The sequence below is a fragment of the Aythya ferina genome (assembly GCF_964211825.1).
Source record: "Aythya ferina genome assembly, chromosome: 3".
Classification (NCBI taxonomy): Eukaryota; Metazoa; Chordata; class Aves; order Anseriformes; family Anatidae; genus Aythya; species Aythya ferina.
Genome location: NC_140298.1, coordinates 95,216,334 through 95,327,667, shown reverse-complemented (window position 1 = coordinate 95,327,667; position 111,334 = coordinate 95,216,334). Strand labels below are relative to the sequence as shown.

The 111,334-nt window shown below is 40.8% G+C and overlaps 1 protein-coding gene across 1 annotated transcript; it reads left to right on the top strand.

The window, feature by feature from the left end:
• Positions 1 to 15,584: 15,584 nt before the first annotated feature.
• On the top strand, positions 15,585 to 76,419 carry AGPAT5 (1-acylglycerol-3-phosphate O-acyltransferase 5). The gene is made up of 8 exons (XM_084516282.1): positions 15,585 to 16,056; positions 33,751 to 33,820; positions 34,038 to 34,153; positions 39,927 to 40,016; positions 48,315 to 48,405; positions 57,833 to 57,994; positions 72,001 to 72,124; positions 73,841 to 76,419. Exons 1-8 carry the CDS (start codon positions 15,838 to 15,840, stop codon positions 74,064 to 74,066), a joined length of 1,098 nt encoding a protein of 365 aa, XP_084372408.1. The 5' UTR covers positions 15,585 to 15,837; the 3' UTR covers positions 74,067 to 76,419.
• The last annotated feature ends 34,915 nt before the right edge of the window (positions 76,420 to 111,334 follow it).

Sequence of the window (111,334 nt, the reverse complement as noted above, 5' to 3'; positions counted from 1 at the left end):
TACCACAGCCTTTTCACAAATTTGTTACATGGTGTGGAAATTTGGCACCCACTTAAATGCTCAAACACTTCAAAAATGCCTCTTTTTTCATTGACTCAGTTTTAGTTGGTCCAGATAAAAAGTTGATGAAATATTGGAAAACTCCTTATAACAGAGAAGATCTGACTGTGCATAGGATCAGAGAGCACAGCCCCCTCTCAAAACATTTTTGAAGGATTTGGAAGTTGCATGTTGTCGAGGGGACTGAATGTTATTTCTTGGATGCATTGCAGCCGGAATATGTAAACATATAAAGATATATATATATATTTGTATGTATCACAGCTGATCCACCAAAAAGCAGTCGTTGGACCACTGAGTGCTCTATAGTCTGCTTAAAACACTCTGTTCATCACAGGTTATATCTATATTAAGCTTAACTGTAAGAAAAGAGAAGCAATGGCTCGATGGCTAATGATAAAAGACAAGCCCGATCTCTTGGCCAGGAAGAAAAGGCAGTGGCCAGCTCATACTCTCATTCAGGGTATTCTGAATCAGCATTGAGATGCCTGTGCCAGCAGAGCACTGAAACAGTTCTGTTTTGATGGTAGGAACACAAGCCCCAAATAAAGCTGGAGAAATAACCAAAACTTTGATAAACAACATTTCTCCCTCCTTGGAAAGAGCATTGAGAATGCACCAAGCATTACAGTTACCTGGGACAATCTCAGATATTTGTGTGAATTTAAAAATAAATAATTAGGGGGAGAGAGAGAGAATTGGTATAGCTTCTATCTTACTGTCACAAAGTACTTTGTAAGCATTTAAATTCCTCAGTCCTTTTTTTTTTTTTTCCTTACAGTCTTGTTTTTCAAGTGGAACTCCTTTACTGGTAAGCATTCATTTAAATAGTCATAGTATGAGCCATGGCCCTGAAACAGCAATTTCATTCATCTCCCTTCCGTGCAGGGTTTTACGTTTGCATGTCCCTATCTCTGTGGGGTATAATTCAGTTCACTCTAATGTATTCAACTCAAAATGCTGAGCCCAAAGGCCAAACACAAGATTTACAAGTCAAAGTAATACACTGGAAAGGCTTGGTTCAAGGAGAAGCCTTAGCGCTATTTTAGGTAAGCTCCAATCTACAGCTGAATGTGGACGTAAGCTGAGCTAAGAAGGAGTTAAATGATCAGGCTGAAATGTTATTTAAATATCATGAATTAAAAGCTCCAGCCTAGCTGCAAAGAATAAAAAAGGGCACAAGCTTGGCAATGTTCCTAAGGCAGTAAAAGCAATGTTTAGAGAGAAAGAAATCTTTGTCTGAATGCAAAAAAGGAAACTCAAATTGGCAAAATGGAGCAAGGAAAATGTATCTGGGTGATAGCAGGCTGACAGAATACAAATTTCCCTCAGCACAAGGAGAATCTCCACAAACATTTAAGCATGACCGCTGTCAAAGACCTCATAATATAGTCAAGGTGAAACCCCAGAAAATTCAAAGCCTATTCTTAAAACTGCATTTAATTTGTAATTGTTTCTGTCACATCGCACTCTCCACTGTTTCCTACTCTGAAGGAGAAAGGTCACTTACTTCTTCCTCACTCTTCTACGTTACAAGACATGCTGTCTTGAAACTCAAATGCACTTCCATGGGCACCAATGGGGCTTTTGCTGATGATTTCAGTAAAACAGGGATGTGGACATCAGCCTCCCTGGAAAATCTACAGCAGGTGGAGAGGAACCTAAACTTCTTGCTTCTTCAAAGGAAACCATTAGCCAGAGGAGTGAGACTGCACTGTAATGTGAGGGCTGATCATTGCCAAAAAGGGTGATCCCACCTCCTCCTCTCAGGGAGCATAACATCATAGGAGCACACTGAGGTGGGCCACATTGCTCATTTGGTGGAATTATTACCCTTATTACATTTTTTTTGTTTTGTTTTGTTTTTTTCTCCTCTGGAATCAGGTTCAACTTGTAGCTACAAATCATCTCAATCCCACGCCAGGGAAGCAGTGTGTGAACACACAGCTGAGGGGAGTGGGCCCACTCCATCCAGTTGCATCAGATGAGGCATAATATGAAAATGCCTCATGATAAAAGAATGATCAAAAGCCTCAACATTAGGCCTTGAGGGACTACGATGAGTTTCTACAGGGTGCGTTTAATTAGATAGTTGAGCAGCCCTTTTCCTAAACAGCACACCTGTCATTGAAAACTGGGTGGGAAAAATTAATTCAATACAAGCAACACAAACTTGTTTCAGAACACATTCTTCCTCCCACCTGGCCCTATGGTGAAAAAGTCTCCACAGAAGACCGTGGAGGAGGGATCTGTGCTGCCCTGGAGCTGCAAAGCCCTTGAAGCCTGGTGGACAGGACTGGGAGGCCTATCAGTGGGTGCGGTGGCTGCCGTGTTGATCTATCCCACCCCACAAACCCCATGGAAGGGTTTTTCAGTGGGTCTGCTCTGCCTGCCACATCCTTGTCACCCAAGTCACAGTGTTGCTGGCACAGAATTGCAGAATGGTTGAAGCTGGAAGGGACCTCTGGAGGTCATCTGGTCCAACCCCCCCTGCTCAAGTAGGGGAAGCCTTTTAATAATTGAGCTACAGCGAAACTAACCACTTCCCACAGCCCCCACTCTGAGCAGGGCACTCACAGCTTCATCCCAACTGGAAGAAAAGGGACATTCCTTCTCCACTGTGAATGCGATCCAAATGTGTCACAGTACTTCTAATGAAACTCTATTTAAAATGATTGTCTTGGTCAAATTGCCTGTAAGGAAAAACCCCCAAATAACCCAATGGACATCTAGTTCAATTCACAATTGTTGTTTGTGACCGATGCCAAACACATCCGAGAAAAGGACATTACTTACATAAATTCCTGCAAGCGTATGATCAAGGAGAAATGTCTTCCTGACCTGGTCTTTGGCCAATGATACATTAATAGCCGTTGTAATTTTCTTGTAGGTAGTGTAACCACAGAGGCTGTCTGCACTGAAATAATTAGGACTTTGGAGAGTCCCTAAACAAGTTCCCATGAGAGAAGTGTCTGTGGTTAAATTTTCAGGACTCTGGTAAATTACTCAGGCTGGAATACGCTGCCATTATTCTTTGCAGTGACAAAAATAAAGAAATCACCAGGTAATACTGAAAATGGATCCCTGCAGTTGGAAATGTGATATTACATGACCTGCTGATATTTTTTCCTTTCTTTCTGTTGTCAGAGAAAACTGGATGAATAGTGGCTATCTACTGCATTGGTACTGACTGATGAAACATCTTGTAAATTATCTGCTCATACACCTACATGCTTGTTACAAGAGAAGGATAGAAATTTAACTGTATTCTGCACTTTGACAGCATTTTTTTCCTTATGAATCTAACTTTAGATTTACAGTACTGGGTTCTGTGAAACCAAGAAGCACACTTATGCTGCTGCATGGGAAATGTCTTGTTTTTAATGAGTTGCCAACTTAATGACCTGTGGGATTTCAAAGTTCCTTTTTGGTTTTAAAGGAAATGATTAATATATATTCTGTCTTTAATTATGGCACTATAATTGCGTGAAAGGAATTCCATTCATTCTTTTCTTCATTTGAATGTTTTAATTCATGAATGTTAGACAACGCATTCTCCTAAAAGGTCTGTCTCTAAAAGAGACATATATTATTACTCACTTTCAAAACTGAAGAGTAATGAGAATATTGGTGCTCCTTGGTTTTGGGGCAGAATATTTGGATTCTTACTCTAAACGGATGTACATGTTGTTTAAAAGATTGCTTTACTAAAATAAGGTGGATTTATATGGAAGTAAATGGCATGACTTCAAGTATCTATTAATGTAATACTGTCCTTTAATTTTTAGAACAGAAAAAAAAAAAAAAAGTTATAAAACAGGAACTCTCATGTGTATATTTTTGTTGATACTTAATAGGCTACTATAGCCCGCTAGCACATGTCCTAAGATAAATTTGGATAAGTGGTAGATATATTTCAGAAAGCAAATCTTAATCCTGCTGCCCTGCCTGCAAAAGCTAAGGATTTCTAGTTCTGAAAATGATTCTTGACTTCTTTCTCCTCTTTTTGCCCCAAGTAATTGAGAGATTAAACTTCTGATTTTTTTAACAGCTTATATATGCATCATGTACAAATCCCATCCCTGTGACTCAGACATTTTGATCCTTTGGTTATCAGCCAGATATTTTTCAATGATCTGTGAATCTCTGCAAATTTGACTATCCTTTATACGTAAGAAGAGCTTAACTTTTCAAACCTTGATTTAGAAAAAAACTTTCTCCCATCACCTACTCAGATTTTCTGTACCCAGCACCACACCAGCCAGCCTCCTGGTGCTCATCACCAAGGACCTCTAATTTGCTTTCCCAGATTGTTTAGCATATGGACCAAAACCCACTCCTTGACATGGGTCACGAGGACAGCACAGACCTAACTTGTGAAACTCCTCTTCTTTCACATATGTCCAAAAACTTTATTTCTTTGGGGTATTGAATAGTCCCTAGAAAGATGTGAAACTTGTATTTGCTAGAGGAATTCACAGCTTCTCATATGCTCCTCTCCTCTCTCTTTCCTGCCAGGGACTATTGGCTCTTCCAAAGCAGCAACACTGCTGTGAAAGGACCACAGACATGGAAAGGACCACCTGGATCATCAAATCCCAGTTGTCTGCTAATCTCTCTCACTGAGAGAGATGACTGTGTCACATAATCCATTTACAAATTTATCAGCCTCCATCTTAAACCTACTTAGACTTTGTTGCTCCCCTACACCCGCTGGAAATCTCTCATTTCCCAGAGATAAGCTTCTATCGTCTAACAGAAATACCTAGTATTAATCCTTCAGTGCATAGACTTGCATTTTGAGTGATTACATTTAATCCCACTTCATTTTCTGCAGTTCTCATCCACCCAGTTAACCCTAGGCATTTTGCCTTTACAAAACTGCATCAGGAAGAGTATAAATTTAAGAAGTTTATTTGATAGACAAGAACTACATTACAGTTCTGCTGATAAATAGAAACTACTCTACTATCCTAAAGGTGACAGTGACCTTGTCTGTCAGTTCAAAAAGGAAAGCCTGCCCACCTTTTCTGTTAAATTAGAGTGCTTGAGTCTTCTGCTAGAAGGGAAGAGGAAAGTTAAATTGCAATAACGCATCACCACAGGATTATAGTGTTGAGGTAATTTTCACAAATGTAATTGTGTAGCCAAAAAGAATTCTGTTATATTAACCAACATACTTATAACCCAATATATTAATTAAAGAATCAATATGGTTAAGAGATCCTTAGAAAACAAACAAACAAAAACTGATAAAAACTTAAGTCTGATTTTCCACAGCTTTTCCTCAACCATGTTTCTGAAAACTTTACCTCTGGCTTAACTGTCAGCTATGTCAAAATGAACAAGATAAGCAATTTAGAAAATAAATAAATGATCATTTAATTTCTCTATAAATAGGCCTGTAGGTTTCATAACAATCTCATTGTGTCCACATATGAACCTAGCAAAAAGAATCAGTACAGCCCAGACACTAGTCTGAGGGGCCATTGCCACCACAGAAATATGTTCCAGACCTCTGTCCTCACCCAGCTATTCAGCTTTATTTCATTAGGAATTAACACTAGCACCGTCCTACTTTCTGTGGAAAAATCATTACAGAAGGCATTTAACAGCATCAGCTTCGAGAGCAGTCTTTGAGGAACTCTGCTTTTACACTAGTTCTCTTTTCTCTTTAGCCAGTTCCTCAACTTGCCTGCAGCTCTAACACTAATTTTCAGGTTCACCACCTTAGCTAATAATTTTCCATTTGGCACTGCATCAGATCCTTTACAGGAGCTGACAGCTCTATTGCATTTTATCAGTTACCTTATTAAAGAAAGATACCAAGTTTGTCTGACATGAGCTACTGTTGCTAAATGCATTTTGTATTTTTACCTTCTTTCAGAACAACTTTAGAGAATCACAGAATGGCTGAGGTGGGAAGGGACCTCTGGAGCCCATCAGGTCCAACCCCTGCTCAAGCAGAGCCACCCAGAGCAGGGTGCCTATGCCCACATCCAGATGGCTTTTGAAGATCTCCAAGGAAGAGACTCCACAGCCTCTCTGGGCAGCCTGTGCCAGTGCTCTGTCACCCACGCAGTAGAGATGTGCTTCCTGATGTCTGCACAGAACATTAGCTTGCTTCAGCTTTAACAGCTAATTGCCCATTTAGTGTCTTTAATCATTTTTTCCTTCAAAAATAGATTTTAAAGTCCTGCGAAGTCAGACGGACAGACTATTCAGAATTCGTTTCCTAAATAAAGCACAGTGTATTGATGTAATTGAGACCTTGCAAGCTGCAGAATCAATGTTGTCTGTTTTCTTCGTGCACGCAGCACATTCTGCCTGCCCTCAGTAGACCATGAAAGCACTGTTGGTAGAAGAGCAGTAATTAAAAAGTCGATAAATTCCTCCATCAGGCATTTCAAGTAGATTAATAAGAAATGAATAAATTTTATATTGCCCAAAGTAGAATTGGATAACTTACTTGCATTTACTCTGGATTACATTACCAATCGTTTTGGCATCGGTGTTGCAGTTCCCTTCACGGCCCTGGGGAGCAAGACCACAATTTCTGCAGTCTGCAGTGTTGATTCCCAGCTACATTTTTTACTTCTCTTTTCCAACAGATACTTTAAATGATTATGTCTGACAGGAAGAGCTAGGCAGATGTCATAAAGAGTAGGTCTAGGATGTATCATGTCCTCATACCATGTCCTCAATGGCGTATCATGTCCTCAGTTTCACAATTAAAAATATATTTATTTATTTATTTATTTTTAGCATACTGTTCCTTTCAGAATGTCTTCTCTGGTGGTATGGCAGAATACCAGAGGTCTTGGGTGTTCACCACAACTGAAGTGGTGTGTCACTTCGATTCTCCCTTTCTGGCTGCTTTATAAATTGTTCTGATCTGTTCTGTTCTGGTTAGGGGAGGATTTCAAGCTTGGACTTTAAGAAGATATTGACAAAAGGAGGATAGTCAAGAAAAAGCAAGCAATGTGAGAAGAGATTTAGAAAATGTGGACTGAAAAAAATAAAAGACTGAAGAAAGTAGATTTGTTTGTTCCAGAATAAGGAAGACTGAAGAGACTTTAGGGATGAAGTCTGTTAATAACCTTCATAAAAATGCAAAAGATTAACTAGGTATGTCTGAGCTTTTCTTAATGCAACAGGTCTGCCATAGATAGTCTCCTGAGATCTGTCAGTTTTTATTTCTATGCTTTTGTCTCAAGACAGTATGTCATTACCATTGCAACTGACAGACATTTTGGACCTGGAGATTTCCCCATTTGTGTCTTAAAGCATTGAGATGGTTGTTTTCATGCATATATCTGTATATAAACTGTTTTATTTTTCTTTTCTTGAGTACTTTCTTGCAATACACAGAGCTAAAGATGATCTATAGCCAGAGAGGGGGAAACCCTCCACCCAGTTAAATCTCTTCATTCACAGATTATAGGTGAGCATATATAGAATTGTGACACTGTGTGTGTGCATCTTTTATGAAGCTTTTGACTGTTGTAGGTTTCCAAAGGACGGAGATGAACAGCAATTAGTTTTGTTGATGGTAGATGTATTATTAAACTATTATGTACATTACCCTTTTTCTTTACTGTCAGGCAAGGATATCACCCTCACTGTAAAAGGCAAAGGTATCGCCTTCCCTTTACAGGGAATGGGAGTAGGTAGAATGAAGATCAGCCAGCTCCTCCATCTCTGCTTTTACACCAGGTTCCCATCAGTAGGCAAATGGTTTGAGAAATGCATCTAGTATTCTGCAAGTGGAACTGTGATAAAAGCATTGTGGGAGGCAGTGAAAGGATTAACTGAAACTACTGTGTCAGTTTTCTTTCTGCGTGGTTTATTGCTTCCTAAACAAAGGGCTATACTTGTCCTTGTCTTACTGAGTGCACCATCCTTAAGGTAACAGACAGTCCTGCTCCAACAAGCTAAACGGAGAAAGGTAAATTTATTTTGCAGAACACCGTGATATTTCAGAATATGGTTTCCTTCTGCTTGGGAACAACCCTCTATTTAGAAAAAGAACGTGAATCTGTGGCTCCTGCACAGGAACTGCACGAGGTGGACTGCCCTGGAGCCTTGAGCCACGGAAGTCCCCACTCAGCGGGCTGCCCCACAGCTGTGGACAGTGAGAGCTCCAGCTATCAAGGAAGAATGAGCCTGGAAGCCCTGAGAGCCACAGCCCGCGGCACTTCCCAGATCTCTGCCAAGGAACCAGGTCAGCAAAGCTGTCAGGAAGCTGGGTAGGGTTCTCATTGAAACACTAGATTTTGATGACTCAGCAAATGCTCAATTAAAAACATGTCAGAATTTTTCCAACCAGCTCTATTCACAATCTAAACAAATAAGAGGTGTGGGGAGGAAATACTGTCCTTATTTTACACCAGAGGGACTGAGGCACAAAGATATGGAGTAACTTATGCCAGGTGATATGGAAAGTCCACAGACAGGAGGCAAACTTAGATTCCATGCCGTCCCTTAATTGCAAGAGTATCCTTCCTCTAAACTTAATTAATTTGCCATTACAATGACCATGTGAGATAAGTATTACTTTCATTTCATAGGAGGGAAACCAAAATAACTTGTACAACAGCAAATAGAAAGCCTGTATCTGAGCCAGGACCTGAACCCAATGTTTCTAAAGCTGCTAAGCTTTATCAAGCCTGCCTTTTTCTTTCATGGATTTATTGGATATATGGATATGGATATGGATATGGATATATTGGATTTCCATGGCTTGGTATCAGGGGGCTGCAGGGCTGGCCTCTGTGATCAGAGGCCCAGCAGATGCCCTATGTCAGATCAGAGCCAGCTCCAGCCATCTCCAAGTGGGACCCACTGCTGGCCAGAGCCGAGCAAGGGAGTGACACTGGGTGGGCCTTTGGGACAACATATTGAATGAAGGGGAAAAATGGTGTGCTACAGCAGCTGGGAGAGAGGAGTGAGAAGCAGCCCTGCAGCCCCCAAGGTCAGTGCAGCAGGAGGGCAGGAGGTGCTCCAGGCACGCAGCACAAGTTCCCCTGTGGCCTGTGGAGAGGCCCCTGGTGGAGCAGGCTGTCCCCCTGCAGCCCATGGGTCCCACATGGAGCAGATCTCCACGCTGCAGCTCCCCCATGGGTGGAGGAGCCCCCGGTGGAGCAGGTGGATGTGGCCTGGAGGAGGCTGCGGCCCATGGAGAGCCCCCACAGGAGCAGGCCCCGGGCTGGAGCTGCAGCCCATGGAGAGGAGCCCATGTAGGAGCAGGGAGCCCCCCAGGGAGTCCCCTACGTGGGGGGGACCCGTGCTGGAGCAGTTTTCTCCTGGGGGTGGACCCCGTGGTACAGATCTGTGTGGGAGCAGTTCTTGAAGAGGTGGGGAAGGACCCCATGGGGAGCAAGGGGCAGAGAGCAACTGTGACAGAGTGGAGGAGACGAAGCGTCAGGGACTGACTGCAGACCCCATTCCCTGTTCCCCTGCTCTGCTTGGGGGGAGGAAGTGGAAGAGGGTGGATGGGGAGGTGAAAGTGTAGTTTCCTTTTTTTCTCATTGGTCTAGTCTCGTAGTGATAGGCAATATATTATATCAATATCCCTATGCTGAGTCTGTTTTGCCCATTACAATAATTGTTGAGAGATCTCCCTGTCCTTACCTCAACCCTTGAGCCCTTTCCATTGCATTTTCGTGGCTGTGGTGCAGTTCAGCTGCTGAGCAGGGTAAAACCACTGCAACAAGGTCCGGAGACAACATATAGACAGTCTTGGTGGAGGACCTTAGTTACATAACCACGTTAACTATGGTTTGGATTCCTACAGCAAAATTCTTCTGTGCTACAGTCTGGTTACTCTGAAGCTGTATTCCATACAGAAACACAGTTTTATTATGAATAAAGCCCTTGTATGCGGCTGTGGGTAGTACCAAACTAAAACTTCAGCTAGAAGGAGGTAACCAGTGCTTCCCTAAAAACTCATACATGCAGTTTGACTGGCTTTCCTGGCTCTGCTGAGCACCAGCAGATACCTAGGCACACCACATAAATTCTTTTCCCAGATCTTTTATGATCCCAGGTTTCTTGGGCTCCTGTATGCAAATACTAACTCTGTCCTTCAGCTGGATTTCTACTCTGAACCCAACCTTAACTTCAGGCATCTGTAGCGTCACCTGATGTTAAAGTCAGACAATCTTTTATTAATAGGCTTTGATTTCAAATACCAGGAGTTCTCTTTGTTATCTTTGCCTCCATGAAAATTTGGGGTTGAAGTTTCCTAAACAGGGTTCTTTTAGGGAATGTAGCTAGGGAAAACATGCTATTCTGCTGGTATTAGTATCCTGGTAAACTTGGTCATTTTTAACTCTTTTGGTCTTTGAACAGGAATTTGAAATTTGACTATATAATGAGAAGCACTTGTGCTATGGGTGTATCTTCTGCTGCTGCTGTGAAAATCTGCTCAGACTTGGCTAAATCACAGGACTTTGATACATCCATGTGAAGTGCATAGTAGAGACTCCCAAGTTTCCCCACTGAAACACACAAATCACGTTCTCACAGACCATGCCTGAGTCCTTCTCAGCTCCAGGATGAAGAGATGGTGTAGTTCTGAGACACAGCATGCTGCTTCCCCTTAAGGTTGTGCCAGGGTACTTTATTTCTGCTATTCTCCCAGTGCTCTCTCTGCCCTCACCTGAGCACCACACAAAGGAAGAGGCCTCCCAAGTTAGGTACAAAGGAAATGAGAGCTTGACCAAATGAGGAAAAAAAGACGTAAGTGGAACGGTTGGTTGAGAATGAAACTGTAACTGAGAATTGTTAAGGAAAGACTGGACTGTGACCAAGTAGGCAGGAAGTAAAAATTAGAATTGCTTGAGCAAGGGGACTTTGATACACAGAAGAAGGGATAACAGGATTAGGAGTTCTCGAGGGAAATTTAGAGCAAAGTAGGATTCACTAGGAAAAAGAGACTGACACTGTGTGAGAAATGAGACTAGGATGCACGGGAGTCATGGGAGTAGAAATAGCTAGGTTTGCCTGGGAAGGAGATTGGAAAACAGCATGTAGAGACAGAGCGGAGCTGAGAACACCGGATGCATTTTGGAAGAGAGACTGAGAGTCTGAAGGGTGAAGGCTGGAAACAGGGTAAGGACTCCTCTACAGAAGGAGAAATTTTGGAGGCTGATTAAGGGTGATGCAGATCCAGACAATGCAAAAAAGTCTGTGTTCATTAAAGCACTCTTTCCTTCGGGATCTATAAGGAGTCTTGAGAATCACCATTTCTCTAGAGTCCTCAAATATGTTTTAGAACCATTAGCAAAGTGTGTTCCCCCTCCTTTACTGGTTTGGTTTAATTAAACAGAGTCATATTATACCAGACCTATAGCTGAGAATCTGAAAGTTATTTTTATGGATAAATCCTATGAGAATGAAAATAATGTCTCTCACAAAATCTCAGTATTTAATTTTTGGTTAAAAGAAGAATCACTTGCAAAGTGAAACATTAAAAATTAGCAAATGCCATAGCTAAAGCTGGCTATGCCTTTAAGATGTAGAATAGTTTTCATATGGGGCAAAACCAAATAACGTTCAGTCTGGAAAACAGACAGTCTAGAGGGGATATTATAGACATGTCATAAACTCATAAGTGGCACAGTAAAGAGAGAGGAAAGGCATTTTCTGTCTCTTTCTGTATGAGCTTCAAGGTAAATAAAATGCAACTTTTTAAATAAAATGCAAAAAGCCAGGTTTTAAACAAAAGGGGGCGATTTTACTGCTTGACAAAGAATGTTGTGGAGGTTAGAAGCCTATATGGGCAAAGGGAAAATGGACGGACAGGTACATGTAACATAAATCTGTTGGCAATTACTGATGTATATATAGAACTCAGATCTGGGTCTAGATCCTAAGCTATAAATGGAATGGACTTGGAGAAGGCCTGGAGAGTATAGGAGAGGTTTGACCTGTCCTTACTCCTTCATGTATTTACTGTAGAGGGAAGTACAGACGGACCCTCAAGAAGGGATTTTAGGAAAAGCACATTGAGAGAGATCTTTGGGTTGTGAAACTCAAGGGTATAGGTAGTGTTTCTGAAATTCAGAATTAGGTCCTGAGAGGCAGTTCTGAGGGCACAGAGCTGTCTTCAGCCTTTCCTTTTACCTGACATTACACAACTACATATCGAGCCTGCTAATTTTAATTAACTTCCTGCTCTAGCTGTTAATTGTTGTATACTGTATTCTGCACTGCTTCACTCCCTGCATGCACAGAAAGCCTAGGTATCCACTCAGAGTTGTGGATTCCAGGAATTCAGATGCTTAAATCCTTATCTGGATCAAAGGCCTCCTTTGGCCTTAATACCTGTGCCTTATTTCTCAATACGTAAATGGAGGTAATATCAATAAATCATCGCACAGGATATTGTTGAAGATAAGACCATCTACAAAGGTTTAAATTCTAAACCTCGAGGCTGTTTGACTTGTATCTAATGTTATCTGGTTTTGCTAAGTCTAATTGATGATTACAGTGAGTGGGTGACAGAATTGTGAAATACCATCATGGGACTAAGTATGAGAAAATCTCTTAACATTCCATGTTGGTATTTAGAGGCACAATCACTGTCATTTTTCACTATAAGAGGGAAGTCTGGTATTTTTCCAGAGTTTGGTGAGTTTGGCCAGTTTAGAGGCAGCAACCACTGGCAGAAGAACCTAACACAAGAATAAGTAAGTTCACACCAAATAGTTAGGTTCACACCAAACAGACTCAGACCCTCAGGCATGGCAGACAGATGCCTGTTTCCAGCATTACAGGCTTGTTTCAATTTTTTCAAATTTCAAGACCGTTCTGAAGAAGAAAATGAAATATCCTAACAAGTTTGGAGTCCTAATTTCATAATGTGGTGCATTTGCTTCTTTCAGCTGAAAGTAAAATGCCTAGGAATTTAGTAAACTGACATTAAAAACTGTAGTGAGGGTCAGAGCATTTTTCTTATTTTGCTCTGTAGTCTAGTGGTCTAGAGACCAGTGGTCTCACATTCCTGGTGGTGAGACCACATTCCTGTGGTTCAATTCAGAATGATCTAGGATAAAAAATACCTATGAATCAAGAGAAGCAAGGAAGAAGGCAGTGTCCTAGATCTAATTATTGTGGCACAGCAATTTCTTGAATTGAAAATTTTGGGTTTCACTCAGTTGCAGACATTTCAACACCATAATACCACATCATATTGATATAATTATGCTAGGAAATGTAAAAAGTCCAAAATCATAGTACAAGGGACCATATACTTTTCTTGTGACTAAGAACTAAATTGGTGACCTCTGCATTTACCCATTCGATAACATAGACTTGATAACAAGAAGAATCTGTGTTAAAAGAGCCTGTTGAAAATATAAAATGATCAAAAGCAGAAATGAATTATGTGAACATGTGCACGTGCTTGTGTGTGTGTGCACTTGGTGTGGAATGGTGACAGATTAAGAAGGTGAAAAAGCAGCAAATAGAAGAAAAAAATAAAAATTTGAACATTACTGTAACAAAAAAAAGGAAAAAGGGGGCAAGTTAAAAACAGGCAGAATGTAAAATACAGCAAAGATCAAGCAGTCTTATTTGTAACTATTACTAATTTGTAATACAGCAGAAAAGACATTCAAAGGAACCAAGGGGCAACCACTCTAATGCTGGTAAAAACATACCTTTTACTATATAATGATTTCAATGTGTATCAGTGCTCAATTTTATCACTGGACTAAATCCAACTGAAGATAGGAATAGCCATCCATGTAGAACAGCCGTGTATATAAACACACACAAAAGGCCCCCTGAAATCCTAAACTGAAAGAATATTATTACGGTTGTGAAGTCAAGCACTTAACTATGTCAGGAAATGTCAGATTAAGACTGCTTGAGTTCAGCTATGAGATTTGGTACCGCTTTTCCACTAGGCTACTATTGCATTCAGTACACAGAATGTGCATTATGTCTTGATGAGTTTGGTATTTTATCTCCTTTATCTTTTTTCAATGTGTGTCTTCAGTTCTTATTTATTGCATGGTAGTCAAACCATCCTCCAGTGGCAGAATTGTTCATTTCTTCAGATTTTGTAATTATGATAGCATCCAAGTTCTTCAGAAGCTTGAGTGAACTTAACCTCACAATGGTCTTGTAAGGAAAGATATGATTTTATATATATGGAATCAGAGGCCTTAAGTTCATTCCTTTATATAAACACTTTTATTCCTTTCACAGCAACTCATCTCTTCAGGTTGTTCACTGGGACTTTAATGCCGTCACATAAGCTCACACTGTTTTCAAGCAGCATGTCTGGATCCTCTCCAGTCTGCCCTACCGTTCCAGTCCCACAAGAGTGCTCGTTCCTGCATACCTGATTCTGTCCTCGTGGCCTCAGCTTTCCCCTCCCTGTATTCAGTTGGATTACATTCCCCACCCTGTACCGCGGTGAATTACTTTCTCTTCCACGTGGCCATGTTGCAGGCATCATAAAACAGAAGCTTCTTCCTCAATTTTCTGGCCAGCCAGAAAGACTGCCTGCCGAAAGAGGCTGTGATGGGGGAAGCGCCTCTCTTCTGGTAGTCCTAGGCCATGGTAGTGCTTTCAGTTACTCAGTGAGGACAGAAATATAAATACTGACCAGGCCAGGGGCCCTGGCAGAAAGTCTCCCCTTTTGCAGGGGAGAAAGAAATAAAGCATCTTGTGAGGGACACTAACGCTATGGTGCATGCCAAATATGAGTTCTCCCTATAGAGCACAGCAGCCCTGAGGTGGTTCAGAGAAAGGCTGCCACAGTACTTCAACCTAGCATCTTTCCCCCACTCTTGTTTTGCTGGACTATTCAGCTAAAATTTTCAACACACGTTAAAGAGCTGTTAGCGTGAGGTAAACAGCTGCCAAGGACAAAGCTTGTCCCAGTTAAAGTCTGGCAGAGGAAGCAGAATCTGAACAGAGGGTACTGAGCATCCACTTCTTTTGTAAGGATCCTTACACCTCGTAACTACCCCCGTTTCTGTAAATACCCCTTCGCAAGCTCCAGGATAAAATGTACTTTAAAATAAATAAATAAATGAATGAATAAATAAATAAATAAATGAAAAGAGTACATAATTCTGTGTACTAGACTTTAATGTGAAACTTCCTCTGGCGAAGTTATTACAGTTGTTTTCTACGAGACTCCGTGCACTTTCTTTAAGGCAGCTGGTGCAGCTGATGTTATGGGGCTCACCACGAGCCAGAGACTGGGGGCAGCAAGCCCACCCCCGGAGCAGACAGAGCTTCATTTACCCTACGCTGGGCTCTAATGAGTGCTAATTACAACCGCTAAGCTCGGGTGCCCCGCGCCGTGCGGGAGCAGCCTCACAGCCCTGCCGCGGCCATTTCGGCGCGGGGCTGCGGGCGCCCGCTCCCCCCCGGCTTGGCACCGGCGATGACAACGCCGACCCCCGGTGCCCGTCCCCGTCCCCTCCGGTCGTGACAAGCGGGGAGGAGCCATCCCGGTGCCCGCCCGGCCCGGAAGCCCCCCCGCGGCCGGTGAGGGGCCGCCTTCCTGCCGCCGCCGCTCCTCCTTCTCCTCCTCCTGCGGCCGGGCAACATGGTGGCGGAGGCGGCGCTGGGGGAGCCGTGAGCCGGTGCCCGCTGCCGGGTGCACCCTGCGGGAGGCGGCCGCCTGGCGGGCGGGCCCGGCCCGGGGCGAGGGGAGGCGAGGAGGAGGAGGAGGAGGAGGAGGAAGGCGGAGCGGGCGATGCCTGAGCCCGTGCGGGTGTGCCGGTGAGGCCGGGAGCGAGCGGGAAGATGCTGCTGTCGCTGGTGCTGCACACCTACTCCATGCGCTACTTCCTGCCCGCCGCCGTCATGATGGGCACGGCGCCCACCTACGTGCTGGCCTGGGGCGCATGGAGGCTGCTCTCCGCCCTCCTCCCCGCACGCTTCTACCGCGAGGTGGACGACCGCCTCTACACCATCTACCAGAGCATGGTGCTCTTCTTCTTCGAGAACTACACGGGCGTGCAGGTGAGCCGGCTGCGACGGGACCGCCGCTGCTGCTGCTGCTGCTGGTGGTGGTGGACCTGCTGTAGGGTCCCCCATGCCCACCCTGCATCCCTGCCAGGGGCCCGGGCGGTCGCTGCCAGATGAAATCTCTAGGGAGGAAATCTGCTGGCAGCAGGTGCAGGCTTTGGCCTTTCCCCTCCCAGCAAAGCCTCTGAGACCGCGAGGAAGACTCCTGCCCAGCGCCGCCCAACGATGCCCTTCGAGTGATGCTTTTCACGGCGTGCCAGGGTTGTGTTTGCTCTTCCAGTGATGCTTTTCACGGCGTGCCGGTGTTGTGTTCATTTTGCAGGTCAGAATGCAGAAGGGACGTGACAGCAGCCATGCTCGGTCAGCACCCGAGTGGCAGCCTCCTTTGCACGCTTGAACCGCGCGGCCTGTCCTGCGCACCTGCGGTACCGCACTGAGAGCTGATAAGGAAATCGTAGCTAACCATAATTGCACTTCATGCATCCACAGGTTTCTAATAAATAGATTCATAACCCTTAAATTACTACAGCGTCGCAGTTCTCTTACAGTTTTCCTGCTGTCAGGGTTCAGCTGTTAAATTTTGGATCAGCCATGGACAGCGATTATCCAGGACCCCAGAAAGCGCAGTCCAAAGTTTCAGGTTAAGAAGACAGGACTGGAGGCCTCTCTTGCACAACCAGCAGATCATTTGGGTGCAAGTAATAATACCTCACTTAACAATTTTCTCATCACACGTTACATATTTGAAAGGGCTACACATTTATTTGCAATTTGAAAGGTAAATAAGGAGACTTTTAATTCTGTATTTAAAAGATACTCACTGTGCCTCAACCAGACTTTCGGTGTTGCTGAGTGTATAGAAGTGTATTTGAAGTCAGTGTCAGCTGTATGTGCTTGGGAGTAAAGAATAAAAAGTGCTTACATGTTGATTGGCATGTTACAGAGCCGGTACAAATAGGTCCTTCTTGATATTTCCAGCTAAGTTATTCATCCACTGACTTATGAAACGTTTCTTTCAAAATCAGGCTGGGTCTCCCCTAGTTTCTGCTCCCAAGCTGTGGTTGTAGGCCTCACTTAATACCAGGTCTCATGGAAACCCACAAAGCCAGCTACACAGAGAGCAGAATTGCACAGTTTGACATCAGGATGAATAGAAAAGATACAAAAGGGAATTGAGATCTTTTAGCCTTGATTACTCTTTAACTAAATTTGTAACTCATGTAACCTCACCCTTGTATCTTGTCCAAATCAGTTAACTTGTGTTGTGATTTGCATCTTTTTATTTTTAAATAAAAAAAGGGAAGGGGGAGCAGTAGTTCACAGGTTAAATACTTACTGTTTTATCTGCCTTATTTCTTTGTCTAACATCTTTTAATGCAGGCATTTTGATGTGTAGTAGCACACTTTGGTAATTAGCTGCCCAAAGCAGCAGTGTAGTAGTTTAATTCAACCCCTTGAAAGATGGAGAGCAAGAAAAAATCAATATATAAATTGTACCAGGAAAATTATTCAGTTTTCCTACAAACGTTGCGCACAGAGTAGCAACCACTTTGAACTTTTGATAAAAAACATTTTCACAAAAAATGCCTATCATGTAAAGGTACAGAATGGGCAAGGATAACCAAAACAGACAAAAAGGCAACCATTGTCTGTCCACCTTTGTTTTCTTTGGTTACATTGATAGAAATTCTTCCATTCAAACAGAGGAGAGAGGCCCGTACAGGTGATCAGTTAGAACAACATCTAAACAGAGATGCTTTGTCAGAGTGAGCAGCAGATGATGTTAGGAGGAGAGGAGGTGATGCAGGCAAAGCTGAAATAAAGAATCACAGAAACAAAGAGGAAGGTTCACAAAACCAACCTGGCACATGTTATAGGGTAAGTGAAATAGTAACTGAGACTTGAAGCTAAATAAAAACATGGAAAGTGTGATGCATATGTAGAAAGGTAAGAGGAAGAATCCTTAAGATTTGTGTTTCATTTCAGTGGAAGAGATCTCCGATATACTTAGGGAGGAGAAACAGGGTGTCCTTTCAGACCTTCCCATGCAAACACTGAACACGTTTAACTTGAAACTCACAGTGGAAAGTTAAGCATGTGCCTGAGTGTATGAGATTGGGATGGTAACCTGAGAGCTCCTGTGAATTGGCTGTTATAACGCATGTAATTAAATTCAGAAGCGTAACATCATTATATGCAATCTCCCCCCCAAAATATAAGCATATGAACTTAAGTAGCTTCATAAAGGCAGTTGTATGGGTTTACAAACATTAAGACATCATGATAGCCATAGGAGGAAGGAGTTCAGCATCTCTTTGGGGTATCCATTATTTTATTCAGCCGATTTAAGTTTGTTGCAATAATTTTTGTAACTGGATAAAAGGGAGGCCAACAAATTGATCCATCAGGAAACCAGGACATACTGCCTAGTCTCACTGAAGTAAGTAGGATTACACAGACACTTAAGTGATTTACTGAATCAAAGCCTTAAGTGACTTTCTCAGCACTGCTGCAGTCTCACCCTATGCAAAAGAAAAATGTCTTTAACGTTGTGTTCTGTTCAGCATTCCTTAGATTATTATGCTTAGAGGGTTTGTGGTTTTTTGATACGACAACACTCCGAGGCTGTTGTGAATAGTTGAGATGTCTGACCTTAAAATAATAATTTTGTTGAAATTCCCATTTTTAGAATCAGTGGAGTGTTAATAGACTAAAAATTGGTTTGGATTTTGAACAAAAATTATTTTTTGACTGAATGAAATAGTGAAATATCAATATATTTATTTATTTATTTATGAGGAAAATTATGTATCTGTGCATCAATGGCTTTTCATCCATAGAGTATTTAATCCTGTCTTTCCCTTGTGACCATATATGCAAACATTTTTTCTTATTTTGCACTTGACCTGGGTGTTCTAAGTCAAGTTTATTAAAACAAAAACTCTAGTTTGTGCTAGGAAGACATTTTATCTTTGTAGCACATACTTCAGTTGTGAAATGTAACCAGATAAGGTGATACTCCGAACTGTGTGTCAGCAAGTCTTGAAACAGTAATAATTCCTTTTCTCTTAAGTATTTGGCCTGAGATCTGAAACAATTACAGAGCAATAATTGTTGTGAACCATTTCTAAGTATTTATAATCTAAAGAATGGCTCATGAAATAGATAAAAGTGTTTTTTCACTTTCTCATATTACAAATACTTTTATTTTTTAAAGTTTAAGTCAGACCTGTTAATGTTTTCACCAAAAAGATTTGTTTTGGAAAGCCTAAATAGAACTTGAGCTAAGATGGAATCAGTTTAGGTTTTCCAACAATATTAGAATTCTGTAAATGAATTACCAAAAATAGTCCTATTGCTAATCATCATGCAAGAGTTGGCTGTAGAAAACCGAAGAACCAGTATTTAGAGTACAAAAAGCAAGCCAGAACATGCCAATCCTGAAAACTGGGTAAACTGTACAAAAACATTATGACTATAAAGTGAAATCCTGTAGCGTTCTTGAGATTTGTCAATGCAATTGCAGCTTGGCAAATATCCATGCATTTTATTAAGGAGCTATAAATATATGTAAAATTAATCTATACGTGGCATTGTGACAGTACTCTTTAACAACCTCCAGGATTATAAAGTCATAGTGATGAAAAACTGTAAAGGTGGTTTGTTGGGAAGTGGAACAGGGAGAAGGGACCTGTTTTGGCCCTATGTTGCTTTGGGTAGAAATGCAATTACATTGAATCTTACCTGCCCTGCTGTAGGCTGCAGGAGTGCTATGGTAGTTTTTCCTAGGATGAATGTATATGAGATGCTTGAACTCTGTAAAGTGAGTAGGAAGTCTCAGAGAGCAAAGGGTGTTAATTTTACCAGCGATGAGCCAAAGCAGTCACTGACATAAACAGGTGCAGTTCAAGTGCATTGGAGGACTTGCATTTGCTTGTGCTAATTGTAGATTTGGCCACAAGTTTCCAAATCCTCAAGTAGCATGTGAACAGTGTGGTTGTTTTACAGCTTTTGTCTTTACTGTGTTAGGGAAGTCCGCACTCCTCTATTTCATACAGCACAGACAATAGATGATTGCATCTTAACATAGAAAGTGAAAACCAAAATGACTGCAAATACGCCTGTGATTAGGGTGTTTGAAGGGCTGAAAAGACTAGTAATTCAATATGATGAGTGCTATCATCTCTCTGTGACCCTTAGCATCTTATCCCAGTTGCTGTCAGGGTGATGAAATTAATGCCTATTGTGTTTGTGCACGTGTTTCAGATCAGCTGGGATCAGAACATTCTTCAACCTTTTTGGTTGTAATTGTGTTTGATATTTTGTATGGAGTGGCAGTGAAGAAATAATAAAGAAATCATCACTTGGACTGCTTCCTAAAGGATCATTTTCCATCTGAAAGATTTTGACAATTGAGTAGAATCCATGGTTGAATTAATGTGCGTGGATTTTGTTCAATGCTTGTGTCAGCTCTCTCGCCCTACCCCCACTTCCTTCTGAACAGGAATTTTTGGAAGTGGTGCTTTCATTAAAGGCGTTATGAAATTCTGGTTTTCCTTGTCATCGCAGGGCTCTGGGAGGGCTGTGAGAATCAGACACAATCTCGGTGTTGTATTGCGTAGCTGTGGTGTTTCTAATAATTATTTTGGAAAATCCATGAGATCCCAGCTACTCAACAAAACGTGTACTGGGCTGGTACTGAAGCTTGGGCTGCTGTGTGGTGACAAGGTTGAGCAAATCAGAACTTTTCAGGGACACTGCTACTGATCTCTGGACTATACTATCCCGCAGAGTGGAGCCCAGGCCCCAAGTCTTGGCTTGCTGGGAAGCCTGTGAGGAGAGCTCAGTGTGAGGTTGGGGTGTCGATGCTCAGTGTTGTAGCCTTTGGCGTATTTGTGTTGGAAGTGAGAGGTATGAGGTCTGCGCCCAGCTTTATTCCCAGGACAGCAGCTTTGCTAGGCTGGGCTATCTTTGCTGCAGGCACTCTCTGCTTTCCCGTTTGAAGCTGTTCCACGGTGCAACAGGTAATGCAGACGGGCCCAAGTGGGGAGATGTAGGCAGCACGAGTGCAAGGGCAAAGCTGTAGGAGGCTCACATCAGAGAGGTGTTTTCTGTCCCCAGATGCGGCAGGGGCTGAACCTCCTCCAGATGAGGACCTGGGCAGACGCCACTACCAGAAAGTTAAAAGGAGGTGCTGCTTTTCATCCTTCTCTGGTTGTATTTGCACAGAAGGTGCTGATAGTAGCACTTCGTGGTCCTAATTTTGTAAATGTGCGATTGAGGTCTCTGAGCTCTCCACCTGGTGTGGGCAGCCAGCCCGACAGCTCTGAGTGGGAGAGTGCTGGAAGGTGCTGGAGCTGGGAGGCACAGCTCTGCCAGAAAGGCCAGGTGGGACAGAGCCTTTTAGGACTGTCATTTTGGCAATCCTGCCACTGGACCTGGCTTATAGCACACTGTGGAAATGGTATCACGGAGCAGCAGCAGCTCTGGTTAGGCAATGTGGCCACTTTGTGAAACTATGTTAGCTGGTGAGAGGTTAAGATAAATTGTGATTTTTTTATGTCTAATGCTAGAAATAAGTCTTGGGGGTTGGAGCAGTGCTGAGATTGAAAAGGTAATTGAGAATGTAGCGAAGTGAATCATTTCTGTGTGGTAAACATTTGACAGAAGCCCTGCTTTTTATAATGAAAATTTTCTGCTGTTATACTAGCTCAATGAAGGCAGTTTACCCTGGCTCATCTCATTAGGGATTTTGGAAAGCAGCTTTCTCCAGGCGTATGTGTCTTTTATAGTATTACAACAAAGTCCTATCTGTTATTGTAGCAGAAATTAAGTGATACCTGCTAAGCCTAAGGGATGCTGCCTTCAGATTGAGATGGATGTCTAATTTTAGACTCTTACGTTCCACTGTGGTGTGAGGCAGCAAAAATAGGTACATTAGGTATGTAAGCTTTGTGCTCTTTCTTTTTTAGATATTGCAAAAGACATATTTGCATATATTTTAAATTTTGTTCTGACTGCATTTGGCTAGTGTTGTGAAGCTAGAAGTCCTTGGAGTAGGCAGTTCTTTTGTGTATCAGCAAGCATTTTTATTTGCTGCAGCTTCTGGCACTGGGGCAATCTGGATAGAATATAGTATGGAGGTACTCCTTGGTCATGGCTTGTCCTGATCTCCTCCTATCTCCCTGATATATGGAAAATAAAATCAATTAGTTGCAAATTAGTTCTGTTAGTTCTTTTAGAAATCACATATCAGCTACCCATACCAGAACTACCTCTGTTTGGGTTCGTAATTCAGAAACTTTGTGTGGAGATTTGCCTGGCATATATTTTCTAATTGGCAAGTCATGAGTGAACCTGAATTTTGTATCAGCCTTATTTAATACTGTCTGCAATTTAAAACTAATGTATATGTTTTCAGTCCAAAAATAGTTATGCATACCTAAGAAAATCCTAAAAAGATAAGTATTTGTAGGAGGAGTAAAGTATTTGTAGAGGAGCTAAAATCAAAAAATAGCTTTGATTATAAGGACTTATAAAATTCTGCTTCTGAGTATTTAGCCTGTTAGTTTTACAATATTGTGCTTTGATTTGAAAATTTTCTGCTTTAAGATACTCAAATTAAAATAGATTTATAGGATATTCGGTTCTTAATGTAAGTCATCCTAATTTTGCCTCATCTGCTATATTTTGAAATACAGATGTTATTTATCACTTCTTTCTTAACCTGCATGAGTTTTATACACCTTTTTCTTTTTGTGCTTAACTCTGTTTTGGTAGATTCTGGGCCATGGAGTTTTGCAGTGTTCTTCCATGCCCTTTCCTTCTTCTTGCATAATACGTCCAGATGCTTTATGTAAGGGTGACTGTTAATTGAGAAGTTTTTCTCCTCGTACTATGCCATCAGACACTTCTTGCTAAGGGAAGATTCTATTCATAGTTAAGCAGTTGAGTCCAATTATTTCCAACTATTTACCTCAGGCTTACAGGGTGTCTTTTTTGTTCCTCAGTTTTACTTGCATTAGATAAAGTAGGCTCAGATGTCAAGGATTTTGACATTACAATTATGAGGAAGCATAACTTCTCAGGGGAAAAATGCATTCTTTAATATTTGTTCTGTCAATTTGAATTTAAGCTCTGAAGAGATTTGGGATGAAAAACAGGGAAATTATTTTCTTCATTTCATTTCTGTCACTCACTACTTGTCATCTTCCCTGTTACAGCTCCTCGGTGTGGGACTAGGAAATCATTTACTTCATGCTAGTTTGATTTTTTTTCCTTATTTTTTTAGATATAAAACTAGCTACCTGTGATTTGAATGAATTTCTATATTTGGGCACGTATCTAAACATGAAGAAAAACAGTATGACTTGTAACTGTATTGTGGTAGTTGCAATATTTTTTCCTCTTGAACTTGCAGAATGTCTTGAAGACTTGCTTTGTACATTTTCTAAAGCTGCTTGGGAATCTGAGGGCATGCGTGTTTCTCTTGTGTAAGCAAACATGGTGCACAGTCCCAAGCAAGCTACAGGTGAACTAGCCCATTCGCGTGCTGTGGTGGTATGCAGAGGTGTTAGAGGGATGGTAACTGTGGTTACTTTTTGAGGCTCATTCAAGTTTACTGTGTTCAGATCTGGAGCCAGATAAGTTGCAGCTAGTTCAGACACCTCCCCTCATGTTCTCTTCCGTCATGTATTTGCCTTTTCTTGAAAGTCTGTAATGCTTAAATGATAAATACTTACTGAAAGTGATATGTGGAAGATCTTTTGGAAATCTTATTCCGCTATCACAAGCAGCGAACATGGCGTTTCTTTCATCTTACTCTTTCTCACGCATCTTGACTCACTGATAACTCCACACCAGTTTAGCCTGTACTAGATATAAACACTTGCGTGAATTTTACAGATAAAAATTTAATCAACTCTTCCTGGGAGTCCTTCACATTTAGAAGCAAAGATCCTATTATAAAGAGCTGTAGCTGGAGGAACACTGCAAATTGTATTGCTGCCACAAGGTTTCCTGCTTCTGGCTGGTGAGAGATGTGCAAAAGGTTACATTTTCAGAACGTGCTTAATGTACCAAGGCATCATAATTGCTAGGGTTTTTGTTTGTTTGTTTGTTTGTTTTTGTTTTGGTTTGGTTTGGTTGTTTTTATTTTTCTGGATGGGAGAGGGGGAGAAGGTGTTATGTACTTCCCACTACAGAAGAGTAGCAAACTAAATAACGGCTAAATTGATGTGGGTCACTTTTTCCATTCTTTTAAGAAAATAAGAAAATTGTGTGGAAAAAATCTCCAGAGTTGCCAAAGGATTATGAGGGAGGTAGCCTAGTGAAACAGGTAGAATACTTCCATGCCCCCCTGGTTTTACATATTACTAAGATGCCAGATGTTCAGAAAAACCCTTCTGTAGAAATTTCAGCTTATAAATAATCTCCTTTCACATATGCTTATGTATTTGAAATAAGTGCAGTACTTGTATTTTTTGTTGCCTTTAAAAAAAATGTAATTATTGGCCGTTTATGGTAAGAGTCATTTAGATGCTCTGACTTTGACTTTCCCAAATGGTCACTGACTGACTGTAATTGTGTGTCACTCCATGATCTGTGTCACAGAATTGCATTGTGATCAAAAGCAGGCCAATTGCAGAAAGATCCAGTAAATGATTTTGGCATTGGAAGTAGGTTTTATTCAGAAAGTAGATGCCAAAATCTGTCACCAGGGCTGAAACAATTAAGTTTTATGGGTGCCTTTTTAATGGTTCCTCAGATCGCTAAGGAGTCCAGGTAAAGTGAAATAATTGTGCATGTTTTAAAGTGAAGTTCCCAAACCATATATAAACCTGACCAGAATGCAGAAGCAAAGCTCCTGTGTCTACAGAGTATTTTCAAATATGCTGGCAGAACTGGGGACCTCAAAAACAGTTTTGTCTCTTACTTTCTATTTGAAAAAAAAAAAAGAAAAGGAAAGAATGGTGATATTTCTCTTTAACGTAATGAGTGAAAGCACAAAGTGTACTCGTGTGTTCCATCAGTTCAGCTCCTTCTACATACACACAGCCTCACCACTTTGAAAAGCTGATTTAGCAGTGTTTTTTCAGAAGAGAGAATCTGCCGTCCTTAGATGAACCTTCTAAAAGCACTGAGCAGTGTGTTAGGGCACGATGGGATTTAAGATCTGCATCTGCTTTCGGTGCTTTCAGTGGGCTACATCCGGGCAATTCAAAGCTGGCAGACTTGGTAGTGCAGGTCTTGTGAATCCTTTTCTGCAGCACTGAGCTCTCCTAGAAGCCAAGAGCTCCTTTGTCTGGGTTATGGTTGAATCCAGTCTGGTACCATTGCTTAAATAGATACAAACAAGCAGAGCTTGCCCAATATACTATTTTGACAACTTACTCTCTCTGAAATTACTCTTTTGTTCAGGTTGGATATCGCAGTTATTGTGCATGTTTCCCAGAACTTCGTGCTACCACCGTGCCCCTTTTACAAATACACTGATCACCAACTGAATCAGTCGCCCTTGGAAAGAGGAGTTCCAGAACTATACACATCAATCTCTAAGTGATTTTAGACTGGTGTGAATAAAGGTCATGTTGTGTTGTAAATCACTATATGAGGCTTGGAGGAGGATTATAAATAAAGTCAGGTAATACTTCTGTAGGAGTAAGCCTGTAATGACTCAGTCCTCTGTATAGCATCTGTGAAAGATCCAAGCAGATAAGAATTGCAAACAAAACTACTCCAGTTAAACAAATGGTATTGCCCATCTATTGCCAAGTCCCTCTTACAGGACTGTGGGATTTTTGTGTTAAATAAGTGTGGTAGTTGTTATTGCTGTTACTTGATTTCCTTTGGTACAATGATGGCAGTGAAACTACCAAGATTTTTCTTCAGACCAACCGCCTGCAGCTAAAATTACTTAATTCATTGTATAACCAGAAAAAGTAGGCAACTAATTTTTATAGCCTAAATATTTAAAAGTCTTTTTCATGCTAAAATACAAAAAAGTAGTCAAATTCACACAGAATAAGACTCTGAAGTCTTATTTTTACTGATACAGATATTATTGTATTGAAAACATTAATGTATCTTTTCATTAGCACGCTAGGTAGCTGCATTTCCATTCGGGTTACATTGATTATGATTGTTTGGGAAGGCGAATTCCATTAATTAATGAGTGAATGTTATTAATCTCTTTAATTCAACAGAGAAACTTTAAAGCCTTTCTATTCAGCATCAGAACTATGCTGCTTCTGTCCATGTAGCTGGTGCTGTGCCATTGAATGAAGTGTAACTGCTTGTCTTTATAACAGTTCATCAGTTTAGACCATCAGACCAAAACGTAGAATGAAAGCAAAAATGTACAGGCTTCACCCTTAACGTCAGATGGTATGATTCAGTCATACATAATAATGTTCCTAATATAGTCTTATTGCAAAAAGGGAATAAAATGGCAGTAACTTCATATTGTGCTGTGGTTTTGGAGTTCTGGGATTTCTGGTGCGATCAAAAGAATGATTTAAAGAACAATCTATGAATTTCATGTAGAAATCTCAGTATGTCCCATTGCTCAGTCTCTTGGCAGTGGTTTTCTTCACAGAACCCCAGTAAAATAAATAGCTGCAGAATACTTAAGTGAGCTATCTGCTCCAATAAAATGGATTGCATTGGGATTTTATGGTTTGGTGCTGAGCCTGAGCAGCTGACTTCAGACTTGATCGGTTATGTTTTGAGTAGGTAGTCTCTTTGGCTAAAAGAGGTTATGATGTATAATGATAATATGACCATTACCTACAAATTGTCTGTGATCTAAAGGTGTTTTTAGGAAGAAATATATTTAAAGGTAAACGTTTTGCAGTGCTAGAGATAAAGCAGCTGACAACTAAATTGTGCAATTTTTCTTCTTTCCCATTCAGCCTTTTATCTTCACGCATTCCCTTGAGCTTAGATGTTGCTTGTGAAAAATACTAAGGACAGTGCAAAGTTCTGAGTCTGTAAAATGGTGGAACCCTCCTGTTCAGGGTTTGGGGGAAGATTTGTATCTTTATGGTATAGGCAAGTGAGACCCGTATTTGTTAAATGAGAATAATAGTGCTTCCCTATCTTCTGTGAAGGAAAGCTAACATTTTGATGTGCTTATAGTAGGGCATCTGAATACCTGAGAAATTTGACCAAGTACAAGGCCCCCATTTATGTCCCGCCTTGAGCCTGCTTCTTGTCAAACAGGGTAAATAGATCCTATGATCTGGGATATTTTGTTTAGAATCACAGCATCATTTTGTTTGGAAAAGACCTCAAAGATCATCTAGCCCAACCTTTATCCTAGCACTGCCAAGTCCACCACTGAACCATGTCACTAAGCTCTACATCTACACGAAGACCTCCAGGGATGATGGCTCAACCACTTCCCTCGGCAGCCTGTTCCAATACTTCACAACCCTTTCAGTGAAGAAATGTTTCCTGCTATCCAACCTAAACCTCCCCTGGTGCAACTTAAGGCCATTTCTTCCTGTCGTATCACTTTGGTGCTTGGGAAAAGAGACTGATCCCCACCTTGCTACAATCTCCTTTAAGGTAATTGTAGGGTGTGATAAAGTCTTCCCTGGCCTCCTTTTCTCCAGGCTAAATAACCCCAGCTCCCTCAGCTGCTCCTCGTAAGACTTGTTTCCTAGACCCTTCACCAGCTTTGTTGCCCTTCTCTGGACATGTTCCAGGGACTCTATGTCCATCTTGTAGTGGGGGCCCAAAACTGAACACAGTACTCGAAGTGTGGCCTCACCAGAGCCAAGTCACTTTACCTCGTCCTGCTGGCCTCAGTAATTCTGATACAAGCCAGGATGCTGTTGGCCTTCTTGGCCACCTGAGCACACTGCTGGCTCATATTCAGCCGACTATCAACCAATACTCCCAGGTCCTTCTCTGCCAGGCAGCTTTCCAGCCACTCTTCTCCCAGCCTGTAGCGCTGCATGGGGCTGCTGTGCCCCAAGAGCCGGACCCGGCACTTGGCCTAGTTGAGCTTCACACACTTGTCCTCAGCCTGTTGGTCTGGCCAATGCAGATCCCTCTGCAGAGCCCTCCTACCCTCAAGCAGACCAACACTCACGCCTAACTTGGTGTCATCTGAAAGCCTACTGAGGGTACACTTGATACTTTCATCCAGATCACTGGTGAAGATACTGAAGTGGCCCCAGTACTGAGCCCTGGGGGACATCACTGGTGACTGGCCTCCAACTGGATTTTACTCTATACACTGCAATTCTTTGGGCCTGGCCACCCAGACAGTTTTTAATGTAGCAAAGCTTACACCCATCCAGGCCTTGAGCAGCCAGCATCTCCAGGAGAATGCTGTGGGAAACTGTCAAAAGCCAAACTGAAGTCAATGTGGACCACATCCACAGCCTTTCCCCAACAACTGAGTGCATCACCTTGTCCTGGAAGGAGACTGGGTTCATCAAGCAGGACGTGCCTTTGATAAACCCATGTGGACTGGACCTGATCTCCTGGTTGTCCTGTAAGTTCTGCATGATGGCACTCAGGATAATCCCCTCCATGAGCTTCCCCAACACCGAAGTCAGTCTGACAGGCCTGCAGTTCCCCAAGTCCTCCTTCTGTCCCTTCTTGTAGATGGGTGTCCCATTTGCTAGCCACCAGTCTAATGGTGCCTCCCCCGATAGCCAGCACGGCTGATAGATGATGGAAAGCTCAAAGGGCTGGTTGTGTCATCAGGCAGGTTTTTAGAAGAATGGAGAATTTAAACATCCCACCAGATACCTGTAACACTAGAATTTAAGTATTGGTGCAGTAGATCTTAACAGAGCAGCAATGCTGCAGAAGTAAGCTTGCCCAGGGTTATGCACTGACTTCAGAAGCCATATCTGGTAGTTGCTTTTGGAGGTTTGTTGATGCAAGCTCCACCCTTTTACCACAAAATTATTTCCAGATTTTTTGACAAAAAGATGAGAAGAGTATCCTAGGATACCAATTATTCTAATAAGCACTCCAGTTGTAGTAGTGCCCAGCTAACACAGAAGCTCTTATTCCAAAGAGCAGGCAGTCCAAGTTACTAAAGTAGTCAGGAAGAAATGGCAGAATGGAGAGAACTGCATGTTTTGAGGGGAGCACAGCTGAATACATGAAGTTTGTATAGTTGTTTTAAATGATTGTTGAATTTCTGGAATGTTCTGTTTCTCTTGTCTTCCTCCAGGAGAGGGAAGGGAAGTTCTGCTATTACCATGTTTCTGTTTTTATCCTTCCTTCCAGTTTCTGTTGGCTGTGTGCTGGAAGCTGAACCTTTCCCTGATATATTCCACCTTTTTCTCTGCCTTGTGCCCCAGTGCATGTCAGTTCTGTTGGTGAAGTAATAGCAAAGAAGAGAGCATTGTTCTGCAATTCACACCTGGTTTCTGTGAAGAGAGGAGAGGGGAGGGGAAGTTGTGAAGTCTGAAGAGCCAAGAATGAGTGTGCCAATGCAATAGGACATCAAATGAGGTGGCCCAGGTTTTTACCACCAATAACCATCTGTGTTGCCTTACTGCCAGTGAAGCAGAGGTGTGAGAACTGCTTGCATGATCACCCACATCCAATTACCACACTGAGGTTATATCTCTTTGCCAGGAGTTTGATGTGGTCACCAGTTGACCTGCATGCAGGTCTTCGGATAGTGTGATTACTTTTCTCTCTTGAGTTAGTTTGTCATGGCCCTATTCACGGAGACAATACAGCTAGAATGTGACTAAATGAACTATTTCATTTTCTTTGGTATGTGCAGATTTACTAATCAAGATATCAAAACCTAATTCCACCTTGTTGCTGTGCAGCCTTGTCAAATTACAGTGTATTTAGGTGTGGCTGCCATGCGGGACTGTTTTGCATAGCTATGCAAGCTACTGCACTTGCACAGCCCTCGCTGAATATATTGCACTGGGTACAGAAGCTGGTGTCACCAGATCACCCAGGAGCCCCCATTTGCATACCTGGCTCAGCCTAACATTGAATTAGCAAATTCCCCCTTCAGGACAACTTGTGATTACCTCCTGCTTGTGCATCAGAGCGTTGCCCTTGATGCCTCTGAGGTGTGTCTTGTGCCTGCTCAGCATGTGAACAGCTGGGTCCCAGACCTTCCACAGAAGGGAATTCATTAGTGCTCTCCTTCCCTTATCTGAGACCAACTGACTTGGTCTAGATGATCTTTCAAGGTCCCTTCCAACTCCTAACATTCTGTGAATTGGGTTTGATGACACTGCTATATAAACAGAGGTGAAAGACCCATATCAGCAGCAGTGGTACAACCTGCTATTGCAAACTGGGCTGTGAAGCATCCAAAACATGACTAAACCCACACATTTTAATGCTCTATTCCCAAGTTATGTTTGCAATGGTAGACTATTAATTTGGCTTGCTGTGTTGCTCTTTATTGTGCTTTTTTTTTTTTTTTTTTTTTTTTTTTTTAAGAAAACAAAAGAACATCTATTCAAATGAATAGGTTCCTCACTTGCTTCATTGTGACAGAGAACATTTTTCCTCTCAGTCTTTCAAACTTATCGGTAGGTAGAATATATATGTATATGTGCTGTGGCATATCACTCGAGTGCTTGCCTGTACTGTGGTCCTGGATATCTTATGTACCAGCAGTCTGAAAAGGAGTTGGTTGCTCCTGCACAGCCCTTGGCAGCAGGGAGTTCTGTGGAGTTACAACTACACGCAACAGCAGGGAGTCAAAGATTTTCTGGAGACCGTTAAGAATATTGTGTCATTTCCTTCTGCAGCTATAATGTAGGTTGGGTGCTCTGGTTCACCTAAAAGCTTCAGATTGCCAGAAATTGAAGTCATGCCCTGAGGGGATGCTTCCCCTGCTTACCCACCAGCATACGAATTCCAGAGGGGAAAAAGGCAACATTTCTGCAGGATTCAAGGCTCTAACTCTTAACCTTCTGTTATGTATGGTCAATGAATTTTGCAGAAGCACAAGGCTATAACAAAAATGCTTCAGAAGGAAAGTTGCATGGCTGCCCACAGAGTAGGGGTGTCTGTCCTGCGATAGCTGAAGAAACCTCTAGACAACAAAGGCTCGAAGTTGCCACTCTTCTCTGGTTGTAATAATAGCTATATCGTATAATTTCTAGCCCGCAGTTCCTGGCCATGAATGTTGAATATGTGAATAGCTGCTCACTGGCTTTTAGTGAACTGTATGAGCTTTTTGTTGAGACTGCTGAACTGAACGATGCTGTGGTTAAAGCTGTGGCCTCCTCTTAGACTGAGCCATTCAAGCAAGCAAAATAATGTTGTTGTTTTTTTTTTTCATTTTTTTTTTTACTCTTTCCTTCACTTCGAAATAAAATATCCTTATTGTGTTTAATGAGAACTAATTATAAATAGGAGCAGATAGATCCTTTCAGTTCTGTACAACTGCATGGCTGTGTGTTTTATCACAATTAAAAAATTCTGGTCTGTTACACATAAACATGTTTTGGCTGGCTGTTACGGTAAGACTGTATGTCGTACGCAAAGCTCTACTTACAGTAACAATGAGAGGGTGTTCCTCTGGGATTAAAAAGTGAACCACATCCAATCCTATTGAAATAAAAAGTAATACAGATTAACTGTTACATTTGGCAGACACAATCATATGTGTTTTTTTAAGGGAATATCTATTATATTTGTTTTTACTGATGTAATAGTCACAAGTGAGTGCTTTGAATTGTGGTTCTGATCACACTGAGATTTTGACTTTGTACACAAGAGAGAGCAGAAATTTTTAGAAGTTAAAATAATAAATTAAGTATTTCAAACCGTATTTATTTTCTTGTGTGGGCCAGCTCTTCCAGGGTCAAGGGCAGATTTTGTTTTCCTCTTGTTCATATTTTCTTACCTTTTATGAAAGCATGGATATCAATCAGGACCTTCTGCTGTAGTGATCTGTTGTATTGGGCCTCTTCACTTCCTCTAAAGCAGCCTTTGCCAGAAACTGCACAGTGGAGTCTCAACTGAAATTAAAAATACTGTATTTGTGGACCTACTGCATAACACCACTAGTAGTATACACTTCAAAATGAAGCCTTTACTCTATGAGTGAGAATAGGATGATAATTTTTTATTTCAATGAAATCTTTGTACCTGAACTGTAAGATCAGATCCTTTGATGCTACCTTGTACTAAATAGCATGTGGTAGTGAGACTGTCAGCAGGAAGGTTATAAATTCTCCTTGAACTTTAATGAGAAAATTACTCATACAGCTTTTCAAAATCTTGTTTGAATTTCTTGGAAACGGTTCAGAATATACTTGTCAACTGGCTTGTTACAAATAATAGTTAAATGTATTGTACATGCATTTTCTGGAAAAGAATCCAAATAAGTAATATCCTCTTATGTTCTCCCTACTGTATGCTGCATGATCTCTTGTGCACATATTTACTGAATATTTCAAATTGCCAATGTATGGTTTCTTGCCTTGAAAGCATGTCTGATTATCAGTGCAGTTGCAAAGAAGCAACATCATGAATGTCAACATGCAGCTTTTTGTGGGGTGTTTGCCTAGTGTTACCATACAGAAAGTTACCCTTGGTATACCTGGTCAACTGGCACATTTTCCAGAGCTGCTTGTAAATGTGCTCTAAGGATCAATTTGAGACTAAGCACACTAAATGATTTTAATCAAGATCTGAGTGTTAGTTATATCTTCCTGATAAAATATCTAGATAGTCCTGACTGGGGACGTAGTGATAATAAGTGGGTAAACCTCCCACGTAGCGCTTTTGTTTTCGTGAATCCCATCACTTAGAAGAAGAATATGTCTTCAATACAGCTAATTTCTACAAACGAGGAATATGGCCCATTAGTATTGGGAGGGTCAGGGGTTAATGCTAGCTGGAAAATACTGATTGGAAAACTAAGCTTAATTAGCTAATGGAAGTATTTATAATAAACTGCTGTACAGATTCTTCAGTTGAGAATTGAAATGGTTTAATTCAGCTTCTCCTTTTATATCTGAAATAAATTTAGTTGAATTAATCCATTTTCAAAGCTGTTTGGATTACTTCTGCATTGTGCTCTTAACCATGCTCTCAGAAGGTTATTTCACTCCTAGGTAGTAACTTTTGAGGGAGGAAAATTGCAGGGTTAAAAAGGGATCTTTAAAGTAATGGAGAAGAACATAATGTAATAAAAGCTGAAAACCAACTTAGAGATGTCCCCGAGCCCCCAGTCTCGTGATATTTTTGTTCATTCTTAGTGGTTAAAATTGTGGCAAATCGTTGAGATTTTTTTCTTGATCTAATCTAGGAAAACATCCAGCCTTAAATTGAACTGATCTAATAACGAGTGCCTGGCTGAAGCATATCCTATACGTTACTGATGTGATTTATAAAGTTAATGATATTTTTATCTGTCTCGTGGTTCCTTTTACTTTTAATTGCATTAGAGTAGGGATCTTGTGGTTATGGGTTGGCTTCCATGGATCCCATTGTAGGGCTGAAGAATAAGAACAGAAAAGACTTCTTGTGCCCTAATTAATTAGCATTAACTTCCTTGTTGATTGCATGATGGGTTCTGATAAATTAATGGGGTTAATGGTACTAACTTGCTGGCAGTTTTCTTGGAAAATAGGTAATTACCTCACTGGGTCTTGTCACTGACTAATACGGTGAATATAAATAATAAACTAACACTTCTTTTTTGTTTTTTGTTTTTTTTAGGTAATAATCTATGGGGATTTGCCAAAAAATAAAGAAAATGTAATATATTTATCAAATCATCAGTGTACAGGTTTGTGTTTTTTTTTTTTCTTAATGCTTCTAAAGATCTGCTCATCTGTTTGCTGTGTCCCTTTCTAGCCTTGCCCTAATGAGTTCTTAATTAGAACTTCTCGTTCAGAAACCTTTAACGATATTTCAATATATAAAATGTGCAAATGTGCTCTTTGTTTTATCAATGTCAGTTGAGAACTGGTTTAAATAAGCATTTTGGACTTTTGTCTTTGCAGTTGATTGGATTATTGCGGACATGTTGGCAATCAGGCAGAATGCTCTTGGGCATGTCCGGTACGTTTTGAAAGATGGATTAAAATGGCTTCCATTGTACGGGTGGTATTTTTCACAGGTAAGCCCATTCACTTTTTCCTTACTCTTTGTGGGTCAAATATATATATAATGTACTTGCCTTCTATGTATCTTATGTAATGGGAAGATGGAGCTCTGAGCTGACAGTTGTTTGAACATGAAGATAGCTTGTTTCATTCAATGTACTTAGATGTGTCTCATAGTTGAGATACTGTTATTAAAAAATCAGTTTATTATTTTAAATTAAAGCTTTTTATGGCCAGTGTTTATTACCAGAATTAAAGCTGTACAATCTGTTAGTAGCTGTTTCAAAATATTCTAATACTTTGTTCTTTTTACAGTCCAAATGCCCACTTGGCAGTAAGTGAACATGGACTTTTTTCTATTATTTTATTTTTTTGGTCATGCTTCGAACTGGGAGTAAATTCACATTTTTAGTGTGCGTATTTCTTTCTTTATTTATTTATTAAAACAATTTTAAAAATAGGATTTAGGATAGCATGGAGGAGAGGCAGATCCCAGCCTCCTAATGGTTTTGCCTTGGACTTCAGTTAAGCCAGAACTCCATAAACCTAAATGAGTCTAGCCATATTCCTATTCCTATATTCCTATTACTACTTCTTACTTTCTCCTCTTCCTACATTATGCTCCTCTTGTTCCTTTTAGTTTGAGAGCTCAACCTGATGTGACTCAAAGTCATACAATTACGGAAGAAACAATGGGCCATGTTGATTGTACAGACGACATACTGAGTGATTGTGATCTTTAATCTAAAATGATAGAGAACAAAGTAAATGACATTTACCTCTCTAAACTCCTCTCTGAATTTGTCATGTCTATTCTTTGCTTTTTCTGAAAGCAGGACTGTTTCTATATACAAATGAAACAAAATGTAGTTTAGGTAGGTGTTTAATTGTTAGAACAGAAATGCATTAAGTTTTGGATAACTGCTCCAAAGTGCCTGTTACACAAGCACTTTGTGTGCTTTGGCTTCCATCTTTCCTTGGCTTCCCCTTTGGCTTCCATCTTTGATCTTTACATATTTTCTGAACATTAATCCATTTTCCTCCCTCTTCAGAAAAAAAGGGAGAAACCTTAGAAAAATACTTTTGCTGGAATTAGGTGGTTTGAGTTGACTCTTAGGCTTGTCCTAAGAGTCTGGGGTATATTGAGAAAAATACTATACAGAGTGTGATTTCAAGTGTATACTAGTAAAGAAAAATTTGAAAAACAGGCAACTTACCTCTTCTTGTTAGTGTGGAATGTATTGTTGATGGTGCTTGTCTTTTTTATGCCTGGATCCAAAGTAGAACAACACATGTGGCAAGAATGGTACAGTGAGAAGCAACTGCCCGTCCTTGTCATTGTGTGATTGACTAGACCCAGTCTGGTCGTGGGCTTATGTGCAAATTGGAAGCTTTACTCTCTTCATTGCTCTTGGCTGCATGTTCCTATATACGTATTAGCTCTTGTACTCTTGAATCCATAAGTCAAATCAGATCAATTGATTTTTAGATCAGCAAAAATAGGAAAAAGGGTTGAGCACACAGGCAGTGGTGAGGAAAGGGAATGAGGTAGGACAGCTCTTCTCTGGTACTAGACCACAGCTGAATTGGTTGACTCTGAGACTTTGTGTTCAGTAAGCTACTGCAAGTTGGATTGGGTCTAGAGAGTGTTGGTCAAGGGGGATACAGAACCACGAACTTCCTCATAGCGGATGCTGAAGACTAGGATGTGCCTCAAACAGTGGCCTTTCCCGGCAATCAGTTGTTCCCTTCTAGCTTTGGTATAGGTGCCTACACTGAGTTCAGTCTTGGATCACGTCACCTAAAATGCCCATCTCTAGGGAGAGTGGACTGTCTCACTTTTACTTTAGAGCACAGGTAATGGTTGAGATTCCCACTTTCTGTTCAGTGTGTTACTGGTTAGAGGTTCCCCTAGGTACTGGCAGATCCAAGTTCAATGCTATTTTCAACCTGACACTTGGAAATTTTTGTTATCCTTTGCATGAGTGCCATAGGCAGTGAGTAGGCTGTAAAGCTAGGCTGGAGCATGTGTGGTTGACATCCTTTCTTCTAAAATTGCAGTGTTTAGAAAAGAATAGGCAGCAGAGAAAAGAAGAAAACCATGTGTGATTTGCTTTTATTTGTATAGGGATTGCTCTCCCAGTTCCCTGAATAAGTACAAAATATCATACCCGGTCATACCTCAATGAGGGTATCCACTGGGAGAAAATGGACTTCTCAGTTGTCTAATAATTGTCCCCATCAATGACTTTGGTTCTCTTCATTTTTCTTCCACTGAAGAGAAAGAGACCAGTCCGTTGCATGGAAATATTTTGCTGTTCGTACTTGCCTGTAGTCATTACGTTTGTGGTGATTTAAGTCTGAGTTAATTAAAATACAGGCAGGATATCTATTCCATCTGCTATCGCTAGGTGTCCAAAATAGTTTTTTTCAAGATTTTGGAAAATTACTATTGCTATGTGGAATATCCGGTGCTCTGTTTTCTGATTGATATATTGACTGTGAAAAGAAGGTTCCTGTGGAAATTAATCCATATGTAATCCACTTTTAATCAAAAAAAGAGAACCCATTCAGCTTCGTGTTCATCAAAATATAAAACTACTGCAAGATGTAGTGGGGGCTATATATAGCTATATAGATAAATAGTTAAAATTCTATAAAATTAATTCAGTGACACAGATGAAAGGCAGCTTACTGACAATGGTGGTGCATGTGTTTGAATTACGGATACGGGATGCAGCAGGACTGCAGCGCAAGCTAATAGGTATTTTTATTGTTTTTATCACACCAAACAGTGCAAAAACATAAAACACTTCCTGCCCTTCCTGTTGATGTTCTGTCAGTGATGTCACTTACACTCCACTAAAAGTTTCCAGAGCCACGTAGTTACGACATGCTCACGGAATTCATATTCCCTACCTCAGGTAAACATCCTGTTTGGAAATAAACGTGGTCTGGATGTCCAGGAGAGCGAAATTCAGGCACAAAGGAAGTATATTTGTAAACATAATCCATTGTTGACTGAGAGAGGGGCTTTTAAAGTACAGCGGAAAAAAAATTAAAAACTTAAAAACAGTACTTCCAGAAATGTGTTTTGAAAAGCATTCATATATTTGATCTCTTACTGAAAAGGAAATGCAATACAAATTGGGGAATTTGAGCTGTATACAATTGCATAACTGACATTCTTCTTTGGAGGCAAATATCTAATAGCAAAGAAAAAAGGCAAAGAAACACTTAGATTAACCTGTTATGTTCCGGGTTTTATTTATTAGGTAGATGGATTTCTTTTCATAAAACTGGTTTTATTATTTTTGGGTGGATCTGAAATTTGCTTTGCCATATCTTTCTGCACCAAAATGCAGCCAGCTCTTATTCATCTTATACCACCTGCTGAGGCTAGGACATAATAGTGATAAATATTTTTGATATCCCAAAGTTTGCTTGACTTTTTAACATAGGAAGTAGGTCTTTTCTGTTATTCAGCATCAGCTCATGTACACTTCTGGTTGTTACTGAATTTTAGCTGATTATTTAGCTAGTGTGATATCTTGCCTCTTTAGCTTTGTATCCCAGTGCCATAGGGAATCTGACATATATGTAGTTGGGTGTTGTGTAGTGAATGGTGATCTTAAAATGTGTTGTTTGTCTGTCCTTGTGTTAAGTGTCTGTATACTCATATTGATCTTAGAAGTACAAATGTATTCCTGAGCAAGAAAGAAGTTTGGGGTGGGGACACTGAAATTGTCTTTGGTGTTGGGTGTCCCTGAGCAAACTGTACAACAGAAACTTGATTTCTGTATGTTCACCAATTTATTTAAAAAAAAAAAAAAAAGGAAAAGGTGGTTCAGTACTTTCCCATTTTACTGCAGCTGGTTAGTAATTTGATGAATAAGGGAAGACTTTGATAAATGAGGGATGACTGGAATCAAAGCTTGACCTAGCTGGGTTCACACAGAACAATGACTTACAAATTATGTGGAAGTCTTGTACAGTGGATGCATTGTTTCTTATACCACACTGAGTTTGCCTGTCCTGGGAGCAGTTGTGGTGTCACTTTCCAGCATAAGACGTCTATGTCCCTTTAATGCTGTCAGATGTTAAAAACAGCCTTGCATATGAAGTTTGTAGATAGTGTGTACCTCCGTTTGCTGCACAGTTGATGGAAATTTTTTCTGTTCATGGCATTATCTATCCAGGGCTGGTAAAATGCTAGCGTGCTGGGGCTGATACGATGCTCCAGCCTGCTTAAGGCCAGGCTCAATGGACTGGGTGGTTCTGTTCTCTGCATAGTTTTGGTCCCCTGCCAGCCATAACCACACAGTGGAGGATTGCAGCTGTGCCTTGAAGGGAAGCACAGATAATAATGCTAAGACAGAAATTTAATATGGAGTTAATGCACCGTTGACTTCCTTTCCTTTTCACTGCAGCTTTTGGAGGACAACTTGAATGTCATGTCAAATATCGCTACCTGAGCAGTTGCACAGCCATCTCTCCACACCATGGAAAGCAAAGGCTGAAAGAACATTTCGTAGCCTTCTCTTCTAGCTGCCTCCTCCTAACCCTCAAGCTGTAGCTCTCTCTGTGACACTCAGATAAGATGGTGGCTCCCCACACACACATGCATCCACCACAACACCCCTGTATCTGTAATGTACTGTATCTTTTCCTGAGTTAAGATATTTGAATGAGGTTCAGCTCCTAGAAGTTTTATCTTATTGTCACCTTTCTGTTAACTGCATATAAAAGCACAAATAGACACAAAATTACCTGATAAATCCCAAAGCCAACAGTCAGGGTGGGCAAAGAAGAGTATGACCGAGTTAGCGATTGAGTTAGAGAATCCCTGAAGAAGACATCACTTAAAAATGAAATTCTGTTACTTGGGAGCTTTTTATTTTCCTTTTTTCCTTTTTATTTTTTGGTCAGAATTCATTGTAGCAGTTTTTCATTTTAGACCATGTTTCTTTTAAACTTGTTGTAGCTTGGCTGTAGATAAAGCAAAGTGATAGAAGAGGAAGGTATGATGAGGCAGATTTTACTAAGATTTTGTGATAAATTGTGTGGAACAAGTTATAAAATGAGTCTTTTCCACGAAATGGCCTAGCTGATTGTAATGGCTTTCAGTAAAAATTATTTCTATAAAATCCTTTGCCTTACACGGGTTTTATCTCAGTATTTAATTTCTTTATTAAATGTTCAGTTCTATAGTAAAGTACATGAAAATGTTTTCAGGGCTCATGATAGTTACTTCAGTGCCTTTTGTAAATTCTGTATGCATAGGTAAAATACATGTAACCCCAGTATTTGCATTAGTCATTACTTAAGAGCAGGCACATATGATTGAAAACATTGGCCAGTAATTACTTGTATGTGAGTGACTTCTGCTGTGGGATTTCCCTTGATCTACTAGTTAAGCTCCTTGTCTATGTTTTCAGGAGTAAATCCCTGGGGTCAGTTTCAATGCCATCTTCCAGTCAATTATTTTAACACCTTTAAACAAGACAATTCAAGTGTCTTAGAATACTTTTTGTGCATCTGATCCTTATATAAACAGATTTTGTGAACTTATGTACAAATATAAATTTAGTTTCAAGTGATTTCATCGTAGGAGAAAATGTCTTGTGGGCAATTTGCAGCATGAGTCATTCACCCTTAGGGTGAATGTCACTGTCATCTTGTTTGTTCTTTTATCAAGTATTCTACATTAAACTATTTAAATATTTAATCCTTTTTTTTTTCTTTTCTTTTTTTTTTCTTTTTTTTTTTTCTTTTTTTCTCTGTTAGCATGGAGGAGTCTATGTAAAAAGAAGTGCCAAATTCAATGAAAAAGAAATGAGAGAGAAGTTGCGGACCCAGATGAAAGCTGAGACTTCGGTAAGATTATACCTTTCTTTCTGTCCCCCTTTCCTCATTCCATTGACCACTTTAGTGGCAAAGGCTTATTGAAGAAATTAGCCTCACATGCCTCACATCTACAAACTACAAGACATAAGTCATGAATTTGTTTTCTTTCTGTATTTTTACATTTATTTATTTACTTTTTTTTTGATTAGCATGATCCCTCTAATTAAACTCCTAGAAATTAGACTAGTCCTTTTATGAATGATGCAAATTTCTTGATTTTGTCTGCAGAGGGCAGGGAGGATCTGAATGAAATCTTAAAACCCATAGTAACTACTGTGGTAACTTCCTTCAGCAGCCACTTCCAGTGTCTCCTGTTTCAAAGGACGACGTTCTGACTGCTTTAGTGTTGCTTGTCAGACTGGTATTTTTGTGGAATACCAGTTGTTTGATCTTCCGAAAGTCAAAAATCATTCCTATTAAATCTTAATTAGTCATCCCAGTGATCAATCCACTTCTAGTGGCAGTGACATCTTAGAACTGAGTAACTTTGTCTGCTATGCTTGGAGGAGAAAAAAAAATCAAAACCAGAAAAACGGCTCATGATAATTTTCTATTTGAAGACTTATTGTTAGTGCCAAGTGACTTTTCTCATGACTCCCTGTATGGTTTGTGGCTCAGTGGTTAGAATCACTGCGCTTTGCTTCCATTACTTGCTGTGCATTAAAATGTTTTTTGCCTTTTTGGCTAGACTTACAAAAAACAACTCAGCCAGCCATGATATAGAACAGTTGCACTTTCCTTTTATTTAAAATGATGTGATTAGGACTTGCCACTCCAAGTAAGTGGCAAATCTCTTAAAGATGAAGCTTGGGTACAAGGAATATATAGATTGTTTTGACCTTTGTAATACTCTTTTTTTTTTTTTTTTGGAGATAAAATGTTTATGTTTGCACATATCAAACATGTTGAAAAAGTAAACTGGTCTTACACTTACTGGATGCCTCAAATGAGTAAAGCGTCCCTGCTTAAGATAGTTAAAGAAAGAATGAGTTTGGGTGCTAAGATTTAGCCTGAACATTGTGGGCTTTTTTGTTTTTAATAAAGTAAAGTGGATCTATTTCCTGTTTTTAGACTATAAGTTGCAATGGCCAGAAATACATTACAACAACTTAAGTTTTAGCCCTGAGTTTTTGGCTAGCATGAAATGACATCAGTTCAGTAGAATTTCACTTGTCCTTTTGGGGGGCAGCTCTTCCCAGTACACCAGTAAATAACATACATCTTCTGTAACAGAGCATAAAGGGGATAAAAAGACTTTTTTGGTTGTTGATATTTGCATGACCCTTCTGTAAAGATGCTTAATTCTCTACTGGAGCATGCACATTTTGTGTTTAAAAGTTCCAAATCTTGGTTTCAGTCATATACACAAAATGTATTCTTTATTAGATTATATCTCTGTGGCATTGCACTCTATGTTTAATAAATACTTCTGAAGTTGTTGGTGTCTTAAAAATATTTTTGCTAGTAGAAAATAGAAATGTAGTATACAGCACAGCTTAACCAAGATATGTTTTTAGCATTGTAGTAAAGGTGAATGTACTACATTCTGTACATTGTATCTTTGTGAAATACTCTTAAAAAGTGTATAATTTCTTTAGTTTGTATGTTTGACAGGAAGAACAAATATTAAATCAGTATCTCTCAGTGTATCATCTGGTGCTGTGTTAGCTTGGGAATCTCTCCCTGAGGAGCTACTTGGATCTTTTGTCTTCCAGAGGCCATTGCCAGTTGCTTAGCTCATAAGAAGCATAGGTATATCTAGACCTGTCCATCTAATAATGTCCACAAGGAGAAGATGGCCATATTCAGTAGTGATCATTTTTGCCAGCATTACCCAGAAGAGTTCTGGGATGTTGGAAAGATTGCTTTACATCAAATTATTTTCTGTGTGTGAGTGGCAAAGATTCTGCTTTCTGTAAAACTTGCAGTGTAATTGAATAAGCAAAGACAAATAGTAGGATGTATGAAATGTGTTTGAAGTCATTCCCCTAAGCAAAGTGCTGGTTCAGTTTGCTTTGGTTAGTCTGCATGAAATCTCCTGGCAGGGTGTTTTCCCACAAAGGCCCGCTGATTTCTTGCTAGCCAAATAGGCAGCTTCTGGTCGAGTCTGGTTTACTGTCTGCCCTCTGCATCCCCTAAAATGCAGGGTCTCATTGTAACACTAATGTTTTTATTGTGATAAGAGTCGTGATTTGAACTCTGTTTTAAATCACCCTGCTATATTTGGATTTTTTTAATGCAATCTTAGGAGGACATGCCTGGAAAGTCATCTAATTCTGCATCTTTTGGAAACCTGTAACTAGTGTACAGTGTTGCTCCAATGCTATAAATTGGCTCAACAGACTAATGCATAATTTTAGCCTAATAGAGGAGTAAAGGGAGGTTGAAGCATAAGTCTTTTCTTTAAAGCTGCTTCTACCATGAGTTCTGCTTTTCATGGTGGATGCCTGTGTTTGATTAATAAATTAAAGAAATCCAGAAGGCTTTTTTTTTTTTTTTTCCCCAGAATCTTCTTATTCTTCAGTTGTATATGAATTGAAAACCTATACCTAACCTGTCTCAGATAAGGCGAGGTAAACTTGGGACCACCTGGGTACATTTAATTTGGCTGCTTGGAAGTTCTGTGGCATTGGAAACAGGGCACAGAATGTGGATGTGCCTACCAGGCAGTTGTTGGCATTTCGCTCCTGTTATCTAGGGTAGCAGCACAGAAGAGAATAGCGTGTAACTGCTGTTAAAGGGCATTGTTTTAAATCTCTGTCAGCCAAACATGTAGGGACCCTTAAGTTCTACAGTACCAAAGCTGTCACAAGGCTATTTAATGGGAAAATTGTTTGCATCTGCTGGGGTAGAAGCTACAGACCACTGAGCTGTCATCTGAGGGAAGACTAAACTTCCTATAATCCACTTTATCAGAGAATTTAAATGTAGATGCCGTAAATGCTCTTTAACCTGTAATTAATACTGAGAGAAGAACATGATAACCTGTGTCCTTAATGCATTATTCATGAATAAACTTTGCAGTTCTGCCTTGCTGGGACATTCACAAGCAACCATGGTGCTTTTAAAACGAAGACATTTTAATCAGGAAAACAAGTACGCCTTGAACTTGTCGGTGCAAGAATGAATTGCTGCAGGGTTCCTGTGAAAATAAGTAATTTACTACTCTGAATTTCTGTTAAATTATACACTGGATGGTGCAGATCAGAGTACACTTTTCCTCCATTTAGTGAGCAGCTGTGACTGCTTGGTTGTTGAATATGTGCATGGCGGAGGTTTTTTCCTTTAATGTAGTGTTGGAGAAAAGTTTGCCTTTCAGCTGCTAAGGAAAGAATTATATGTCAATAGAGAGAGATGGAAGGGAATTTGTGTTAAGGGTCACTTGGTTATTTACAGTTTCTCTCCACATAGTGTTTAAACAAAAGAATCCAAATGATTAATGTTCAGTCTGTCTGGAGCCATCCCTGTTCCCATTAAGAAACCTAAGACGTGTAGGAAGGCGGAACCAGAGTCCGCTTCTCTACTTAGCATAGCAAGCCCTTCAGTTGCTTTACTGCCTCATTTCACTTGGTTCCTTTTCTTTTTTTTTGTTAATAATGGAAAGTAAATTAGAGGTGGAATGCAAGCAGAAAAATAGGACTGCCTCTTGACCTCTCACATTCACAGTAGGATTGGTTCAGTGATCAGGTATGCCTGATCTCATGCTGGGACAGTGGACTGCATGGTACGATTTTTCACCTTTCTTACAATTTGTGCCTGCCTTCACCAGCCCCTGTTTCTCCCCTGCTGCTCACAGGTGTTCTACCTTGCTTCCCAAATGCAGCGTGGCAGCAGCAGCAGTTCAGATTTTAGACATGCACAAAACTGACGATAGACTGAAACTCATTTGTTCCTGTATTGTCTTAGTGGAGACCTTCAACTACTAAATTTTGCTATTTTGTTCTTTCATTTTACTTTTCATCTCATCATGTAATTATATACCCAAATAGTTCGTTATTGGGCCTTTCATTGTTAAAACTCACTTGAAACTGTGTGATTTAGTTCAAAATGGCAGAAAATCTGGCTGATGGTTGACAAATTGCAGTCTTGTGTCTGGTTGTGAGAGCAGAGACTGTCACACACTTCAAAGGACACTTTTGTGTTAATGTTTTAATGTAAGCCATAACAAGGATAAATGCATTTCTCGGTGTAACAATATATCCAGCAGGCATTTGATATACTCAGTCTGCTTGTTTTATAGAGAAAGTTAACTCTTCTGAACAGCAAAGTATTCCATTTGAAATGTAACTTGGGTGCCTGGTTATCATGCCTGATGAGGAGGAAATCTGCAGTGTGAGATGGAGGTACAGCCCAGTACAGCCAGTGTTTAGCTGGTTATGTGTGTCTTGTGTTTGTAATTCATTCAGAAACAGAATAAATCTTTGTCCTGAGAAGCAGTGCCAACCAAACAGCAGAAACCTGAAGAGGACAGATACAGTAATACAACCATTATAAGGCTTGATGTTAATGGTATAAAGCTTATTTTGTCATATGGTTGCTACTTTGCAAATCCCTGACAATTAATAAATCCTGGATGTCCTTGCTTGCTTTTGTAGAATGGTTTGTGTTGGAAGGGACCTTAAAGACCATCTAGTTCCCCGCCCTTGCCATGGGTGGGGATGCCACTCACTAGACTTTCCTCACACTGACTTCTGTATTTTGTTCAAATTATACCAGATACGATTTCTCATATCATGTCTTTCTCAGTTATTGATCAGAGTGTTAATGTTCCTCATTGGGTTCACCAAAAGCATATCATTTAGCAGCGGTCTAAATCGATTCAGATGTGAATCCATCTAGTTGTCTGGATGTGATAATGAAAATAAGAAAACTAAGAAAATGCATTGTTTAATATGATTTTGAATATTATAAATAAAAATATTACATTATTTTCCCTTTTCACTCTCCTGAGAACAGCACAGTAAAAGCAAAATATCTTTAGTCAATAAATACCACTTCTTGATGCCCCATGCTGTTCTGTAGAGTGGCCGCTACTCTCTCTGGGGACACCCTCTGAAGCTCTGTCCTTGGTCAGGTTTCCCTTTGGTGGCTCTTCCCCCTGTGTGCTTACAATATTTGGGCTGACTTTGTTCTGTTTTCCAGGGATTCATATGTAGTTTCATGCCCCTTCCCCTGCTCCAGCCATACCAGCTCCTTTTCTGATGTTATTCTGTCTCAGGGTCTTCCTCAGCTGTTTCCTGCCCTCTGTAAGCACTGCTGCTGTGCCATTGCTATCTCTTTTTGACTAGCAGAACTTGACGACACTGGAAAAATGAACAGAGTTGCAATATCCATGAAAACAGTTGTCATATGTTCAGTTAATTTGTAGAATAAGAGGCAGGTCCACTGACTACACTGGAGACTCCTCAGGTAACCTCTGCATCTTTTCTGGCTTTCTGGTTCAAACCAAAATCATTAAAATTCTACTTAACTGAACCCTCATCCACTCCTTGTAACTTTTGAATTGATCAGAGACAGTGTCTTGATACCTATTATGCAGAAACAGATACAAAAATTGTAATATAACTCTGAACAGAGGGACCTATTCTGCCAGAGTTAAAATTGGTTTATCAGTGAACTAGGGACTGTGGCAATGTAAAATTTTGTATGTCATTTTCAACACAAGCACGGTATTTTACATTCACTGCAAGAAAGTGTGTAGCTTTTATGTAGCTGATGGCCCTAAATGGAAAATTCTGTAACCAAAAATTGCTTTAACTGCAGGTAGTGTTTTTAGGCAATTAAAATGCTCCTACAATTCAGCAGCTCTTAATCCAAGTTCAGGAGAGCTTATTTAGTTATTAAAATCTTAGAGATTTGTAGTTCTTATAGTCTCTGGAAACAGTGCTTAAGGATTTAGCTTCTGCTGCCCATGTCAGAAGAAGGGAAAAGCCAGTCATGCACACAGCTTTCGTAGGCTGGATTGCACTAGCAGAATATCTTTGTCTTGCGCAGTACTGTCCATGAGAAGAAGTAGGGCGTCTATTTACATTCCTGAATTTTACTCAGGTATAGTAGTCCTAATGAGTTGCATATCGGTTGCATATGCTGAATTTAAAGCATAGGCCACTTCTTTGTCTTGTGGGTGTGCTTTTAATTCAGAGATGTTCAGATTCTGATCAACAAACTTGTTCAGCTGCTTGTGTTTTAAACGTTTACAAGAGTAATTAAAATATAATTTCTACCCCTTCTTTGTATTACACAGCTAGGGCTGGGGTAAGTGGCTTCTACACTCTCTTGTGTAATCAGCTTTCAGTGGCTGAGTCTCTGCTTTGAAGGCTGTTAATGCTGCTGCATGCTTTTAAGTGCTGATCTCCATACCAAGAAAGGTATTTCTCTCCTGTGTGCTTCACTTTATTTTCTCGTTCAGTTATTACGTGTTATAGCCACTATACTACACTTAGGAGCTAAGCATTCATGCTTTAGTGAGGGAGGAACAGTTCTCGTCTTGGAGTTCCATTTTAAGGATCCAAATTAAATGGTTTGAATATAAGCACATTTATGAAAAGAAAAAAACGTGTCTTGATTTGAATATTATGCCCTTTCCAGCTAATTCTGAAAAATTCTGCTTTATCATTTAAACATTTTCAATGTGAAATGTAGATGTGGCTAGGGGAAAGTGCAAATTGTGACTGGGTCCGAGGATTCCCGTACTTGTGCTCCTGTGCTTGTGCTACTGTCGTGTTAGGGAAAAAGTGCAAGCACCTTACCTCTTAAATCCATTTTCTTTTGTTCTTTTTCCACAAAATCTGTACGCATCTTGGCTTTCTGTTAATCCTTTAATTCTTGGACTTCACCTGCCTCTGCAATCTGCCAGTTTTCCTCCTCTGCAAACATGCTGTTGCAAGTATAACCTTTCCTCTACCTCTGTTCAGAGTCTTGTGGCTCTTCTCTTTATGCCACTCTACTAATGCTGGTTTAGCCATTCTTTTCTTTTTTTTTTTTTCCTTCTCACCTGGCAGATTCGAGGTTATGTACTCAATTTCCCTCTTTCTTGATCACATGCTGGCCTCTCCTATTGGTTTATTTTCATAGATTTCTTTCCTTCTCCACATTTTATTGTATCTTTCAACCTTTCTCACTGCAATAATTCTGGAGAGTTCACTTGCTAGGTCTTGTCTTTCTGCATTCAACCTTTTCTGAAGCTGTTCCACAATCATCATGTGCGAATACCAGCACACTGATGTTTTGTGGGCCAAAAGCACAACATGTTTCTGTCTTCTGAGCTTTTATTTTACTTTGCGTCTTTTCATGATGTACACTCCTACTTGTCAGGGTCTTAATGTACTCACTGGTAATCTTTCTTGTGCTGTTTTGTAAATCCATTATCTCATTTCTTTCAAATGTTTCTCAAGACTCATTTGTGCAAAGATAACAAAGGCTTGACAGTAGGCATGATTTTACTACAAATGTGTCAGTTTATGTACAGATCTATGCTAGTTAGCATTTGTGGCAGTAGCTTTTTCTTCTGCAAATGAACCCTCAGTACAAAATTTTCACAAGTAAGTAATGTTTTACATCAACTTTGTAAGTAGGAGATTACACAAGGAAAAGCAAATGGAAAATTTCTCAAATTAGAATTCCTCTGTTTGGGTACCTAATTTTACACTAGATATGCAAAAACTTAGGTAAAATATAGCTGTATAATTATTTGGGAACCCGTAAATGCAATTGTTGCTGAACAGTCAAGCTAACTAATTTACTTGGGAAATTTAACCTTGCAGACACATAAAGGAATGTGACTTTCAAGATGAAATTTTGCGACACTATCAGTTTAAGTTCATAATATAGGTAATGTCTCATACAGTGAGATGCATAAAGGCACATATCTGATATATCATAATTTTAATTAATAATATTTCTAATTAGGAGTATAATTAAATGTATAAGGAAAGATATAGATGGAAGGTCTGTATTGAACCTTGCTCTTGTTGATGCATGCTATCTCCCTTCTGCAGTCACCTGGACACCTATGGTGTACATTCAAAGAAAATTATCTTGAAATCCAAACAGAGAGCCAAGTTGTAAGAGCTAAGAAATTTTTAGCTCAGATATTCTAATTTTTCTTTGGATCCTTATAGATAACTATATCTTAGCTGGTTCACTAACAGGTGGTGTGAATTAAATACAATATCTTATCAAGTAATTATAATTTATATAAAAGGAATCAACTTGCATTCATTAAAAGATCTTGTTTGTTTTGTTTTGTTTTACTTTTTCATCCCACAGATGTATTTAGTGATTTTTCCAGAGGGGACTCGTTACAATCCAGAAATACCAAAAGTCATTGCAGATAGTCAATCATTTGCTGAAAAAGAAGGTAAGCAAAGAGTTTTTGAATTTGTTCTATTGTTGTGTTGTTAACATATGTTATATAAATTGTTGTATAATATGAAGATGTTCTCACCTTAACTGGACTGTTAAGCCTGCCTGCTTGATACTAAAGGTTTAGACTAGAATAAGTCAGTGTTTTTCCTACTACAGAGTAAGATGAGAAAAGCTTGTATACAGACATTTCATGCATTTTACATTGTACAGGAGCATTAATTCTCAAGGAAGTTCTCTTTAGTTTCTATCTTTATGTATTCACAGACACTTCTTTTCCTACTTTTCAGGAACATAGGAATCACCTACACTGGATCAGGGCGCTACTGATCTATCTAGACTGACATTGTAACTCCAATTGCAGTTGTTACTTGACGTAAAGGCTATTTTGAATCAGGAATGTTATGCTTTAAAAGAAAGTCTTCCCAACTCTTCCTTTCTAATTACTACTAATGCCACCATTTCTTTTGGGATATGTTCCTGTTTCATCTTCCAGTCTCACCCCTCCTTGGTTGAACTTTATCATGTAGTTGCCTTGATGAATGTTGGCATCATCTCCATAACTGCAGATGGAATTTCTTCTTTGGAATGGCTTGCAGAGGCTCCCAAGCTTTTTCATTTTTCCCACATCATATGCACAATACATAGAAACTTTTAACTCCAACAGTTCAGTCAACATATTTCCTGGTTTTGTTTTTTCCTGTTGACCAAAAGTGAAATAATTCATTCTGAAGGTAAACAGAGAGTAACAAATAGGTCTGGTAAATTCATTTCTGTGACACGCTGAAATGAATTCAGAAGTCTGTGAATCAGCCTGTTGATATCATCAAGCTATTAAGTATTGTTAGTTCTTGTTCAAAAGGATATATGCTTTTCTTCTCCTCCTTGGGAAGAATGGAATTTGTTTGTGTGTATGTGCAAGAGAACTTAAGTCATAATGTATTTATTCATCGCTTCAGTTTCCTGTCGGAAATGAAAGTCAAATGTTTCATTGAGGTTGGCAGTTCTTTGAGAGTTCAGAGGGGGGTGTTTGGTATGAGGTCCTCTCTCCTCCTCTTTCAGGGAAGAGAAAGGGATCTTACTGTTGTTATTATTTTAGTAAACCTCTTAATTCTATTTCCGCAGTCCAAAAGACAGTACAAAAAATGCTTTGTGCTTTCAGAGCACCTGTTTGTTTCTTCTAGTGCTTTTCTCCAAATATGGCCTGCTTTTGTCTTGTAAGGGTTACTCCTTTTAAAAATGCTCACAACAAGTATTTATTAAACAGGAAACTTCCTCTGTTCCAGCGTAGAATCATCTTGATCTGCTTTTCCTCATTGCTGAATTCTTTCGTTGTTATTGTTCACAAAAATTTGGTCTCTCCTCAACTTTTTTACGGAGAGGGTGGGAACTGTCCCTGCACGTTAATGGGAAGATTGACGCTCACTTGAATTAGGGCATCCCTTGCACAAGAGAAGCAGGGATGGCCAGCCTGCCTGACGCTAAAAGCCACATACCAAAATATTCTTACGGCTAAAAAAAAAAAACAGCCACAAGGCACAGACCACGTACGTTGGGGAGCTCCAAGGACAGGAAACTCCAAGTGGCCGCTGGCAGGAAATGACAACTACTCCCCAGAGACCTGCCATGAGTGGTGCTGGCCCCAGCTTGTGGCTTTTGCTTGGCAGCTCCAGTGCCACCACTGTTTGGCTGCTGGCTGCAAACTGGGGCTCAGCATAGGAGTCGTGACTGAAAGCATCAGCAGACACATCATATTTGGTACAGTTTTCTGAAAGGTATCAGCGCCCAGAAGCTCTTCCAGTCAGAGGAATGAGGATGTACTGGAATTACAGCTTAAAATTTGTACTTTAGTCATTACAGAGAAACAAAAAGTCTGATGATTTTGTCTTTGATATACAGCATGGTGCTTTAGTATTGGCTTTACAGACGCACAGAGGATTTTTTTATTTTTTTATTTTTTTGTTATTTTATAAAATGCATCATGAAATGTGAGTAGGCTTTAGCAATTTTTTCCTACATTTTTGCACGTTTTATGTGTTCAGGAAATAGTGCAAGTGTAATATTGCAAAAGTGGTTTGATTCCTAAGAATTAAACTTTCATCTGATGTATTTTCTCTGACAGATAAGATCAGAGACATTGTACCCAAAGATAACAAAGCTATTCCTAGAGCGAGCACAAGCGTAACGCATGTTTATCATGCTGTTTGAAATCTGAAATACTGTTTTTGACATCTGTGTATATGTTTTAGTAGTTTTGCAGAGAGGAAGTATGAAAATATTGTGTAGATTTTGTGTTTATTTTTACTCTCCATGGGCTGGATACTATTCCCGAGAAGTTTCATCAGTTTAAGCAGAATTATTGAGCTGAATTTAATTACCTGACGTTAATGTGACCAGTTGATGAATTGCAATATCTTGGTATTCGTTTTTAGAAAATGTCAGTCATGGATACAGTCACTGCCTCTTACGAGTGGTCAGAGGACTAGTTCAGTAAAATAAAAACCAACCAGCCAAACAAACAAACAAACAAAAAAAAATGCTTAGGTCGCCATCCAAAAGCTTATTTTCATACTGCTGGTTGCAGCTATTATGTCTTTCGTCATTAATATGAATATTTAAATAAATCTTATCTGTCTATGAATAGGATGAAAGGATATCAAACAGCAAAAGAATATAAAGGTGATTGAGGCCCCCCTTGAAAGAGAGGTAACTTTTTAAAAATACTGATTATACTTCATGTTACAGTTTATTCTTGTCTTAAGACCTGGGTTCTACACAAAATATTGACTCCTTGCAAAAGCAAATGGATTACTTCTTTCTGAAACGCCAGCAAATCAAACACACGCAGTCTGGGTATGAACAAATTGAGACAATGCTATAAAACATGGAGAAACTTCTAGGGAAGCCTATACTTGCTTACTATCTTTAGAAAGAAATAAAGGTACTGTACAATAAAAAAAATTAAATCCATTAACTAGTCTTGCAGATTTCTCATTAACTACCGTGCCAAGTTCTAGTTGAATGTACTGCCAGGTTTTTGATTTTTTTTAAAACCAAGGAATGCTGAAAATGTCTATAAAGATGATGAAATTAGGGCATTTATGTTCCTGGTTTTCACAATAGAGACTGACATGTGCAAACATGCGATAATTGTTTTCAGTGAGATGCAGAAAGTTGCTTACTGCCAGGGGTACTGATTATGTGGTAATAAATGGAGACTGTTGTCATCTGAGGGTAATGCTAGTACCCCTCAGAAACTGAAGATTATTTATTCTACAAGTTTTACGACTGGCTGAAAATTCTAATCCAATTAGATTTTGACCCAGAATGGAACAGGCATCATTTTAAACTGAAAATATATTTCATTGTACTGGGGAAGGAAAATGTGCTCCTTGAATTTTGGAAATAAAAATTGCCTCTTAAAACTAATTTTTTGGGGATTAATGCAGGAGCTGCTCATAAAACAAATCATATGGAGTTGAGAAATTTATTCCAGCATTTAATTCTGTTGTCCAAATTCTAATATTTGCTGGGGTTTCACAGCCGCAGCAAACCACATAAGCAGTGTTGCCAGAATCTGATGAAAACATCTGTCAGGTTTTCACATTTCTTTCAAGTAAATGAAACCCTGCACGTCCAAGCCAATGGAGTCAGTGCCATGGGGGTGGATTTGAACATGATTCTTGTCCTCTCATGATGGGAAATAGGTGACCATGTGAGATGATTCCTTGAGTGATTACTGCTAGGATGTTTTCTGTTTTCCTGTTTTTCTACATGGTTGGTTACTCACATTTCCAATGGGATATCTCCTAAGATTCTCATAATCAGAGGAAATGTTTCTCACTGTAATGTACTGAATAACTAAAAATGTGGAAGCATGTTTTACTTCTTGTCTCCTGAGCCTTCCAGCTTCCATTATTTAATCATACTTAGTAATCTTAGAGTTTGCTTTAGTTTTTCCACTGTAATTAGTTAGCTAACATGATCGATTGTCATCTTCAAAATCTGTTGGGATCATTCAGTTGACATATAATGGTGACCCTTTATAGTAGAGACTATATCTAGAAACTATATCTGGTCAGCTGTTATGGGAATCTTAAAGGTGTGTTGGTTCTTCCACACTAGCCAGTGGGCTTGAGTTTTAAAGTCTGCGAAATTTAAGTTTGTAGGTGGCACTCTTATATTCATAGGGATTTAAGTTTAATCTTGTTGTAATGTTAGAAGTGTTATTTATTCGTTATTTCAAACCATAAATCTTTCAAGGCATATTACTGGTTCTGGACTACAGAACAAAATTTCTACACAACCCATAAAATTCATGATTTTTTTTTCTCCTGTACCAGTTTCTGGTATAAAATTCATTTCATTTGCATGTTCCCACGATATGTATGTTTAGATTGCTAATAATTTTCTAGGAGTTAGACCTTTGTAATGTTTGTTCCAAACAATGGCAAATTTCTTAGGCTTTGTAGAATATGAACTTTATCCAAATGTTAAGGAAATGGTATTTTAAGGATTTGAAAATAAATAAGAATAATCCAAAGCCCTCCTACTCCTAATGTTTCTAACTTCTGAAAAGTCAAAGAGAACATGATAGGAAGTTTGGAGAGTCAAGTTTAACTTGACTTGCTCTTGCTGAAGGAAGACAAAACAATCTTCCTGAGTGGAAGGCATTTATGAAATTTCGTATTAATGTTTGATTTCTAACAAAGGTCATTTAATCAAGCAAATATTTCAGGTATTCATTTATCGTCTCCCTGGCTTTTAGGCATAAAAGTGGCAAATGTAAACATTTTTTAATGCTAAGTTTATCTTGCCTAGTATCATGCTCTCTACTAAGATGTTTGTGCGTGCAGGATGTGCTTATCTCAAAATTGCTTTTACAGGTCATGTGAAAAAGAGGTATTTCAACGGAGCTAATCGAAAATGTTTCCCTTCTAGATCTTGGCATTGGTTTTAAATTGTATTTTAAAGCAATCTGAAGTATTTAATATCCAGAATGTTATGTGAAACTTTCTTTAGAAAATATCTTTTGTTAATATTTTTTCCACACGCTTTGATGTAAGCAGGCTTGGCGTAAAAGTGAAACGTGGAAAGGAGAGTAACATCTTTTAAAAAGTCTGTGTGGGGGTGGACCGTGAGTAGCATTTGAGAGCCATACCCTTGGGGTGAAGAAGGGATTTCTGTTATGAAAAGTTGCTCTTGGAAAGTTAAGTATAGGAAAGAAAGAAGCTATCTTATATGCTTAAAACCTTCTTTCTGGATACATCCATTATGGAAGAAGGTGTCCTGAAGCGTGGTGTCTCCTGTGTTGTGCTGTGGGATGGATGTGCACAGCTATCCTGGGGATGTGTGGCCAAGTACAATGTTGTCTACTGGGGGGGTAGCAGATCATTCCTGAGAATATTGGGAACTTGAACCTTGCTACTGTGCACCTAACTTTTCAGTGGGGGGGGGGGGAGTGAGAAGATATTTTGTTTTGTAAGTGTTTTTTATGCGAGCACATTTCTTCTACAGCTTTCTTGGCAGAGTTCCTTAAAATCTATTCCATGAGAGAGGGCTTATAGGAAGCTAGAGATACTGGCAGCTTGGGAGAGGAAGCTCCCGCATGAGCATTGAGCACTCCACCATATGTAATTTTATGTGTCTCTCCGGACCCTGGTTTCAGTAACTAAGCCACTGAGGTCACTCCAGTAGGCTGGTAGGAACATAGTGTTAGGTGAGTGTGTAGGACACCCCAAATAAGTGCAAAGCTTTCAGTCTAATACTACCTCTGAGTACATACATGAATGCACAAAAGGAAAAAAGGAAAGAAAGACCGAGATGGTCTTTCTGATGGTCAAACCCACTGTTTGTCACCCTGCTTTCAGTTTTTGTTTTACCATCAAGTAACATAGTTTCACAGGGGGAAAAAGAGACCTCTTAAATTAATCTGACATCCACTTTTAGAGAGAATATAACTTTTGTTGATTAAATGTGGCAGTGCTCATGTAATACATAGGGTATTTATAATTTAGGTCTGGTTGTTGGTTTTTTTTTTTTCTTGATTGTTTTCATTTCAGATGAGGTATGTGCATATGTCAGGGGTGAAAAAGATGACTAATGGTGGAGTCTGAAAATGTAGGTGGCCTGCCTGCACTGACCAGTTCTATAAGCTTTTGGCTTGGGTGAAGGGAAAAGCAAGAGGGATCTTCTCCGTAGAATTGTACTCAGCTATTACATGTAACTTTACCCTGAGACGTTAGATAATGTTAGATAATGGTGCTTTTTTTTTTTTTTTTTTTTTTTTTCTGTCATTGTTCTTTTCTGTTTGCATGAAGGATTCAATTCTAGAGATGTTAATGATTTGTATCCTTATACTTCCCAAATTAAAACCTTACTTTCTTTCGTTTGGAAAGTCTGCAACAAAACTGAAGTACTTTTGCATCTTGTTATAGGCTAGTTAATGGTTGCCGGTTGAAGTACCATTGCTCACGCTATTTCTTTGGATTTTCATATTATTTTAATGATTTCACCCTTGATATAGTTCTCTTGCAAATCTGCATCAAGTTATTACATTTTGGGATATTTTATGTCTGTTAGTCATTTAAAAATCAGCTAGCATAGAAGAGCAAAGCTATAGCATTTTAAGGTAGAGTATTACTTTATTAGACATTTAGTTTGTTTTCTTTGGCATTTAAAATAAAATCTCATGACCTCAAATACTTTGACAGAGAGTTCTAACTTAGTATTGCACAACATTAAAAACAGTTTAAGCACAGTGTGTTTTGTGAATTGGATGCAGGCCGCTTGCCAAGGTAACTATACTGTAACTACTTGGGCTTAAATTCTGTTATGTTGATTTTAGCAAAGATCATCAAGTAATTGCAAGAATGTGTGGTTAATGCTTTTATAAAACAGATTCTTTCAAAGGATGTGTTGGACTCCTGTTATTGCTGCATGTTTGTCATACACTGGAGCTGTACTAAATAATGGATTATGGACTTTATTGGTTTTAGATAGATACATACTTATTTTGAACCTAAACCTTCAAGGGTTCCCTTGTAGCATATGGCATAAGAGGGGCTTGTTTTACAGTTGTATTTCACATATTCTCACTGACCATCTTCACCACAAAAACTGTCCATGAATTAATTCAAAAAACTCAGCACTGGATAGCCTTCAACATATGTTTTAATTTGTCTAGAGGATTTACATCCCACTGAAGCCTGATTTCTCCTTTCTTTCCCCACAATACTAGTATGGGTAGGGGGAAGATGAGTTGGGCAAGAAAGAAATGACAGCATTTTTGATAAAATGAATGTGTTGTGGGATTTGGATCAGTAAGAGTTGTGTTGGGTAGAATGACCATTGCTAGCACAACACTAGAATATTCAGTGCTTCATTTACTGAGTAAACATTTGGAAACATAACATAATTCGCTGTTTGATGTGACAGTTCACAAGCTAAAAAAACACTACCACCATGTTATGCTTCAAAATATTTACACAATCCGCACAACATTTTGCATAGATAGTTATCCCCGTTGCTGGTAAAGCTTAGAACGGTGACTTCAGAAAGAGCGCTAGCAAAAAAAAAAAACTTTTATCTCTCTGTTTGAACAAAGAGGTTCTTAGCAAATATTCAGTATAAATCTGTATGAAAAGTATGAAAACTTCAGTATAAATCATTATCTTGATTTAAGAAGATAATAAAATATTTGTACTGAATTTTTCAACTGTAACAATCATAGAGCTGTTTAGAAACCAGCATTATTTTACACTGTTCAGTAGATACTTACATAATTTTAGATCAGAGTACACTGTACCCAACAAGGAAGGAAGAGAAGTTCAGTACAAAATCAGGACAAATTACATTATCTTTTATATTGATTTTCCAAGTCGCAGTATGTCTAAAGCAATACCACAGAATTTTGGTTTAGAAAAATATTCAGTATATCAGGAACCAATAGCACCAATGGGTGGATCTTTAAAAACATACCAAAGTGTAAAACTACGAATGATAAGGCTAGAAAGCATCAATCACAATCATATTCTGATACTTCACTTTGAGAAAAGTATGCATCTTATAGCAAAATAATGATATTTTCTTTGTATAAGATGGTTTTTTTTTAGAAACACTTTGAAATAAAAGTGGAAGAGCTGTGTTGAGATCACAGAAAGGTTTGGGGTTTTTTGTTTTCATTTTGAAATTAGTTGTATGTTAAAACTTTGGAAAATGAATAAAGTTTATACTTTCAAACCCTGTGTGCTTGTGTATTCTAAAGTGTTCTTTCAGTGGAAGCGATCAGCTGAAGCAAACATTGAAATGAAATACTGCTGTGAGGGCCTGCAGATTGCTGTTAAACTTGACAGTTTTATGTCCATGGCCTGGATGGTTAAGGTCAACACTGGATTTCTGTGACTATGGTTTTGTTAATAGCTAAGTCAGTCTAATAGCTTGTTGGCAGGGAAACAGAGAAGGTTTCTTCCATGCTGTTGACTCTCTGCTATGTTTTCCCTCTGCCCTGTTTAGTTTTCTGCTGGGATGGTGAGTTGAGTTGGCTGGTGGGAGGGTGGTACCAGAGCAATACGAGTTTAGTAGCTGGCACAAGCATGCACAGAAAAGTAGTAGAGTCAAATAGCTGCAAGGATAAAGTGGGATTTCCCATTTTGATCAGCATCAATTGGCTAAAACTGTCTTGAGTCTACCTGCTTTCTGTCATCCTTCCTGGAAGTGAGGACTGTTACAATGTGCCATTAGAAAGAGGAAAGTGAAAGATGGGAAAAAGAATCTAAAGTAGAAAATAACAAATGTATTGAAATACCTGATAGTGTGGTAGCTTTGGAGAAATGTTACATTTTGTTTAAGCATGTGTATTTTAAAACTGCTTTTTTATTACTGTGGGACAGTATTAGGATTCATTGTATTGATGAAATTGGTTGGTCCATTGGAAGTGAAATGCTGGATGAACATTAGGCATATTAAAGATATCTGCGCTTATGCCTCATATACCAAACCTGTTTCTGAGACAGGATTTCAGGAGGTGATGTTCTGTGTTTGATAATTCTCAGTTAATTTGTTTTTCTTCAATGGGACAAACATAAACGATAAGGAGAAGTACTTTTTCAGCACATATGAGCCATGTTAAAATCATCACTGCTTTTAGAGCAACGGCTGTACCAAGGACTCTTTTGTTGAGCAGCCTGTCTGTCATTAATATCCTGTAAGATTTGTTCCATCTTCTATATGCATTCAGCAGAACAAATGCAACGTGCAGACGTGCTCTCCCTCTACTGAGAACTGAGATTAAAAATAATCCTTTTGTGATTTTGAGTGGGGGTGCCAAGGTTTGTTGGCATGATGTTCCTTTTGTGCGTGTAGCCCAGGTTACTTTCAAATGCTGTAATTTTATTTTATTTTATTTTGTTTTATTCCCTTAGGACTTGCTATATTAAAGCATGTGCTAACACCACGGGTGAAGGCAACTCATGTAGCCATCGACACAATGAAGGACTATCTGGATGCAGTTTATGATGTGACTGTAGCATATGAAGGTACCGTGGACCACAAAGGGCAAAGAAAACTGGCACCATCTATGACAGGTGAGTAGATTTATATTAGACATGCTGCAGACATGTGCTCGTTGATATACAAAAACTACCTCAGCTACTTTGCAATGCTCAGAAGATAATCTCCACAGTGCTCCAGACATCTTACTGCTCCTTGGTAGGGCACTGTTGACTAGTGACTCGGCTTTATAATACTGAGTTCTACTCAGTATTATAAAGGTCTACTGCTCCTTCTCTTCCCTGCTCCTCACAGAGAGTATTTTTATGGTCAAATTCTATCTGCAGGTAGTGTTTGGAAAGTTCAAATGATCTTGAATCCATAGGCAGCAGGTGGTGTTCACCTTTGTGTTTCTTCTAGCAATGGCATTTGGCCTGATTGTAAATTCTCTCTTTCTCCCTGCTTTGCCACATGTGTGCAAATGTGATACAATTGCTGAAATGCATATATTTTAAGGGGAAAATATGTAGTAATATATTTTATTTGTAATTTTTCAAGTGCTGAATATGCCCAGCAATTTGATAAATGTTCAAAGCATTTTATGCAAGTGGGCTTTACTTGCTGCAGTATTTTAACCACTTATAGCACCTTAAGAGACTGGGGAAAATTAGTTGTACATACCTTCGGTTATCTCACCAAAAAGTTAAGTTCTGGAGTATCTGATGGAAAAAAATGGGATAGAAGACTTTGGGGTTTGGTGGTTTTTGTGTTTTGTGGTGGGTTGTTGCTGTTTTTTGTTGTTGTTTTTGTTTTAAATAATTCATTTACCTGCACCATCACTGGAGGGCCAAATAGCATCTTTCATTCCGTTTGTAGTTGATGGATCACTCAACCATATACCTGCACAGCTGTCTGTTGCTAGCTGGCTCTCAGTGCTACTTTTATGTCTTTTGCACTACTGATACCAAGGGAAAAATAAACCACGTTAGTTCACCCTTGTGGGCAAGGGTTCAGTGTTGTTTGAGGGGCCTGCAGGTAACTTCATAACTCCCCACTCTTCAGCTGGTCCAGTTTTCGGTGTGGGTCTGGGACTTAATTCCTCCTGCTAAAAGTGTTTGCGAGTTTCCATGTCACTTCATTGGCAGTTACAACTTCTTGAACTCCTTCCAGATGCTTGTTCCTTAGAAGTTCTGGAATTGTCTGTTTTTACATTTTATTTAAAATTCTGAATAGGTGAGAAATATAACTATTAACACTGTATTAACTCAACACTTGTGTTGTTCTGTTAGTTCTTAGAATAGTTTTGTGGTTAAGTATTGAAAGTGCTTATTGTAATTTAACATGTTTAGTTTTGGACTTTTTTATATCATAGTTTTGCAAATTTTATGATTTAAAGTTCATGACTTTTTTTTCAAAATACCTTATGACCCTACTACAGGCTCCCTAGAAGACTGGCAGCCTTACTCTTTTCCTGTCACCCAAGATTTCATTTAAAACAAATAGAATTGTTTCCCCTTCTTCCCTGTAGCGTATCTTGTTTCGTGACTTGATTATTAGGCAGTTTCAACCACTTTCATGCTGGACTTTTCACTGCCCAATGGTTAATTAAGCTATTAAAATATCATTACTTATTGATAAAATGGCAAATGTTCAAATTCTTTACAAGCCCTCTTCACCTATTGATTTTTTGCATGAAAAATAGAATGAAATTGCATGAAAAATTAATTCAGTTTGCATGTAACGTGGTGTAGTTATGTAAACGGAACTAACAAACTGATTTCCCCTGTTGGCTGCTTCTTGTGTCTGGTGTCAAATGCTAATCAGATGGTTCTGGGGTGACCACTCCACATCCAGCCTTCTCAGGACTCCACAGCAGGACTACACATCCCTCATGGGTGTATCAGCCTCACTGGTAGGCCTGGGATAATTACAGGCTCAGACTTTGGTAACAGTAAAGCTAGTAAAGCAGAATGAAGTCAAGCCAACCAGTTGTTATCCATTACAGAGTAGATAAATGAAATATCCATCCAGAACATTTCAAGTTATTGTGGCAGTCAAATGTATTCCATATAATATAAATTATGTAGATTAAGGACACTCTATAAATTACAGAGCGGAACATAGTTGTCATTCCTTTAGACCCTCCAGACACAAAATAGAAGAAAAAATAATTGATGTTCTCAAAAGTCAAGATCACTTCAATATTTGTTCTGCAACAGCCCAACAATTGGTCTGTCTACGAATATACTACAATAACAGGAATTGATGGTTATGCATTTGAGATTATTTATCTTTTTTGCTCTGTACAGTACTATGACGAGGTATAAAATGCCTCTCTCGTGTGTGCAATTCATATGAACATTTCATATATGTGTCAATGCTGATTGAAAATCTTGGGTTTTGTGCTCATCAGAACAAAATGGTAGTACGATCCTGGTAATTTTTAAAAGATAAGGTTGACGTGTCTTTTTCAGTCTAGCAACTCTGAATGAAATTTATTGCATTGCAAACAAACTTCTGATAAACTCAACTTTACTTGAGGACTCTGTTTTCCATAGTATGACATTTCCCATGTGAATGATAACTGAATTCCACACAATGTGTTTCTTGACATGCATTTTGCTTTCAGTTCAGTAAATGTCAATTCTTCAGAAGAGCCGGTGCCACTTCTGGAAAAAAAATAAACAAAACAAACAACACCAACAACAAAACTACATACTTTTCCAGGGATATGGTTGGCTCTTGGCTGCTGTCTTCAGTAGTAAACAGCAGGTTAAAAGGAACATTTTAGTGCCTGTAAGTTGTACTATCATGCTCTATCAGGGAAATAGTGTTAATAAGCTAAACTGAAAAGAAAATTGGAGGAAAAAGTAATTGCATTTTAAATTTTGTAATGTGGAACTCTTAGTTTAAATAGCTTTTCTTAGAAAAAAAAATATTTTTTTTCACTCCAGAAAGCTTCAATATCATAATATTTACTTGTCCAATGGGACCGAAACAAAACATAGTATACTAGCAACTGGAAAGACAACATTCACCATCCTTTCTGCATTAGTGCTTGGAGCAGTGAATGCCAGGAACATTTGATAGCATTCTGCCTTTTAAAACAGGCAAATTGTTATGGTATATTCTTTCAGATGTGTTGAATTTTTTGTCAATATTTATTCATTTCATATTTAGTTGGCACTTTCCAACTGGAAATTCTGTTTTTGAAGACATCAGATTTAATTAGTGGTTGTAGACAGGGACGTTGTTTTTTTTTCAGAGCTTCACATTCAATTGTAGCTAACGGTTGCATTTTGTGTTTGGTTTTTCCTACCATTTATCTATCATTCATTCCTTTTCTTTCCAACAAGCTTGGATCTTGGTACATTTCCAGTGGAAGCTTGTCCCACACATGGCAGCCTTTCTGAAGAATAACACTTTCCCACAGATTACTTCCCTCTCTTAGTACCAAAGATTGTTTGTCCAGTTCATTAATGACAGACCATGATGGACCACTTAGGGAAGACCACACTACGAGACTGTATTAATTTGCGATCATTAGAATAAGATCCATATAATCATATGGGCACTTAAGCACTGTTAAGATGCAATTTAGGTTTAAATTCTGAAAGAACAATTTAGAAGGAAAAAGGAGGGGGAGAAACACTTGTGCTGGATTTGTTGATAATATTTTACTATACTATCGCTAAATAAAATGCTATCGTTCTTTTTTTGGGGGGGAAAAAAGAAAGAACCTGTTTTTCCTCCTTCCAAATGAATGTGCTGAGTGTTCACATCCAGCTTCGCCTGGTGTTAAGGGGTAGGTCTCACGGGACGTGGGAACTGTTGTCATTCTTGCACCTGAAAGAGTATTATGTACACATTTACATCTTTATTATTCTGCCTGAAGCCTGGAGGTTTTACCATAAGCAGATGGTATTTATCTGGCCTTTGTAGAAGAAAGCGTGTGTGAAATAGCAGCATGTGACAATGATAAACATTGAATAAAAATAGCAAGTACATGTAGACTCCGTCTTAAAGAAGTCAGAGGAATTCCTGAGAATTATTGACTCTGCTGTATATCAATTCCAGAACAAACACTTTGAAAGAGTGTGTATGTGTGTGCCTTTCTGAAAATCAGTACATCACTTTGATCGGTATAATTTGAGGAGGTCAAACTGGTCCAACTTCCCTGGGGGAAATTACGCTTTTCCAAGTGCCTGTATTTTTGTTAGGACTCAGTTAGACGCTGAAGTACAGAACAATAGCAAAGAAACTGGAGGAATAGAAACCAGTCTTTGGCCCAAATTCAATCATATCTGTTGTCTTTCAATATCCACAGAATGATAACAAGCACGTGGTTATAGAAGTGTTGAAAGAATTGAAAGACCAAATACATAAAATGATAAACAATAATAGGAATGTAAACCAGTCAAAAGTAAGAGTTGTAGCGATGAACTGACTAATCTGTTCAGATCTCTGCTAGCTGTCATCTTATTGCACGAAGAAATATTGAAAATTAAGTGGTAATTACTTTAGAGCAATTGAAAAGATGTAAATTACAGCTGAGGCTGGACATCAGCGTCGGTGAAATTTGTGTCAAGTATGGGATGGCTTTTTAATGCTTATAGTAAATTGCATGTCATGAACTTGTCATACCACATCTGTTCAAGCAAAACCTAAGTAACTGCGTTTCATATTTCGTAGTGTAAATTTTCCATTGAAATATTTGGAGCAATTTTGATAATAACACTAGTTGGCAACATAGTTCTAATGATATTCTATTTTACAATTTTGCTTTAAAGGAAAACCCTGGTTTTATTTAGTGTTAGGTATTAAAATATGACATGTTTCAATACAATGATTTCACCTGGTGCCATAAGGAAAGGAAATGATCAATCAGTTTTAAACTGAATGCATTTTCCCTTGTCTTCTGTAGGACTAGATCTGTGACTTCAGAACCCCTGTCATTTCCTATTAAAAGTAGTTTGAGTGGCATGAAAGCCTGCCTGTCAATTTTGGGGTGATTTATTTGGAGTGGCACCTTGAGCACAGATTTGCATTTGTGCACTGATACTCTGCAGATAAGGGCTGTCTTGGTGAATGAAAAGTCTTTTAGTACTGTAACAATTACATTGTAGTTCTGTTTGGGAATAATGACATTTCACCAAACAACAGCATCAGTTTATGGGAATACAGGCCTTGCTGCAGGTATTTATAGGACTCCAAAAACAGAGAAAAGTCTAACTGAGCATGAGTGCCAGAATGACTAGCACCTCTGTTTATTTACCTACCTCAAAACAAGAATAGAAAGGGATTCGGGGTCCCTGGAGCCCAGTTTCCTGTCTCCAACAACCCAGCTTGGATGCCTGAGGAGGTTTCTTAAGAATAAGACAAGCATAAATGATACTTTATCTCCCCAAATGACAATCACTTGTGGATGTAGCTTCTGTGTGTTACTAGCAGCCCCTGTATGGGACTAGTAACCCCTCCAGTGTCCCTGGGAGCCCAGAGAGTTTGTTCATCTGATCATGAACTAGGACCTTGTACATCTCCATTACTTTCAGGCAGCTCATGCTGATTGTAGGTATCTGTAACTTCCCTTTGGGAATACGTAGGCAAAAGACACACAAGCATCTTCTAACTTTTGCTCCACAAAGAGGATTTTGGAAGTATTTACACTGCAGATTTATAGAACTATGCTGCACCATGAGCCTCATGCACGTGTGCAAGGAAGCGTTCAGCTGCCCGGGCAGCAGTTATGTACAACAGCTTGAGGAACTCCTGCTCTTTATACAGAAGTGTATTTAAACCCTGAGGATAACAGAAACAACTTTAACTTCTTCACACTGCCAGGTTTGGCCAGAACTATGTTGCTGCTTGGAGAGCCTGTGTTTATTTGTGCTTTTTTGTATGTGTACCAGAGTCCTTTTTTTCTACAATGTTTGTGGTACTGTTCCCTGTTTATCAAAACAGACTATCTGAAGAAAAGGGAAAAACATCGATACTAACAGTACTGGCATAGTTCCTAACAGATCCTGTTTATTTGCTAGAGATCATTGTTTTGAACTGTTCCAATCCTTATATCTTTTCTTGCTTGTGTGTATGTCAAAACTGTTTTTTCCATTTCTGAAACTTCAAAAATGTTCCAAGGAAGATGCAAATATCCATACAGTGAGCCTCATAAATCTCCTTCTTTCCAGTTACCATCTGTGGAGCCCTTTAGATGTTATCCACAGACCTAATCTGATCCAGGCTCTGTTGCTGGCAGCCTATTGATCAAAACTTTCATACTTTTGTAGGAAACCTCCTGCTAATTTGGCCGATGTACAGTATTCACAAATCGTTATGGAGCAGCCCGAAGGCCATAGTGCATCTGTTAGAATAACAGATTAAAACCACTCAAAGATTCTTTCACTGAACTATGATGTGCAAGGACTATGGGTCTTCATCAGACACCATCTTGTGTCAGCAGGACTGAGTACAGCGATGCTCTACTGCTCACCAGTGCTGGTACCAGTACAGAAAACTATAGGCACCACTTCCTAAAAGTAATTTTTAAAGGCTCTTTAGATCCAGACATCTTTACAAAGGTAGAAAAGTGTGGTTATTTACGGTTGAAATTGCAGGATTTGTTGAGACACGGTTCTTAGCTGCCATCTTCAAGATCTTTCGTCTTTATTTTTTTAAGCTTTCATATCTTTCTCTCTGCTTCCCTTCTCCAAAATGAAAATTCAGCCTTTTTAATGTCTCCTTGTTTCTAATGCTGATGCTTTTTATCCTTAAATGTTTTAGTTGTCCCTTTCTGCAGTAGCCTTCTCTAATTCCACCATATCCTCCTCCGTGAGATACAGAGACCAAAATTGCAAATAGTATTTAAAAAGTGGATCCAATCTTTTTATGTAGCTGCAAAGTGACACTTTTGCCCTGCTCTCAGTGTGCTTGCTGTTGCTGCCCAGTATTTGGGGGAATCTCGGGCTTCTGCTACCCAATTGAGAGGATCGTTTCAGAGAGTGGTCACTGACCTCCCACACTGTAACCACCAAGTCCAAGCTAAGCATCATGTAATCAGAGTTTCAATTATTTTTCCCCATACTTCTTTAGGCTAAGGCTTAGATGCCACATTTTTGCCCCATTTGCTCAATTTGGAGGTCTTTTAGGTGTTCCTCACCACCGACCTGGCATTTGACTGCCCAAAAGAATTTAAGATCTTCTGAAAAAGATCTCAAAAACTGGAGATTTCACTGTCTGCTCCTTTCTTCAGCTCATTGGTCATGATAAGGAATAAAACCAATCCTAGCATCAGTCCCTGGAGAACTCCAGTTGCTGTTTTTTTCCGTCCTGCAAAGTGATCATTAAGTCCCTCCATTTGCTTCCTCTCCTTTAAGCAGCTTTCGGTCTATAAAACATCATTTTCCCTAATCCCATGGCAGCTTAATTTCTTTAATAGCTTTCAGTGTGGAACCCTGACAGAGGCTTTATAAAAATTCAAATATATCATGTCCACTGAATCCCCTTTATCCGCTTGCTCCTTGACACTGCTGTAGAAAGCCAGCAAATTGGTGAGACAGGATTTCCCTTTGCAGAAACCATGCCAACTCTTTTCCAACAGACTGTGATTATCTCTGTGCTTAGTGATCTTATTATAGACTGCTATCTTACCCGGGGATGTAAGGCTCTTCGGTTTGTATTTCCCAGCATCATCTCTAAAGCCCTCATTTGCAGAAGGGAAACCCCCCGATTTTCTGGCACAGTGGCTGTTTGCGCTGATAGGTTACACATCGTTGTTTTTGAATTCCACATTTGAGAGCTTTTGGATGAATGCTGTCTGATTTTAGTGACTTCCTGACATCTAACTTGTTTATTTAGTCTAATAATTTCTGTGTGTTTACTTATTGATCTAGTTCCTTTGAGCAGTGTGGTACAAAGAATGCGATGGGCGTAGGAATCAAACAATTTCAGCAAGAAAGGAAAGTCTAAACAGGTGTTTGAGCTTCTCTTATATGGTCTTACACGTTACCATGTGTGCTGCTCTTCACCTTTGTCATCCAGCACCCCCACTGGTTTGCTGCATTTGATTTATGCAAAAAGTTACAATCATCAGAGCATTCTTTGCATTTTTAGTTCTCTTAATTTTATATTTGCATTTGACATGAGCTGATTTACGGTTTTCCTTATCTGGACAAGCTTTCTGTTTCTCCAACAGAAGGTAGGAATATAGCAGTAGCATCCTAAATTTTCCCATTCAACCATGCATGTGGGTTTCAGACCACTTTTTTCTTTGTTTGTTTGTATTGCACATATTTTATGTGGGTTTCTAAGTTTTGCTGGGGTTTGTTTTTTTAACATTTTTTTAACAGTCTCTAAGTTGCCTTCCTTTCAACCGTTTCTTGTGTGGTGTTTTGCCACTTTTCTTTTTCTCCCTCCTATTTCCCCCCCCAACTATATAGTCCCTTTAATTATGTGTGTGTGTGTTCTACACTTATTTAGACTCTCTCTACAATGCTGAACGTAATTGTGCTGTCTTTGCAGACCACTTTTCACTAATACTGTGCACAACTCAGGACCGCATCAGGAATGGCATCTCTTCTTGTGGGTTCTGCAAGTAATTGTTACAGGAAAAAAAATATTTTCTTTTCTCTTTCTCTCTTTTCCCCTCTGCACTTCGTCCTGATGAAGCATTGATACAGTTCAATCAAAGCAGCTGGAATCTCACACTCCTGCTGGCAGCCCTGAAATTGCAGCGCTCAGTCTGGCTTAACACTTTCCCAACGCTATTATCAAGCTTATCATCCATCACTATCATCGAGCTTATCATCTTTTAAATAAGATGACCTCAACATAATTTAATATATCTAATAAGTATTTTATTAGAGGGTACACAGTAATTTAATTTTGCTTGTCTGCTTGTACTATCTTTATTCTATTACTCTTCATATAGTCAGTCCTTCACACATGCCCTCGCCTGTGCATCGTGCTATGTCATGCCAATCAATCTGGTAGCCTGTTAACATTGTGTGCTCCTTCAAGGTCATACCTACTTCGTAGGGGTACTCTATGGAGGACAAGAATTCTTGTCCTCCTGTCTTCATGTTTAGCCTTCTTGTGTTGGTGTAAAGGCACTTCTGGGTTTTGCTCTCACACTGAATTTTAGTTGCATCCACCTCATCTTATGTCAGCCTGAATGGCTGCTTTTCTTGACCTTTTTATCTTCCCTGCTCCTATATGAAGCACTCTCTAAGACCTTTTCAGTTGTCATTGCCAGCACCCTGGCTTAATTAAGATTCAGGGGCATCCCATTTTTCCTGTCTCTAAAGGTCCTCCAGCTCCTAACATGCTTACTCCCTCCACTGTGATCAGAGGCTCTGATCTCTGCTCGCATCCAGCCTTGCACGTGGCACTGCCAGTACTTCTGGGAGTGCTCTTCTCCACAGCCCAGGCTTGTCTCCCAGCTTGAAGCCTGAATTTATCCTGCACAGCATCTCCTCCGTGCTTCCCTCCATCAGCAGCACCAGCAGGTGTGGGTGCTGCCAGCTCCTTCCCTGGTGCCCCAGGTTAACCTGGCTGAGCAGACTTCACTCTGTCCTCGGTGTTTGCTTTCCCGTCTAGTGCTGCTTTGTTCCACCACTGCTTTATTTTGTCAAAGCAGGCAGGGAAATAGTTTTGTGTCAGCTCAACTTGAGGTGATGGAAAGCATGGAGCTGAGAAACAATGCAGCACTTAAATTTGTGTTTGTTTAGCCAATTGATTGTTAATTTGGTGTACAAAATAAATGAAAACAGAGAGATGGGATTTCTTTCTTTAAGGAAGAGATAATTTACAAACTGCTTTAGTAGCTTAATGTTTAGGGCCAGACTAGATGCTTTCTTCACTTTTTAAATTTCCAGTTCAGAGAAGAGTATGTCTTTGCTGTCATGGTTTTGCCTGTAAAACCATATACAACACAACACACAGTGTTTTGTTACTGAAGGAGGGGCGTTGTTACATGTTTGAAATGTCAGTTCTGTAGAGTAAAAATACATTATTCAGATTTCAGTTTCCTGTGATACCACTTTCACCTTATTGCAAACGTTACTGAAGACCATTAAAATAGGAGAGCATTGGGGTCTGTTTAGGTGGGCATGACCGTGTCGGGCTTCAGTTTGCCCTTTCTTAATTTTGGAGGACTTTGGCAATAATTACGAAGCAATAAAAGAGTCAATGTGGGAGGATGAAATCTGAGCTACTTTAGTGCTGTCATATTTAAAGTGCCTATAAAAATAGACTTCAATAGTACTTGAAAACTGGAATGTCTGAGTGCCACATCACTGTCAAGACAAATAAATTGGGGTGGTGGAATGAACTGTGATGTCATTAAGGGAAAGGTGTTGTGAAGTCATTTATATATCCCTTCTCAGTAGCAGGTATGTTTATGTTTTGGAGCTTCTCTCTTTCCCTTACCTTCCCTGGTAATGCTATAATTGAAAAAAAAAAAAAAATGAATTAATTGGCTTTTGAAGGTGAAGACTTTCAAACTGACAGAATTTTGTGGAAGTCCCAGCAAGCAAAACGTGGCACGTAAAATATTTCTTGGCAATTAAAAAACTCTGGGAATCCGATTGCTTTTCTGGAGAACATCGCATCCCTTTCATTAATCCTAATTCTGCATTGATTCCTTCAGTCCTGGGTTAGCGTGTATTCTGTCCCACAGGAGGAGGGCTGGAAATCCACGGTTTAAGGACAGAAATGCATTTTTTTTTAATTTTGAATTATTTCCTTCTGCTGTGATTGATCATTAAAAGCACGATAAACATTCTGCACTTGGATCCATTATATAGCCAGATAATTTCCTAATAAAACTTTCTATCTCCCATATGAATGTCAGTCCACTTGGCTCCCACACAAGTTGTTGGGGTTCATTTCGGCCAAATTGTGGTAGGTTCTTGATTGACTAACGCTGTCCCCAGTATGATGTTTGATTATAATGCATGATTTGCACTTGTGTTTTGTCTTTTGAAGGAAAATTCAGTCCTGCTTGTTCCAGCTGTTAATTATAACAAATTCTGGCAAGTTCAGGGATCTGAAAAGCCTATCAGATGTTGGCCTTAAGGGCTAGAGTGCCTGAAGTTGGATGTAATTTGCACATAATAAATTGCTTCAATAAGATTTTGTTTCTTAGCTTAATTACACAAGTCTTTTGGGAGTTAAGCTAATGTGAAATTAAGGGTCGTGGGACCACCACAAACCTTTAGAGGCTGTGGTAATAAAATCCAGCTGTTTCTTCTAAAAAAAAATCAACCACTCAATAAATTGTTCTTATCCACTGGTGTTCTTAAGCGATTGCAGTGACATTATGCATCTAAAAAAATGGGATTAGTTGCATTAGACCTGAAATTAATTGGATAATTAAAGACTAGTCAGGTTCCCTGACTAGCTTGATTGCACAGGTTACGATGTCATCTGCAGATGTCCAGGTTTGGGATAAAATGGCCTCAAATCAATGGGTGAGAATATTGGTACTCTTTAGGGAAGCACCTGTAGCTGCAGATCACACAATACTGAGTCTCAGTTGAAAGGCTGTGGAGAAAGGCACTGGGATTTACGTAGGTGGGAAGTTAAGAGGAGGTTTTAGGATCTTCATGTAATTGGACTAAATTTAAACTGAAGACCAGCAAGTAGTAAGCATCAGGTTGTACTGGAACTTGGGAGTAGAAAAAAACACCAGCAAGGCTTAGGATTTTGTCGAAGGGTTTTTGCTTTCCAAGCAGGTTTGTAGAGTTTCTACATTTCAGATTTTGTGGGGGAAGGTGTTCCTTTGAAATTTCTATGCTTATTCCATTTTTGTTAACTTGAGCTTATTGCTTATAACATACTCTGTTGCTATCTTTAACTAAACATCAGTAGTTTTTAAGAAGCATAACATTAAGTTTTAAAACAGCACATGGCTATTAACAATCCTATTAGATTTTTGTTTTGTAATTTTCCTTAATAATTTATAACTGAGATAATAAATAACATCAAGAAAGAGCTGTTTGTTCCTGTACAAAACAACCTATTTGCTATGAAGCAAAGAAATGTACCCTATACGATGCACAGAACATTTTGAGTATCTTCTAAAGCTAGGTCTTCAGCCGTAGCTGAATATGCATAGCATAGATGCTTTTTATCGTGGTACAAAAAAGACCATTTGATCATTTGGCTTCCAGACATTTGTTTTCTATAATACAGTTTTGCATATTTTTAGAGTGCTCCACATAATAGGTAATACCACTCCAAAGAGGATTTATACATCAATGAGCATTTTAAGCGTTTAAGACATGGATAATATGTCCAACATTTTAAAATATTAATAGTATGCTTTTAGGTGCTCATATAGTCAATGACCTTCATGTGGTGGCTTCAATAGTATTCTCAGAGAAAATCCTTTCTTACCATTAAAAGCAAGAGGAAAAAGCTGTTTTCAGATATGGGAACTTTGATTTCATCCTGCTTAGGAAAAACATTGTGCATAAACCTGAGGACAATAGTCTACACCTACCATCGTTTGGACCTTCAAGTATGTTACTTGCCTGACATCTAATAGCTGTAGCTATTAAATAGCTTTGCCAAAAACTTCAAGAAAAGAGTATTTAGTGACTGTTGTGCTTGCTGTACTGTAGCTAAGAGGTGGACCTGGTTTTGGTTAGAGCCCTCACTCATTTCTTGACTTGATGGTGCGTGAGCTGTGTTGCTCTCTGTATGCTGAGGTGCAGTTCAGTGAGAGGCTCTCTGCCAGAGGACTAGACAGCTGCACAGAGCACCTTGCAAATTTCTGCCGCAAAATGCACTAAGACTTTACTGGTCCCGTTATCTCTTCTCTTTCCATCCCCCTTTACAAGGACACAAACACATTTGCATGAACAGGCTTTTAAAATTCCTTAAGGCAATTTCTAGTGTATGATAAGGATTGCTTTTACAGCAACATCCTTAAAAATGGAATAATCCTGTAAAAAGGAAAGCAAATGGGGGGATATCTGCTTTGTCGGACAATAATAAAGATGTACATGCAGTGACAATTATTTTTCACAGCCATTCTTCCAGATACCCCTCACAGTTATGGGTCAAAGTCCAACGACGTGAAGATCCTAAAACCTCCTCTTAAGGAGGTACATCTGCACTGCTGTCCAAAAAAATGTCAACAACCTAAAGGGACCACCCAGTCTGCGTTACATTTGTTGCCCATCTGTATTGTTGGAAGGCACTTCGGGTCCCTTTTCAAAATATGAAGGTTATCCAGATTTCCAAGTACTTCTGTGCTCACATCATACATCTTTTTCTATTGGGATGCTATTGTTACTACCATACCCCTTGCTACTGATAGATGCAAATTATTTTTAATAGACAAATATTGGTGGGTTTTTCATGCCTCAAATATTTTTCATGGGCAATATTTTTACCTCCTGTTACTCGTAAAATATCCCACAAAGTAATTGGCTTAATGGTTGCTTGCTAAAGTTTTCTAGGGAGAAATTGAAATTGGGAGAGGAGAATGCAGCAGGGCTATGTTTAGCTTTGTTGATTCTGTATGACAGAAGAAAAATGGAGGTATGCAAACTGGAAAGCAGGATTTTATTCTGAGCCTTTTGCCCTATTGCATACTTTAATTATAGGTTATTACTTAAACTGAAGCCCACTTCCTCCTGGAGATGGTTTGGGAAATCACTGTTGCTCGGATTTTGTCATCCAGAAGCAAACAAAATTTAAGTTTTTAAAAAGACAAGGAAAGAGGATTGCTAACTCTGATCAAAAATGTAGGCTGGATACCTTTCTTGCAGAGAAGTTATGGCATCCCACACAGCAAAATGAGCAGATTGCTACCGAGGTAGAAATGCAATGTTTTCATGCTGGGCTTTTTAGGACATCTTTCCATGCTGCACCTGATAGCAGGCCCTTCCCTTTTTAACAGCGTGTAGATCAGACAGCTTCTAAGTTGAGTGAAGTGCTCAGGATCCAAACATAAAAATGGAAGGCTTTTGAAAACTGAAGTTAAACTTCCAAGGCTCTTACATCTGTGAGGTCAGACTTTCAGCTTATTTTAGATTAATAAATGCCTCACAGTGTTTCTGTAACTCAGTCCTGTTGGTTTGCTCTCTTTCAGAGTTTCTTTGCAAGGAATGCCCAAGAGTTCATATTTTCATTGATCGAATTGAACTGAAGGACATTCCAGAGGAACAGATGTATATGAGAAGGTGGCTTCATGAACGTTTTGAAATAAAGGACAAGTGAGTAGCAATGTGCAGAACTTTCTGTTTCAAGAAGCTTGCTTTCTACTTTTCTATGAATAGATATGATTTCTATGTTACTATGATTTCTGTGTTACTAGCAGTGCAAGCTGTAGGGCTCTCGGTAGACAGGTGGTGTTGGTACTCCTGTGCATATTTTGTGTAATGCCTCTGTGATTAAAGCTTTTGCTGAGAAGGTTGGGATTCTGGGGTTTTAGGCCTTCCTTAGATTGAATAGCTGCAAAACCATGTTCTAGGCCAGATTCATACTCATCTGAATATTTTCCATTTATATTCCTGAGTTTGAGTCATGTGCAGCCGAGAGTGTAGATTCCCAAGGTAGGCAAGCACGCAAAAAGGAGTTTGGTTCTAGCCTAGTCATCAGTATTAGGGTTAGACCTACCAACCTTGGTAGGTCTTGGCATAATCTCTTTTGCCAAAATTGGTTATGCATCTTCTATCAGAATGTATAAGAACTTCTGTAAACCATAGATCCCCACCTTCAGTGGGGAGATCAGGTGAAGTACAAGTTTTATCTATCCAAGCTACCTTTGAGTCATGGCAGAAGTGCCTGGCTCCCTCCAGCACCACCGGATAAGGTCACTAATGAGCATAGCAACAAGTCCTAGGGAACCATGTGTGCCAAGGTGAAGATATGCCTAAATGTGGGATTTAAGTATTTGTTTGAGAGATGATGGCTTAATTTACCATGTCTGAAGTCCAGTTTAAGAGAGCTGGATCTGTTTACCTTCTAAATCCCTGAGTACATGGTATGAGTTAGAAATTTGACAGGTTTTTCATACGTTCTGATTTAAAATTGTTCTGGCATTCCATGAAAGCAAATAAATGGACAAGTTTGACTTGTGATCTTTGAATCTATGTAAAACTTAACATGCCTGTCTGTGAACATGGCACTATTAATAAAGTGACTTCGAAGTTTAGGATCAGTAGGATCCTTTTTCTTTTATTCCCTTTTGAGAGGCAAGAAAGTACACATTTCATTTCATCGACAAGGAACTGATGTAAAATAAAAGGCTGTCCAGCATCCCAAAAGTAGTTTTCCAGTGAAGACCAGCAAAACTGAACCATGATCATCTATGTCTTATCATAGACTCCTGTTGACTGGAGCATCGTTTCTGGGACCAAAACAGTCTGTCATGCAAATTTAGAGCTGTTAAAACAGAAATATAGAATTTTCAAATCCGTTTATTACTGTTTATCAAAAATTGAAAAATTAATATTAAACCTATGTTGTCACATTTTACTCTTGCATGATTGACTTCCAAAATATTTTAAGTCTTGTGAGCCCTGTTTATTTATTAGCTTATTTCACCAAGATACTTTACCTCCTACTTCAGTTTCTATTAACTGTATGATATTTTATCTTACGATATTGCCTGGTACTCTGGGCTTATTTGCTAAATGCTAAATCTGGAGGATAATCTTCAACCTTTATATCCAATGTTGAAATTATTCCCTAAGGAAAATCTGCTTTTATTGCTCACAAGGGCTCAAATTGAGTACTCTGATGCGCAACATCATTTTGAATGCATCATATTCCTAGAGCATGCTGATTGATTAACCTTGCTACTTACTGCTTCTTACTGTTAAATTGTTTTTAAATATCGTGATTAGCAGTTATTGGATGAAATAAAGTTGTCTAGAACTTCTTACTCTAATGCGTAAATTTGACGATCTACTTTTCTCTACTTATAGGTTACTAATAGAGTTTTATGATGCGAAGGATTCTAAAAGAAGAAATAAGTTCCCTGGAAAAAGTGTTCATTCCAAACTAAGCCTCAAGAAAACTTTGCCATCTTTGCTGTTTTTAGGTGGCCTGACTGCTAGTATGCTTCTGACAGAATCTGGAAGGAAACTTTATGTAAAAACATGGATATATGGGACTTTAATTGGCTGCCTGTGGGTTAGCATTAAACCATAAGCAGATGTTAGTCTCCAATCAGTGGGATGTGCTGTCTTTTCTTGCACATTGCACCAAACTTTTTCCTGAATTTATAGTAAAAAAAAAAAAAAAGTGTAAATAAAGCCTTATTGATTGAACATTGGAAATAATAGAATTTGTGACTTAAGCCTCTGTGTGGTTGGTCTGGGGAAAATAAATGTAGTTTTTCAAATTTGCTACTGATTTTTGCTGGAATAATGGCAGATAAACTGAGTCATATGATAAATTGCTTTCCCCATGAACTAACATCCATCTTTATCTGCAGATTCGATGAAGTATGAGTTATGCATAAGGGTGTCTTAAGTGGACCTGTGAATGTATTTACAGAGATTAATTTAGGTTATATATTTATTCCTCTGGTATTCATGTTGAATTTTCGTTACTCTTTGGTGCATTGCAGCAGCCCAGTTGCATCTATCTCAGCTGTATCACAACTAAAATCAAAACTTGTTTTTCCTTTGGAATTTTGCTTTTCAGTTTTAGCTAAATACTGTATTATTGGAAAAAAAGGGACTAGTAAGCTGGCAAATCATGAGACGTTCCCTGAAGCAGAATCAAACGTTCCTGAGAACTACCGTTCATGGGGAAGAAGCTCTGTTTATCTAGTGCATGATTTTTGATTATATTGCAGTATTAGCTGATTATTTTACATATGCAAAACATTAAATCGTACTGAGCAAATAGCTTATTTTGCGCACCCTGTATTTGTGCATAAAAGGAATGTATGCAGTATACTGAAATGTTTTTATTTTGCAACCTAACTGGACTGTAGCCTACCTTGTGTCTGCATTGTCTGTAGCGTGTCGGGAGTTTTGGCTGAGCTCACAGAACTGTAGCGTCCATGTGCCATAAGCAGCAGCAAACACTCAGAAGTTTCCTGTTACCTCACAATTTTCTGGAAGCAAACTGTGCCATTTAGGTGAAGCACAGTCTCACTACAGCTTCAGGAGTAGGGGTTATGGTAACAAGGAACCTTCAGGTAGCCCTGCAAAATCTGAAGCATGTGCCTTTTCCTACTAGTCTGATTTAGCCTGATGTTTCATGATCTGGCTATCGTCTCAGTGTTGTAATATCACACACCAGGGTTTCAAGTCATCCTAGGTGATGCAGACTTCGGGTGGATTGAAGTTATGGGGGTTGAAGTATAGGACTTGCACTAGTGTAGTAGCGAAAGAAATACATATCTTTTCAGTATTTCACCTGCTTGAAAATACACTTTAAAAAGCAAAATCAACAAACCCTTACTACCAGAAAGTCTGTGATTCCCATGGCTGATACTTTTGTTGGGGAAATGCTGTTTCCTGATATCAAGGGAATAGTCTATATGTACAGTGAGGGGGTAGGAAAGAGCTTTTTTTTCTTTTTTTTTTTTTAGCTTCTTCCATTAAGAAAATCAGACTCCCTGTATGAAAAAAATAGAGAATATTTTTATATCACACTTGCAAGCTTTAAATGTGCATCTCTTTTTAGCTTCGGTATGATTTGTCTTGCATTAAAGCCCATCATGTATTAAAATATGTCTCTTAAAATTATAGCAGTTTTTTCGGATTCCATCCTTGCCAATTAATTGGAGATACTGCTTTTTCTGTGGATTTTGTTGTGGTTTTTCTTATTAGAATAGTTCCACCTTAAAATCATTCGGTACAACTTTCAGGTTGCAGTTCTGTGTCCTTCCATAATGGATTTTGTCACTGGAGTTATTTATATCGGTGATTGATTCAGGATATGTTGATGAACTGTTTTAAAAACAATGACTGGGAACAATGTTGAAAAACAGTATTGTTATGAGGCTGTGAAACCAGAAAAAAAAAAAGCCATTTTATGTAACAGCCAAATGTGCTCACATATAGTTCTTCCTATTCTCAGCTGACTGTTTCCAGTAGGTATAACCAGAAGGCAGTGTTTCTGTGTTAGTTTGATTTTGAATCATGGAATGAAATTTTACTGTGACATGATTAAATTTCTTTGTAACAGCTAAGAATAACATTTAATTACACATCAAAAATAAATGCAAACAGCTTAACTCATTTGTAGAAAAAGAAATGCTGTTTTGGAGAGCCTAATTACCACAAACGATTGGACCTCTCTTGCTGTTTAATTACCAGGAATATAATTGACGCAGTGCAACAAACAGGATGTTTATTTTGAACGTTACTCTCTATGTTACTCTTAATTTTTTTTTCCTTGCAATTAATTTATAAATTTTTGAAACTGTAATTTGCTGATGTATTTGGCGTTGGGAGTATCACATGCTATTTCTAAATATGCACTGATATTAACTTGAAATATTTCTTCATTAAAATAAGAAGAGCCAATGCTCATTCAACTTTTCTGTCCTGTCTACTTGTTCATTTTTTTTTCTGCATTTGTATGTTTGTAACTTGGATTAACAGGAATCATTCACACACAAAAAAAAAAAAATGCTGTGTGTGTATGGTTTTAGGTCCTTGATGGAAGTGTTCGTGTGAGAAGGAGTCAATGAAAAGAAAACAGCTTTGTCCTAAAATGTGTTAGAATCGATTTGTGCTTTATGTTCTAACCCAACTAACAGCCAGCCAGCTGGACTGGAATAGCCTTTTCACCTGCACCAGTTGTTCCTTATTAATAATGGTTGTTAAGGTGCAGTACCACAGTGCTGAACAGGAATCCAGCAGGCTCTGCTGCAATAGGTCTTGTATAGACAATGCTGGCAGGCAGCATGATCAGGCTGGGCAGAAGCATGAGATGGGAAGAGGTATTGCAAACAAATACATGAATGGTATCTCAGTAGCAAATGCCACATAAGTTTTAGTGATGAATTAAACCTGAGGAGCAAACTACATTCTCAAAAATGTATTATTATTTTTCCAGCTCTATCAGTGCACCTAATACTCCATACAAGTATTTTCTTATGCATCAACTATATGTAAATATTTTATATTCAGCAACACGCCCCACCACATGCTTGTTCCAGGTTTTTGTACTTGGGGAACTTTTGTACTTTTGTGAAAGAAATTGGGCTAATAAGGAAGCATTAACTTAAATAATGGAGAACATAAAAAGTAAAGTGAGACAGAAAACTAAGACAGTGATTTATGCTACAATGAATAAATGAATGAGTAGGACATGTGAGGGGAAGATCAATTGGGAAAAAAGAGGAAGGTCAGTCAAAATCAGAAATTTCTCCAAAGCTCTGTGCTCGGTCTTGGCTTTGTAGCTGCTCCAAACCACTGCAGTCTTTTGCTAACTCCTCTGAAGCATTTTCGTTGCAAAATACTTGGCTTTTCTCCATTCAGCAGAATGTAGCATACCTGTAAAAACTGTTAGCAGCAGCATATTTTTAGTACTTAAAAGTTGGCCTCTGATTATTTTGGCATTTTAGAGTGCATAGACTATATACTCACCTTGAGGAGGAGAAAGATATCTATTTTAGGATTGGATAATGAAGGGGAACAGGAGGAGGTTTGGGATTTTGGGCTTAGTGTTGCTAAAAATGATGAGAGACTTCTCCCCTCTCCAACCTCCAAATAAAAAACCCTTTTAATGGCACAAATTTCAGGTCAATCATACTCAGAAAGGCAATGGAAAAACAGTTAAGGGGTTCAAGATCTTGTCACCTTCTTTATAAAGTCTTTATTAAGGCTTTTCCTTTGTAAATATGGATACCAGTGGTTAGGTCTAGGTCACACATTTTAGCAAATTGGCTCTGATGACAGGGCTCGGAGTGAACACAGTGGGGTTTCTCTTGTCCTCTTTCTTTTTATGTCCTTGTCTGTCTCATCAATTTGCAGCTCTGTGGTCCCAGTGAAGCTCTGTAGCATGCTACAGAATTTGCTAAGCCTAAGAGAAAAAAAATAAAAATATTATTTTAAGTTTGTATAACGGCAAAAGTCATGCAGCTGAAACAAAATATGTAGCAATCCAGAGAAGGAAAAGCAGCAATAACCTAATGCAACAAGATTAGAAACATCAGCTCCAATCAGGCGAAATCACATGTGATTGATTCCAGGGAATATCTGTTTTCCATGTGGGGACAAATTTCCCTGTCTGCATGGCGAATGTTTCTCCTACCAGTCCTCTTTCAGTCCCAGCTCTGTGCCTCCACCCTTGACTGACTGGTCTACTGTTTTCCTAACGAGCAGTCCCTCATCACCAGAGCCTGATTTTTCAGACACTGCTGTGAATCTCAGGTTTCCTCCATTCTCCTCCCTGACCCAAAGCATTTTTGTATTTGTATTCTGCTAGATAAACTGCTAATGGTTCAGTAATTATATACCAGTGCAGACGCTTACCTCCTTCAAGCTACGTTCTCCTTCTGAGGACTGGCATTGGGTGAGCAAAGCCTCTCCCTGCTTATGAAGAGCTGAGGTCTGTTGCTAGTGGACTGGGACAGAAATTTTGCTGTCGAGGGAGGTTATTTGTAGCTCTGCATTGGATGTGCTGGATGGGTTTCTCTTCCACCTTCACTGGAATGTGCTCTTCCATTGACAGACAGTCTGCATGGCTGTAAGTAAATACACAGACTAGAAGCTACCCTCAGAAATGATGTTCCTGACACATATTTGTAATATGAAAACTTTGTTAGTTATGCTTGTACAAACTGTGTTTCACAGCCATTCTGCTTCCCTTTTATCTTGTGTGGGAATTCAGCGTTTGAATGACATTTTGATGCCTCTTGTTTGTCTTCCCTGCATGACTAATTCGAACCAGAATTGCTCTAACCTGTTTGCCTCATTGGGAGACTAGCCCAAAGATAACACAGAGGAGACAGATGCTGAGAGGCAGAAGTTGCTGTTAGCCGTCAGGGTTGTGTGGTGGCATCCCAAACTCCTGCTCCGGGCCACCAGGCTGCCCACAAAGCCTGTGCGGTAGAGGGGCCCCTCAACTCCCAGTCCCATCACCACATGCCGAGGCAGGAATCACCCAGAGGTGTCAGGACAAAGGGTGCAGGAGAGAGGCATGTCCTAAAATCCAGCCCTCTCCTGAGAGTACAGGTGAGGCAGTCACTGAAAACATTTGTTCGTAAAGTATCCAGGACTGGTGCTCTCCCAGTCCTCTCCTGGCCTGAGGAACACCAGAGGTACAGTGCTTCCCCAACACCCCAAGTCCCTAGCGAGTCCATATCAGGCCTCTTTTGGTTGCTCTGGCAAAGAGCTAAAAAGAAGTCAAGGTCTATAATGCCACCACATCTGTAAATGGTGACAAAGGCACATGGAGCTGTCATTCAGATGCCACTCTGGGGTGTTTCGTTACCCAAAAATGAACAACCCAAGGGACAAGTTGGAACCAAAGATTTTCCCTAAGCATGGTGGTGGTTGTATCCTCAAGGCTGTGGTTACAAAATAAGGAAAAGGGGAAGGGTTCTTCTCCAATGTGCTGTTCGTGTCTGAACATGAGCCAGCAGCATGCCCAGGTGGCCAAGAAGGCCCATGGCATCCTGCCCTGCACTAGAAACTGTGGCCAGCAGGACTGCGGAAAGGATTGTCCCCTTGTACGTGCCACTGCTGAGGCCGCACCTCAAGTACTGTGTTCAGTTTAGGGCCCGTCACCACAAGAAGGACATTGAGTTGCTCAAACGTGTGCAGAGAAGAGCAAGGAAGCTGGTGAAGGGACTAGAAAACAAGAGTAATGAATAGCGACCGAGGGAAACTGGAGCTGTTTAGTCTGGAGAAGGAGAGGCTGAGGGGAAGCCTCACTGCTCTCTACAACCACCTGAAAGACGGTTGACGTGAGGAGGGTGTCAGTCTCTTTTCTCAGGTGGCAAGTGGTAGGGTCCAAGGAAAAACTCTGAAGTTGCACCAGGGGAGGTTTAGGTTGGCTATTAGGAAAGATTTCTCCACAGAGAGGGTGGTCAAGCACTGGAATAGGCTGCCCAGGGCAGAGGTGGAGTCCGCCATCCCTGGAGGTGTTTAAGAGATGTGTGGATGTGGCACTAAGGGACAGGGTTTAGTGACAGGACACTAAAGGTAGGTCAGGTAGGTCAACCTGTAGGTCAGGTTGATGGTCAAACCTGGTGATCTTGAAAGTCTTTTCCAACTTAGATGATTCTGTCATTCTGTCATTTTTGAAGCACCTTTGTTTAGAATGAGCCTGGCACCTCAAGGGCACCAGCAAATGCAATGCCACCTTGTCGCTGGTACGCCTGCTTTGGTCCCATACTCTCTGCACCAAGCCCCTCCTCCCCACCCTGTCTTCTTTAGAGACTCCCATGAAGGCTGAAATTGCCAAATCGATTTTGCATTTCTGGATGCAGCAAGCCTCTGGCCTTGCGGAGCTGTGCAGCTATTTCATCCAGTTGGGACCAAAGGGGAAACTGAGCGAGGGAAAACTAATTTGCATTTGGCCAAGATGCAGGAGTTAATGTTAATGATCTCAAAAAGAATCAAGTGCTGTTCAACATCATTAGGCACAAATAAAAGAATATGCAGACTTCCCAAGACTTAAACCTGAAGTTCAGGTATTAAATTAAATTGCTTTTCATGCTGTATGCTTAATATATCCTGGTTAAATTTTTTCACTTACACTTTAGCAGACATTGACATCTCTTATATTATAACATTTCATTTTTACTAGAAACTTTATTGGCATTGCCCTTATATTAGTTTGCACTCAAGTTGTTTAAGTCCCATTTGATTAATAGAATATAAAAACGTATCTCTCCTCTATATAATCTATAATAGTTTTTGGCTTCTATAGACTAAGAAATCTTCACTTCTTTTCACATGAGGTATATGAAAAAAGTTGTTTTGACATAAAGGTGCTTTAATAAATTCCTCTTGACCACAAAGAGTTGTATTATTGTGGTCATATACTGATGAAAGTTGAAAAGACATTTTAAAAAAGATTTTTTGTTTGTTTGTTTGTTTTGTTTTGTTCTGTTTTTCTTTTACAAGGAGGGAAGATAATTTAAAATGCAGAATTATTTCTTTCGGAAACCACACAGATGTAGATAGGACACAACTGCAGTCATAGGCCTACCTGCTCTCCTAACAGTAGAAGAGTAAATACAGGTGGATGACATAAGCTACATTGCTGTTTAACAAGACAGAAAAGTAAAAATTGCTGAAGAAACTGTGTTTCTATTGCCCAGAAAATGACTGGTATTCCAAACAGCTGACAAAATAATTTTGCATAACAAGTAGCCCTACCGCCAGTACAGGATGTGTTATTGTTTTCTGTGTTTAAATAGTAATAAGAGATTTTGTATACGTATCCTGATACTGTCAGTGGTATTCCTGTCCTGTGACAGGAATGCAAGAGATGCAAGGAGTCGCAGTATTTAAAAAACATCCTCTTCTGCACTGCCAGGCTGGAAATTTCAAGTGCCTGTTGTTGCTCGCTTGTCCTCGGCAGCCTCTTGAAAAGCTGTCAGGTGCTTTTGGAGCAGACGTAGAGCGAGCAGATGTTCTTGGCGGCGCCGTGCCTGTGAAAGAGGAGGTGCCGGCAGGGACACGTGCTGTTACTGAGAATGCTGGTCGAGGTGAGACAAGTGAATCAGCCCACCAAGAAAGTGGGAAGTGGATGCTGAAGCCAAGTGGTGGGACCACGGGCTTGATGAGGTGACACTGTGCCCCTCCGAGCAGAGGGGACTTGGGAGCAAGCGTCAGGTGTCAACAGTACAGCCATGTTCTTCCATGCACGGTTATGGCTCAGACTCCCTTCTTCCATGGAAGCCTGACTTAAAACTAAGCATGGTTTGTGGAAGAATTGAGGACCTGAATGTGCTGTAGAAGGCAATAGAAACGTACCAAGTGCATCTACAGCAATAGAGAGGTTTCCTGGTAGAGCAAATGTCTTCATGTACTTCATGCTCTGATCAGGAAATGCTCCGGGGTCTGGTCTTCTGTTTGTCACATGATGGCAATGCCCTTCCTTACATCTCGAGGGTGTTCTATGAGCACTTTTATTTCTGTTTTGCAGAGTTTTGGAGCATTTTAATAGAATTACCATGATGGCACCAGGAGGAAATGTATAATTCTGTCATCATAACCAGGTTTATTTAATGTGCATTCAGTAAGGTATGGGAAGGCCCTCCGAGTGAGAACAGCTCAACTGTTCCTGAGTGAGCTCAAGAAAGCGTGCTCAGCGAGACTGAAATGAGATCCCTCGCATCCTTCCCCTGTGTGCAGTTTCCCAGTTGCCTTGCCAGACTCTGCTCTTTGCTTTCCCTTGATCTTCTGCTCTGATTTCCCCCAGCCTCCCTGCACTTCTGCCTCTCCCAGTGCTCATTTTGTCTGCTCCAAGTCTGCTTTTCCAAATTATCTCCTCCTCCTGGACTTCTCGTTTCTTCTGAGTTCAGTTCAGCTGATGTCTTCATGTAGCCTGGATACAAGCAGGTTAAAAATAATTTATAAAAAAAGTCACCATGCTTTCAACTCCAACTATCTGGATTTAGACCTGCTCTGGCCTGAAGCAGTGAGGAATTGCAACAGCTAGGGAAGAAGTCCTGGTCCTGCGGCCCCAGCACTGGAGCAAGTCCCGTGCTAACGAACTCACCGGAGAATGAACCCCACAAACTCTCGCAGGCTCTGCTGAGCATGTGTGAACGACAGCTGCTTTGGTTTCCTTCCAAAGCCATGTGAGTTGGCCAAATTGGGACAGACTTTTTGCCGAGATTACAGAAAGTCCATCTCAGCAGTAAGGTTACTTCTTTGTCCCGTTCCAAGTCCTCTTTCCAACAAAAAGCTCACAACAGCTTTTCAAAGAGGATTGCCAGAACCCTGGGAGCGGGACTTGGGCTCTTGTCTGTTTTAAACCTGGCTATGATTAGGTAAAAGGATGCTTTCAGAAACATTGAATTGTTTTGGATGAAAGCTTTGAAGGGAAATCAGCCTTCAACACATACCTGGCAAGGAAAGCTTTGATGTAATTATGTTCTGATTGGACAGAGGTATGTGCAATAAGCCCGGGAGGCAAAAGGCATGATGCATTGGGCAGCCCCAACCACAGCTTGCATACCAGCCACGTGTGTAACCCACACCTTTTCCTGCCTCAACCTCGACCTTTTGGGAAATACAGATACAAGGACTGATGCGGAATCAGTTGTGATTTAGGCCAGGTCTGGCCTAGTGTTTGGTTTCAACTGGGTCCCTTCACTGAGCTCATTTTGTTGCTGTACATAGCTGAGAGTCTCCTGTCTGTGTCTGGCACTTCAGTCACATGAGCCAGACCTGATAACGCACCAAGACAGCCTGGCCACATAAATGAGGTTGTAAAGGTTTGTGTAAACCAAAGCACCAAAGCAGAGAGTAGTTAAGCCACCTACAGAACAACTAAGTAAGTGTTTCACTTCTTTGTGTAAGTAAATTGTGAGTTTTCTCCACCAGCTATTAATTTTCCTGAGCACATCTTTGTCTGTCCAGCACTGCTGTGTTTCTAAAGCCATGCTCAGAACTGGTCCAGGTGAGGTCAGTGGGGCTACCACCATGCTGCCTGCCGGGTGTTACAGACTTCTGCCTGGAAATTTGGTCATTTGGTTTTAAAATGCCTTAGAAACACGAGATAAGGAAGGAGTGAAGACTGCATCCCTTAATTAAAAAGAAGAAAGTTTTCTGCCATTAAGCAGACATTTCTGCCGGACCCAGTTGCTCGGTCATGCAGCATGCCTGTACTGCATGTTCAGCAACAGGCACGTAGCTGGCACGTTCAGGCTCATGGGGCTCCTTTTTGGGGTTTCAGCATCTTCCCCAGCTCCTAAAACAAGCAGTCGCAGCTGGAGTTTGCATCTTCATGCTGTGCGAGGAGGTCATGAGAGGCGGTGCTGCAAGACCCCAGCGCCCTGCCAAGTCTCACGTCCCTCTGTTCTGGTTCAGAGAGGTCCTCTGACACCACCTGCGGTCTGAGCGTGTCCACGGGGTCTGCAGAGGAGCAGAGCCGAGGGGCAGCTCCCTGTGAACAGCAAGGGTCTCGGTAGGCAGGCAGCAAGGATGAGCCGAGAGGCCTGTCCAGCATTAGGACTGAATTTGTTCGCAGCAGCAGCCGTTCAGTCAGCATCTTGGATTAAACCCCAGGGCTTGGGCCCAGCTGACCCCTGCAGGTCTTATTCTGGCAAAGCTCCTATGCAGGAGGATTGGAGAAGATATTAACGCTGATAAACTGAGGGTGAGGGTTGTCAGGAGGTAGTTATCCTGCAGAAAGCACGCAGGGAGGCTGAGCATGCTCGGGGCTATGGTGCTGCACCTCGCCTCCCATGGGGTCTGCAGCAGAGCAGCACGCACACACGGGGGGGGATGCACGTGTGTCTGAGCATGAGGACTGATGGCTGCCCCTGTTTTTCCATGTTTTTCCATACAGGTTTTCACTGCAGAGAAAAGCTCAGCGCTGGCTCTGCGGGGTTTCTACCGGCTCTTCTCCCCTGGCCTGTGCACGGCATGGTGGCTGCCCCAGGGTGGATGCTCCCGCAGTGCTGGGGAGCAGGGTTTTGGGGCAGGCTTTGTCTGCTCTCTGCAGCAAATTTGGCTTTTCCACTGCAACATCCAGGTTTTTGTGGAAAACAACGCCTGAACCCCCGACACCACACAGGGAGAGCACGGGTCCTGGGGGGACGGGGTTAACAGCCTGGGTAAGACTTTGACTACCCAGGCAGGGACTATAACGTAAAAAAGGTAAGGGAGTCAGGAGAGAAAATGGGGCTATAATGAAAATGGAGTGTGTTACGAGCGCTGCTGATGCCTGGCATAAATCTGTCGCTGCGGAATGGTTTTGGGAAGGGGAAGAGTGTGCTCACAGGGCCATGGCCCCGAAAGCAGCACAGAGCTAGCGTTTACCACCATCTCGTGGCGAACTGGAAGATACCAGCTCCTCGCCTTTCCACCGACTGATTACTCGGAAGGGAAGGGGCAGTGAGCTGATCCTCGTGTTTTATGTCCTCCCAGCAAGAGGCACCCACCGAGCATCGCTAACCGGAGGGCAATGAGCAGCTCGTCGCCTGCCCAGCACAGGCTGGGTGCAGTCCATGCCCAGCCCGGAACGGGCCTGAAAAAGTCCCTCTGACAGAGCTGCACTCACCAGGCTCACCAAACTTTACAAAAAGAGCTGAATTCCAGCCTGAAATAAAGAACTGGGGCAAGCTCAAAGCACAGATTTGCAGCAGCAGACCAGGTTCGCAGAGAAAGAAAGGATGGAAATAGGTTCAGAAGACAGAATTGGAAGGGAGGGCAGAGGAGGAAGAGGGCTGCCCAAACGGCAGGGAAGATTTATGATTTCCTCTGAAAATATGCGAAGCAGTTTCTGAGCAGTGCTTTAGCTGTGTTCAGAGAGCAGCGACAGTAATATGCCTTAATGCCCTATGCATTATGTAGGAAACTCACTTAATGCACAGCGGAATAATTACTACGCTGGAGCTTCATTCCAGCCCGACCATAAATCACAAAAGGTCTCCAGAGTGTGCTGCAGGGGTTAGCTAGCTGCACTCTGAAGCAAATGGAGGGAGCTGAGCAAGCACAGGGGCAATGTGAGCCCAGCGATGCCTTCTGGGTGCTCTCAGGAGCAAAGTGAGTATCTAAGCCACCACTCACCCTGTCAGCTGGGTGTTTTACACCTGCTTTACCCACACAGATCCCAGACAGTTGGATCTAGGGTTTGATGTATTGACTCACCTGTGTTCTACACAAGAAAACACCTTTTTTTCCTCCTAGTCTCCTACTTCACAGCAAAACCATGGAGAGAAAGAGAGAGCCCTGCAGTCTGCCTTTCATCTCCTCTATCAAAAAAAATGTGGTTTAGTCCTCCCATTACTTTGAGGAATCACTAGCGTGAGCTGTTCTGCCTCTGGATGCCATGCCAAGCTCCCTGCATTCCTCCTCTCCCTTCTTGGCTGTCCTGACTAGAATGAAGGTGTCTGATTTTAAATCCATGGGTGGTGATCAGCAGGCCTGCGAGCTACATCTGAGCAGACAAAGCATTTGGCATCATACTCATCACAGATAATCCAAGACATCCACGATATTCACAGCTATAGCTGACCTGGACTCCCTTGGAGGAGACAGAGGAGCCCAGACCCTCTTGCTCCTCCTTCCTGGGGGCTGTTAACAATGATAGCTGAGCTGCCAAAGTGCCTCGCCCAAGGAACTGCAAGGTGTGTGTGGTTTGGATTTAGTGTCTCGATGTCCTCACAGAGGGTATCCTGCCCTCCTCCCTTTTGGGGATGGGCTTGGGGAGAGATCTGCCCTTTTGCTGGGTCTGCTTTCTCTGCCCCCTTGTTTTCTTGACATCCAGCAGGTATGGAGCTACTTGTATTGTGCTGAGGAGAACAACAGAGGCTGTTATATTTAGCAATGCTCCCATGAAAAAGATTGGTTTTGCTAGGCAGTGCCTGATCTTCATCTCAATGCCATGTTGTGATCCAGAAATTTCCATTGCCCAAGCAAACAAACAGCCTGGGAAGCGTAATTATGTGCCTGTGTTTAGAAGGAATAGCCTAAACCATGGTGAGGCTAAAGATACCAGAAGCTCTATTTCTATCTTACTTTGGATACTTCTGAAATGCATTTTAGGGCAGTCAGTGGTGTGCTGGTAAGGTAACCAAGACACCCCCGGGTCTCACCACCATGACAGAGCTGAAGGCCCCCAGGTTCTCCACAACGTTTGGGTTCAGCACGTTGTTCCCTTGAGGTTCAGGGCAGACTGCTCCCGTCCAGTTCTCAACAGACTTGCACTAAACCTTCAACTCAGTGGACAGCTATAAGTTTTATTTCTCCTCTCAGGCAGGATCACTCTCTCTGTGGTGTTAATGATCTCCTGAGCATTCCTGGTGTTTAACTTTCCATGCAGAGCGGTGCGTGATGAGAGCGGAGCTGGATTATATTACATGACATTAGCATTTCTCCGACTGATAAAATGAAATACCTGCAGTGGAGCCAGACTGTCCGAGCATCCTGGTGTGTGCTCAGCAACACAGTGCACGCAGCTGTGCATATTTCTGTCTGTGCTGCCTGCTGTCAAAGAAAACTGAGGATGAGCACAAATTTGTCTTGTCTCACATTAGGGGACCGGGTGCTACAGAAGGTTTTTTGCAGAGCAACTTGGGGCCTGTACTCTCAATGAGCTGTGGAAGGACAGACAAATGGAAAAAATGCAATTGCCTCTCAAACACTGGACTGTTATTTGTTACAGCTTTTGTATTAGCTAGCACGCTTACTGCACCCCGTAACCTGCTCTGCCTCCACGCTGCACCCTTATCTTCAGGATCTTACACATGCTTTTACTGCGTGCAGAGCACATAACTTACATTGCCAACAGCTCGGTTTATATTTGGTCGTTATTAAAAGCCAGGGGAAACAAATAAAAGACATTATTGGCTCTGAGAAGCTCTCTGCTCTGCAGGCAGTCAGATGAGATGACCTTGAGAGCTCCTCCATCTCTGGTTGCTGCAGCAATCTCTGCTGCTGCTGCTGAGAAAATGAGCCTGAACAAAATGAATTCAGCACACGATTTTGTTACATTTTCTGCACTTGTTTTTATCTAAAAGCCTCCCACACTCTCAGCTTTCAACTTTGTTTCTCTGCTGCTCAGTTGTCCTAGAGGTTTCTAGCCCCTTTGCTTTGTGTTGCCTTCCCTCTTTCTGTTTCCTTACCCTCCTTGTGGTTTCTGCATCACTGTTTTCCTAGACAGACACATGGTGTACTTCTGTGTGTGCTGTTTTCTGGTACCCCAGACTTCTTTGCTGTATCTCTTGGCTTTATCCTGCACCTCCCCTCTATACTGTTTCACCTTCCTCCACTTTGGGTTACCTTTTTCCCCATCTGTTTTTGCCTCATGCTTTAGTATGCTGGTTTATATAATGCTATTTGATATTTGATCTGGTTCTTTGGGTTTGTTTTGTTTGTTTGTTTGTTTTGGTGGGTTGTTTGTGGTTTTTTTTGTTGTTTTTTGTTTGTTTTGTTTTTCTCTTTCTTTGTTTCTCTCTTTTTCTTTCTTTTTTCCTTCCTTCCTTCCTTCCTTCCTTCCTTCCTTCCTTCCTTCCTTCCTTCCTTCCTTCCTTCCTTCCTTCCTTCCTTCCTTCCTTTCTTTCTTTCCATGTTTAAAATAACTGCATTTCTTTAATCTTCTCTGTATGGTCTCACTATCACTAGCAAAATTTGGAAGAGATCAGGACCCAGACAGTACAAAGTGGCAAAATGAGGAAAGGAAAGCCTAAGATAATGATTAGGGTAGATACAGATGCTTCACAGGGCAAACTCTGCCAGGAGTATGGATTTGCTACACCCAGGAGCAGCAGAGGACCTGCAGGCACTTCATAAAAGCACCTGAGCTTTCTGGAGCCAAGCAAGCATCCATCAGCTTGCCTGCACGACTTTCCAGCTTCCTTGCTGAAGGACAGTGTGTTCCTCCACTAGCCACAGTCCCACAGTAGGCACCAGGAGTGGATTTGGGGCTACAGATGCCAAGGGACACTCCTGCTGTGCAACCTGCCTCCCTGTTCCCTTGTTCCCCAGCAGCCAGACAACAAGTTCTTCTTTTTCCCATGTTATCTGGGCAGTGAACATCTGTCCCTTCGTTCGGTGAATCTGCTGACGCATTTTTATTTTTACTTTTTTTTTGAAGACAGAGAAGTATTTGGACTGGGGAGATGATTTCTATTTATGAAAGCAGCACTCTCAGTCCAGTCCCTGGTGCGAGGCAGTTTGTACAGCACAGCAGCACCTCGCATCAGCTTTGTTTATTCCCTGGCTTGTACTCAGGTCAGCAGGACGGCCTCTTAATTGCCAGAATGTGCAGAAGGAAATGTGAGAGCAAAATTAAATGGCCAGCTCTAGTAACAAGGAGTGTGTGGGCCAGGCTGCCAGCTATTTCCATCACCTTCCCGACAGCTGAACTCGCAGGCCTGGTACTGCTGTGAGCAGCATGACGGCAAGGAGGGGAAGGCCTCCAAGCAGCAGTTCTTCCTGTGCAGTCATAAAAAGCTGCATCTAATCCATCTTTATTTAGTCACAACGATTTAATATCCACAACACGTTCGTCCTATATAATTTCCATTAGTTGTGTTCAGAGCTCTTTATGTCTTCCAGAACCCTTTCAAAGGCCCCAGGCCACAAGGACGAACGTATCACCTCACTGTTTCTTCAGTCCCCATCTACATAAGGCCGTTCTTTTCTGGCTCCGGTTAAAGAACAATTTCACAAGTGCCCAAAGGTTCTCTCCCATACACTAATTTAAAAATCAAAACAAAACAAAACAAAACAAAAAAAAAAAAAAAGAACAATGAAACAACAAAAGAAGGACCATGCCTTGGATCTTGGACAGCCCCTGGATGCTGGGGAGATGCAGAATCATCTAGGTTGGAAGAGACCTCCAAGATCACCTAGACCAACCTCTGACCTAACACTAACAAGTCCTCCACTAAACCATATCCCTAAGCTCTACATCTAAATGTCCTTTAAAGACCTCCAGGGATGGTGACTCAACCACTTCTCTGGGCAGCCCATTCCAATGCCTAACAACCCTTTCAGTAAAGAAGTTCTTCCTAATATCCAAACTAAACCTCTTCTGGCACAACTTTAGCCCATTCCCCCTCATCCTGTCACCGGGCACATGGGAGAATAGACCAAGGCACAGCTGTCTATAATAGACAAGGGCATGGCTGTCCCCGGTGGTGACAGGAATTAGTGGGGACCTCCCTGTGCACTTCACACTGCTCCTAACACACAGCCAGAATTGCTGTAAACGTTGAAATTGCTGAGAAAAAGGAAAAAAAAAAAAAAAAAAAAAAAAAAGAAAGAAATTGCTCTGTGCCTGGCTAAAGGGTTTAGCGAAAGTGGCTAAAATGTGGAAGTGTATTAAGTCACGTCTTTACAAATTGCATGATATTACAAATTTCTCAAAACAGCTGCACTAAAAGTTGTCTTGACAGCATTCCCAGTGAACATAGAGTAATTTTATTTATTTTACCTCGAGCAGATTATAACAGGCATATGAATAGTCCGTCTCTTAAATGGAATTGTCATCTCTTTTAGTGAAATAAATTACTCCTTTGCACTTTATAATGGATATATTTTTCATAACAGGAATGTTTAAGACTTACATTTCATTGTCCAGAACTGTCAAGTCTGTATGTGCTGGCTGAGCTGCGCCTTGCAGTTTTGCCTCAAGCTTTTCACCCATCTCTGTGCACGTCCTTGCCATTTCCCCTCCCTCCATCAGTTGAAGCTACATCCCATGCCCCAGCCAGCAGTCCCCCAGCACCTCACTCCTGCAGCCTGGCAGCCTAGGTCCCTGGGGGCTGCCCATGGCCAAGTGCCTCCGGGAAGGTAATGTCTTCTCTTGTTTGTCTTTTTACAGAGGAAAAATATTACAAGATTTGCATAGGTTTGTGTAGAGGTGGCTCTCTGAGTTGTTTGGTGGGTCTCTCCATGTAGACCAACCCTTGGGAACTGACAGACCCTTGTTCTCCACCCTGCTCCATCACAGCTCCTGATGGGAGCCCAGCGATGTGCAGGCTGCAGAAGGGACGAGACAGAGAAAGCAGAAAACATGAACTGATAGGGGAAAATAAGGGTGAAGTGGAGAGAGGTGAGATAAACCTAATGAAGAAAGATGGGAGGTTGGGATATGAGTTAGGGAGCCCACAGAAGGAGGTAGGAGAGTGAGATCCTGAACTGAGAGCAGGTTGTTAATGGGAGAGGGGTGCATGGGGTTTGCATACCAGTGTAGTAAGATAGGATCTTATTAAAGGAAAGGTGAGGTTGGAAGTATGTCTTCTTTATTAGTGCTCATGTAGAGCCCATCCCAGGTGTATTTGCAGTCCCTGGTGACAAGTGGTCTTCCCTCCTCACCTTGGTCTTTCCCTGAAGCCTGATCGACCAGGTCCCAGCCCAGGACTCTTTTTGTGCTGTCTCGCTTTTCCTCCCTGGGTTCTGTTTTTCTCTATGCTCAGTGCTGTTAGATGTTCCAGCTGCGGTGATTTTTATCACACTCCTATCAGGCAGGAAGCCCGATGCTCCAACAGCCTTTCAACTGTGGACTGTTTGATCAGGTGCACAGAGGTAGCAGGGAGGATTCAAATAACGCTCCATCCATACAATAGCTATTGTTTCTTCTATCTCCCAGCTCCAGAGCTAGAAAAGAAAGATGTTGTTTCCCATCTTTGCTTCTGAAAGCCAGGGTTTTCAAACAGCCTTTTGATCTGACTTCCACTGACTGCCACGGCAGTGGGTTCCCGGCTTGCATACAAAGGGCTCTCGTTCTCCCTCTCCTACGTACTTCATTAAGCTTCAGGGCCTAACTCACTGCTGTTGTTCATTTCAAGTTGTGAAACTCCACTGCTGCCAGGTTTACAATGCCTCCGTGAAATTTTTGGAAACGAAAAAGTTCCAAAGTTTTTGAAAACTTTGGTAAAGTTTCATTTCTGCTTCCCAAAGCAATGTGTAAATCACAGAGAACAAGGCCTCTGGTATTAATTTCCTAATCAACCACTTGTACCAAGAAAACCATCTCTCAATCACTTCAACATGACTTCAAGTATGTCTCCAGAAAACCAAAGCACTGATCATGAGAGCGATGGACAAAGACAGCAATGGACAAGGAGAGAAAGCGGGCAGATAAGCCCAGTGGTCTTGATTTAAAAGCTGTGTGGATATGAGATGTCTGCATTTGATTACTTTAAAGAAATCCATTCCTCTCATCTCCTTTCCCCTTTGCTCAGCCTATGGCAAGGGAGAAAATTCATCCCTGCTGTTAGCCAACTGAAGTAATCCTGATCTCGCTGTTTTTAATGCTCACTGCTGTGCTTTTTGTATTTATATGTAGAAATAGCAAAAAGAAAGAAAGAAAAAAAAAAAAAAAAGGATGGAGAGAAAAATTAGGCAGAGTTACAATAACAAGTGAGATACCAAGCAAAGATTAAAGCAAGACGCAAAAAGTTACAGCTCAGCACGGGGTCAAACACGCAGAAAAGCAGCATTTTATCTTTAACTCTCCTCTTCCCTCTGTCTATGCATTGTCTCATTAGGCAGTTTGTAATGAGCTTGACATCTCACAAAGGTCTGATACATTTTAAATCTTAAAAATGGAAAATGGAGGAGAGATGAAAGTTTGCTTTTAAATAAGGTGGATATACTTCAAGCACAACAGATCAATTCCAACAAACACTAATGTGTTTGTATAAAATACGGACATGCTCCTGGGATCTGAGACCTCAGCTGGGATTCTTCCCCCAGTAAGTCAGTGTTAATATATCTGGACTTCACAGTTGTGTGCCTTTTTTGTTTGTTTTATTACTTTTTTTCTTTATTGGATTCCTGTCAATGATGGCCCGTCCTGTGGCACAACTTGAGCAGGAAAGTCATCTTCCTCTCATGATGGGTAGCTGTAGGAAGCACATGAGTAAGGGTCTCTCACTTCCTGGACCTCTGCTTTAATATTGCATTCTCCTCATATAAAATTCCCTTTTTCACAGTATCATCTCTTCCTTTCATGAGTTTCTCAAGGAAAAGCAGCTACTTCTCATCACTGTGAGAAGCTCTGCCCATGCCAGGGCATACCACAAGGAGCAAACTGGAGCTGATGTGGAAGGGACCCTCGCTTTCTGCTCCTGCTCTTGGTGAGCCAAATGCTAAGAGCTAAAACTTGCCAAGGCTTTGCTTATTCACCTCTGTTTCACGTATATATGTGTGTGTGTGTGTGTGTACATGTATTTGTGTACATGTGTTTGTGCTTGCAGTTATGTGTGTTTTTATATGCGTTTGTGCTTGTAGGTGCACACGTACATAGGTAATGCTTTAAAATCAATAAAGCTACCATCCCATTTACTCTTCCAAAGTTAAGGGCACAGAAAGAGTAATTTTCAGAATTGTAACTTCACGTTGACATATCTAAATCTTGTCTATGTTCTCTTTTTGTCTGGACCTGAATCTCAATGTATCCAAGGTACTTATTTTACATGGTACCACTGCGTGGGGGTAAAGCCTGGGATAGAAGTCAATTTTTCTCTCATCTCCCAGACACTTTTTGTTTAGAGAAGAATAAATTGAGCAAGTTAACTGACAATGGAAAATCACAAGCTTTCAGGGACTCATTATGTTAATGAATAGTGACTAGCAATAAATAGTATATTTTGTCTTCCTCTCTCTAGTTATTTTGGATACTGCAGTATCACCATTTACTCTTCCAACTGTGAAGTATTCTCACTATGGCCATGACGAGCACACCGTTGCCAGCACTAAGGGAAAGCTCTACACACACTTGGGGATATCTGCTGTATGGACTGCAGTATAACACAGAGACACCCATGTAAACCTCAGTTTTAGAGGTAACCAGTTGCAATAACTCTGTGTCCCGAGGTTGCAAAGCTCATGTAATAAGAAAGGTCAAATAGCAACATCGTGCTCGCTGCTTGGTGTACAGTACTACTGCAACTGCTAGTCAAGGTGTTTGCAGCACAGCCCTGCTCTACACAAGCACAGAGTAGCAGTCAGAGGCAGGCATAAAATGAGGAGGCCACAGCTGGAGAGCTGCCACCTACATGCCAAATACTTCTGTTTTCTCCCTGAGGTAAAATTCCTGTGTTGTCTGGTTGCAGCTGTGTTTGTGAGCTCAGCTAAGGGCATCAGCCCTGATAAACGCATCAAAGCGGATCAAAGACAAAGCTCCAAATACGGATGTTGGTGGCAATACAGAGATAATAAAAGTAGATGTGTACCCAGCTTGTTGGAGAGGAAATACAGTTGTATAAACACGGCACTTGTCTTTGAACATAAGGTGGCCATCTAATCATTTAATGGACTTGCTTAGGAGAATGCCACCCTGCTGAGACATTTTAAAGATATTGGATGGCAGGTAGGATTTCCCCATGTGTACCTCAATAAGTCTCCAAATACAATGAAACCCAATCCTCATTAAAGGTGGGTTACACAGAGCACTGCAGTTTTAATCTTGTCAAAAACCATGGCTAAAATCTCCCTTTAAATAGAGAGCTGCTGCCCTTCTTCTATCCAGCAGCCCCAGGTGAAAAAAAAAAAAAAAAAAAAAGTGTCTTCCTAATTCCCAGGCCTTTCTCTCACATGGCTTCCTTTACCCTGAGATCTTGTGCAGTCTCTTCCTTTACATGCCCATTTCATCCACCATGATCAGTGAGCAGGAGCAGGCTGTAGCCAGCATCCAGCACATCCAGCAGAGGATTCCCGTCTACAGTGGCCAGCAACAGATGCACAGGAGCACAACAATGACCATGTGTAGGCTGAACTTTCTCCCAATATGTCTTCTTGACCTCCAGCAAACAGCAATTTAGGAACTTCCTGAGGTGAGAATTTCATCCAAATCCCTGCATACCAACAGATATATTTTCCATTAACTCATCTAATCACTTCTTGAATCCACTGGTAGTTTCAGCCTCCACAAAATCTTTCGCAATGTTATTATATACTCATGGACAAGTTTTGTTTGTTTTTAAACTTGCTGCTCAATCATTTTGTTGAGTGCTATCTACTCCTTGTATTCCAAGAAACAGTGACTAATCATTCTTTTTTTAGCTTCTCCTCAATATTGGTCACTTCATTGGCCTGCAGAGCACCCAGATCCAGCAACTCCTCACGTTGCAGAACCTAGGCAATTCAGTCCTTCCTCACAGTGTTCTTCTCTGCATCTTCCCCTGTTCTCCTACAACTATTCTGTAGAAGGGTGGGTGAAACTAAACAGAGCATTCAGTAACCCAGGCACAGGAGCACAACTACCAGGACCATGTGTTCCTGTTGGCCTATTTCTCCAGCCTGCCTAGGTCACTCTGAATGGCACTCCTGCCCTTGAGCGTACCATCTGGTTTGCACCACCCCACTTTGGAGTCATCTGTAAATCTGTTGGGAGTGCTTTCCTTCACCTCCTCCAGGTCATTGATGAAGATATTAAAGAGGAGAGGCCCTGGAGTACCCCACTCGTTACTGACCTCCAAGTGGTACAAACCACCAGCCACTACCTGCTGATCCCAAACATCCAGCCAGTGTCTTTCTGGACTAAAGGATGCTTAAAAAATGTACATAAACGTGATAAGCAAAGGTTTGGCAATCTGTTTCTGTGACTGATCAATATTGGTTCATGAAGGTCTGCGGCTTTATTTATGCTCGTTTTGATCATTATCACTAATGGAGGAATTTGTTGGAATAATTTTCACCTTTGGCTACCCTTATGTTCAGAGGAAAGAGAGAAAGAGCAAGAGCCTTATACAAGGCATTCCCCCAACTCTGATACAGATGGGATAAATCAGTGAGGGCTTCCTTGTCTCCACCAAGGAAGGAGCCCAAGCAAATAGTCCAATATTAAACATCTAAGCTGCAAGCAGCTCAAGTCTGTGAGACAAGCCATACATGTGCTGTCTTTGTATTTTAATTCCCCTTCTGTAAAATGGTGATGCTAATGCTTCCTCGTTCCTCACAGGTATTTAAATGTATGTACTGATGTACATGTATTTTGCCTGATGCCTAGAATAACAACAACCATCTTTTTAAGCCTCTCGTTGGCTTCACGCTACCACTATTATTGATGAAGAGATGGAAGATGGAGCTTCTGGAACAGATTAATTTTGAGCACCTGCACTCAGACAAAAAAAAAAAAAAAAAAAAAAAAAAAAAAGGCATGGAAGGAAAAATAATGCAGTGGTGAATTTCCATAATTTGTCATTCTCTCAACCTTTTGAACTGCTGCCAACTTCAAATCTAGATTGGCATATTTCTTATTTTGCTGTTTTTAACAGGAGATAATTATAGCTCATTGTTCCACAGCTCACTGTGTAAAATGCTGAGCAGTACTTCTGTCCATTCTCGTTGGCTCTAAGGAACTTTAACTACTTTTGCTTTTGTGTCCCAGTAACCACTACTTAGCAGTTAAAAGTTCATTAAAAATGAGGCCAAACATAGATGGAAATGCCAACAAAAACATGCCTGAAAAGACAGATGAATAACATGGCATTTCCAATAGAAACACATTTTCTCACACTACATTTTTAAATGTATCTAACGAACATTTTATAAACTTTAAGTACATTTGATGAAACTGGCTTCCTGCAAAGTAATTGTCCTAAGGGTGGGAAATTTTAAAATGTAAATGATACTCTAAAGTAGCAAACAAAGAAGACACACTCTGGAAATATCCATGAGTGTTTCTTCCATGACCTAGAGTTCAAATTTCTTGACTGTTTTGCACACTATGGAAAGAAGCTTAACCTATAAAGAACAATTAAAATGAAGATGGAAAAAGCATGTTTGTGTTGCACTCCTGCACTTTCCACAATTGGGAAAGCAACAGTTCCCTTCGGTTTTCTTTCTTTGGCTGTGAAGGCAAATGGCTGAAGTTTCCAAAATATTTCTGTGCTAGTCCATGACATCAATTATCTCAATGAAAGGAGGCTCCTTCTCCCATTCTTTTAATTCAAACTCCAAATGGAAATACATCATTAGAGAACATTCTTTTAGAATTTCCTCTTTTTTTTTCATTTGAAGTTTCCCACATAGAAAAGATGCTCAGAGCAACTCTTATCTCAGCTTGAGCTCAGTAGCGTACTTCGAAGATCTTTGGCTTTTTTATTCTTGTGGATTGGTAGAAAAAAAAAACAGTGCCTTTCTTACTAACGAGAAAACAGAGTGGCTAAACAGGGCACCAGAATCTTAGATTAGGACAGAGATTCATCACTGCCAGATTGGACAAAGATCGAATCATTTCTTACTAGAAAATCTATAAAACAGTGGAGCAGATTTAGATGCACAAGAATGACCCAGTCTTATCAGCCTCAGAAACAGATTGCCAGCCTCTACTTATCACATTTTCCCATTCAGATGCAAATTTTTAAGTATTCTTCAGTCCAGAATGAAACTAGAACTCTTAACCAGCTTGCAGTAATAAAATCTAGCTCCCTGTATTTAAAAACAACTCTAAGATACTAAACATTTATAGCTAGTGATGGATGCAGCCTAAGAAGCTGGTAGTCAGGGCTGGCATATGGGCAGCAGGGGAGGAGGGAAGCCCTCACAGGGTAATAACTGCGTGCCTCTGTGTCAGCAGGCACACCTCACAGGCCGGCATGTTTGTAGAAACACACTCTCACTAGAGCCTGAAATATTTTTTTGGAGCACAAAGTAGGGCAGTTGTATGGGCTCAGTATCCACTCCCTCCACTAGGGCGCTGGCTGGCAGGAAAAGGATACAGATAACCACTGATGTGAATATCTGTTGGGAGGTGAATAGGTTTTATTTGCCAGAGGCAGCAAAAATCCCCATGAAAACTGTCATTCCCCCATTCCTAACAGTTTACAGTATTGTTAGGGATGTCTTCCAATGAGAACCTGATGGTTGCTCAGACGTACAAAACAAACCTCTCTGTTCATGTTATGCTATGGGCTGATAAAAAGAGACAAACATCAAGTTCTTGTTAAAGAATAAAAGAAAACCAGAATGTTTTCATTAATCCATCAGAGGCCTGACATTGTACCAAGGACCACTGACTAAATTCATATTTATTTTACAGGGATGTGTCTTGGTTGGGAATATCTGGACTGACATTGATTGGTCATTGTTTATATTGGGAAAACGTTATGTCATAGGAATGGCTAGGCACTGCATGGGGAACCAAGCAGGACACGACGTAAATCTGTAAGCAAATGGAAAATCACCCATATGTTAATTATCTATTGTGGAGGAGATGAGATGGTTGAAAGCATGCAACTTCTGCTACAAGTGCCAGGAGCTGAGCTCATAAGTTCCCTGTACCTTCAAAGCTTTTTCTTCCCTAACGTCATGGAAATCTGAAAATGTTTTTACATTTTCTTCTTTACTGATGCATAACTTCAGCAACCCAGCCTCAAACTGCTGTGCTTACATGAACCAAAACAGAATAAGAAAAAACTTCCATGGTGACCACAAAGTGTCAAACAGAAGAGAAACAAATTGTGCATGTACGTATGATATAAAAAATGAGCATAGGAATTATATCTGGCTATGTGGTCACCTTGATAATTTCAACAAAGAGCCTTTCCTGTTTGGTTTTCAGGCAATGTAGTGTTTTTCTCTTATTAAATAACTTAAATGATTTGTGGTCCTGTTTGTATGTTATTTCCTCCACTTTAATCTTCACAGGATCAGTGAAATGTTAGCTCAGGGATACTTGCTCTCTGAAGCACAACAGGCTTGGTCAACCTGTTGTGCATAAATATCTGAAAACACATAGGCGAATTGACTTAACAAAGGCAGTACAGTATCTAGCTTGCCCATTCCTTCCTGTCCCAAGATAGTAAAGATTAGAGACACGAGACACATTTATTATGTTTTCCATATGCTTGAACAGTTGTCATAAAAATGCAGTTCTGTTAAGTCGGTGGATTTAAAACCAAGGATATTTTGACTCCCTGTGCTTGGCCATCACAAACAGGACTTCCAGGGAAGAAAAGTGATCATGTTGGCAGTCAAATCCCACTGGGTTTTCTTCCTCCCATTTCTGAAGGACAGTCTGGTAGATGTGCAATTTAGGACTGAAATAAAAGGGGTGGCTCTAGATTTGGTAAAGTGAGACAGTCCTGTTACTTGTTCAGGCCCTAAGATATAGAAATAGCATACGCAGCTCCTCTTGTTACAAGGCACCTTCCATCAAAAAAAAACTCAGGCACAGGTAAATGCTTTCACACACCACTGAGAGCCCAAAGGTCCCCAGGTGGAGTTGGGGGCCATGCTCTGTGCAGATGTAGGGACCAGCACATGCAGCTGGAACTGCAGGAAGCAGCAGCAGCAGCAGCAGGTGGCTGCTCTTAACTACATCAGAGCTGGCTGAGAACCAAACATCTACCCTTAATTTATAACAAGGCCCGTGACATGTTGAACAACCACAGTAGATCGGGATGATGGCCAAGCCAGCATTCTCAGTACTATACAGAAACCTGATGCACTTCGTGTACCAATTAAGGAACATTGGGCTTCAGTGTCCCAGACTGTGCAGCCCCAGTCTTCCAGCTCTACCTGGCCAGGCAAACTGCACCAGGAATACATTGGATTTGAAGACACTATCCAAAGCATGTGTTTTCATCCTCCTTGTACCTGCTCTTCCTGAGACCTGATCACCAGATTTGATTACTCACAGGTGAAGGCCTGACCTGGGACATCCATCACGTACCTGACAGTTTTAAAAGCTCATACTGAAGGAAGAACACAAGCCAACGTTGATTTGAGCTTCTCTGGAGCAGCTTAAGGGAGACCCTCTGTCAGCCCTCGGTGTCTATTCCAAAGCTGAGGAAAAAAACTGCAGACCATGAATGCAGCTGAAAGAGGCACATCTGTATCTCTGCCTGCACGCTACCCAGAGCCCGTTTTTACCCACTGTTATAGCTAAGATGGCTGAATTACAAGGTCACGTATTTTGCTGAAGGCTGTATCATGAGTCATTTGATTAAAACTCTGCCCTTCCTGGCTCTCAGTCCTTTGCTCTACTCATTAGTACACACAATGTAATGAAATGTTGGAATATCCCCAGAAGGGAGTCTTGCTTAGACCACTTCCTCTGTAGTTCACTACCAGAGACCTCAGTTCTTGGCTTGGGCAGCTTTCCAGCTGAACGACATGATTCAAAATAACGTTTTAAGTTAAATTTCAAGTGGGATAATGAGCAGCTACAGAACTTCAAACTACAAACATTGTTCTAAATTTAAACAAAACAGCAAGAGGAATTTTAGAGAATATTCAAGAGAGTAAACAGTATAGAGGCTAAGCATATATATAGTGGACACTATTTGCCTTTCCTGTTACCCATCTTGACAAGCATTCTTTGATGCATTTAGTAGCTTATGACCTCCATTGCCTTTTTTTTTTTTTTAATTAAACCTTTTATACAACTCTCTAAAGCAGGATAAAATGAACACTAAAAAGCTGGTAAAATTAACCAGCTGTGTTGACTGGTGAGAAATTATTGATAACATTAGATAGTTTATTAAAGTTGCATTAAAACTCTTCTATTTAATAAAAAATTAAGGAAGGCTTCATTTTATAAACTCATAGGGTGTTGGAATGAAAGATGTGATAGTTCCCATGTAACCTCATAAATTCTCTTGTAAGTCAGTCTTGAGTCTATGAGCTCTAATAAAATTCTCATGAGAACAGAGTATCCGTCCATAAAAACTCCTGAACCCCCCATGGGAATCAGCTGGTTTAGAAGGGTTCAGAGGTTCAAGCCTGTGGTTTATTTATTAAAATTTTCTCAGTAAATATATCATGGTATAATAGATAACAACCACACTGTTCTGTGCTAGTAACATCCGTCTTCTATAAAATATATGAAAAGTGAGCCTCAAAAATAGGAATGAGGAACCTTGAGTTACAAATAAATGTGGGTGCATTAGACCTTTTCTCAAAAAGAGACTGAAATCATAAACAAAAACAAGAGTGAGAATTTTCTTCCTTAGTTTTCTCCTCAAAACCACAGAAGCAGCTCAAATGTCACTCTATGTAAAGCTACAAAAGGGGAAATTCAGATGCCCTGATCTTTTAACAGACTGGGCTGAGGTTAGATGCTTATAGTCCCAAAACATGATGATGAATCAGAGATAACATAGATGTAGTTATAGAAGCATGAATCTGATTAGGAACACCATGTCAGTGCTAGAAATCAAAGCATTTTGTATAGTCTGTGGTTCGCAAGCAACTTTACCGTTACCTCCCTCCATAAAGCCTCCAAACAAACCCTAAAAATGAGTACTGCGAGCTCCTTCCCTTGGAGCCAGAGAAGAACCATAGGAATCTGTCAGAAAACAGTAATTTCTGTAAGGCAATATAATACTCAAGAACTGATCAGATATCATCGTAAAGGGTTTGACAGTCAGAGAATCATGGAATCATAGAACAGCTTGGTTGGAAGGGACCTTAAAGACCGTCTAGTTCCAACCCCCTGCCATGGGCAGGGACACCTCCCACCAGACCAGGTTGCCCAAAGGCCCATCCAGCCTGGCCTTGAACACCTCCAGGGATGGGGCATCCGCAGCTTCTCTGGGCAACCTGTGCCAGGGCCTCACCACCCTCCAAGTGAAGAATTTCTTCTGAATATTTAACCTAGATCTTCCCTCTTTTATTTTAAAGCCATTACTCCTTGCCCTATCACTACAATACCTGACAAAGAGTCCCTCCCAAGCTTTCCTGCAGGCCCCCTTGAGGTACTGGCAGGCCACTGTAAGGTCTCCCTGGAGCTTTCTCTTCTCCAGGCTGAACAACCCCAACTCCCTCAGCCTGTCTGGACAGGAGATGTGCTCCAGCCCCTTAATCATATTCATGGCCCTACTCTGGACTACATCCATGCCCTTCTTGTGCTGGGGGTACCAGAGCTGAACACATTAACTCCAAGTGAATTCTCATGTAAGTGGAACAGAGGGGACAATCACCTCCCTCGCCCTGCTGGCCACACTTCTTTTGATGTAGCCCAGGATACGGTTGGCTTTCTGGGCTGCAAGCTCACATTGCCGGCTCATGTCGAGCTTATCATCAACCAACACCCTAAGGGTCCTTCTCCTTAGGGCTGTTCTCAATCCATTCTCCACCCAGCCTGTGTTTGTGTTTGGGATTGCCCTGGCCCAGATGCAGGACCTTGCACTTGACCTTGTTGAACCTCATGAGGTTCGCACAGGCCCACCTCTCCAGCCTGTCCAGCTCCCTCTGGATGGCATCCCTTCCCTCTAGCATGTCAACCATACCACACAGCTTGGTGTCATCGGCAAACTTGGTGAGGGTGCACTTGATCCCAATGTGCATGTCACTGACAAAGATGTTAAACAGTGCTGGTCCCAGTACTGACCCCTGAGGAACACCACTCGTTACTGATCTCCACTTGGACATTGAGACGTTGACTGCAACTCTTTGAGTGCAGCTATCCAGCCAATTCCTTACCCATCGAGTGGTCCATCTGTCAAATCCATGTCTCCAACTTATGTTCAGAAAATTTGCTTAGGTTGGATTATAAAGTTCTAGTTTCATATTTCATTGTACTTCAAATACTGTGGGAATTAATTTTAATTAATATATATATATATATTCTCTGTATCTTTCTGGAAGAAGCCAAACTTCCCCTGTTTGTGTGTGCATACACAAGTGTGTGTAAGAGCTGGTTTCCTTCACACTGACACACCCAATAAATGTTTAAATGGAAATGTGAGTGTGTAAAATTCAACTGTTCAATCTATAAGTAACAATTAAAAATCTCTTTTAATTTCTTAATGCAATTAAGAGTTTAACCCCAGAAATGGTGTACAGTATTATTTACTATTAACCAACTCCAGATTTACACATTCCTGAAATCTGAGGGCACAGTACCTTTACACATCTGTGCATCTCTTCTCTGGAACAGAGCTGGCTTTCACATTCACCAAATGATTTATACCATGATGATAAGAAAGCAAGGGAATACAACATTCATTGCCTTTTGCAAGGTAGAAACTAGATCTGAAGTCCATTATAGACCACACAAAATCCTAAGGCTTTAGGGAAACCTTCTCCTTGCATTTTAGCTCCAGCTGTAATAGTGGCCTATAATTTACATAGCACGTCTTTTGAAAAATCTCCAATTTACAAAGATTTATGAGAGGTCATTTCAGCCAACAGTGAACTGCAAAGATGGGGGGAAGTAAGTCTGTGACATTCAGCTTGGAAACTGGGAGACGTTTCTCCTCAGAAAGAGCAGTCAGGCACTGGGATGGGTTGTCCAGGGCAGTGGTGGTGTCACCATCCCTGGGGGTGTTCAAGGAAAGGTTGGACGTGGTGCTTGGGGCATGGTTTAGTGGGTGACACTGGTCATAGGGGGATGGTTGGACCAGATGATCTTGGAGGTCTTTTCCAGCCTAATGACTCTGTGATTTTATAAAGGGATAGGACACAAAAGTGAAAGACAAAAGACCAAGAACACTGTATTCCCTTGACAAAAATAGAGGAAAATAAACACAGAGGACTATACCTTGTGTCACTGGATTATCCTTCAGCTTGAAAAAAAAGTCAAGAGATCCAAAACACCTACAGATGGTCAGTGCCTCCATTGTCAGCCACCTCTGACAGACGGCCCTTCCCTGGTGCTGATGTGCCAAGAGCAGTGATGAGAGACTGACTCAGAGGCACGAGCGGTGCCGTGTTTCACAGCTGTATTTATGGTGTCACCCAGAATTTTCCTTGCATGTCTATCTGCAATTCAAAAATGCACCCTGAAAACATGCTGAAACAATAGCAGCCACATAGCTCGATCCCACACTGTTCAGACCACCACAAATTGCACTGTGCTGTGAGAAAAGGCGATTCGTCAGCTAAATTAAGACCCCAGAACTTATCCTTTCTAGAGCTAACAGCTTTGTGTACGCTTAATACGTTACATTATCAATGCATCTCACTTCCATTCCCAAAAGCTGAGGACTCTGTTATAGATCAAATCATTAGTTACGCTTTTGGCCAGTCACCACAAAACCCAGGCCAACTGCTGACAAACCAAATCCATAACTGGCATCGATACTAAATTAATCATGTAACACGTGGCATTTGTTAGTGCTTCACTATGTTGTACACAGTCTGGTTATTTCCTGACTCCAGGTCCAGTTTCAATCTCAGCTCTTCATTTTATGTAAAACGTCCAAAAACTAAAGTGATCCAAACGTCTGTATTACCTCGGAAAATGTAAACTGTGGGAGCGTGAAATGTAAATTCTTCACCATCCAGTAAAGCACCGGGCCCGGATGGCTGCTCTACTGAGTTTTTCCAATGATCCAATTTGCTGCTTCTGTCTCATTGATGATCCCTTTATTGAGAATCGTACTAGGTGTTCAAACAACATTTAGTAAAGCAAACTTTAATTTTATTTTGGGATGCTGGAGCCTGAATGGAGTCTGGAAGTAGGTTTGCTTGTCCACTTATTACTTCCAGGCACATGGGATGAATATCAAAGCCCTTTCTGGTTTGAGCAGCATCACTTGTGTGGCTGGAGCCAGCTGCTTGGCCTTGTCCCTTGCTGTACCTCCCGAGGATGGCTATGGACTTTGCTATGGACCCAGTAGGGATGCACAGTCCCCCTTTGCAAATAGCCAATGCAATGACAACTGTGACGATAAAGATGTGTCCAAAGTGTGTGGACTGCACACACCAAACTGCCTGGTCAGCATTTGCCCAAACTGATCGTGTTACAGAAGATAACCATCAGCCAGATGAAACAGTCATCAGGGATTTACAAAGAGACTTGACACAAAGTTGGAGTCAGGCTGAAAAGAAATATAAAAGTGTGAAATCTCTTAACAGGAGGGAAGGGGGGGCTTATGTTTTCTTCCAGAGCACTGATACTGAATAAATTCAGATAAAGAACAAATTCATGTTCAGTGATTCACCTCTAAGCACAGATGAGATCTCATAAGATGAGATCTGCATGCAATATTTGCCTCAAAATAATTATTTTGAAGTCAGGCATTACACATCTGGTTATTTCTCACCTATTTCCCATGTGTTTACACACTGATGCTACATGGCGAGCTTTTGTAATTCTTAAACATGTCATTACACTTCAGTCAGCACTCAGTGTTGCCACCTTGTTTTCCCTTTGAGCTATCTGTGAAAAGAATAAACCAGGCTGGACTTGGTGCTCAGTTACCACAATCTGACAGAGATGAGAGTCAGCCTTAGTTAAGTCCTGCTGAAAAATTGAAAAATCAGAACCTAGCAGTGTGAGTGGTTTTTCCATGTTGCAGAGTTTCAGTAATCATATAACCTTTTATTTTTATTTTTTTTTACATAATTCAGAACTTCTTTTTTTTCTGTAAGACGACAAATCTTTTCAGTTGTACCCATTTAATTGGCCTGGTCAATTCTCCTTCCTTCCATAGCTGTAATAACATACCCCAGTATTCCCCAAAGCCTGTTTTGCTGTGCATGCCTGGATATGCTAGTCAGTACTAATTTGCTATAACCCTGCTGTCCTGATTTTCCCAGACTGCGCCAATGCAAGCACAGACAGTTTGGTCCAAAGTGTGGACAGCCCCGAATATAGCACAGCATGGAAGCACCAGCAGCGACAGCAAAACCTCTGTGCATCCTTGCAGTATGGATGTTGCCTAACCAGGAAGGCTCCAACTCTTATTGAACAACAAATTTTGAACAACTCGGTAAAGGAAACAACAACCAAAAAAAAAAAAATCAATTTCTTGGCTGAGATTATAGCTGGGTATCCCAGCCAAAGATAATTGCATTTCACAAAATTACAAACCTCACATGAGGGTTTATAGTGGAAAAATACTGACAAGCCATTGTCTGCAACGTTATATTCACAATGCTGTAATTACAGCTTTGCCATAACGAGTGTAACTCTGTGGTCAGAAAGATGGCAGGAATACAATATTTGTCCATGGAATATTTCTTCCTTCATAGATGTCTGGCTTGAAATCTGGAGTTTAAGTCACAGTATTGTTGGCATAATTTTTCCCATATATCCATATTTTGGGGCTGATTTATACAAATGTCTTAACTTGGCTTCTCCTTTTAGGTGTACAAATGAAAATTACTTCATTTTTTCCATACTTGAACAATTGCTCATAAAAGCAGACATGTAAACCCCTTCTACTGTCTGATGTTTATAATCCTCCCTTTGCACCCACAATGGTGCTCCCTCGGGTATTAGCCCCACAAAGATGAAGACAGCTTTTTTCTCTTTTTCTCAAATTAGATTACTGCTTTTATAAGGCAAGATCCCCGAGGTCGCCCTAAGCTGTGCTTCTCCAGGCCTGGCTTGGCAGGAGACGTATCCCAGCCCACGCTGCCTGATGAGAAGCACCATGAGATACCAGCCTTACGCCCACCAGGGACTCCTTCACCACATGGCTTAGGAAGGCTTCTGGCTCATCCGCACTGGAGGAGCAGCTAAAAAATCCTCACCAGAGACCAAAGATCTGGCTCCGCACCCAATCAAGCATGAAATATAGGACTGCCTAATAGACCCTGGTGTAGCTAAGTGTGGGATGAGCTTTGGGAGGAGGAGGAAAATGCTTGAACTGTTAAAAATATTACTCCTGATAGGTCTAGCAAATGGGTTGGAAATTGTTCCTGGAGGCTGCTGAGCAGTGGGTGGTCCTCCTTCCTGGATGTCCCAGCTCTAATGATCTCTGAAGAGGAAACAGGGTCAGAATCTCACTGGGAAAGCAGAGGAACAAGAACATTGCTTTGAGGGCCCACGGCTGCTCACCACTTTTTCTCAGTAGTACTTGTGTAAGCAATACTCCCCATGTTAACGTGATTAGCTAAAGGCAGAAGAAATACTCATAAAAATAAAGGTTGGGATTCATGCCTAGAAATGTGTCTAATCTGGCACTCTCTCTCCTTCAGCTGCACTAGGTCTTTTCCAGTAGAGGACTCCCAAATAATATATTCAAAACGCACGGGTATCCTAGGGGAAAATTCTTTGACAGCTTAAGACATCTTTCCTGGGACAACTTCATCAAGTTCAGTGCAGACAGAGCAGGAGGATCCCAGAAGAGTAAGGCAACATCAGGAGGACTACAGTTTAGTTCAAGGGGCCCTTTCTAATAGCACGTGGGTTGTCCTAAAACTACTTGTTCGTCAACAGGGTACAAGGCAGTGGTGGTGGTCTAAACATCAGGTTTCACTGAGGTAAGAGAACCTTGAGATGTTACCTTTGAAAACAAAATGAAATACTAAGTCTCCTACCAACATCACATTTTTGCTCATATGCCTCTGAACACAACGTCAGGGTCCTGTACAGAATATGAGGGATGCCCTGGTGGGTCAGACCAACGTCCAGCTATCACCAGAATCATTCCTCCAGTTACAGGAGATGCTACTAAAAAAGACCATGCAAGCCTGCCCACCTTATGCATGTCCCTCGTTCTCCTCCAGCATCCACAACCACTGCATTAGTGATGCTAGAGAGCACATCCCTACTTGTTCCTTAAGTATCTCTTTATGAACCTGTAGTCCATTTAATTCAGCTTCTTTTTCAGTCTGCTGACCTATCTGCTCCCAAAAACCTCTGCTAGCAGTAAATTCCTCAAGTTAACAACCTGCCACATAAAAAGTATTTCCTTCTGTCTTTTCTAAAGCAATCTGCTATTGGTTTCAATAAGTGCCCCCATTTCTAGTGCTGCAGAACTTGGAGAATAACAATGTGCATTCACCCTACCCACTGCCTTCATTTTGTAAATCCTGATCATAGCCACCCTCTCAAAATTGAAACCCTTGCTGCAGAGTGCCCCCTCCTATTTGCCCCCTGAGAGCATGGCACGTGGGTTTGGGCAGGACAGTCCATCAGCCTTGCACTCCCCTCTTCCATGCATGAGTAAGGATCCCAGGGACCTCCACAACTGCAATGACAGGGCAGAAATGTCAGCAGTAAGCGATGCCCTTTTCCAGTTTCCTGATGATTTATCATCATTGCTTGGCACAGAGTTCACTGAGTGCCAAAGCTGGTTCATGGGAGGGACCGAGAATGTGGAAGCCAGCGACTGAAATAACTTCGGTTATTGCGAAATCACAGCTCGAGCCACTGTCTGTGCACCCCGTAAAGGCCAGGATCTCGCGGAGCTCTTCCCTTTGGGAGAGATGTATTTTCCTTTCCTTTCTGTTTTGGTGTGAGAATGATCTGAAGGATGTCTATGATTTGGGTATACCTGTTCAAAAGACCACTAAATTGTCTATAGTGGACTTGAGCAAAAGTAGAGCTCGAACAGTGTCCGTCAACTGATGTCTAGGAAAGAGTAAGGACAGGGACTGCAGATATGAACTTCCATACTAAAACTTTCCTACCTTCAGGCTATTTCACAGCTCAAAGAAGCTGCCTTGAGGCATATACACTTTTAAATATGCCTTGGTGCTCCTGCTAGAATTGGGAAGGGCGAGCGATCCTGTGCCTCTGGGCTCAGGCAAGCTGTTGTCTGGCAAATTTGTCTCTCAGTGTGTGAAGCTGCAAACAGCCCCTCCTGTACCAAGCACACAGTGGTGAGAGGCATCAGAGACCTGATTTCTACCACAGGACCACAAATACTGCCAGAGGGGTCTGAGAGCACATGCACGCACACATTTCCCTCCTCCCTCCCAAGAAACTTTCATCTTCACGAGTTGCTTTCAGCCAGCTAAAAACAACACACAATGACAAACAAGCCGCTTCAAATGAGTCTGAAATCCCGTGGGGTTTCACTCCGACTTCCTGAATGACTCTTAAATCCACATATCTATTAAGAAAGATGGGAAATGTGGGACAGAAGCACAGCACAGCTAGTGGTCCTAATCTGGGTTTATTTAAATCCAGGATTCCCGAGGCACTGAAGGGAAAAATCCCCATTTCTTCAGGAGACACATTCTGTCGGCTTTTGAGAACTCGGTCGGGAAAAGCAAACCTCTGCGCCGATGAGAACCCAAGGCAGCTGGATCACTCACTCTTAACCCCTGCTACAGCCCTTTGACCATGCCTGGTGGGCAGAAACCATTTTTTTTTTTTTACACATACTCTGCCAAATCCCTGTGTATCACAATCACATTCTTCCATTTTGTCCTCCTTAATCCCTCCGGTACTAAAGGTAGCTAGAACCCAATAACTCCAGAGCTGTCACCATAAAATCCTGCTGGATATTGTCAGCCTGCAGGGTCCACGTGGACATGTACCTTTATTGCATAAAATAAGGGATGGGAAAGGAGAATTGGAAACGAGGAGGCCCTTTTGGCAGCAGCAAGCCTTTAAATTAGAGCACCAGCTCCACTTGATCCCACTGTCTATGTCATTGATGAAGATATTAAATAGTACCGATCCCAGGACAGGCCCCTGAGGGACACCACTCGCCACCAGCCTCCACCTGGGCATGGAGCCATTGACCACCACTCTCTGGGTATGGCCTTCAAGCCAATTCCTTATCCACTGAATGGTCCACCCACCAAATCCAACCCTCTCCAATCTGGAGATCAGGATGTCATGTGGGTCTATATTAAAGGCCTTATGGAAGTGCAGGTAGATGACATCGATCAGTCTTCCCTTGTCAACTGATGCAGTCACCCCATCACAGAAGGCCACCAGATTTTTCAGGCATGATTTGCCCTTGGTGAAGCCATGCTGGCTGTCTTGGATCACCTCCTTGTCTCACTTGTGCCTTGACATTGCTTCCAGGAGGATCTTTTCCATGATCTTTCTGGGCGCAGACATGAGGCTTACCAGTCGTTAGTTCCCCTGATCCTCTTTTCTACCCTTTCTAAAAATGGGAGTGATGTTCCCCTTTTTTCTAGTCACCAGGGACTTCACCTGACTGCCAGGACTTTTCAAATGTGATGGAGAGAGGCTTGGCAACTACAACAGCCAGTTAGCATTAAACCTTACTTACAAACAGTCTTCAGTGTTAATATAGGAAGACCAGCAAAAGCTATAAGCAGCTTATAGCAGGAGATGGGTCTTGTGTGTGATCCTTTCTGCCAGTACCCTAACAACAGGTAGCCGAGCAAAAACGTTCAAGGAGAAGGAGATGAGCTGTTACATTTCAGCCCAAGCCCTTCTAGTCTTCTTGTTTTATACAAAACACTTGTAAATCAAGACAGAAGTGCAGCCTTTCTCCGGAGAGAGTATATACATTTGGACATGAATGAAGATGGGCCTAAAAAAGGCATCATATTATCAATACAGATGGAAACTTCTGGGCACTGCCTGTAAAATATTGAGAAGCTTCCTGTCAATATATTTATCCCTTTCTCTCTTCGGGTCTCATTTTCATGAAGATGAAAAGCATACCCCTGAAATTAAAGCAAAAAACGAAAGCTGCTTTTCCAAACCAGAGAGATGCTAGAAACTGTTCAATGAAACAGTTCTGTTTATAATGGACAAAAACGTGTATTCTCCCCTAAATTCATCCTTGTAGTTGGCTCAGCTCTTGTAAATGGAACTCTCCAAAAACAAAGCAAACAAATCATAACATAAAACAAAATAACCAAAACAAGCTAAAATAAAACAGCTGGAAGTAGACACCCAACAGGGGAAATTTCAGCTCAAACTGGCAGTTAGGAACAACTGAAAATGAGAATAGAAAGTGCTGAGCAACTTTAACACTAGCTTTGCTGCAAGCTCTGTTATACCTCGCTGTTAGGACTGCGGGGTATGATTTGCCATGTTACCAACAAACTAATTGAATGAATTCTCCTCCCACTAAAAACCTCCCCCAGGAGAGGGAATGGTTTCACAACAGACAGTAGTTTAAGTAACAGCTTAGGGAAAACAATACCAACTACATTTCATAATTGAAAGTGTAGGAGACCATAACAAGCAGAGTGTAATTATGAGCATTCAAATTTAGCCCAGACTTCTGGGCTATCCAGTCTTCAGTGAGGAGTGTCATTGAATCAGTAACCACAACTGGTCATTATCCTGTAGGTGCCAAGAGACACTGCATTTGTTCCTCTTTGGAGCCACCTCAGACAGAACTATATGATTTTACTCCACTAGTTTAATCCACTGTTTATTTTGCTGTGCTTTTCAAGAGCCGCAAGTCTCAGAATACATCATAAAGAAATCCAAGCTATCCGGACCTCAGCTTCACAAATCCTCTTTTGGTTTGCATTTTGGAGCCGTCCTGCCCTCAAGTGTCCTGTGCTTGTTTTCCAAAGTCGCTGTACCTTTCCTCTTCCTTCCCACAGACACTCGTGAGATAAGGAGAACGGTTCTGTTTTCCACTGAGCAGACAGACTTGGACAGCTCGCATGGAGTGGGTTTGTGTCCCAACAATTAAACGCTAACAGAAAAAACAAATGGAACATTAGTAGTGGAAATTAAGTACGTTAACCGTAATGAGAGTACTGATTCACTTTCCAGCAAACTCTTTGGAGCGGAAAACTCCCACACCTTTAAGCAAAGACATCTAAAGGAAAAACAAGGTTTTGGCAGGGATTCTGAAATGACCCCTGAAGAAGGCAGGTATCCAAGTCCGATTACATGGCATTGTGCGTCTCTCCCTGTGGCCATGCTTACGTTTGGCCTGCTCGCAGGAACAATGGGAAGCGGGGGGAATGTCAGAGACAGGCACCCCTGAGCTGAAGGACACGTCCCGCACCAGTCGAGAACAGTCTATTTGAGATAAAGCTAAAGGAATATTGAGGGGGATGAGAAAAAAATGTACAAAAATAGCCCATAGTGGAACGGCTCCAACAAACAAGGCCAGCATATGAGGAGGGAATCCGCTAGAATAACCACGTCAAACGGCTTCATAAATGAGCTACATGTGTAGCATCAGAGTCTCGGGGTTTAGGTCTGCCGGTTTCCCTGGACAAACAAACAACATCAGCATCCTGCCTGCGTGTCTGCATGCAGACAGCCCTCCGCTTGTA

What these genes read in the sequence shown, in the direction of transcription:
- AGPAT5 (XM_084516282.1), top strand. Translation starts at nt 15,838, where the DNA reads ATGCTGCTGTCGCTGGTGCTGCACACCTACTCCATGCGCTACTTCCTG. An exon ending in ATCAAATCATCAGTGTACAG is followed by an intron (nt 33,821 to 34,037) that starts GTTTGTGTTTTT and finishes TTGTCTTTGCAG; the next exon opens with TTGATTGGATTATTGCGGAC. An exon ending in AGATGAAAGCTGAGACTTCG is followed by an intron (nt 40,017 to 48,314) that starts GTAAGATTATAC and finishes TTCATCCCACAG; the next exon opens with ATGTATTTAGTGATTTTTCC.